Here is a 138,221-nt window from a genome sequence, read left to right as displayed (position 1 = left end):
GTTTGGGTGGTCGGTGGCGACGGGCGTGATTCCGGCCAAGCGAGGGCCAAATCGAGCTCGGGATGGGGCGGTGGAGGTGCGGGGTGAGGTGGAGTGGCTCGGGGAGGACGCGGGCTTGAAGAACGGCGGTGAGACGGCCGGCGCGACGAGCGGCGGCAAGCAGCGGCTCTGCTTCGCCTGCCGGCTTCGCGCGGGCGCGAGAAGGGAGAAGAATGAGAGGTGAAACGGGGTTTCGCTTGTGACATCGCGGCGCCACTTAAATGGTGAAGACCTTCCCCGGCGCGGCGACGCGTGGCGTCGCCGGCGCTGTGCGCTGCCAGCGCCATGAGCACCGGTCTAACCGGAGCTCAACACCGGTGTAACCGGTGCCACATCCAGCAACCCTAAAATTTCCGATTCGAAGTTTGAATAATCCAAACTCAATTTTTCCAAATAGAACTTGAAATTTGGCCAAAATGAAAGTTGTAGAGAATGATTTGTTCTACAACTTTGATGTGGGGCAAAAAAATTATTTGAGCCTTAGATTCGGAAGAAAAATAGGGTAGAACCCTACTAAAGAAAATGTCTAGGATTCTCGTTTAGTGATCGCTAAGATCAAGAGTAGACCTAGGATTAGCAAGCTAAACATAAATTAAACACCGGAGTGTTACAGTACTGTTCATAACAAATCAGCACCAGCCACCAGACACAGTCAAACAAACAGATTGGATATCATTCATGCTACTAGTAGAGTGTTTTGTTGCAGTAATAGATTACTACTCCGACTGACCGCCGTTCTTTAGACTGGTGGCGGATATATTCATTCGTCTCACGAAGCGGCCCCTTTTTTCTTTTTCCAGCGCTTTGTGTTTTGTTTTCTTTTCTAGTGCTTCGTTCTTTTCAAATCACTAGAGCACAAAGATTCCGGCCCCCTGCAAATTGCTTAGAGAAAGCACAAGGGAACAAAAGGTGCCGGCTGAATATTATATACTATACTAAATATGTTTATAATAAAGTTGACGAAAGTCGCCTCTGTGGTTACTCCAGTGTTTCGTGTGAGTTCGGAGGAAATACCGCGCGTGCAGGACTGCAGGTGCCCGCGTGCTCGATGGTTGGCCTTGGCCATTTCTCTCGCGTCAGCTCCCGTCCCGGAGCGTGTCGAGGGCAAGCTAGCCGCCGGTCCCATCCACGGGATTTTCCCCGAAGCTCCCCGGCCGCTCGGCAGTCCGGGACAAAATTTTCCGGCTCGGTGCCCAGCTCCCGTCCCAGTAGGGGCGTTTTGGTTTGGGTGAAAAATTTTGGATGTCACATCAATGTTTATCAGATGTCGGGAGGGTTTTTCGAACACTAATTAAAAAATTAATTTCAGAAGTCACTTGGAAACCGCAAGACGAATCTTTTGAGGCCTTTGACCGCATCATTAGCACATGCGGGTTACTGTGGCACTTATGGTTAATCATGCACTAATTAGGCTCAAAAGATTCGTCTCGTCGTGTACATCCAAACTGTGTAATTAATTTTATTATTTAATTACATTTAGTGCTTCATACATATATTTAAAGGGAAGGTGAAAATTTTTGAGTGAAAATTTTTGGGAACTAAACGGCGCCAGTTGCCAGGAAACTACGCGGCACGGCGTGTGGTGAGAGCCGTTGCTAAGGCTCACGTCAATCACGATCTGAGACGACAACGTAGAAGTTTCACTCGGTTAATAATTTGTACCTTAGGTTGATTAATTAGTATGGTGAGAGGAAACCCCACATGAGTTTCACAGAAAATGTCAAACGGAAGTCGGGAAATGAACCATCCATCTTTCTTTTTATTTCTCGCGATGCACGCAGGTGCAGTGTATTAGCGTGATGGTTCATGCCGCTTGACTTCACTGGCTCGGTCAATTTAGTTTATACGGGCAGGTGTTAAACAGCCACAGGGAAGACATCCTACTTGCGGCGAAGTTAGAGCAAATTAGAGAGGAGATGCATGAATATTCATGAGTTTGAGTTGTTAGAGTAACTCCAGTAGACCTATCAAATGGGCTGTCATCCAATGATTTAGTGGGTGAATGTAAAAAATTAATCTCCAACAGAGCTTCTATATGGGCTGCTATTTTGGAATGGCTTCCAAATTCCTTCCTCCACCCCCTCAATTTGGTAGCCCACCATTCCAACTTCCAAATCGTGGGACCCACCTTTTTTCCTATGAGAAGAGATGCTCAGATGTGAATGACAAGTAGGACCCACAAAAAATAGAAGCCCATTTAGTCAGGCCTGTTGGAGTAGATAACATATTTTGACCTCCTAAATTTTAGAAGTGGACTTCTAAAATGGAATTTAGTCATTCAATTTTAGAAGTCCTACTAGAGATGCTCTTAGGGTGAATAAATGGTGAAACATGATCCAAATCACTGGTTTTCCATTTTCTTGTCGGCCCATCATCTACATACCCTAGACACTATTCACATGTTTTTTTTCTATTTCTCCCTGCGAAAGTTTTTCATGAACCTCCAGTCTTATAACACCATAGATGATCACACTTTATCCAGCTATGTTTTTATTGAACATTTTTAACGCACGTTCAGTGTGCTAAACTAGCCTGATGAATTACTGTTGCCGCTTGCCATGATTTCTGTCATTGATGCGAGCCTTTTTTACGTAGAGGCAGCCTCTCCCGATTACTCAGGATGGTAGAAAATTAAACAAAGTTCTACTGCACAACCAACCATTTGAGTACTTGTTAAGATCCAGTGACTGAACACTTATAGAGAAAGTTTAGAAACTCATTAGACATATAGGATGGTCTCGTATACCCGAGCTGCGTGCAAAATGTTTACTAGTACTAGTCTACCTTAATAACCGTCATTTTGCACAGTGCCGTGCACGCGGTGCTCGCAAGCCGACACGGCGGCGAGGATCCGGTTGGGAATCGGTGGGATCCGGCCAGGCCAATGGCAGGGCGACAGCTTCGCCCCCGTCCAAGCACGCGGCCCCAGGCTCTGCTGCTGCAAGCGGACAACGACGAGTGACGACCCAGATAGATGCGCTTTTTTTATTTTTTTATTTTTTATTTTCGTTTTTTACAAAAATATATTTTCAATATTACAATTTACAGTTTTGTACCCCTACCGCCCCCCAGGAGGGCGGTAGGGACTTATTTGTAACCGGCACAGGTGTCTGGAAGATAGTATCGGCCTGCGGGTTAGGTGTAGAAAATAACCGACTCCAATCTTCGAAGTTCGCCTCAAAGGTATCATGTGTGGGCCCTATACAGTAGCAATTAAGATATCTTAATCATCGTCTTATAAGTCATATATTTTGGTATATATTCATCATACGTACCTGGTGGTGGTGGATACGATGAATGACCCATATCAGGAAGCTGATGGTGCGATCCTGTAAACCGTTCAAATTATTTAAAATATTCATACAGATAAGAAGCACATTAAAAATTCGGGCTACAGATTAGGTATTTACCTTGCGTTCCTTCTGCTGTCGCCGTTGGTTGAAATGACATCCCTGCAGCTGGTGCCATGGTACTAAACTGAGTCCCTCCGTGAGGTTGGTAAGGTGGGTGTGCATCACCTGTATGCACTGAGAATTAATTGTTGGCTTCGAAGTAGGAAGTTAGTAAGTATCCTCACGTACCTGGATAATGCTGCTGAGACCAATAAGGTGCTTGGGAAGACTGCTGCTGTGTGGGACCACAAGGAAACGAGGTCGAGGCTTGAGACGAACCGTACGAGTCATCGTACGATGTCCGGCTACCAAAGGCTTCAAACATGGAATGGGCTCTTTGTGAAACTCGGGTCCAGGCCGACTCTTGCTCATTCCTATCCATCATAGATCCCCCTCGAATCCTCATCAAATTCGCCCTGGCATCTAAGTCCATCAACCTGCACATTTCAAACTGCAAGAAAAAAAAAGACATTAACACTGTAATCCAAAGTATTTGAAAAGCGATGATAACTTTGACTCACCGCCCCAGCTAATGCTTCATCCCTATGTCGTGCGTACCCATCCTGTGCTGTCGCAACATGGGGCTGTGGTTGCATGTCAGCATATATCAAGCGGCAACGAGTCTGAGGCTGGTACCAGCTCAGGTACGCCCTGTACAAAGCCTCCGTGTGTGCAGGGGTCGCAAGCGCCACGTTCTCCTCTGCCTGGTCCCAGGCATCGACCCAAGGCTGCACCCTTGTCACCCACATGTTGGAGAAGGGTTGCCCAGTCCTCGATAAACTAAATATTGAAAACAATTTAGTCAAATATGATTAGTTAACCATACAATGCATAGTCACTGAAATAGTATATGAATTGTTACCTGTGCTTATGGCGTTCGACCCGATCCAATGCTGACGGCACAGGATACAACTGCCTTTGACCGAACTGTCTCCTGACTCTGTCCGGGCAGTGAGCCTCAATGTAAACGTCGTACACCAACGCTGTAGTTGTCATCCATAAGGCCTGGTCCTGAAAGCAAACCGAAGATATCCCGATCGGTGCACGAGTGTTTATAGCCAACTCGGAGTAGGGCTCCCACACGACGTCTTCAGGTGTCAATCGATCAAACTCAGCCACAAAATCAGGATAGGCCCGACGAGACTGTACGTGGGCCCACCTCTTCTGCACAAAATTAATAATAATATGTACAAATAAGAAATACAAAGAGGGTAAAACAAAGCAACAGAATTGCCAACAGAATAGTACGAGTAGCAGTCATTTCCGTACCTGACGAGCGTACCAGACAGTCCCCATGGTGGGCCTATCGTCCTCGGTGTCACCGTACATATCCAGCTCATACGGTGAGTGGTTGACAAGCGGGCGACCAATTGCTATCCTCTCGTACGACCAAAGCTGTAGCAGAATTGGACATCCTGTAAGAATTGCATTGTGCTTATTTTGCACCGATGCCTTGCAGAGGCCACGGTATGTGGCTGCAAGTACCGCTGCACCCCAACTGTATTGAGGCATTTCCTCCACAGCTGCCTCTGCGATCTCCAGTGCATAAGGCACAAGCACCCTATCCACATAGGCCCCGTGTGAGTTGTTGAACATTATGTATCCAAACAACCACAACAGGTATGCCTCAAGGGATCGAGTGACGCTATCATCATCAGCATCATGTGCCAAATTGTCGAGCTGCATAGAAAAGACGAATATTTATGAGTACGAGATCAATTATAAAATAAAACCATATTTGCACTAGTCAAAAGCATAACTTTAACATTAATCGTAACAAAATAAGGTATGTACCTGGAACTGGAGGATCCATGCCTTGGCAGGGCCTATTGCTTTTGGGTGCTCTTCTACATCAATCGCGATGTCAATATTTGCAAAACGCTCTTCTAGATCGTCCAACCACGCAGGCGGGACGACACGAGGCCCTACGGCATCCCCACTGATAGGAAGACCCAGCAGCATCGCAACGTCCTGTAGGGTCGGTGTCATCTCCCCACAAGGGAGGTGGAAGGTGTTTGTCTCAGGCCTCCATCTATCAACTAGAGCCGTCAGTAGGGACCTGTCCAGCTGTACTAAACCACTCTCAGCAAGACGACCTATAGTAAGAAGACCAGCCTCACTCAACCTGAAAAATAGAACGATCAAATGTAAGTACATTATGTACGAAACGTGTACGAAACATATACGAAACAAACGAATTTTTAAAAACATAATCCGACGACATATCACCTGGGCACCCATCGTGGCTCAACAGGAATAAACTCCGCTGGTGGACGTGGACGCAGCACGTTAAGTTTCACGCGCTGAACCACAACAAGAAAGGACCGGTGCGACGAGTCTATGACTCCGTCAAGTAGAGCTGGCGTATCTCCGGCCATACCTAATACAAAAAAATATAAGTTTTCTGCATTTTCTACAATTTTTCTGCATTTTTCTAATATTTTCTAAATTTTTCTGCATTTCCTACAATTTATCTGAATGTTTCATATACTTTTCTAACATTTTCTACTATTTATCTAAATTTTTCTGCATTTTCTACAATTTTTCTACAATTTATCTTAAATTTTCATAAACTTTTCTAACATTTTCTTGCATTTCCTACAATTTTTGTACAATATAATTTTATAAATATATTTTTCTAATATTTTCTCGTATTAAACAACTACTCAATACCACAAAATTTGTTGGTAAACCTAATTGGTTTTTCTAAAGACTAATCTTAATTCTACCTAAATTATATTAAAAACATTACCTAAATCGCTAAAATATCATTACTGCTGCTTACACTAATTATAGAATTAAACATACAATAAATTTAGATCGAGAAAGTTAAGAAATATTTATTACCTGCGGTTAGAATCCAAAATCCGGCAGAGCTTCGCCGTTACAACTCCCTCCCTCACCCCTCCTCTCTCCCTCCCGCTCTCTGGATGTCGTGGGAAGCAAATGAGGAGGAATGAGGGAGGGGAAACCTTTTATACAGGAGGGGGGAGCTGCCACCCCCTGCCGCCCAGTTTTATGACCTGAGTAGAGTATCCTGCTGCTAGTCAGCTACTCTATGAGCTATGCTAGGATGACACAAGGTACTCGCCCGTGCTCCTCCGTTCAGGCGTATCGCAGATTCGCAGTGGCACTGCTACGTCGGTGTGCAGCTGGGGATGATGATCTGTTCGCGAGACCTTTTTTTTCTGAAAAAAACATTTGTTCGTCTGGAGACCATTCATTTCAAAAGGAAAAAAAGATCTGTTCGTGGGATCAGACCCCCGGAAACAGAAAAGAAAAACAGGAGGGAATGGTGGTGATGTGTAGTATTGTATGAAGCAGTAACCCTTTGCTCTAAAGTCTGTTCCCGTAGGCGTTTGAAAATCGGCGATCCGACGTGGCCAGACGGCTAGGTACTGATAGCTGCACATGATGGTGAAAAAGGTACACCTCGCCGCGCCCGCGCGAATACGACGAGGGGTAGCTCCTAGCTGGGTAGGCACGTCGTCGCCCGGCTGCCGGCGGAAGCAGACGGAGCGAAGATGCCCAGCGACAGATCGAGCGACATCGATCAGAAATTCAGAATCAGATCAATGAGTTAGGCTTAGTTGCCTCCAAAGTCTAAAATTCAAAAAAAGATTCTCCATCACATCGAACTTGCGGTACATGTATGAAATACTAAATATAGATAAAATTAAAAACTAATTGTACAGTTTGGTTCTAATTTGCAAGACGAATGTTTTGAGCTAATTAGTCAAAGATTGGACAATAATTAATAAATACAAACGAAAGTGCTACAGTATATTTTGGCACTCCGAAATCGGAAAGTAAACACAGCCTTAGGTGCAGGGGCGGCCAGGGTTAAAAATACCGACCGGAACTGGTCCGGTTTGACCGGTTACCGGTCAAACCGATCCGGGTTGGTTCCGGTTCCGGCCGTTTTCAAACCGGCCTAAATTCAAAATTTAAATTTGAATTCCAAAAAATGAAAAATTCCTAAAAATACTTCAAGTTGCGACGAATCTAATGGTGTTAAATTTTTTCAAATATTCGTTCATTTAGTTTACTTCGCGAGCATTTGAAGTTAAACAAAAAAAGCGTGCATACAAAAGTATACAAATACAATGTAAAAGTAGTACAAAAGAGGGTTGGAGAGTTCATTTAGACTAAAACATGTTATACAAACATTCATTTAGTATATTTTGTGGGCATTTGAATTTAAACAAAAAAAATTGAATTTGGCCGGTTACCACTCAAACCAACCGTTAAACCAGTCAAACCGGACTGGTAAACCGATCAAACCGGTCGGTAAGCCGATCGGAACTGGTTGAACATACGATTTTGAATTTGATTTTAAATTTGACCGATTTTAACCGGTGACTGGTCAAACTGGTCCGGTAAACGGTAAAAAAAAACATGAGGACTGCAAGCGGACAGGGTCAGAGAAAAAATTGCACGCCGAACAGGCGGGGCCGGCGGTTTTTCATTTTTTTTCTTTGCTTGTTCGTTTGTTCCGGCAGGCAGGGCCGCCGGAGCGGCCGGCGGGGGCTCCACCGGCGCCGAATGTGCCAAGCCGGCGATCCGAGAGCGATACTGCGTGCCCCCACGCGCGCATGATTGTGCCTTATCTTCTTCGTTAAAAGGACTTTTGCTGCTGCAGCTGCTGGCCCGCCATTTTTCTCCAACGGCGGAGCAGGGCGAGCACGAGCTGCTACTACCGGAGGAGCTAGGCTAGGCACCGGAGGAGCCAAAATTTCAAATCTATCACATCGAAAGAGAATTTAAAACAAAATAAAAAAATAAATTACATAGTTTGTTTGAAAATTGCGAGACGAATCTAATGAGTCTAATTAGAATATGATTAGATACTAAATTGTTACAGTAATTGTTACAGTACACATGTTTTAATAATAAATAAATTAGACTCATTAAATTCGCCTTGTAGTTTACAGACGAGTTTTATAATTAGTTTTGTGATTAATTTATATTTAATATTTTAAATATGTAAAATTTTCATTTTAAAAACTTTAAAGATGCAACTCACGAGGCGCTGCTAGACTCCTCTGCGTGTGCTCACATGTGGCGGGGGGGGGGGCTCCTATTCATCTACCGAAAGATGTGGATGGTACCTATCACACAGCCCACCACATCCCATAATTGCTCAGCAGTCAACACCATCGCTCAGCCAACAACGCAAGGTCTGTATTAGCATGCATCATGCATACACAGGTCCACAACAGTCAACAAAACATAACGTGCCATAGTCAGCTTATGGCGATGGGCAGGTATACTTTTTATCTTTTCTTTTAATCTATGTTAGTATTTTGTTTGTTCCTAAAATAGTATAGCCAACATTTATTTAAACTCAGTTCAACAATTTCAATAAACTGGTTCAACATTTTATGTGAAAATGTTGAAATAGTAAATAGAAAATGTTGAATTAGTGCGTTCAAAATGTTGATTGTTAAAAAAAGATAAAATATATTGATATTGGATCTTATTTTGTTGCATAAAATCTAAGTAACATCATGGTTCAAACGGAATCTAAAACGCATTTATGATTTGAAAGAAATATAAGGTCAAAGTCTCACGGCGAAAAGAATCAATCGAGTACCCCTCCCACATCAGCCATCCCGACGTTGACATCTGTCCCCAAGCCAGCCATGCGCTGAGCGGCTGTCCACAAGCTCTCATTTTTTCTGCACGGATCTCAAACACTGAAAAATAACTAACAAATAATTTTCTGGAAGATATATAGGAACCGGCTGTGGCGGGTGGTGGGCGGCGTTCCTCGAGCCGGCACGCAAGTGGAGCCGTGGTGCGGCTGGGTGACGCGGCACCGCGGGGGCGGTGGTGGTGGGGGCCCACTCGCAGCTGAATCAATTGATGGGCCAGTACCGGCGCACGGCCCTTCCATGTAGCAGATGCCCAGAAGTCCAGTCCAGTCAGAGGAGAAGTACCGGGCCGCGTGTACGGCCCGCCGATTCTGATCTGGGCCCTCATGATTTCATTAAGGCCAGCTCGAGCAGCCCACGGTCCGGAACTTCATGGCCTTTTAGCCGCAGTGGTGGAGCGAATCCATTTTGGGCCTCTACTGTAGTATCATGGAGCAGCTAATCGTCGTGTAACATGGAGAGCTAATGTATTTTGGGCCCTTCTAGTTCCAAGTTAACAGCACAACGGAGATCTGGCAGGGCCTCCTTACGCCCTCTAGAGTGTTCACCTTAGCCCAGTCTCAATGCATAGTTTCATCACATGGTTACCTAAATAAAAACTAGATAAACGAATTGAATGAGTTTCATGTGGATGAAACTCCTCTTACATCACATGAAAGATGAAGCTCTCCCTTCTCTTTCTTTATAAATATCTTGCCACATCAGCAAAATTAAATGACATAAAACTCCACTGAGACTGGCTTTAAGTAAAGCTCCAAATGGAGAGAGAATGTCTGAGCTTCACAACCCACCAGGGTTCAAAATTTCGGTGAAATTTCGGCGAAATTTCGGTATTTTTTTCGTTTTCGGTAGTTACCGGGAAGTGAAATTTCGGTAAATTTCGGTAAATTTCGTTTCAAAATTCAAAAATTCAAAAAAATTTGTAAAAAATATGTAAAAAATATGATAAAAAACTAGGTGTTTTTCTAAGCAAATAGAACTAGAACACACTCAAATCTAAGATCATTTGCTAGGCTAAAATTAACATTTGAAATCGTAATTTGAATGACTCGTCATTTCATGTGCAAAAATTTGTTTTCCCCCCTCGACTTCAACTAGACTTTGGTTTATCATGATATTGGTGAGGTACCTATTCAATTTCATATGCATACCTACAACTAGGATGATGATCCATCGCCGGCCCGGGTGGACTATACTCTCATCAGTAGACTAGTAGATCTGGTTTCCTCGTGCTGTCCAATTAGGCTCGTCGTCAATCTTGCTTCGCTTTTGCCTTTTGCATCTGCTTTTATATTATCATCTAGCAGCTCTTTTCTTTTGTATGTAGCGGTGAGATCGAATGAGATGGCAGCTAAAGCCCTCTGTCTGCTGTAGTCTATTATTCTTAACCAGGCCCTCGATCTGGCTCTTCTTCTAGCTTTGTAGCCGGTAACTGTGGAGACTTGGGAGTTTTTTTTTTGAAGTTGTGGCCATTGCTGATACGTGTTAAATTCCATTGGCAACTGCAGATTAAGTCAGTTGTGGCCTTTGATCTGCCCCCACTTCGTGGAAGAAAGCTTTGCATTGCAATAGTAGGTCGGTGACTGTAACCTTATTCCAGTGAATTTCCTCCGACGCCATTCCAGTCCCGAGGATAAGAAGAGAAGGTCAAATTCTTGCATCCACAGCATGCATGTGACCAAAATCTTAGGCCACAAGAGAATTGTCACCATCTATAGAGCAGGGAAAAACTTTCCGTTGGAAAACTGCCGGAAAACACACCTTTCAGAATGCTTTAACAATTCTCTATACAAATTGAATCAAACAAAAAATTCAAACACTGTCACATGAATTGATAACCAATTCAAATCATGTTTGTCCTGGATTTAAAATAACTTTCAATTGGATCAACTAATGTCCCTAAAAATTTATAGGAATATCCGCCATAACAAGAATAATAAAAGTCCAGTTGAGGCCTAAGAGAGAAAATGAAAGTTGTCACATGAAATGACAAGACTTTTAATTGGTAGTTTTTGAAATAATTAAATAACTTTCAAACCATTGCTCAAATGAAAAAGTTCCTGAAACAAAAGTTGTAGATCTCGAAAAACTGAACAAAGTTGGTATTCAAAAGTTTTTCATTTGACCTCGGGAACAGTACGAAAATCACAACGGACATCATTTTCCGGTCGAAATCACCGAAATTTCGGTCGAAATCACCGAAATTTCGGTCGGAATTCACCGAAATTTCGTTTTTTGAATTTGAATTCTCTTTCCGTTCGGAATTAGCGAAATTCGGCGAAATTTCGACCGAAATTTCGTTTCCGGCGAATGGCGGGATTCGGAAAAAAAACGAAATGGTAAACCCTGCAACCCACACTGCAACTACCGATGCTATAGCGATGCCACATCTAAGAAAACAGGAAGCCATGCATGTACAGGCATCGATGCCAAATGGTTAAACAAAGGAGAAAAATGAAGATTCCCCATCCTCTACTCTCCACAAGCCATACATTGCTTCATTATTTATTTGCTTTTACTTGTACCGTGGGATCAAGAAGTGATGTCTACCACTGCAGTCGAACCAGAGCGATGCCCATTTTGTACCGTAAAGCTCAATTCATTTTAGGCATCACTACCTGATGGGGGCAGGAACCAAGGGCCCCCAGTGGGCCCACTTTAAATGGCGCTAGCCCAGCACCACGTTAGATGCACTCCAGCAAAGCCCACGAAGGGCACGAACTGTTGAAATTATGGGCTTGGCCCATTTATTCTATTCAATGCATTAAAAGAATTCAAAGCCCACTATTAAATGCTAGGAAATCAATTGCTTAATATCGTATCGGGATTTGAGGAGGATCTCAACCGACTTAAAGGGTGGACTCTGTGTACACCACTTGTGAAGCCGGTAAGAGGAGATCGGTGAACCACACGCGCGCGCTCGCTCGCCTCGCCGGGCCGGGCCGTGGGCGAGGCGCGGCCGGACGTGACGTGCGGTGCGACTGATGACTGGAGAATCATGGCCCTGACCGTTACTAGTAACTGATGGCAGTGATTCACCAGTAACTGCCGTTCATCAAAGCCCCAGGTTCGTTGAATCTGAGGCACCTCCACACCTATATAAACCAGGCCCTCCTCCACTCATCCTTACACCACAAGCAGTTGCTTCAGGTACTCCTGCTTAGGAGACCTCTCCCTTCTCCCTCTGCTGCTTTCTGCCATTCCCATCGCTAGCGCTGCGCGCACAGCTCTAGCGAGAGCAGGCCTCCGGAACCTCTGCTCGCTGAAGGTCCTGCACGGGATAGCGGGCAATCAGGTTTTTGGGGAGCGTCTTGACGCGACTGCTCGCTCCTAAACGACTACTTCGTCTGCATCCCGGCGTGAACGACTACTTCGTCTACTTCCTGGTGACCGTTCGTGGGACTGCACTGTGAACATCTTCCTGCATCGACCTCATTCAGCTACATCAAGCAAGGCCAATCGAATAGAATATCTATTCCAGCTGGTAACGGTGCACCCGGTGACTCTGGCACTGGTCCCGCCTTGGGGTACACTCTAAACCTATTCTGGTTTAATATTTTGTTCAAGCTTATTAGTGAGAACAACATGAACACAAGCACATATTTTGTTCACACATTATCACTCTTTTATGCCATGAAATTGCTAGTAACATTTGAAATTAAAATATACCGAAAATTGCCTAGTTGTCTAACAATCCAAAAACCTGATCATGTTAATAGGCTTTCGGTATCTAGCTTTACTGCAACAATCAAACCACCAACTTTCGATGGTTCCAATTACAAACGTTGGCAAGAGCGGCTTATACTATGGTTGACAGTGCTGAGAGTGATGCATGTCAAAGAGGGTAAGCCTGAACAGTTCACTCCAGAGGAAGGGAGTGCGTTCGATGAGGCTGATACCCTCTTTCGAGGCTGCGTTATTAGTGTTCTCGCTGAAAATCTGGTGGATTCTTATGTCCGACTGCCAACTGGCAAAGCATTGTGGGATGCTCTTGATGCTCAATATGGAGTGTCTGATGCCGGCAGTGAGTTGTATGCGATGGAGCAGTTCCTTGACTATAGGATGGTCGAAGACCGTTCTGTAGTGGAATAGGCTCATGAAATACATACTCTAGCAAAAGATCTCAAAAATTGTAGCAAAGAATCCCCATGTGTGTTACCCGATAAGTTTGTGGCCGGAGGTATTATCTCTAAGCTGCCACCTTCTTGGAGGGACTTTGCTACTTCACTTAAACACAAGAGACATGAGTTCACCATAGATGGACTAATTGAGACTCTTGATGTTGAGGAGAAGGTGAGAGCAAAGGACATACGTGGGAAATGAGTTGTTGGTGCTTCAAGTGCCAATCTTATTCAGAAGAGCAACTCCCACAAAAATAAGAAAAAGCCACCGCTGAACCAACCAAAGACTAAACAGACAACCACCTTCAAGAAGAAGAAGAAGGGAGCTTGCTATGTGTGCGTTAGTATGAAATACTTTGCTGCAAAGTGTCCGAACCGCAAAGGCAAGGATTCCGCCAACATGGTAATTAGCGAGCCTGGAGGAATATCGGGGTACGGTAATTTATTACCTACAGTTCTTTTAGTTTTTTGTTCACCCGAGTGGTGGGTTGACACTGGTGCTAATATTCATGTTTGTGCTGATGCTTCTTTGTTTTTTCTTTTTACCAGGTTGGCGGGACTTCCTCCTTGCTGATGGGGAACGGAACTCATGCGCGTGTTCTTGGTGTTGGTACGGTAAATCTGAAGTTTACTTCGAGAAAGACCGTGCAACTGAAGAACGCGCAGCATGTCCCCACCATCAAGAAGAATCTAGTCAGCGGCTCTCTACTGTGTAGAGATGGATTTAAGTTAGTCTTTGAGTCCAATAAATGTATCTTGTCTAAGTTTGGTACTTTTGTTGGAAAAAGTTATGAAAGCGGAGGCTTGTTCCATCTTTCTTTGTCAGATGTTTGTAATAAAGTTTCATACAATATTATTAACGTTGATGAAACAAATGTTTGACATTCGAGACTTTGTCACGTTAATTTTGGTTGTATGATGCGCTTAGCTAATTTGAGTTTAATTCCAAAGTTTACTTTTGTCAAAAATTCTAAGTGCCATGTATGTGTTGAATTAAAACAAACTCGCAAGCCTCATAAGGCCGCGGAGGCGAGGAGTTTGGCACCCTTAGAATTAATTCATTCCGATTTGTGCGAAATGAATGGAGTGTTGACAAAAGGTGGTAAAAGATATTTCATGACTTTAATTGATGACTGCACTAGATTTTGTTACATCTATTTGTTGAAGTCAAAAGATGAAACTTTACACTACTTTAAAATCTATAAAGCTGAAGTAGAAAACCAACTTGCGAGAAAGATCAAAAGAGTTAGGTCAGATCGTGGTGACGAGTACTTCTCAAATTTATTCACTTTATTTTGCGAGGAATATGGTATTATTCATGAGAGGACGTCTCCCTATTCACCTCAGTCAAATGGGGTTGCCGAAAGAAAGAACCGCACTCTAACGGATTTGGTTAACGCCCTGTTAGATACAGCGGGACTTTCCAAGGAATGGTGAGGTGAGGCTATATTGACTGCATGTCATGTCCTAAACCGTGTTCCTACAAAGAATAAAGAGATAACACCATTCGAGAAATGGGAGAAGAAAATGCCAACACTTTCATACTTACGTACATGGGGTTGTTTGGCAAAAATGAGTGCGCCAATAACCAAGAAACATAAGTTTGGACCTAAAACTGTGGATTGTGTCTTTCTAGGTTATGCTATTCACATCGTTGGATATAGATTTTTAATAGTGAAATCTGGAGTACCTGACATGCATGTTGGTACAATAATGGAGTCCAGAGATACTACATTTCTTGAAAACATTTTTCCTATGAGAGATGGAACAAGTTTATTTAGGCAAGAGTTCATCGAGGATGATAGCTCTGCCGAGCCAATAGAACACAATGAACCTACACTTGTGGAAAATCCTGAGGAGGATAACAATGATGTTCCTAGAAAGAGCAAGAGACAAAGGACTGTAAAGTCTTTTGGTGATGATTTCATTGTATACCTCATGGATGATACACTAAGAACCATTGAAGAGGCATATTCATCTCCTGATGCTGACTATTGGAAGGAAGCAGTGAATGGAACCTGGGAGGTCATTGAACGTCCTTATGGATGTAAACCAATTGGATGCAAGTGAGTGTTCAACAAAAGCTTAGGCCAGATAGTAATATTGAAAAGTACAAAGTTAGGCTTGTGGCCAAGGGTTATACCCAAAAAGAAAGAGAAGATTTCTTTGACACTTATTCACCAGTTGCCCGATTGACCACAATTCGAGTGTTACTTTCCCTAGCAGCCTCTTATGGTCTTCTCGTTCATCAGATGGACGTTAAGATGGCTTTTCTCAATGGAGAATTGGAAGAGGAGATCTATATGGATCAGCCAGATGGTTTTGTATCAAAGGGTCAAGAAGGAATAGTTTGTAAGTTGTTGAAATCTTTATATGGTCTCAAGCAAGCGCCTAAGCAGTGACATAAAAAGTTCGACAGAACTTTGACGTCTGCTGGCTTTGTTGTGAACGAAGCTGACAAATGTGTGTACTATCGCTATGGTGGGGCTGTAGGAGTGATTTTGTGCTTGTATGTGGATGACATACTCATTTTTGGCACTAGTATTAATGTGATTAAGGAAGTCAAAGACTTTTTATCTCAAACTTTTGAGATGAAGGATTTGGGAGAAGCTGATGTTATCCTTAATATAAAACTGGTAAAAGAAAGCAATGGTGGGGTGATTTTTACACAGTCTCACTATGTGGAGAAGGTGTTAAGTCGCTTTGGTTATAGCGACTATAAACCTGTCTCAACACCATATGATGCCAGTTTAATTCTAAGTAAGAACAAAAGGATAATGCGAGATCAGCTGAGATATTCTCAGATCATTGGGTCATTGATGTATTTAGCTAGTGCAACAAGATCTGACATCTCGTTTGCTGTAAGCAAACTGAGCCGGTTTTTTTCAAATCCGGGAGATGATCATTGGAAGACTCTTGAAAGAGTAATGCGCTATCTAAAGGGCTCAATGAACTATGGAATTCACTACACCGGGTACCCTAGGGTACTAGAAGGGTATAGTGATTCAAACTGGATTTCTGATGCTGATGAGATAAAGGCCACAAGTGAATATGTGTTTACACTTGGTGGTGGAGCTAGTTCCTGGAAGTCTTGCAAGCAGACTATCTTAACGAGGTCAACTATGGAAGCAGAACTCACAGCATTAGATACCGCCACTGTTGATGCTGAGTGGCTTCGTGAGCTCCTTATGGACTTGCCGATAGTTGAAAAACCGATACCGGCAATTCTAATGAACTGTGACAATCAAATGGTGATTGTCAAGGTGAACAGTTCAAAGGATAACATGAAGTCATCAAGACATGTGAAAAGGCGGTTGAAATCTGTCAGAAAATTGAGAAACTCCGGAGTAATAGCCTTGGACTATGTTCAGACGGCTAAAAATCTGGCAGATCAGTTTACAAAGGGTCTTTCATGGAATGTGATAGACATTGCATCTATGGAATTGGGTTTGAAACCCACGTGAGTCATTCTATAGTGGAAACCTGTCCTATGTGATCGGAGATCCCGTGAAGTAGGATGGTGAAACAAACTAAAGTCTGACTGAGAGAAGAGAACCTTTGTAAAAAGGCTCATTCCGTGTATAAGGTGCATTTCTCTTTTAATCTGTATGTCCGGTTGGTCTATACCTTAATGTGGCCCAGGTGGTTTCTTTAAAACAAATGAGTTGTTTTCTTGAAACAAAGATGTTGTCCTACAGAACATCTAAAAGGAACACACCTATATGAGTCTGACTACTGGTCATAGTCTATGAGAACTGGGTATTCTCTAGAAACTCATAAAAGGCCTGGATTGTGACTTAAAAGCTCCAAACCGCGGGGATGCTTATGCAGCCTAGTACCAGTATAGGGCTCTGGTCAAATTTGTTTGCACAAGACTAGCAATTCAAGGCATAGTCCATTATACAATTGTGAATAAGTGTAGCCTTTGTCCTAGATGGAAGTTCAACTTAACAGTCTCTGTTAAATACTGGTATATCAATAAGGGAATGAGAGAATTTCTAGTGTGGCTTGAAATTCTTGGTGGGGATTGTTGGAATTATGGGTTTGACCCATTTATTCTATTCAATGTATTAAAAGAATTCAAAACCCACTATTAAATGCTAGGGAATCAATTGCTTAATACCGTATCGGGATTTGAGGCGGATCTCAACCGACTTAAAGGGTTGACCCTGTGTACACCACTTGTGAAGCCGGTAAGAGGAGGTCGGTGAACCACACGTGCACGCGCGCTCGCTCTCCTCGCCGAGCCGAGCCGGCGCCGTGGCGTGGCGAGGCGCGGTCGGACGTGACGTGCGGTGCGGTGCGCTGAGATGAGAACGTTTTTGTTGTTGAATGCAATCAGAGACAATAAACGTTGACAGCGATGACTGGAGAATCATGGCCCTGACCGTTACTAGTAACTGATGGCAGTGATTCACCAGTAACTGCCGCTCATCAAAGCCAATTACAACGTCCAGGTTTGTTGAATCTGAGGCACCTCCACGCCTATATAAACCAGGTCCTCCTCCACTCATCCTTACTGTAGGAATATGGGGTAGCAGAAACAAAAATTTTCTACCACATAAACTAGGATTACTGCAGTTATAGATCACGTGATTACCACTAGACACGCGGTTACGGAACTTATGTAGCGCGTCGGTGTAGTGCAGATGGAAGCCGGCAGTGCAGTTGCATGAACCTCCTCTCGAACGGCTCGTCCTTGTGCAGCAGATGCGGCACCTCCAAGGTATCCACACGTACGGGAAGAAGCGCCGCGATCCGTACTGCTAGGTCCGCGAGGGCGACCTAGGGTTTGGCGCACAGGAGGGAGGGGCGGTACTGTATCAGAGCTACTGTTCACGCGCGGTACTGTAGCAGGGTATTGTTCACGTGCGAGAAGAGGCTAGGGTTAGGGTTTTTAGGTGCCCCCTCCTCTGTTTATATAGCCCCTTAGGTGGGCTGCCTTGGGCCCCACCTTGGGTGCCCCCTTTTGGGCCTAAATAGCCCATTAGTGCACCTAAGCCCAGTCTAATTCGGATCTCATCCTTATCAGGCTTCTTTCCCTTAAGTGTGTGACCCTATGGGCTCACATGCGAATAGACATGGCCCGAGTACTCTTACTCGGCCCAATAGTAGACAGTGGCCTCTAGCAAGACATGTCAACTCCTATGCGCATGTAAAGATCATATCAGACGAGCCGCCACAATATCATATACATGTTGTTCCCTTTTTCTAGCTTAAAGCTGACCACTCTTTCTCGATCCTGTGATTCAGAATCCTTGGTTAACTCTTAACCCTAGCATGGCTATGACATTCCAGATTTTTAAAATAGTAAGCAAGAAATAATAAACAAAAAATCATGCTTAATAAACAAGAACAATTCAAATTATGCATTTCTTTTGGGAAATAATATATGTGTGAGTTTGAATATGCATGTGTATGTGTGTATATGTGTATATGAAAACATGTGAGAAAATGAAGTTTTGCACATGAAAGGACGAGTTCTTCAAATCACAGTTTTTAAACGTTTAAATTATCTTTCAAATTGTAACAAACAAGTTTTAAAAATAAATTTTAAACCATTGCTCAAATGGACTTTTACCTAAAACCAAAGTTATGGTTTTACAAATGATGAACGACATTCGTGTTCAAAGTTTTTCAAGTTGCTATACAAAAATTGTAGGAAAATGTTGAATTCAAACTTGAATAGGGCAATAATGTACATTCCTCAAGAATTTAAATTTAACCTTTGAACTAAGCCTCAAATGAGTTTGTGCCTGAAAGGAAAGTTGTAGGATTTAGAATTCTGGACAACTTTTGTATTCAAAGTTTTTCGCTTTTCAATTTAAAATTTGGAGAAAAATCAGTCAAACTCTCTGACTCTCTATTCTCTCTCTACTCTCGCTACCCTCTCCCTTTCCCCTGTTCCTGCCCGTCGAGCAGAGGCCGCCGGCGCCGATCTTTTCGTCGGCAATTCCATGCGTCGTCGTTCCATTCACCACCGCTTAAGCCATCCGTCGAGGCCGATTTCGTTTTCGCCTCTCCACTCTCACCTCACCCCGAGCCGAGCTCTGTTCGCACGCCGAGCTCGCCGGCCCTCCACCGCCCCGCCACGCCCATGGCCACGCCTTCCTCCTTTTCCATCCTCCCTTAGGCCACGCCGCAAACCTCATGCCGAGCCTCAACCCCCTCACCCTCCGCTCCCTGCTGCAGAGCCAAGGGCCGAGCCCTCTCCTGCTGTCCGCCATGGCCGTCGACCCCGCCAAGCACACCTCGCCGTGGAACACCCCCGTCCGTCTTTCCCCAGCTCCAATTGACCCCGGGAACCAAACTCCCCCGCCCTAGGGAAGCTCCCGAGCCCGGCCATCCTCTCCCTGCCTCACCGGGGAGCCACCGCCATGGCCTAGCGCCGCCGCCGCCCCGCGGTACTGCGGAGACCCCTCCTCCGGCCTCCATCCTCACGAACTGACCCGCCCAACAGCTTCCACGCCCTCCAACGGTGCACGCCGACCCATCCGCGCCCCTGTTCCCTCGCCGGAGTGGCGCCGCCGTCGCCTGGAGCAGAGCTCCATGGCCAGCCCGCCTCCGTCCACCCTAGCCCCAACCGCAAGCACCCAGAGGTCCACCTCAGTCTCCTCTCCCTTCTCCCCCACTGGGCCTTCGCCGCCGGCGAGCCCTGCCGCCGGGAAACGGCCGGCCCGTCCCGCCTTCCTCTGTTTTTCCGGCCAGGGACTAGTTGCAAGCCCCAATTAGTTCTAAGGTCTTTTCTGCAAATCCAGGGGCCTAAACATAATATTTGATTTGTTTTTAAATTTTTGCAGTGAAATTGTAAAATCAATAGAAATTCGTAGAAAAATCCTAAAATAGTAAATAAATACTTTTTGGAATCCTTAAGAAAATATCTACATAATGGAACCATAATATGACAAGTTTTAGTTAGAAGTTTTTGCTGCAAAAATAGATTTATGTTTAATAGTGCATAAATGCCAATTGTTCCTATCATTTTAATAACTGATGTTGGGAGCCATGACATGTTATGAAATTTTTAAGGTATTATGTACATGTGATTCTAGTGTTATTATAAAAATTTCATAGTCAGTTCTCATGTTATGCTTTTAAATCTTGATTTATGAATAGATGCTATTAAATCTTGATTTATGAATGAGTGTGGTAGTTTTAATTTTTCACCATGTTATGCTTTTATGTTGAGTTTGAAATTCCTACAGTAGGATCAACCCAATGAATATATTTGGTGGTAAAATTTGTAAGCACTCTACTACTATTTAACATGCCCAAATAATTTATCTAGGTTTAAATTCACTAAATCATCATAAATAGTTTCTATTCTTAGAAAATTATTATATTTTAACCAGTGAGTAGTTTTGAGTACATTATCATGTTGGAAAAGCTTGAGACCCAGAAACTGAGTTTAACTATCTGTATAAATAAATCTTGATTAATATAGATCTAGCTTGACTTATTTTCTATACTCTGTAATTTGCAAAATAAAATATGAACCCAGTAGGTTTAGTCGTGTTATGACCTGTAGTACCCAGTAAAATATTTCCCGTGCTGTTTCTTAAAGGTTTGTAAGGTAGTGCTTTAATCGGGTCTATTCATGCTAAGTAGGTTCAGTGAGTTGTCTTTAAAGGAAAAATAATAACACCTAAATCGCTAAACAACTCGGAACTATGCATTCATACATATGCATTGCTGCATTTCATTTAGGTATGATAGATGAACCACGTGAAGGATGTGACGTTGAAGCCGAGCCAGAAGACGGTGAATGGTGGACACATCTAGAAGATGGATGGATGGATCCCGATGTGCATGACCGAAGGAAGATGCTCGCCGAGCAGTTGTTCTCTAACTAACACTGACCTAGTGTTAATTCCAGGCAAGCCCCGGAGCATGTCCTATCTATTTTAAATTTATGCAACTTATTATTGTTTCTATCTACTTGCGCATTTAAGTTTACAGGAGTTGCTTGGAACCTTAGCTGCATAATCCTAGGTACCTATGCTTGAACACAAGTATGTGTAGGTCGCTAGATGGCTAGGCTAATGGTTCGGTAGAAGTCGAGTGATTTCCTGTCACTCGCCAGAACTATAGGAGTTGAATGTCTACTACATGCTGCAACTATAAGGCTCACGGGCGGGGTTGTGGTACTTGTGATACTACGTCTGTTTAGTGAAAATGGATAAGGCCGCAGTGTGTGGTAGTGGTGGTTAAGCTTTTGAACGTACTAACCACATGCCGAGAAATATGGTAATCGGTAAGCTTAAGTACTGGATTGCACCGAGGCCGGAACATACCTTCCCACCGTCTTTGAACGTTGTTCTCATGCGGCCACATGCGGGTTCAAGAAGGCTCACGACCCGGCACCGTACCGTGGCGTGGATTCTTGTAGTCGAGGGCGGCGGGCCTGTTCCGTGCAGCGGGAATTGAAGGGAAAAGCCGCGTGGGCGAAGCGAGACGTCGATTCCCATGTGTGTGTGTTAGGTCTGCCTGGCCAGGTTAACAAAATCGATTCGAATCGTCCGCTTCTCACGATTTGGGACTGCTTAACCCTTTTGCCACATAGAGTAAAAAGTGAAAGATGATGATGATGATGAATATGGTTGGTTGGATGATGAAAGATAATTGTTTCCCACCATGTATGCTATTGGATAGATGCACACCTAGAATGGTTAATTTAACTAGAATTTGGAAGCTGAAACCTGAAATTAAGGATCTACTCTTTACTGCTTTTCGGCAAAACAAACCCCTCAAGCCAAAAGCCTTGCATGTCTAGATAAAGGGCTAAGTATACCCTTAGTCGGGTAAGCCTTGCTGAGTATTAGTATACTCAGCCTTGCTTGTGGTTTGTTTTTCAGGTGGTACATCTGAGGATGTGATTAATGTCATGTACGGGCTTCATCATGACGTCTTCTATCGTCGCTAGACTATCGTGTATTTTTCTGCTGCACTTGAACTCTGTTGTCTTTTTATAAATTCAACCTTGTTTTGTAATAATAATTCAATTTCATACTCTGTGCTGTAAAATTTGTGGAATGTTGCACGCTCTGAACTGCTTTGTCGATCCTGTTTCAAGTGGTTTAATCGGAATTTTACCCGACAGCACTGCCGGATTACTCCGTTTTAAGTGCGTGTTAACCCTGATTGTCGTTTTGATGATGGTTAGCGCACTTAAGCCGGATTAATTTGGGCGGGGCCGCCACAATGGCCATGCATTTCTTGATCCGAATCACTCGAGGGGCCCAGAGATATCTCTCTCTTGTAGAGAGGGGCAAATCCCATCTTGACAGACTATGTCTCACAGCATGCTTCTTGACAGACCCGAAAGCCACCTTTATAACTACCCTGTGTCAGTGTAGCGTTTGATGGCTCCTAAGTAAGTCGGTTCACATCTTGAGTAAATACGATGATCTCAGGTCTTAGGACACATCGTACATATTGTGTAATGAGAAGTCATCATCTCGTGTTGGGTCAGTTCTGTCTCATGTCTCACATGAACCCACATTATTAGTTTGACATCCCCATGTCCATGACTTGTGAAATGTAGTCAATCAACTAATACATGTGCTAGTCTAATATTCATGTGTGTCCTCACATGAACTCCGACTAGGAACATTTTAAAATATCCATACAAGTAAAGAGTTTCACAAATACTTCACATAAGCATTAATCAATACAAGTTGTCATCCATGGATATTCAATGAACACTTTGTTAATCATGAATACAAGGAAATATGATTGCCTCTAGGGCATATTTCCAACACTTACACCACAAGCACTTGCTTCAGGTACTCCTGCTTAGGAGACCTCTCCCTTCTCCCTCTGCTGCTTTCTGCCATTTCCATCGCTAGCGCTACGCGCACAGCTCTAGCGAGAGCAGGCCTCCGGAACCTCTGCTCGCTGAAGGTCCTGCACGGGATAGCAGGCAATCAGATTTTTGGGGAGCGTCTTGACGCGACTGCTCGCTCCTGAACGACTACTTCATCTACATCCCGGCGTGAACAATTACTTCGTTTACTTCCTGGTGACCGTTCGTGGGACTGCACTACGAATATCTTCTTGCATCGACCTCGTTTGGCTACATCAAGCAAGGCCAGCCGAATAGAATGTCTATTCCAGCTTGTAACGGCGCACCCGGTGCCTCCGGCACTGGTCCCGTCTTGGGGTACACTCTAAACCTATTTTGGTTTAATATTTTGTTCATGATTATTAGTGAGAATAACATGAACACAAGCACATATTTTGTTCACACATTATCACTCTTTTATGCCATGAAATTGCTAGTAATATTTGGAATTAAAATATACCGAAAATTGCCAAGTTGTCTAACACGGACGGATGCCAACCTCCACGGCCCGGCCCGGCCAGTTACCGACCCTCTAAAGAGGGACACATGGAGGCCTCCTGACCAGGGACCCGCCGGGTTAGCGCTGTACCGCGCGGCCCGAGCCGTGCGCACCAAAAATGCCGCTTGGTACGACGGGCGTGCCGATCAAGCCAGCTCCCGTCCGCCCGTACACGCCGCCCACTCCTGCCGCACGCCATGCTCGCACGATCGACAGGACCCTCTGACTTGAACACAGTGTAGGCCGTGCAGTCTACTCGACCTAGCGGATGAGGGACGGGAGAGGGCGTCAACGAACTCCGTCCCGCACGCCGTAATTATGACTCCCCCTGACGCCACTCCATTACGCCAGGGACTGTGACAGGACAAGTCCGCCTGACCGTGTCAGGACACCCCTCAACGGGCGTGCCGTCCTCGGGTCAGAAGCCACGAGGGGAAGGATGTGCGGCACCGATACGGACGGACAGGAGAGAAGACGACCGACGAGCCCCGACCGAGTACCAAAGCCGCTCCGACTGACCAAGATGGGACAACAGCTTGAAACCCGTCGCCCAAGAAAACCGACCTGACATAGCCTCTCCACTCCCGACCGACCGGGCGGGGCTCGCCGACTGACGAAGACGAGGGACCCCCCGGTAGACCAAGATATCACAATAGAAATATGTAAATCGGGGACCCCACCTTGAGGTATAAAAGGGAAAGCCCCCACGTAGGAAAAAAGGGGGATCCGAGTTCAAGAGAACTGTCCACTGCTTGAAAGATTGTAAGCTCCCCTCCAACTTTGAGCACCTGGGCTCGAGCAATAAAGCAAGAGAACCACCCCCATACTGGACGTAGAGCATTTTTCGACCCGAACCAGTCTCAATCCTCGAGTCATTGTGTGCTAGACAATTCCGATCCAACGCACGAGACACTAGCAATTGAGTAGTTTGTTCGTCGGCCATATTCCGAGCCGACACTACCACACTGTCGAGTGCCTTAGCGTCTGAAAATTCGCCAGTCGCGTTAGAACACAGTTAGCGAAAATAAAGCTTTCAAGCACCCTGAGTACAATACCTATTACAGTACCAGTGGAAAACATTTCTTTTCAGGAATCGTCATGGCAAGCATTATTATATGAGATATTCCCTCCGGCCCAAATTATTAATCATTTGGACTTTTCTAGATACATATATTTTACTATGCATCTAAACACAATATATATCTAGATGCATAGCAGACATTATGTATTTAGAAGCCAAAACAACTAATAATTTGAGACGGATGAAGTAATAGTTAGCATCAATATATCAAGGCACCAAGGTTCTAAATAGAGGTTTATAGGATTTAACGGTAGCAATCCAGAATTGCATTAAATTTCCGCTATAGTGCGCTTTAGCCCGCTTAATCGTCGCTATAGCCCGTTGCGGCGATCCTCTCCAGGCACTAATAGCGCTGTTGTAGATGGGCTATAGCCCGCTATTTAAAACTATGGAAAGGACTATAATTAACTTTTACAAACTATAAGATGCCTAAATATAAATATAATAATATATGGAGCGACTCCTATAATCAAGAATTCTAAGATCATTCCCCCTTAACCTAGCGCTAACATTCAGTGAGACAAAACTCCCAGAGCGGGGTCTAGAAATTTAACTTTAGGGAGACTTTATTTCTCTTCTTGTTCCTCCTCATTCCTCTCATTTTCTACTTCTTCCTCCTCCTCCTCCTCCTCATCAATGGCTAAAAGTTATTGGGGGAGGTTTTGGTGGGGCTCTATAGAATGCCTGGGGTAGAGGGCTCCAGCCCTCTTGCCCTTTGATCTGCCTCTACTCAGGAGCTCTTTTCCATGTACTCTGCAATATATTATCTGTACTCTTCTTTACAAACCTACCAAAACTAGCAATTAATACTAAGATGACCATTGTTACCGAATCTGTTGGTGGTAAAAAATGTGCTCTGATTTTTTTCTCAACCACTAAATTTATCGTGCAGTGGTCAAAATAATCCCATAAAGGTCTCGACATATGCAGGTGTTCAACTAGCACCTTAATCTTGTCGCACGAGATCCTGACCATCATTTGATCAAATGAGATCCTCGTTGTCGCATGTGTTTGCACGAGGGGCATATATTAAGTGGCCCTGCCACCATCGGTCGAACTCAACGATGCCTGTTAGGATCCTAAGATAAGCCTGACGCCGCCTCTCAGCCATGCGTGCCCTGAATCCTTGTGACGACAAGTTTGATGCCGCTTCTATATACCTGCTCGAACGATGACAACAAACACCGCTGTTAGTAGCTTCCTATGGCCAAAAGTGACGAGATTGTTGCCGTGTAGCACCAAAGGTCTGGTTGGCGTGATAGAATTCAACATCGGCAACCTTTAAGGTTAGGAGCTGGATTTGCGCTAGAAAGGAATTCAATCTAGGTGGAGGCAGCATTGTTCTAGTGAAGACAAGCTTGACCTATGGTGGATGATGAAGGTGATGCGGAGAGTAAGGGGACAATATTCATCAAATTTCATCACAATTCACTAATATTCATAAAACATCAACTCTATCAATCAAAATCAAGTATATAACGGTTCATATATATATTTATGAAAATTCAACAGTACTAATCAAAGTTCACCTATTCTTATCGGATATCATCTATATTCATCAAAGACCATCAATATTAGGCTCTGTTTAGATCCCAAAATACAAAATTTTTGTAAATCGCTCGCATGGTGTACTAAATGTAGTCGAAAAATAAATCGCATTACACAAATGGACTGTAAATCGCGAGACGAATCTAATGAGCCTAATTAGGGCGTAATTAGATACTAAATTGCTACAGTAATGCTGCAATAAATATGCTCTAATGATGAATTAATTAGGCCCATTAGATTCGTCTCGTAGTTTACAGACGAGATCTGTAATTGGTTTTGTAATTAGTCTACATTTAATACTTCAAATATTGAAGATTCCCTTCCAAAAATCCAAAAATGCAAAATGCAAAGTAATCTAAACAAGACCTTAATTGGGATCTTTGTTCATTAAAATCGTTTGCTGTACTACTGTTATGCTCCTTTGGAATTAGAATTCCCCGTCCAATAGATAATGTTAGATTTCCTATAGAATGTCATCAACTAGTCCATCAATCCAAATTTTTCTATGTCTTTTATCTACTTGTTTGGTACGTGGACATTATGTTTGATTCAAAGAAGACTCTTAATATGGTTTTAAACTTAACATATACTCCCTTCATATAAGGTATTTTGATTTGTCTTAAGTCAAAGTACTCTAAATTTGATCAGATTTATAGAAAATCTAACACATCAAATAAGTAAATTATAAAAATATGTTTCATAATGAATCTAATCATTCTCATTTGACCTTCAAAATGTTATTTCTCTTTCCTATAAACTTGATCAATCTTAGAACAATTTAATTCGGAACAAACCAAAATACCTTTTTCAAAACGGAAGGAGTAACTAACTAGTTGAAGATATATTAATGATCACAGTACCGTTGATCGCACGTATCCTGAAACTGTTTCATCGTCTCCGAGACTGTATTCTCTGACCGCGGCAGACTAGGGAGCATCGAGCCGGAGAGAATCCTGAAGTTGACGAAGACGGCATATGCCCAACCCGACGGGGAGGCGACGCCCATCGCTTTCTCATCCCCCCTCTCCCCCGGTCGCTCGATCTGCCTGTGGCTGGCTGGCAGCTGCTGCTCGAACGGAACGCCCACCAAGCAGAGCAAGTAAACGGCACCGACTCCCAACCACCGGAAGAGCCGAGCCGAGCCAAGTCTCCTCGTCTCCCTCCTCCCCTCCCCTCCCCTCGCGTCTGACCCAAGCTTAGGGTTCCGCCCCACCCGGCCCCACCCCACCCGATCCGATCCGATGGACGCCGGCGACTCCTCCGGCGCCGGCGCCGGCGGCGCCGCTGCCGCGGCGGCCAAGTGGCGGAGCGACGCGTCGCGGGCGTTCCAGTACTACCTGGACCGCTCCACGCCGCACGCCACGGGGCGGTGGCTCGGGACGCTCGCCGCCGCCGCCATCTACGCGCTGCGGGTCTACATGGTGCAGGGCTTCTACATCGTCACCTACGGGCTCGGGATCTACCTCCTCAACCTCCTCATCGGATTCCTCTCCCCCATGGTCGACCCGGAGCTGGACCCCTCCGCCGCCGCCGAGGGCCCCGCGCTGCCCACCCGGGGCTCCGACGAGTTCAAGCCCTTCATCAGGCGCCTCCCCGAGTTCAAGTTCTGGTCAGATCCCGTCTCCCCTCCCCCAGATCTGTCTCCGCTCCTCGCCAGATCCGCGTTCTTACTTCTTATTATTACCGCATCTGCTCCGGCAATTCGCTACGCTACCTGTATGTATTTGCCTACTAGAGTGGTGCGATCGGGTCGGTTAGATAAACTACTAGACAGCTTATCATTATCTAGACTAGATGGAGCCGTGTTAATCGGCATATCTAAAACCGATTGGTTTCCTTTACTGCTCAAAAATTACTATTCCTCAGCTACTACTGAGTACTGATCCGTCCCCTCAGTAAATAGGCATTTTTGCCGACCGACTGTGGCACGCCAAAGCCCTCCAGGTTCTCCCACTGAATCAATCAATGAAAGACAGTCGTGCAGTTCATTTTGTTGTGATCGATGAGAAACTGGCAGTTGAGAACTTTTAGCTTGTAGAGAAGAAACCCAGGAGCAATGTTCAAAAAGGCGTTTCTAGGCGCCCGCCTAGGCGCGACTAAGATCTAGGCGAGGGGGTTCCGCCTGGCCTAGGGGGGTAGGCGGTCCCCTAGGCGGCCTGTGGCGGCGGAGGAGGCAGGGGACCGGCACGGCAGCGGCGGAGGAGGCCGGGGACGGGCGTTGCAGCATCGGAGGAGGCAGGGACGGGCGACGGGCGCCGAGGAAGCAGGGGCGACGGGCGCCAAGGAAGTAGGGGTAGCGGCGGCAGATGAGGAGGTAGGGGCGGCGGAGGAGGAGGAGGAGCAAGCAGGGGCAGCGGCGGAGGAGGAATGACGGCGGGAGGGTTGCGGCGGCCTGGGAGCAGAGGAGGAAGACGGGTGGAGGAGGCAGGGTGGGCGAGGATAAGGTTGTGGGTGTGGCTAGGGTATAAGTTGGGGTTGAGTTGGGCTGCTTGATGGGCTTTTTATCTAATTTTTGGCCCACTATTCTCTGGTTTTCCTTTTCTTTTGGAGATAGTTGACATGTATGGCAAGAAATATCTACATATATAGCACCGCCTAGCAAATCGCCTTGAAAAGCCTAGGCTCGACTAAGCTCGCCTAGGCTCTAGGCGGAGGGTCGCCGCCTAGAAACCGCCTAGCGCCTTTTTGAACATTGCCCAGAAGTGCATGATCTATCAACGATTGCTTTAGTCAGAAGAAAAGGGCAGCAGAATTTCTCTGTTAGGAAGTTCGTGGCACCTGATTAAGGTTGTCTAATTCCAAGTCAGGTTGCCATGCATTTTAGTTACAAAGTCATTGTCAATCAGTGCTTATTTGTGCTGCATGTTGATCTGCACACCCTCCAGTAACCCAACAACCAAGCATCACTGCCTGCCAGTTGCCTCCTAAACTATGTCTGGGTTCCTGAATAAACCACTCAAGGCATGCTGTATCCCTTCCAATGTTATACAGTCGTCTAGTCGAGCCTAGTCGCCACGGCACCGATAAGGCGACTAGTCGCGACTAGTCGTCGATCAGGTCGATTAGTCGACCCTAGTCGGTCCTAGTCGTCACTATAGTCGTCCTATATATTCCAGGACATATATGTACATGTATATGTACTTATATACTATATAGCAAGCAGGAACACCACAATGATAGTCAGTTTGGTGACACTTGTGAGATTTGATGTTTGAACTGTCCAGAACTCCATATTCTTGTCCCACACTCCATATCCTTGCTGTTCTGCTGCTGAAACTGTAATTACAAAGAGAAAAACTGAAGTCAGTAGCTGAAATAAAATGTGTAACAACATTACAGCAAGTGAGCAACTAATTCAAAATTTAAAAAGAACCAAGCATTACACCTGCCTTTGTCGCTGTGCATCGAAATCTGCAGAGCAATGAGCTAAGCAGAGCAAGAGCAATGAGCCAAGAGCATAGCACGAGCAACGAGCCAAGACCAGAGCAAGAGCAGAGCAGAGCAAGAAAACTTACCATCGGAGGAGGAGCTCATCTTCAGACGCCGCCACGCTGACGGGCGGCGGCCAGGCGACGTGACGCAGGCGGTCAGGCGACGGCGTGATGCGAGCTGGCGGCCGCGTGACCTGGGCGGCGTGACACAGGCGGTCGGGCGGCGGCGTGATGCGAGCGGCAGCGGCGGCACGACGCAGGCGGCAGCGGCGGCGTGACGCAGGCGGCGGTGGCGGCTCGACTCGAGCAGTCGAGCGGAGGTTTGTGCCTGCGTGGTGCACAAAAGTGGCTTCTATATAGTTAACCCTAATGGGCCTAATTGAGCCCAATACAGGCGGCGGGCTGGACATCTTTTGGCCGGCAACCTGATCGACCAAGCAGCAAGTCGGACGACTAATCTCGATTAGGCGACGATTAGTCGGACGATCAGACATCTAATCGACAAAAGCTAGTCGCTCCACTTATCGAAGCCAGCGGAGCGATAAGGTCGACTAATCGCGACTAATCGCGATTAGTCAGACGACTGTATAACATTGATCCCTTCAATTCCACATCTCCTTTGAAATTACAGTGGATGACAATGATAAAAACAAACTCCTCTGATGTTGTCACACCACCAAACAGCAGAGAGATGTTACTTATTGCTACTGGTCCTCCCTGTTGAATCGGACCTTTAGGTAGCTGACAATATCGTTGTATGCGATGCCCATGTGCTTGGTAAAAGGGGGTTTCTTCATTGAAACTAGACTTATTCTGAAGCTCCTCTATTTTAGTTACAATATATTCATTCTAAATGGTGTTTATCTGGACTAATTTTAATTTCTGAAATTTCCGGTGACTCTTGCCAAGGAGTTCTCTTTCGCTTCACTTTTTTAATTGTTCTGGGTCATCGTCACTAGTGATCTTTGATCTTTCTAGTGCATAATCCATCTTTTTTTCTCTCTTCCAAATGGTAGCCAGACAATAGCTTTTCAGAGTCGTTTATTATTGCACATTCAAGAATCTGAAATCTCTCTCGTTGCCTAGCTGCTATTGCTCAAGTACCCCGATTGGTGACTCTGTTTGTCTAGGCATTGCCCATGTGCTTGTTGTGGGCTTTTAAATTATACCTTGTTACCTTTCTCCTCAATATCATCGTGTGCGTGATGGATGATGGATCATTTATAGTTTCTGTGAGCTATTGTGGTAGTGTTCTCTTTAGCACAAGTTTGCAGTGTTCCCACTTCTGTAAGAGGTCAGACAGACGGACTCATGGTTTCTTCTTAAAATTTATAGTAATGTTTTTCAGGAGTTCTCTGAGTGGTTCAATATTTCATCAATAATTGTTGACCATAACTAGTGTCGAGTACTCTTAAATACAGAGTTGGAGTACATTTTTTTTTTTGTGTTGGCTAAACTGTTTTGTTGTGAGTGGTAGCATGCATAAAAATGCAGCATATGAAGTTCTTTGACTGCATTCTATGTATCACATGCTTATAGTTTACTCCTTCTGGGGTGTGGTGTCTGAGTGTCTCCTATCTAATGTGATTTTAGATGCAGGGCAGCATGTATTGAATGCATGTGTACTACCATAGTTGTTCATCCATTTTCTAGTATTTTCGAAAGTAGTTCTTTTGTTTCGTTAAATCTTAATTGTGTAGACCTTTCTTACAATTCCAATCCAGTATAACCCCCCATAACAACCATTTCATTATCTTTCAGGTATGCAATCACAAAAGCTTTTGTTATAGCTTTTGTGATGACTTTCTTCTCTGTGTTTGATGTTCCTGTCTTCTGGCCCATACTCCTTTGCTACTGGGTTGTTCTCTTTGTCCTTACGATGAAGCGCCAGATTGTGCATATGGTCAAGTACAAATATGTGCCCTTCAGTATTGGGAAGCAGGTCAGTACCTACTGTTAGAAATTGTTGACTTTTGTTTATTTGCTGAATGGTCTTGTGCTGAAAGTCTAGTGCTGCGGGTACCGTGAGGGTGGCATATAATTAAGTAACATAGACTGGGTTTTTTTTTCTAGTTTGGGTTCGTTAAACACCATCAGTTATGATCCCTGGATCAATTTACCTTTATTGTGTGGTGTTCAAGAAATGCTAGTGTAGTAGTTGCACAATATTCTTGGGTTAATTGTGAATTTTTCATTCCTCATGATTTGCCCTGACTTATGCCAGAAATATGGTGGGAAGAAGAGCGGCTCAAGCAGTGGTTCCCCAAAAGACTGATCCCAGACCTTCCCAGTAGGAAGCATGGCAGGGGAACAAGATACGGTGGATGATGATATTTGATGTGCTAAATACCAAGTGTAATACTTCATTCATATCTAAGAGGTAGACGGATATTCGCTCCTGTTTCTGACTTGGGTTCACAGTTTAATTCGATATTGCGCGTAGAATGCTTCCTTGTGTGCGTGTATAGCGTGTTTCACTCTGATAAATTATTTCGTTTAGTGACCCAATATCGCAGGATCTCAGCAATAAGTGGTACGCGAAACTCTATTCCACTGGGAGGCGTCTTTGTACCAAACCGGAGCAGGATGCCGAACTTTGAACGCCAAACTAAAATTCAATTGACTTTGTTGTCATAAAAAAAATTCAATTGACTTTACTATGCCTTCTACGAACTTTGCATATTCAGAAAATTTACAGTCCTTAGTGGCATTTAAATGTTCTGGATGAAAATTTTACCTCCCGATTTCCTGCCTGGGTTTGACACCCGTCGTTGCTAACATGGGTAGTTACGTTCGGTTGAAAAGGATGATTTAAGTCTTTTAGATTTAAAATTTAAATAATCATCTGCTTTCTTTCCTTCTCTGTTTGAAACCAAGGACGATCCATCCAGGCATCCATTATTAGATATAAAGACAAATTAACAAACTGAAGCTCAAAAGGGAATACTCGAGATGCAACACCACAACAGCAAGCTTCGCTAACGGTGGCGTACACGACGTCCGGGTACAGCTAGCCAGCGGCCGCCCCCATCGACGGGTCGATCTTGAAGTCGGCCTCCCCAAAGCAAAGAATGTACGCCGCCTGCGCGATCGACAGCGCGAGAGGAGCCTCTGCAGAATCGTCAATCCCGTTCACATTTCGTAGCTGAATCGAACGCCGTACGCGTTGTAGAGACAAGAATCGCCCTGACCTCAGATCATCTTGATGACGGCGTCCTCGCCGACGTGCCCGCCGGAACGTTCGGCCGCTCTTCTCCCACAGCGAGAAGAGCTCGTTGTGCGACATTCACATCGTGTTGGTCGGCGGCTTGCCGTACAGCATCCGGCCCTGACGAGCGCGACGCCCCAGTCCCTGGCGAGCGCGGCGGTGGGGTGGCCCCCAGGCCCCAGGCGCCCCGTGCCGCCGATCACCAGGATCCTGGTCTCCTCGTTTGGGGGCCCATTTTGGTTGCCTTGGTCGATTGGCATGCGACTCACCGAGAAGAGCAGGTGAGCTTAGGGGCGGTGGAGGGTCCTAAAATTTGGTTTAGATATTAAATTAAAAATACATAAGAGTAGCTAGAGTGGTGGCTCTTATCGATGCTGAATCAGGAGAGAGGGTATCGACACGACCACTGCGGGATCGATGCTGGAATCCAAAATAAAATGCACCGGGGCATGTCGGTGCGCCGAGGCTAGCTAAACAAATTAATAGAGGGAGAGTGGGAAATTTTTCTCGCGCAAAGCAACAATGGCGTGGGTGATGGATTGGTTTGACAAGTCGGCTCCGCTACTACTCAGCATCAATACTGATGTTGTGTGCGTTTTGGGTTTCATGGTATCGGCAGAGATATCATGGGCCTTGGTAATTTTAGCATCGAGACCACTGTGGGTAGTCTAAAGGTTAAGTTGAATTATGAAGAGACCACAATGATCCATGACCACCTTAAGCTCGATCGGCCGCCATGAAATGCTGCTGTTGCTGGGCTACCGCCAACCGCTAGCTAGCTGCTGGGTCAAGGCTGCACGAGTGAAAGGGCCTGCTACGGCCTGGCTCACGACTGCACGCACGACACGCGGGCACACGGCGACTTACAGGGTGGGGATGGGACGTTGATTAGTCACGCTCGCGACTGGGATCCATCCCGTTGCATCTCACAAGTGGCGAGCACAGGAGGGGTGAAGGGGTCTATTACCCACAATACCATTCGGCGCGCCGCGCCCTACCATATAAACAATAAAAAAACACGTAAGAAAATAAAAAGTAATCGTTATGAGTTATTTGGCATGCGCATTCTAGGCACATAAACACATCCGAGAAAGTTATAATCAAATGTGATTGTTTGGCATTTAGACTATTAACATCACAACACATGCATCCACCTTGCCTATGTGTTTGTTCGGCACTTAAACGATGAATATTACAGCACATTCATTCAGCTGGGCTACCCTACCGATAAGATCTGAGGTGTCCATCCGGCAATTTGAAACATAAGATTACAGCACATCCGATCACCTAACTATCCTACCATTTTTTGGCATCTGTCTGGCATCAAGGACATCATAGCTAGAGCACATTCGATCACCATAAATGGTATAACCAGTATCAGTAGCTACCAAGCAGCCTAGCCGGTAGCTTTTGATACTAACTTGAATTGTCTTTGGAAGAGAAATCTAACCAAAACGCTACACATGTTGCAGGCACATGCCGACGAAGATGATGCGTCGACACAGACTAAAGACACCCAAAAGTTGGCTGCAACATGGAGCGGCAAAATGAGCACGAGCCTGTCTGCTCATGCTTCCTTGCTGGGGCTGCAAAATGACAGAAGTTAAATTCCCAATATGTATCTAGCATGGTGATGTAAAAGAAGCACTGGAGAGTCCTCATGTAATGTGTAAATAAAGTTACTTGCCACATTCTGCTATAATGTACTGGAGGTATTCTGGGTTAGTTAGAATAGCCAGCTCATTCCAGGCTTAGCACATGTATCCTAGGAACATAGAATTTACAGCGATGAACCTGGTTTGAGGGAGTGCATCGAGAGAACTCTGAGCAGTAGCATAGCAAGTATATCCACCTAGGCAATCATTTTCAAATTCACATCTAACCTGACATGTCTAGTTCATTTGAACATCCACATATCAACCAAGTGTTCTAAACAAGTAGGCAGCAGCTAGGCAAATTATTTGTTTCATAAATTCAGCAAGCAAAAATGCAGGATGTATATGTTTATATCCATCTTTTGGTCTATAAATCAAGAAGGCTCATGGAAGCTTTGCAGATCAGGTTCCAGTTTGTTCATGAGCAAAGGTATGTGATCACATATATAAGCCTTGACCACATAACTGGATTGAAAGGAACATCAGCATATTTGCCAGGGTCTATAGGCTAGGCTTTTGATTTAAAAGAGAGACACAAAAAGGACACCTTTGCTAATCAGCAGAGGCCGCACCCCCGCTGCTGCCACCGTCGTCTTCCTCGGCCTCATCATCAATGAGGAGTTTCTTGGCCACGTTTCCTTTGCTTGTTGAACGGGACCTATAAGCAGCACTATAAGCATTTCTAGAAAGGTGTGTGTCCACGTGAGAATTTGTAAGGATGCCTCACCTTTTCCTAGTGGATGTCTTCTGTGGCACCAGAGCACTCTTAGAAGGCTTCACAGCAGGATTTTCAGACTTATCCTATGATGACAGATGCAAAGGCGATCAGGAATGTGTGATGTAAGAAGCAGCATGTAGTTTATAACAAATCGAGGAGCGCGTACCTTGTAATTAGCTGTGCTCTTCACACTCTGTGGAGTCTGCGGCGCATCAGATGCAGGTAAGGTAGGCCTGACCGGGGAGGCATTGGAGGCATGGATATCAACAGAGCAGGCAGCAAGTGGTGACATAGGAAGAGCCTGGTTCTGGTGAGAAGCGCTCTGGTGAGAAGCGCCATGCACGCTGGTGGTGGCACCTTCTGACAGCATGAGTGAGGATGTTTGGGATGTGGCTGGCATGGCTGGAATGATAGAGCCTCCTTGACCGACTTCTCCAACCACTGTGTTGACTTGGAGTGTTATGGTGCCGGAATCTTCGGTGCTATCAGTAAAACTGACTATCCATGTGAACATCTTCTCAAGCAGCCTTGTAATCTCATCTGGAATGAAGTCAGTTGGGTTTTCAGCCACAAGGGTGTCAGCCGATTTCCTTGTCAATCGCTGAGCTTGCCTCTCAAACAGAATGAACTCAGCAGCATTTGTGTCGTCACCAGCTAGTATGGATAACTTGAACCTATCAACGCTAAGATCAGAATAGGCAACAGAAAGTATCTGATCAAGAAGGATGAGAAGTTCAAATTCAGATAACTAACCTTGGATTGGGTATCCCAATGTTGTTGCACTTAGCATTTGTGCACTTGTAGGAATCACCATGGTGTTTTGCTGTCTTCATGCATTTCTTGCACGCATTGTACCACCAGTTGCTGCCGATCTTCTTTACAGCGACAGTGACTATAAACTCAGTTTTCTGCATATAGTAGCATGAGTCAGAAGAGAACAAAGGCTACAATAAATTGTTGAATGAGACTAAACCTAAAAGCTTCTAATAAAACCCTGACAGTAGAAGTGCAGTATGGAAGCAGCATGGAATGCGTGAAGGGATTGAAGTTTGCACCTGGAACTCAAATGGATTGAGATGTAAAATCTCAGAGAGCTTTTTTTCTGAGCAGGTTCTTTTTGGATAGCAGCACTTGAGCTCTCAGACCAAGCAATTGGCTTATACCCTGCTGTGGCGCTGTTAGGAATGAGGAGGCATTAGAAGCTGCTGAATAAATACTGGCAATCTAAAAATTCAGCTGTGTAGATGAGCACATCACCTAGCTAGAAGTTTCTTTGTGTCAGGAATGTCAGGATTGATGTACCACTTGCAAGACGAACTCCCGGACAAGGACATACCTCCAAAGCTTTTGACAAGAGTACCAACAAACAACACAACATGTGGAGAAGTCTGGCCATCTTTGAGTATTTCATCTGCTGGGAAAGCTGTGGCACGCTCTGACCAAAGCACAACATCTAAGAGGATGTTGCTGCAGCATTGATGAAAGGCTTAGTTAGAGATAGGCATTTAAACAAAATTCTATAACTATTGGTGGGGCAGGATCTATAGGCTGTAATACAATAGCAAAATTAGCCTGAAATGGCAGAATGTGCATAAGTATATATTGATGAAAGGCTTAGTTAGAGATAGGCATTTAAACAAAATCCTATAACTATTGGTGGGGCAGGATCTATAGGCTGTAATACAATAGCAAAATTAGCCTGAAATGGCAGAATGTGCATAAGTATATATTGAGCAATAAAATCACCTTGTTGTCTGTATAGTGACGGTCCTCTTGGTGCTGTCGCCCTGCCTTAGCTTTGTTTGTGTTGTCCCAAAATTTGAAATGTCAGTTATGACTCCAATAACGTCTATATGGAGAAACAGCCATGGGTTAAACAGGGTACGTATGGAGGAATATACCGCATCGATACTGTAAAACGAATGCACACAACATGAAAAGATTTGTTTACCTGTAAACTGTGCCCTGCTGTCAATACGTGCTTGAAGCTGTTACTGTGAGGCAATTGAGTAGGCATACATTGGGAAAGCAGGAGGAACAACAAGGACTTCTTCCACCTTGGTCCATTTTGTGAGCACAAGCATCTGGTCATTTTTTATTGGCTTGTAGTAGATGTTGGAGGCTCTGACCCGAAAGTAGGAGAAGGTGTAGACACCGCCTTCCTTGACGCGGTTCTTGAACAATTCATCAGCTGGAGGATAGACCTGAGCATGGATGCTATTACCCTGTTGGGGGAAAAATAAACAGCTCATAATTACTGGTTAACAACAGATAAGAGAGGCTGGAGGGGTAAATTAAGGAGCAGATCAGAGGTGCTTACCTCCTCATCAATGAGGACCATGTCAGCGTGAAGGAGTTTTGTTTCGTTATTAGTGTCATAGAAGTTCCAGAACCTGGAAACACGAACGCACACGCGATCGCTGCAGTTCCCAGTCAAAAGGTTTGGGAGAAGCAGGTCAGCCATCTGCAAACACAAGAAAACAGTGTGAACATAGACAGCTAACCTGAACAGAGCATGAGTAGCAAATATGAAGGACAGTAGCCAATCAAGAATAGGACCTTAGCAAAATGCAAAGAACCATTGTCTATTCGTATTAGGCGTAAATCAGCAAAAGGCACAAGGGTTTCTTGCGCAGTAGATGTCTCAAAATAGAATCATATAAGCCCACAAAATCTATGTACAGCAAAACAATTTGCACTGCAAAGGTCTAGGCTGCTGCCGCTGACGCGGCAGCAAGAACCTCTCGATACACCACATTGCGAGTCTGAGATCCACACGTTCCATCATCGTTCTCGATCAAAATCCTAAGTCCGCTTCTTGACGTGGCTCTTGTAATCGCAACATACAGCTGCCCGTGTGTAAACACAGGTTTTTTTAGATAAAGGCCTACTCTTGATAGTGTTTGGCCCTGGCTTTTATTAATTGTCATCGCATAGCACACGCGGACATGGAATTGCCTGCGCTGCAAAGTGAAAGGCCATTTTACATCAGTTGTGTTAAGAGCTGTTCTAGGTATAAAAACGGTCTCTCCAATATTTGTCCCTGTTAGCATCGCCAGGCAGCATGGAGACAATGTAGCTATTGATTTCATCGACCGTTTGGTTATTTAGGCAGACAATGGCTCGGGAAGATAAATATGAAGGATCGCGATAGCGGCTTAGCAAATCAGGATAGACCTCGGATACAAGGGCAGCAATCTTGTCACCCTCAGTGTGAATTAGTAGATCATTAGGAATAGTAACCCATGAGGGCTCGCGTTCGTCCCCTCTCCTCTCGGCTTGGACAGTGCCATCACCAACTGGTAGGATCCATTCACTAAAGCGCTAAAGCTCATCGCGCTGGGCCCCTTGCAATGAAGGGTCCCGCAGGCGCATGTTGGTATGCAATTTAAGGAGAACTACATGCCTTCATAGCCTAGAGTTAGCAATTGATGCGCCAACCACAGCTGCACGCGAACCCTTTCGAACCACAGGCAAGATTTGCCTAAAATCGCCACCAAGAACGACAGGCTTGCCTCCAAAAGGAAGCATGGCATTGCCAGGTTTATGCTCGGACAGAATGTCCTTCATCGTTCTATCCAACGCCTCGAAACAGCAACGGTTGGTCATTGGGGCCTCGTCCCATATAACAAGCGACACTACCTGTATAAGTTCAGCAAGCATAGTACCCCTTTTGACAGCACATACGGCAGTTTTAGTTATGTCAAATGGTATTTTAAAGCGCGAGTGCGCAGTGCGTCCTCTAGGCAACAGCAAGGAAGCCACCCCAGATGATGCAACTGCCAGGACAATTTTTTTTTCAGACCGGAGTCTAGCTATAATAGCGTTCCATAAAAATGTTTTTCCAACCCCACCATGACCGCACACAAAGAAAAAACCAGCTGACCCGTTTAAAACACAGTTAGTGATTCGATCGAAAACATTTTTCTGGTCAGGGTTTAGCTGTGACACTAAGGATGAAGCGTGCATGGATAGCATCAAAGGCTCGGTATCAAGCTCATCATTAATTAGTCGGTTATCATACAGACCATAGGTTTGTATTGTCAAACTCGGCAGACCGTACATGGCTATGTTCCCCCCACAGTTTGCAAACATATCTGTCAGTTTTAGTATAAGAATGTTCATCAGCTGCTCATGCGGAACAGCATATCCGGGGTTGCCAAGAGCATTCACAAGTCCTTTGCTTATATCATCGGTAAGGTAAAGCCAATACTTATCAAATAAAGCATGAACATTGCCGACAGAGCAGTAAAGCACAACGGTGACAAATAGATATCTAAGCTGATAGGATGATGCTGAGATAATAGCCTCATCAAACAACAGGATCCACTCATTGTCGCTCTCTAGCAACCCTCTTGCTTCGCACGCCTCTCAGTATGTGTTGTACACCCTACCGTTGAATGTTCGGACATCAGCATAGTTTGTCGCACCTTTAACTATCATCAAGAGCATGCGCAAATAGTAGAGCTCCCCAGTGGTTGGATGCACGTAATACATGCGACCAATTTTGGCACAAGGTGCCCTTTTCCGCCAACAACGGTCAGAAGCACACCAAGTCCATTCTTTAGGGAAATCACAGTAGGTCAAAGTTTCTAGTATCACTGTGTTTTGCATTAGCATCAAACCACGCAGTCAACATTGTGCTTTTTGCTGCTGGGCTAGAAAGCAAAGCTCACAAATCAGCCCCCGGCTCATAACGGACATGGTTCATTCCAGGAAGATGAACATACATCCGCTCTACAGGAGGTACTCTGTAGTGGATATCATACTCAAAGGCATGCCACAAGGCTTCGCAGACAGATAAGTATCTAGCGTCTATGTACTCCTGAATCTCATCGCGTGGAGCTAAGCCAGGGCCAGGAGAGGCGTTAGCTATTTTCAAAGTAACCTCAAAGTAAATTTTGGCCCTATCGCTTCCTTTAGTGACGTATTTGAACAAGTACTTGATCATATTTGATTTATTTCACCATTCAACATTGATATGCACATTGAAATTCTTAAGAAGGTTCATGTTATAGGGCACAACGTTTCTGTTATCCAGTCTAACACCATTCTTGATCACATGCCTACCGTCTTCCCTACGTCGGTAGATGGTGAAGCCAAAGTCATCTACTATAGTTTCTTCCTGGAAAGACTTAGGGAAATTCTTTGAGCACTTATCGTCCTTCATGCATGGGCATTTTTTATTGTCATTGCCACATGGGCCATGTATCATAAATTCATCAACTAATGCATAACCAAGTGGGTCAAGCTCTATGTCAGGTATTTCTGCACAGATAAAGTGATCAACAGTGGAAGAGTTAAAGTGCGCATTTGAATCGGCTAGCCACACAAGGCAATGTATATGGGGAAGGCCACGCTTTTGGAACTCAACTGTGTACAGAACTGCAGGATTAGTAGGGCTAGTTAGTCATGCTTACATGAAGCATAGAAAATTGGCAATACCTGCCAGATTATATGGAGGCCTACCTGCCCGAACAGCGCTAAAGGTCCTGCCCTCTCTTATATCTTCTATGAACTTGTCAACTTTCATATGAAAGACTCGCACAACTAAGTCAGATTGGTCGCTTGGTAATTGGCCTGGCTCATAACGAAGGGCATCAGCTATTTCTCTCCATTTTGTATTGCATGTAAAAGTCACAAAAAGATCTGGAGGTCCAAATACTCTGCATATGGCCATTGCATCCTGAAAGTTCATTACATGGTACCTTGTACCTCCAGTGAAGCTTGCAGGAACAACTGTTCTACCGCCAACAGAGTCCGCGGAAGTCAAACCTTTGTCAATCGCATCAGCTATTCCCTGAACAGATTCATAGCGAAGTTCTTTCTGGTGGTCAGCTATCCATTTTAGCCTAGAGCCTTCAACAGTCGAATAAAAGTCAACAACTAACTGATCACTCAATCTACCATAGCAAGTATAGGGATTTGGTTCGTTAAGCCTGTAGTGCATATGGAATCTACCATACTCGAGCATGGTAACATATTTACGTGTGATGCCTTCCTGGTCTGCATCTGTGTATTTAATGCCAAGATGGAACCCGTGCTCGCCATAGGGAAATAGAAGTGGGTATTGAAGGGACATGTAGCATGGGTGCAGGCAGGAAACCCATTTCATACAGCCGTTTTTAGAATTGACAAGGATGTCGTAGGTATATTCATCAGCTGAATAGTCACCGACTATTATCGCTGATATTTCACCACTGGTCGGCAGATTGTACTGGACATCTTGTCTAGAATTACATCCTAGCAGCCTTAGAGTCAGTGACTAGTCGCCAGCATCCTCCAATCGTTCTCTAGCGCAACGAAACGCCTTCACAAGGTTGTTGTGGCTGTCCAACATTTGTAAAAGGGATAGCGCTATCGCTCGGTCGGGCTGGTTAGCGGAGCCACCATCATCTTCGAAAAGGGAAAGCCATTTCTGTGCCTCGTGTTCAGGGTCATGTATGTATAGCTGGGCAAATTTAGGTTCAGCACCACGCAGGGACACCAAAGAACGAATACGGTGGTGGACAACCCCGTTTATCTTAAAGACATAAGGAGACGTACCATTGTTTATCGTCTTATCAACACATGCACCTAAAGAAGTGAATGCAAACAGGGAATTATACGACCTTATCTGCCTAAGAAACCGCTTTGACTGCGCATCACCATCAAATCTGAGGAGGCTAGATAGAGGTGCAGGAGGTCTTTTAAAAGGTTTTAGATCGATTTTTCCAACTCTACAGCAAAGGTTGTACACAACTTTTCTTTTCGATAGGTTTGTTGCACTTTTCACTCGTTCTTGAAACCAAAACACAACACCGCATTACGGGCACTCATCAGATGGGCCACCGTAGTATGATCTGCCCGGGTAAGCCTCTACAGGAGCGGAAGGCAGGATTAGTATTATATGGCTAGCAGGTCAAAGAATTAAAAGGCGATCTAAAAGGATAGATGGAAGACCTTTTAGTTTGTCTACAGAGGCCTTGTCAGGAGGGATTGACAGAGTAACATCAGGATCATTCACAGGGCATCTCTTATAGCGCATCCTACTGATTCGGTAACGGCGGTTCTGTGTAGCGATGTTTGCAGGACAGTCCATCAAGGATCGTTTTCCTGCTCATTTCAGATTAGTAAAGGATCGTCGTTGAAGCTCACAGGTAATTCAATGGATCATTTGAGTGTGGAACTAACTCACTTGTTTTTGTTGGGGGAAATGGAGTCTGGTGACAAGGCTGGCCAAAGCGCACCAGATATGGCTGGTTGGATGGACCAAACAAGCCAGGCTCACAGGAATGGCCACTGCCGTTAGCAAAAGCATGCTCGCTAGAGTAGCCGAACGAACGGGCAACAGGGTAAGCAGGTAGGACACTCTACGGCATAGCCTTCCTTTTTTGGACCTTCTCACGACAACGTGCCACTCTCTCACTCGCAGACCCAGCCATGGCTAAACAAAAAGAACAGCAGGAAGCATGTAGTAAATATTTAATAAGACATGCGCACGCACAACAGCTACTCAGATATAAATGCATAGGGAAAGACTCCAACATAGAAGACGTGCAGGGGTAAAAGAAACGCAAGACCAGGAGAGAGAGAGGTGCACATAGAGAGGGGGAATGGATCACATATAAAAGAGCTGATATGAAAGGAAGGCAAAGACGAACATGACTTACCTTCGCAAGAAGACGCTGCAGCAGAAGCAAAGCAGGGACCAGCTTGTGCCTAGCAGCAGCAGCCTAGCAACCATACAGCAGCACACATAAATACAATTTGGTACCTGCAGAACATATATAAATAAAATTTCATATCTGCAAACTGTCCTATAGCGGGCACATAACAAACTTTTTAAAAAGGCTACCACAATAGCAAGACACAGGAAGGGAGAAGCCTCATACTTGCAGAGGCACAACCTCTGGACATGTCAAGGCCGTAGCCATAAGGCCTGAATATATCAATCTAAGGCTACAAATCTGTAAATTCTGTTTGGGCAAACAGTCTTTAATAGGTTGAACATGCAAAGAACCATTAACTCTAAAGTCTCCAACAGCAAGGAAGTCACCCAATAATGGAGAAGCAAACACTACTAATACATTTCAGAGCATTCTGTGCACTAATACATTATTAGCACATGAAATTAAATTAACAGGTAACTCAGATTTCCATTAGTTCATATTACACAACACACATCTCAAAAGCAGGCACCCCATTGATTTATCTCACACCAAAAGCTATTGAAGGGCAAGAATCTGATGGTGCATTCTAATGCAACCATCCAAAATCTTTCTTTTTTTTAGCAAACAGATAGAATTTCTATAGATCTGTCAAATGGCAAAATCATGTCCCAGAAATGCAAACAAGATAGGTCTAGTCAGATGCTAAGACAATCATCACAATGTAGGCATAAATTTGTGTAAATAAACTCAACCACGCCTTGACAACTTGGTACACATGATTTCTATGCAAAATTAAATAGATCAAAGTAAGAGTCACCATATCATCACAACCACCCACAATCTATAAAAAGCCTGTCTTGGCAGATATTTATTTGTTCTAGATCAAAACTATCCAGATGCTAAGTGCTAGGTCTAACAACTCTTTAAAAGGCACCACCACAAGAGCATCATACATGGTTAAATACACTGCATAGACACTACAATAAACAGCCAACCCATATTGAGGAACACACGAAAGAAACCACATCAAAGCATTTGTTCAGAGACTGTGACAATAGAAGCTGTACATAAGACCACTTGCACAAACTTTGCCGAGGTGATCCTCAGACAAGTTCTTCCAAATGAAAGATCCAGCAAGAACCACATATAAGAAAAAAAGATCACAACATAAAGCATCAAGACACGATAGCTCTCTATCTAGCAGCACACACACATCAGCTCCACAGGACACCCAGCTCAACAAAAGCAATCATCTAATAGCAGCAGGGAACAACAGCACAAATGAAATCATTTAAATCTAAGGAAAGACAGAAGCTTAGATGTATAGCGAGCGTACCTTGAAGATCTATAGCGCAGGCAAACCCAACGCGAATGCAGCTTCCTAATCGGAGAGAATCCAAGGGATCGTGCATCAATCAGAAAAAAGCGGCGGCATTAGGGAAATCATGCAAGGACCAAGGCAAAGCACGCCAGTAGGAAGCAAGAGAAGGCAGTGGAGGAGGACCTACCTCTCCCAACAGATCGAGGTCGAAACCATAGGTGACGTGCGCCATCGCGGATCCACCTCCTGCAGAACACGAGGACGAATATAGACATCAGGCTAGGATCTAGCAACGCGCAAGCAAAGGAAAGATCGGCGACAGCAAGAGGCGCATGGGCTCACAGATCTCAGATTGCAGAGCAGATGGGAAAAGCGGCCAGCAGAGAGGAAGAACACGAGGAGGAGAGCAGGAGGGAGAAGAAATGGGGGAAGAGGAGGAAGAGGAGGGGGAAGGGGCGCGGCTCTTATCTCGGCGGGAAACGGGCCGGGCATCAAGCTCGGGAGCAAGCCGACACGACGGGGCGGTCTCGAGGCACGGCTCCGACGGGACGTCGGGAGAGCAACGGAGGACAGGGCGGACAGGCGCTGCCTGCGCACGTTCTGGCGGGGGGCCACTGTTCCGGCGCGGTGAGACGAGCGAATCCAAGGCGGATCCAGCCACGCCCAGATGGAAAGGCGCCGCGTCCGCTGCAGCCTCGCACCCGGGCGCCGCTCCCTTCCCCCGCCACAGGCAGCCGGGCTCCACAGCGAGGCACCCCCACTGATCAGACGGCGGATGAGGGCCGGCCGGCCGCGCGCCGCTCGCTCCCGACGCGTCGCCATCCTCGCTGCAGTCTGCCCCGGCCCTATCCACCAACGCGGTGGACGCCCGCTCCACCCTAGCCGCAGGGAGCTGTGGGCGCCGCCATCTGGGCTCCACCGAACGGCAGGCCCACCGGGCAGCGAGCGCGGGAGCCCAGGAGGCCGTAGGCATGGCGCGGAGCGCGCGCTCCCTCCCACCGCGCGGAATGCGCCGCGGCAAGGTGCTGCCGTCGCCAAGCGGGCTCCGCCCGATGGCTAGCCCACCGGTCAGCGAGGCCGGGCGCTTACATGGCAGGTACCACCGCGCGGAGCATGCGCTCGCTCCTGCTTGCTCCCGCGCTGCGGCAGGCGGGACGCGCGGCATGGCGACACGCGTCCCCGCCGTACCGGTGGAGCACTGTGGTGCGAGCACCAGGCAATAGCTATTAACAATTTTGATATGCAAGTGGAGAGCGACGCATCGAACAAGTGCTCGCCCCTACCTTTCTCCACCTTCCGCGGCTTCGGTGGCACCTCCAGTGCCTCCGCCACCACCTTCCACCGCTGCCGCCGCTAACCACTCTCGCCGCCGCGCCGTCCATCAACCGCTGTCATTTTTTCCTCTCCCCCGCCGCAGGCCATCATCCACCGTATGTCCTGCCCCTGCCCGGTCGGCGGCGCTCCCACACCGCCTCACCCTCCACCTGTCGAACTGTCGCCACTGCCCCGTCCCTCCCGGCCACCTCCTCTTCTACCGCTGGAGGTCATGGAGGCCCCTAGACTCTGGTAACCCCAAACCCTAAGTGCCTTCACCTCCACCACTTCCGATCCCCCGCCCGGCGACGATGTCGCCGCCGGCCACTTACCTCACCTCCCCCGAACCCTAGAACTCCGCTCCTCTAACCCCGACGCCAACCACCATCGCGAGCTTGAGGTTAAAGAAGGATAGCGTGCGGGCCCACTTGCAGGAAGCGTCGCCTGCCTCGTTCTGCAACAGCTCGCACGCATGCTAGCAGTGCGTGCGAGGAATAGATTTTCCCATGTGGAGGGACGAGCCTCCCTGCAGTACTGCAGGGGTTCGTTCTGTTGCGAATCGTATATTCGTTGTGCCCTCATCCCACGTCGTCCAATAGGCGGTTGACTTGCGCCCCTTCCCCGGAGGGACGGTTACTGTGGGTGTGTGCGTGGGTAGTGCCGATTCATGGCGTCTGTACATCATGTATATAAACATAACACTGGATCAATGAGAACTTCTTGGTTGTTTTGCCATTTCATTTGTTCTACTCGCGAATCTACATTAATATGTTATCACGCACGTGTTCTGACCATTGAGAAAGGCCAGATCGAGAAGAAGAACAAACATTGAGAAAGAAGGCAAACAAGAACAGAACAGTGACGAACTCCCGACGACTTTGATCCTAGAGGTTCGATACCTAGACGTTTACCATCAATGGACGACATCGTTGCTTCTGTTCTTCGTCTTCCTTGCCGGCAGCGCATCCGTCGCCTTCGACACCTTCTCCGACGGCAACTTCGGGCGGCCGTTCGCCATCACCGTGGCCGTGAGGCATGCCGTGCTCTCACTGGAGGCCGCGGCTACCTCGCCATGAGCGTTGGTGGTCCTCTCGGTGGACGCATTGACCACCACGGAGGACGCCGAGGTGGCGGCGGCGGACACCCGATCACCTTCTGTGCCGACACCCTGGAGGAGATCCACAGGCCTCCCTCGCCGCCAGACAGTTGCATGGCGCCGGGGCGGATCTTGATCCATTCGCCGTGCCTCTGCTCTACCCACGGGTGGACGGCGTTGGTGCGGCTCGGAGAATCGTCGAGGGCACCAAGTGAAGTGACCTCGCACTGTCCGCGCCATGGATGGACGTGCTTCGCCGTCGCTGATGAAGATGGGCCTTCCTCTGCAGCACTGCTGACCCCACCAGCGCCGCCAAGGGCATCTTCACCGCGCCTCCCATCTCCAACGCCGGCCGGCCCCGAGCGCCGGGGCACGATGGCAGCGCGAACCGGGTGGCCGGCCTTCTACAACCACAACAGGGTCACCGGCATCACGACCATCTCCGACCCTGCCCTTGCGGCCCCGCCTCTACCGCCCGCACCGGTCACCGCATGTCGTAATGCGACGGCGACAGCTCGTTCCAGCGTGAACGTGGACGCCAATGGGTTGCCGAATAGGCACCTTGGCGGTGGGCGGACGGGTACGAGTCCTCCTCTGAGGAGGATTCTTGACCAGCGGTGGGCACCTGAGTGAGGGGGCAGGGGCGAGGGGGGAAGCCGCTAGGCCGCCGGAACACCAGATCTGGGTGGCGGAACGGCGGATCCGGCTGGAGCACCGGCGGATCTGGCGGTGGAAGACGTGGAGCGGTGGCGGCGGGGTCTGTAGGGAGGTGGCTGCGATGGAGGTTGCAGGAGCGGCGATGGCGGTTGTGCGGCGGTGGCGGGGCTGTTACTGGCTGCGGCCGAGGTGGGGTTAGGGTTCAACCCTAACCGCCGCTTATGTTCGGGCTGGACCGCCCAGCGACCAGGCAGGGAGGCGGCTCACGGGCCAGGCACTGCTGCTGGGCCGGCGTGCGTGGCTCGCAGGCGGGCCGGTGCGGCTCGCAGGCCGGCGCGGCGTGCGGCTGGCTGGCCGGGGCGGCTCGCAGGCCTGTGCGACTCGCAGGCCGGCACTTCCGGCTGGCGACCGAGGCCGCTGGCAGGCCAGCACGCGTGGCTGCCAGGCCATGGCTGCTGGCGGGCTGACGCAGCTAATGGCTGGTGGGCCAGCTCGGGCCTGCGCAGTTGGAGGCTGCTGGCGGGCCGGCTTAGCTGGCAGTTCTGAGAAGCTGACAACCCAATTACCTTGTTATTTTCATATCATTTTCATATATGCAGTGCTTTTTATTCTAGTTTATGTTAAAGTACTGTTTATGTTGGTCATATATGTTTGTAAATATGTGTTTGTACTCAAGTTTGGTTCATTGCCATGCCATTCTAATATTACATTGCAAATTATTGTTATGGTCCATTTGTTATGATTCATACAATGCAATATATTGATTCTCTATTTTGGAATAATTGAGCCATTTTTTTAGATGTTGGTCATACACGAGGAGGAATCTACGCTATGTTTCTACATAGTGACTATTCCCAAGTGAGATTCCATCATAGAATTTGGACAAAGGGTGTACACCATTTTGGTGATTACCATGAATTCAATTTGGAAATTGAATTCATATTGGCCTACATCAAATTAGAGATTACCTTGATTCTTTTTCAAATTGGTCATACACAAGGTAGTATATCTATACTACTGCGGGATCTACACTATGTTCTACATAGTCACTATCCTCAACGTGCGTATCCAATTTTAAGTTTTGAGTTATAAGGTCTACTCTATGCTGATGACTGCCATTATAATTATTCCAAATTGAGCTAAGAATTAATTGCTGGAATTCAAATTTGTTGAATTCAAATTGAAACTTATTGCTAGAATTCAAGTCCATTGAATTCACATAGATAATTGCATTGTTTGTGCCAAATAATTGAACTTCATCCCCAGGCTCCAATGGAGCGGGACAAGTGAGACCAAGACTCCCCTACAGGGGAGACTTTTTTGGCTAACAACAAGATGATCGTGGAGTAAGTCCAACGGCATCTTTAGGGACCTTAACTAGATTGATTATCCAATCATTAAATATTCGGATAATTTGATTTGCAAAGCTCGTAATATTATGACATGATGTTGTCCTTACTTTGTTGTACTAGCACTTTGTTTACAATAGTTATGGCATTTGTATGTTTTCTATATATTTGCTAAGTTGTTATGTATAAAATTCTGCAAATTATATAGATTTTCTACGGGAGTCGATCCGATGGAGGAAGAGATGTGCCTGGTGGACAGCTGTTCATCAAATACTGTGCTTAGGGAAATAAAATATTTTCAGACTCTCACTAAGAGAGAAGGAAATGTTTTAACCATCGCTGGACGCGATGCTACGATAGTGGGTTCTGGACAAGCTACTATTGTACTCCCTATGGGTACGAAGATAACAATCGAAGAAGCATTGTTATATCCTGATGCGACTCGTACCCTCCTAAGCTACAAAGATATCCGTTGTAATGGAATTCATGTTGAGACACATGAAGAGAATAAGGAGGAGTTCCTCTTATTCACCAAGGACAATGGACTAGGCAAAGAAACACTAGAGAAGGTGTTATCTCTCCCGTCTGGATTGTACTATACATACATAAAGCCCGTGCCGCATGTTGCATACAAGGTGATTTTCCAGAATGTCGATGCATTCCAGGTTTGACATGATCGACTTGGGCATCCCGGAGTTGGGAGGATGAGGAAAATCATAGGCAATTTGATTGGTCATAATTTGAGTAGTGCTAAGTTCCCACAATCTTTGGATGTCATGTGCACTTCATGTGCGACTGAGAAATTGATTTTGAGACCGTCGTATCTCAAAATTAAGGAAGAGCCTCTCAAATTCCTTGAGCGTATCCAAGGTGACATATGTGGACCAATTCAGCCGTTATCGGGACCGTTCAGGTATTTCATGGTTTTGATCGATGCATCTACGCGTTGGTCACATGTGTCGTTGTTATCGACACGAAACCATGGATTTGCTAGATTGATCGCTCAAGTTATTAAACTAAAAGCGCATCATCCTGAACATCCGATAAAGTCCATAAGAATGGATAATGCTGCAGAGTTCACATCACATGCCTTCAATGATTATTGTATGGCACAAGGAATTGAACTACAACATTCGGTTCCATATGTTCACACCCAGAATGGATTGGCAGAAGCTCTAATCAAGAGGATTAAGCTTATCGCTAGACCAATATTGCAAGGTTGTAATTTTCCAACATCGTGTTGGGGTCATGCAGTTTTACACGCTGCAGACTTGATACAACTACGCCCAACTGCTTACCATACAGCTTCCCCACTGCAAATGGTGCGATGTGATCCTCCAAGTATTTCCCATCTGCGGAAATTTGGTTGCGATGTGTACGTACTGATCTCACCACCCAAGCGAACATCGATGGAGCCTCACAAGAAAATGGGGATCTATGTGGGATTTATATCTCCGCCGATTATAAAATACTTGGAGCCCCTGACTGGGGATTTGCTCACGGCCCGGTTCGCTGATAGTATCTTCAATGAAGATCATTTCCCGGCTTTAGGGGGAGAATTTAAGTACCACGCTGAAAGCCAGGAAATAAACTGGGATGCAAAGGGCATTGCCAATGAGGATCCTCGTACTTAGGAATCAGAACTGCAAGTTCTAAGGATTCTAAATTTGTAAAATATTGCAAATAATCTGCCAGATGCATTTACTGCTGGTAAAGACGTCACAAAGTCCTATATACCCGCTAGGAATGTGCCAGAAAGAATAGAGGTACCAAAGAAAACAATTCAACTTCCTTCTTCTGGGAAGAATGGAAGAAGTACGGCAATTCCTGCAGGTGCGGCTTCTCGTAAGCGCAATAGGAAAGAGAAGGATACCCCTTCTATACCAGCAAATGTGACTCAACAGTCAGTTGAGAGAAGTGAAGTGGGTAGGGAAATTCCACATCCCGCATCAACAGTGCACACTTTTTCTGATGCTGGGACTTCGGAACGCCCTGACGGGGTAGTTTTGGGAAATAACGAACCGTCGAGAGGAGTACAAGAAATTTCTATAAATTATCTTGATACTGGAGAGACATATGATCGTAAGGCTACAGTTGTCGACATATACTTCTCCGAATCAATTGCTGAGAATCTCCATAAAGATCCAGAACCTAAGTCCATGGCAGAGTGCAGGAAGCGCTCAGATTGGGATAAATGGAAGGAGGCAATTGATGCGGAGTTAGCCTCGCTTGCTAAGAGAGAGGTATTCTCATCAGTGATACCTACACCTCCTAAAACCTTTCCTATGGGTTTTAAATGGGTTTTCGTTCGGAAGCGGAATGAAAACAATGAGGTGGTGAGATACAAAGCAAGGCTAGTAGCACAAGGGTTCACGCAGAGATCCGAAGTTGATTTTAATGAAACATATTCTCCAGTTATGAGTGGAATTACGTTCTGATATCTTATATTGTTGGCAGTACAAAAGCGTCTATCTATGCAGTTGATTGACATAGTGACCGCATATCTATATGGGTCACTTGATTCGGATATTTACATGAAAGTTCCCGATGGGATTTCTATACCAAATCAGGGCGCAAATCGCAACATGTATTGTGTAAAACTGAAAAGGTCTCTATATGGCCTTAAGCAGTCGGGACGAATGTGGTACAACCGACTGAGTAAGTACCTTATGCAGAAGGGTTACTCCAATAGTGACGATTGCCCATGTGTCTTCATCAAAAGATCCTCATCAGGATTTTGTATTATATTTGTGTACGTTGACGATATCAACATTATTGGTAATACACAGAATATTGATGAAACTCGCAATCATCTTAAGACGGAGTTTGAGATGAAGGATTTGGGTAAAACCAAATTTTGCATTGGATTGCAAATTGAGCACCTTCATTCTGGAATCCTAGTGCACCAGTCTGCCTATATCCAGAAAATATTGGAGAAATTCAATATGGATAAGTCATATCCAGCCAAGGCTCCCATGGTAGTAAGATCTATTGATCTCAAAAAAGATGTTTTTCGACCACGGGACGAGGGAGAAGAGATATTGGGGTCAGAATTCCCTTATCTCAGCCTCATTGGAGCACTTATGTATCTCGCGAATAGCACCAGGCCTGATATTGCTTTCGCGGTGAATTTACTTGCAAGACATAGTGCTGCTCCGACGAAACGTCATTGGGTAGGAGGAAAACAGATCCTCAGATACCTGAATGGTACAAAGGACTTGGGTTTCTTCTATCAGAAAAACCAAGATCCTATGTTGGTTGGATACACTGATGCTGGCTATTTGTCTGATCCCCATAATGTCAGATCGCAGACAGGATTCGTTTTCTTACATGGTGGAACTGCCATTTCTTGGAAATCGTCTAAACAGACATTGGTGGCAACTTCCACAAATCATTCTGAGATAATTGCACTTTATGAAGCATCACGAGAGTGTGTATGGCTTCGCAGAATGATTAACCACATATAGAAGTCGTGTGATATTGGTTCTTTGGAATCACCAACCATTATCTATGAGGATAATGCTGCTTGTGTTACTCAGATGCAAACAGGCTACATAAAGAGCAACATCACAAAGCATATTGCTCCTAAGCTATTTTATCCTCACAAACTCCAACAGAGTGGTGAGATAAACATCTTGCAAACGAAGTCTTGTGATAATCTTGCTGATTTGTTCACAAAGTCCTTACCTGCTTCAACATTTGAGAAATGTGTTCGAGGTATTGGTATGAGGAGACTTCGGTATTTGCAAGATTCAGGGGGAGAAGCCCCAAATGGTATGCCTTGTTAGAACGCATCACATTGTACTTTTTTTCCCTTTATGAGTTTTTCCATGGGGTTTTCTCAATAAAGGTTTTTAATGAAGCAATGTTAACACAAGTATATGTCAGTATTTCTAATTTTTTCCACGTGATTTTTATGGAAATACAGAAGACATAGATTATTCTTTTGAACTCGTTGAGTTAATGGAGTAATCATCGAAGGAAATATTCCTGTTTTTTCCCACTGAGTTTTTGAGGAATTGTGTAAGTTCATTGATCTGAAGATGGATTCGGCCAAAGAGGAGTGTTGCGAATCGTATATTCGCTGTGCCCTCATCCCACGTAGGGGTGGTAATGGGCCATGGCTCTAGTGGCCTCTTCACAGCCCAACAAGATCCTTAAATTATTTAGTTCAAAATTATATAAAATTAGTGCCCGGCCCTTTTAAAACCCGACCCTTAGATTTTCTAGTTCAAAATCTTAGTCCCTTTACCCACCCTTCCCACGCAGTCCAACAGGCGGTTGACTTGCGCCCCTTCCCCGGAGGGACGGTTACCGTGGGTGTGTGCGTGGGTAGCGCCGATTCATGGCGTCTGCACATCATGTATATAAACATAACACTGGATCAATGAGAACTTCTTGGTTGTTTTATTTGCCATTTCATTTGTTCTACTCGCGAATCTACATTAATACGTTCCACTGATCTGTGGTCCGCCGGTTAGTCGGTTAGTGTTACCGAGTTACTCTACAGTACCGTATAGGAACCGGTTTCGAGGTGGAGGTATAGTACAGATGGAGGACGTTTTGATTCGGCCTCCGATGCCGGCGTGAGGCCACACATGCCACGGCGAGGCAGATCGGCCGTCAACGATATGGCCTCAGGATTGCTTAAGAAATGGCAGGGCCGTCCATTACAAGAGTAGCAGCACATACAGTACACCAATGCAACAAAAACTGGATCACGATCCACGAAAGGGAACGGATCTTATTGCCGTGCAAATTGACATCACGACCTGGACGCTGCATCAATCGGAGACACATCTACGATCACGCGCGTCGTCTTCCTCAGAGGAACCTGTCGAGGTACTCGTCGACGGTGGTGTACTTGACGTCCGGGTACAGCTCGGCGGCCTCCGCCCCCTTCGCCGGGTCGACCTCGAAGCCGGTCTGCTCCCCCCTCACGTGCGCCGCGTGCCAGATCGCCAGGACGATGTTCGCCGGCACCGGCGACTCTCGGATCTGCTTCAGGATGGCCTCCTCCGGGACGTACTCCCGCTCGAGCGCCCTGCCGGTCTTCTTCTCCCACAGCGCCAGCAGCTCGTTGTGCGACAGCGTGTTGGCCTGCGGCCGCACGTACAGCGTCTTGTTCTCGGCGCGCGGGTCGTCGGCGGCGAGCACCGTATACGTCGCGATGTCGCCCTCCTCCATGTACACGGCCTTGGCGTTGCCGTCGCCGAGGACGACGGCCTTGTCGGCGGGGGGCCCCTGGGCGAGGGCCTGCCCGATCCCGGGCAGCGAGTAGCCCGCGAAGAAGCCGGTCACCACGTACGTATAGGGGATGCCGGCGGCCTCGACGGCGCGCCGGACGGCCACCTTGCCCGACAAGAGTGTCCTGCCCGGCTCCACGATGCCCGTGCGGTCCACGTCCAGCCCGAACTCCGACGGGAAGAACCTCTGCACAGCCGGATCGAGACATTGACGACGACATTGACCAGGATCGGAGGCAAAGAACAGATTAAAGAACGAGAGGAACCTTGACGTTGCCGGCCTCCTTGATGGCGTCGACGAGCCTGGTCTGGTCGGCGATCTGCAACGACCCGACCGTGGAGATGACCACGTCGGCGGCCTTGACGGCGCTCACCAGGCTGGCCTGGTCGTAGAGGTCGCCCTTGAGGAGCGTCGCGCCGGCGTCCTGGAAGCTCTTGAGCAGCGCCGCCTTGGCCGGGTCGGACGGCGCCGCGTCCCTGACGAGCGCGAAGGTCGTGTGGCCCAGCCGCGCGCTCGCCGCCACGACGTGCCGGCCCAGGTACCCCGTGGCGCCGACCACCAGGATCTTGGTCTTCTCCGACGCCATCACGGTTGCTGATCACTCACAAGTTGGAGCTTGCTTATAGCCTGCTGCTCGCCGTGTCAGCAAAGTGCTCGCTCACTCGACGGGAAGCTGAGAATCATCTGCCGCCTGATTGCCATCGGACACCACCAGTGGCGGAATCAGGATTGAGTTGAACCTCGGGCCGAGTTTTAAATATAGTTGTGACAAAAATCAGACGTCGACAAACTCATAGTTCAAAAGATACACGAGAATATAATAGAAATTCAAAAGATACACGAGAACATAATGGAAAGATAAAAAACATACAATAAGTGTCATCGCGAATTAGTATATTTATTCTTCTTCAGCAATTTTTTGAGCTTCTTCAGCAATTTTTTGAACCGAACCCCGGGCCATGGCACGGGTGGCCCGGGGTGTACATCCGCCACTGGACACCACTATATATAATCGTCCGATGGGGTAGCATCTGGTTCTCCATCGATGTCAAGACGAACTGCTGGGTCGCTGTGAACAGTGAAGTTGGTGTTCTTTTTCTGGTGAGGACGGGGCAGCTAAGTCACGCTCCTTTCCTTTTCTGATGCACCCGCGCGCGGTTGGCGCTTGGCCGCGATGAACCTGTCCGTGATCACGACCGAGTGAATCGTGGATGCGTCCATGTTAACCGTGGCACCTAGACCTAGTGATTGCGATTTCCTAATCGGTCGGTCGGCTTCAGGGTCAATTTCGGCTTAAATTTTAGATGAAGATGAAGCCCTACCAAACTGGTCATCTGTGTGCAATTTCGGAAGCGTGTCGACAAATCCGATAAAAAATTATTGCAATGGTTATGGACAAACACAATTTAATAGCATTAGGTTAGAGAATTAAAACAAATTTTGATTAAAAGAAAGTTGAGAGAAAAGTTAGCATGAGTCAGATTTCGAGAAGGTGTTGATAATCATAGAGGACGGTAAGCATAAAGAAGAAGACTATACCTTACCCGCTGCAATAGTAATTTGTGAACCCGTACACAGCATGATGGGATAAGGTGCAACAAACATGGCAAAAGGTGTAGCAAACGGGCCTCTTTAGTTCGCGAAAATTTTTGGATTTTGGTACTGTAGTATTTTCATTCTTATTTAATAATTAATGTTCAATTATGTATTAATTAGACTTGAAAAGATTCTTCTCGTCGTTTACAGATAAACTATGTAATTAGTTATTTTTTCAACTACATTTAATGCTCCATACATGTGTTCGAAGATTCGATGTTGATAGATAGTATAAGATATTATAGGTGCATGTATGCAGGAACTTTTAGAAATTGAATATTGAAAACTATAAAAAAATCTAGCTACGGGCACAATTTACGCGGATCGCCTTGCTAATTATTTATTACTCCAAAAGAGAAAAGAAGGATAAAAAGGAGATTACTACCGCGCATTAGTATGCTGGTAGCCTGGTACCGCTTCGTTTCGAGAACGTTCTCGTGGTAGTACTTGAACTTCTAGAAGACAAGCTAGCGTGCCGTGACAAAAACCGGCGAGCTAAATTAAATTTCGCGACCGTTACTTAAAAAAGAAAAACTCGACCAATCCCTTTCTGATCTGAAGTTTGTTGGTAGCAGCATCACTTGCTGGTGGGTGAGTGCAGAGTACGTGCTCCTCCTGCAATAATTCGTGGGACCTGAAATCTGATTAGCTAGCTCACCTCACCTCACGTCACCCAACTCAGCTGTGTTCCTAGAGCTGGTACGGATAGTGCACCTGGGCGCGGTTGGTGCTCGGCCGCGATGAACCTGTCCGTGAGCACGGCCCAGTGAATCAGTCGACGCGTCCATATTAACCCCGGCACTAGTGATTGGGACTGACTGAGTAATAAAATCGGCCGATCGGCTCGGGGGTCATTTTCGGCTTAGGAGTCCGGCTAATCTTCACTAGACAGCTGCGGCCACGCTCTCCTGCCAAGATTACTGTTGCCATTTTTTTCTCGACATACCGACCTTTGGGGTTTGTTCTCCTTTTTCGCACCAGTTTTCTTCTGATTTCCTCTGCGGACCCCTTCACCATCTCTGACGGGGCTAGGGTTCCTTTGACGAACTCTGTACACGCTCCAGTGAGGTTATCAACGGAGCTACGAGTAGGATTCAGAGCTTAATTGGGTAGCGGTGGACAAGGCCACAAGGATGGTGCCGCCGTTCATGGGCCACGAAGGACTGACAGTTTGCTTGGCAGTGTCACGAAGCAATTTAGTTCAGCGCATGATCTACCGTGGTCTAATGAGGGCATCACATGGTGGACGTCGCTCGTGAGCGGGAGAGCGTCGATAGCGGGAGAGGTGTCGAGAGGACGAAGAAGGTGTCAGACTATCAGAGAAATAAGAAAGAACTCCCAAATATTTAAGAGAGATGCGATTTCAGACTATCAGAGTCAACGTTTTTTCCTGCAAACTATTCCTAGCTGGGGCCGGATATTTTCCAAAATCCATAAAAATCAGAGTCACGTTTCGAAAGAGGGAGGAATTAAGAAAACCAGCCTTTGGTTGATCTAAGGCCGGTCTCGGTACACAGTTACCTAGACTACACTAAAAACTAGATAATTGTGCTAGATAGGTTTCATGGTGAAGAAACTCTCCTCACATCCCGTGAAAGTGGTGTTTGGTTGCCAAAAGTCTCTACTTGTTTGGTTCCAAGAACTAAAAGGGACTAGATATCATTAAATGAGTGTACAAAGTACCATATATATCACCCCTAATATGCATCCATCCAAGAGGTGGAGACCAAGGATGGGGGTGAATAGTAGACCTCATGTAGCCTAAAAGTCCCAAAAAAGCTCCTCAAGAGTTTTTATTCTTTAGCCCCAACTACTCCCTCCTTCCCAGTTTATAAGGCATACACGTATATCAAGATTCAAACCTTCTCATCTTTGACCAATAATTTGACTATTAAATTTTTGTTTTTATAATGCAAATTTCATATGATTGGATTCATAATCAAATATAGTTTACAATGATTATAAGCTTATAATCAAAAGTGATATAATATATGATAAATAAATGGTCAAAGTGTTGTTTAGAAGACCGTGTCATGTTCCACCATGCCTTATAAACGGGGAAGGAGGGAGTAACACTTTACCCTCAAAGTCCTTGTTTGGTTCTCTAGGGACTAAAGTACCAGGGATTTTTGCACAAGTCCCATGAACCAAACACCCTCGAAACTTCATTATTTCCTCGCATTGCCATATCAGCAAAGTTAATGGTATTTAATGTTATGAAATCTCCGTTAAAACTCCTCCGTTAAAACTCATCATGGACGATGCCAGCAGGTGCGTCAGCTCCTGCGCGCTTTATTACTGGTAGTGAGTGCAGTCTGGTGAATTGGTGGTGATGATATAATCTGTTACAGCTTTCAGGGTCGCCGGCTGCCCGTGTCGGCGCAACGTCAGGGCGCGCAGCACGGCGCGGTGGTCCGACGCGTCACCGGTGACTACGTGACGACCACCACGGACGCACTAAATTCAGAGCAACCTGTTGAGGTACTCGTCGACGGTGGTGTACTTCACGTCCGGGTACAGCTCGGTGGCGTCCACCCCTGACGACGGGTCGATCTCGAACTCGTGCTCCCCCCTGACGTGCACCGCGTGCCAGATCGACAGTAGGATGCTGTCCAGCGGGGTCCGAGCTTCTGCAGAACTCGCTACTCCATATCAGATATCAGATCGTATTTAACAGCCAGAAGAATGAACTTTATTTTCAAGTTAGAAATTTAATTAGAACACAGGTATAATAGGTGTATGAGTGAAAATATCTTTTTCAAGACAAGAAGAACATGTCTTCTTGTTTCCAAACTAAAGTCAGTCTGAGTGGATATTATATGGGCACATTTATCTAGACTAAGAATTAGGTAATTGTGCCAGATGAGTTTTATGGTGATGAAACTCTCCTCACATTCCATGAAACTCCATCTTTTTTTATCTTCGTCACGTTAACTAAATTGATAATATTTAATGATTTGAAATTCTCTATGAAACTCTCATTGAAATTGGCCTAAATATTTTCAAAAACTGTACAAACGGTCAAATTAAAGTTTCAAAAGTTGAACCAGGTGAGTGGTGATGGAGAGAATAGTGGCTTGTATTCCTCCAACCCTAGATGGGTGGGTATATATATCCTATACATGGGCCTCTAGATGGGCCTCTATACACATGGGCTCAATATACACCAACACCCCCCCCCCCCCCGCAATCTGAACTACCAGCGCAGCGGTGTTCAAGACTGGATAACAAGAAAGCTGACACCCCTCCGCAGTCTGAACTACCGGCGCAGCGGTGTTCAAGACTGGACAAGAAGAGAGTACAAAGGGCAAATACCCCCCGCAGCCACAACTAGCCACCGGCTACGTTGAGGCTGGAGCGAAACTCCGAGAAGGTCGAGGAGGGCAGTCCCTTGGTGAAGATGTCAGCGAACTGGGAGGTAGTCGGGACATGGAGTACCCGAACATCGCCGATGGCAACTCTGTCGCGCACAAAGTGTAGGTCGATCTCCACATGCTTCGTCCGCTGATGCTAGACGGGGTTGGTGGAGAGATACACGGCGCTGATGTTGTCGCAGTAGACGAGCGTGCTCTTGGCGAGCGGGCTGTGGAGCTCCGCCAAGAGCTGTCGTAGCCAGGACGCCTCCGCCACGCCGTTAGCGACAGCCCGGTACTCCGCCTCAGCACTGGAGCGGGAAACAACCGGCTGCCGCTTGAACGACCAGGAGACCAGGTTGTTGCCCAGGAAGACTGCGTAGCCGGAAGTGGAGCGACGAGTGTCCGGGCAGCCAGCCCAGTCAGCGTCGGTGTAGACCACTAGCTCAGCAGAAGACGAGCGGTGAAGCACCAGGCCGAGGTCCACAGTGCCACGGACGTAGCTGAGGAGATGCTTCAGCGCAGCAAGGTGTGACTCCCGGGGATCATGCATATGGAGACAGACCTGCTGAACAGCGTAGGTGAGGTCCGGCCTGGTGAAGGTGAGGTACTGCAACGCGCCAGCCAGACTCCGATAGCCAGTAGGATCAGCCACCGGATCACCCAGATCAGCGGACAGCTTCGCCTGAGTGTCGACTGGAGTGGAGCAGGGCTTGCAATCAGTCATCCCAGCCCGCTCCAGAATATCGAGTGCGTACTGCCGCTGGTGAAGGAGAAGACCAGACGAGCTAGGCTCAACAGTGACGCCCAAGAAGTGGTGGAGCTGACGCAGATCCTTCATAGCAAACTCCTGCTGCAGAGAGGAGATGACACTCTGAAGCAACCGCTGACTGGAAGCTGTGAGCACAATGTCATCGACGTAGAGCAGCAGATATGCAGTCTCATCCCCACGGCAGTAGATGAAGAGAGATGTGTCAGACTTGGCCTCGGTGAACCCCAGCGTCAACAGGAACGTGGCGAACCGAGAGTACCAAGCCCGAGGAGCCTGCTTCAGACCATAGAGAGACTTGTTGAGCCGGCAGACCATATCCGGACGACTCGAATCCACAAATCCGGCTGGCTGAGAGCAGTAGACAGTCTCTGACAGAGTACCGTGAAGAAACGCATTCTTCACGTCCAGCTGGTGCGCAGGCCAAGAGCGCGAGAGCGCAAGTGAGAGGACCGTGCGCACAGTAGCGGGCTTCACCACTGGACTGAAGGTCTCATCATAGTCCACGCCAGGCCGCTGAGTAAACCCCCGGAGAACCCAGCGAGCCTTGTAGCGCTCCAGTGTGCCATCAGCCCGACGCTTATGCGGCCAGATCAACTTGCCAGTCACCACATTGCCACTAGACGGACGCGGCACGAGGTCCCACGTCTGGTTGGCAAGAAGAGTCGCGTACTCCTCTTCCATCGCGCGACGCCAGTGAGGATCCGCCAAGGCGTCGCGGACAGAGGAGGGTACTGGAGAGACCCGCGGCTCTCCCTCGGTGGCGGAGAGAGTCGCGGCCTGTGTCGCCATCCGCCGAGTCACCATGGGATGGACATGCCGAGAATCCCGATGGACGACTGGCGGGTGGTACACCTCCGGCTCGGCTCGAGAGGGAGCCGGAGGAGGCGGCAGCGACGGCTCTGGTGTCGGCGTCGCAGGAGCATCCGGAGCCAGAGGCGGCGCCGGTGTCGTCGCCGAACGACGCCGGTGCACCTGCACCGGCTCAGCGTACCGCGCAGGGGTAGTGGACGGCACCGGGGCCGCGCGTGGCACTGCGGGAGACACCGGGGCCGCGCGCGGCACGACCGGAGGTCCGGGGGCCGCGTGTGGCGCGACCGCGGGCACCGGGGCCGCGCTCGGCGTAGCAGAGATCAACGGAAGTGGTGCCGGTGAGCCGGGAAAAACCTGCAGGAAAAGGACAGACAGGTAACGGTGGCTGAACCACCGGATCAGTCGGAAACAGAGACGCCAGCTCGGGATCAGGAGAAGGTGTGGAGGAGGTGGAGTAGGGGAAATCCGACTCATCGAAGACAACGTGTCGGGAGATCAGAACGCGGCGAGAGGTGAGGTCAAAGCATCGGTACCCCTTGTGGTCAGGGGAGTACCCGAGGAACACACAACGAGTCGAGCGGGGCGCCAGCTTGTGAGAAGTGGTGGCGGAGGTGTTAGGGTAACACGCACACCCGAAGACTCGAAGGTGATCGTAGCGAGGAGGGGTACCGAAAAGAGCGTGGTGTGGAGTGGGAGCAGGAGAAGCAGTGGACGGAAGACGGTTGAGTAGGTAGGTGGCGGTGTGGAGGCTCTTAGCCCAGAAGCGCGGGGGGAGAGAAGCCTGGATCAGAAGGGTGCGCACGACGTCGTTCGTCGTACGAATCATCCGCTCAGCCTTGCCATTCTGAGGAGAGGTATACGGACAAGACATACACAGCTGAACACCCCGAGACAGGAAGAAAGACCAGGAGGTGGAGTTATCGAACTCCCGCCCGTTGTCGCACTGGACGGCCTTAACAGTGTGGCCGAACTGAGTGGACACCCAGACAAAGAAGTGGAGGAGGGTGGGGAAGGTCTCAGACTTGGCACGCAAAGGGAAAGTCCAAGAGCAATGAGAAAAATCATCAACAATGACCAGATAATATTTATAGCCAGACATGCTGGGTACAGGAGATGTCCACAGGTCACAGTGAATGAGATCAAAAACATGCGCAGCATGCGAAGAAGAGGAAGAAAACGGAAGTCTAACATGACGACCTAACTGGCACGCATGACAGAGGTGCTCAGCAGGAGCCTTTGTACATGGAACATCGGTACTACGGATGAGCTGAGCCAAAACATTGCGGCCGGGGTGACCAAGCCGGCGGTGCCAGGTGGTGGAAGAAGGCGTCACGGCAAAAGCAGAAGATGAAGAAGCCGAAGGCGAGGCAGCGGAAGTAGGAAGCCGAAGAGTGTAAAGGGGCCCCGGGCTATCACATCAGAGAAGTGGACGCCGGGAAGCCGAATCCTTCACAGTAAGACCAGAGGAGTCAAATTCGATAGAACAGGAGTTGTCAGCAGTAAACTGGCGAATAGAAAGAAGGTTGTGAACCATTTGAGGAGCAACAAGAACATGAGGAAGACGAGGAGCAGAACCCACGGCGGTGACAGGAAAGCAAGACCCATCACCAACCATGACAGAAGAAGGACAAGAGGGGTGTGGGGGTCGGACAGAAGAGAGGATACCAGCATCGGGAGTGGTGTGGAACGAGGCGCCCGAGTCGGCGATCCACTCGGTGCTGGTCGGCGGCGTCAGTCCCATGGTGCTGAAGGACTGCGCCAGAGCGGCCTGGTCCCACCCCCCAGGCCAGGTCGGCTGCTGGCTGGGCTGAGCGGGCGGGGTCCAGGAAGACGCGAAGAGTGGAGCAGCGCCAGTGAACATGGCCGCCGGCTGGAGCTGAGGACGAGGCCCCCCTCCCGGACCCTGGAACGGCCACATCGAGATGCGCCCTGACCATGGGTTGCTAAAGGATGGCCAGGGCGTACCTCCAGCGGCAGGGGCGGGAGCCGGAGCCGGAGCCGGTGTCGGCGCGCTGCCCCGACGGCCCCCACCGGTACCGGTGTTCCCAGAAGCAGGGCCACCAGTGCCACCACCACCACCCCGTCGCCGGCGACGTCCACGGCCCCCTCCTCCTCCGGTCTGCCCGGCGGGAGTAGCACCAAGGAGGGAGGCGGCAGGAGCAGTGGAGGAGGCCGGTGATCTCCTCGAGGGCGAGGTCGTCCCGGACCTGCAGGAAGGTGGGGAAGGGCCTCTGGCGGGCGATCCAGCCCTTCAAGTGGTCATAGGTGCTGCTCAGTCCCCGTAGGACATTGAGAACCAAGACCCGATCGGACACTAGATCCCCGAGGTCGTGAAGAGCATCGGCCATGCTCTTCATCCGCCGGCAGTACTCACCGACGGAGAGGTCCCCCTGCACGAAGGTGCGGAAGGTGGCATCGAGCTGGAGGGCGCGGTACTCGGCGTTGCCGAGGAATTGGCCCTCGAGCGCCAACCAGGCCTGCCGCGCGGTGCCGCCGTGGGTCCTGACGAGGTCCTGAAGATCTAGGAAGATGGCCCCGAAGATCCAGGACAGAGCGACGCTGTCGAGGCGCAGCCACGTCACATCTCGTGTCTCGATCGGTGAGTCGACGAGGACGTGGTCGTCGAGGGTGTAGCGGCGAAGGGTGAGGAGGACCTGGTCCTGCCAGTGGCCATAGGAAGAGGACGTGGGGTCGAGGAGGACGGAGACCAGGGCCCTGATGTTCTGGACGCCGGCGGCCTGGAGGTGGAGCTGGGCGACCATGGGGTCGGTCGGGTCATACCGGGCTCCAGATCCAGCGAGCGGGGCCTGGTGGGAAGACGAGGCACCGTGCTCGGGGTCGACGGGCTAGCCGGAGGAGACGCGGAGGAAGCGCTCCGCCTCGGCGACCCAGAGAGCGAGGGCGTCGGCCGTGGCGCACTCGCGCTCCCAGGCGAGGGCTGCCATGCGGACCCGCTCCTGGACTGCCGAAGCCTCCGACTTGGCGGCGAGAGCGGCGTCGGCCTGCTGCCCTCGGAGAGCGGCGGCGGCGAGGGGCGCATCCGCGGGTGCCATCCCGAGGCCGGACCACGCGGGATCGGCGGCATCGGCGGGCTGCTTACCGGCAGCGACCGCGGCGCGGTAGGCGGCGACGGCGGCAGCAGCAGCGGCTGGATCGGGTGTCGTAGCCTGCAGCAGAGCGTGCTGGGCAGCGGGTTCGGCTCCCGCGCCCGCGGCTGCGCCACCCCCTCCAGCAGCAGGCGCCTGCTGTAGGGCAGCGCTGGCAGCAGCCGGCAGGGGCCCCTGCACTGGCAGCGGGCCCTGTCCGGGCGGCTGCAGTGGCCCCTGCGGTCCGCTTGCAGCATCTCCAGCGGCGCCATCAGCGGCGGCGGCGGCGGCCAGATCGAGCTGCGCCAGCGCCACCAGGGCGGCCGCAGCAGATCCGGGCCCCGCGGCGGCCGGGACGGGAGCTCCCGCGGCGGATCCGCGCCCTGCGGTGGCCGGGACAGGGGATCCCGCGGCGGATCCGGCCCCTGCAGCACCCGCGACGGCGGCGTAGGGCGGCCGAGCGGCCCACGCGCCGGCGGGCTGCGGAGCAGGGGAGGGGGAGGTCCACGCGCCGGCGGGCTGCAGAGCAGGGGAGGAGGAGAGGTAGGGGAAGGAAGAGAGGGGAGGGGAGGGAGGCGACGCCGGCCGCTGGCCAGCCATGGTGGCGGCGGCGGCGGGGCTGTGAGGAGGGAGGAGAGGAGATTAACCTAGGCTAATGATACCATGATGGAGAGAATAGCAGCTTGTATTCCTCCAACCCTAGATGGGTGGGTATATATATATCCTATACATGGGCCTCTAGATGGGCCTATGTACACATGGCCTCAATATACACCAACAAATGGTTTAATTATAAATATCTGTGACCGAACTGGTGGTGTCAGGCAGTAAGGCGGCTGACCTTGGATCTGCTTAAGCACGGCGTCCTCCGGGATGTGCACCCGCTCGAACGCCCTGCCGGTCTTGGTCTCCCACAGCGCCAGGAGCTCGTTGTGCGACAGCGTGTTGGCCGGCGGCTTCACGTACAGCGTCCGGTTCGCCGCGCGCGGGTCGTCGGCGGCCAGCACCGTGTACGTCCCGATGTCGCCCTCGTCCACGAACGACACCCTGGCGTCGCCGCCGCCGAGCACGACGGCCGTGTCGGCGGGGGGCGACTGCGCCAGGACCTGCCCGATGCCGGGCAGCCCGTAGCCGAAGAAGTAGCCCGTCCACACGAGCGTGTAGGGGACGCCGGCGGCCTCGGCGGCGCGGCGGACGGCGGCCTTGGTGGTGATGAACGTGGACCTGGCCGGCTCCACGGCGCCCGAGCGGTCGGCGTCCAGGCCGAACTCCGACGGGATGAACCTCTGCGAGCATGCGTTGCCGTGTATGAAGCATCCGTCGATCAGACGAACAACAAAACTATGATCTTGACCTTGGTTGATTTAATTTCAGCAGAAATTTGTGGAAAGAAACCTTGACGTTGCCGGCCTCCTTGATGGCGTCGATGAGCCTGGTCTGGTCGGCGATCTGCGGCGCCCCGACCGTGGAGATGACCACGTCCGCGAGCTTGACCGCGCTCACCAGGCTGGCCCGGTCGTAGAGGTCACCCTTGACGAGTGTCACGCCGGCGTCCTGGAAGCTCTTGAGCAGCGCCGCCCTGGCCGCGTCGGACGCCGCCGTGTCCCTGACGAGCGCGAAGGTCGGGTGGCCCAGCCGCGCGCTCGCCGCGACGACGTGCCTGCCCAGGTACCCCGTGCCGCCGACCACCAGGATCTTGCTCTTCTCCGACGTCATCCTGGCTCCTCAAATCCTCGGGGAGAAGGTGAGCAGGATTGAGTCTGGTCACTTGTGGCAGTGCTTGCTCTGCGTCACGAGTGATGCCAAATTTACTCGTGCCTGATTTTTTTTCTTTAATTGAAGCCTGAACTTATCTGTATTCTGTACTCGTCGTTTTCCGAGGGCACTCGGATGCCATTGCGTTCCATGAACTACTGAACTTGGCATCTTTCCGGCCAAGTGGAGCATGCCAGCATGTAGTGTGTACTATCTCCAGTCAGCATTAGTTGATGCTTACGACAGAAACACATAACTAAACGCACGTCAACTTCACACACTTTCATTAACGGCCAAGTGGATCTGCTTGAGGACAGCGTCCTCGGGGACGTGCACGCGCTCGAGCGCCCTGCCGGTCTTCCCCTCCAAGAGCGCCAGCAGCTCGTTGTGCGACAGCGTGTTGGCCGGCGGCCTGATGTGCAGCGTCTTGTTCTCGGCGCGAGGGTCGCCGGCGGCGAGCACGGTGTAGGCCGCGATGTTCGCCTCGTCCACGAACACCACCCTGGCGACGCCGTCGCCGAGGATGACGGCCGTGTCGACGGGGGGCGCCTGGGCGAGCACCTGCCCGACGCCGGGCAGCCCGTAGCAGAAGAAGTAGCCCGCCAGCACGTGAGTGTAGGGGACGCCCGCGGCCTCGACGGCGCGGCGGATGGCCGCCTTGGTCACCGTGATCATGGACCTGGTCGGCTCCACGGCCTCCGAGCGGTCGGCGTCCAGGCCGAACTCCGACGGCAAGAACCTCTGCGCGTGTACGTACACGGCAAACAAATGATCCGATCGACCAGACGAACAGGAAAGACGACGATGCATCTACCGAATTTTCTGACGCGACGGAGCGGCAGGCCGGTCGTCGTACCTTGACGTTTCCGGCCTCCTTGATGGCGGCGACGAGCTTGGTCTGGTAGGGGATCTGCCGCACCCCGACGGTGGAGAAGACCACGTCGGCAAGCCTGATGGCGCTCACCACGCTGCCGTTGTCATCCAGGTTGCCCTTGAGGAGCGTGACGCCGCCGGTGTCCTGGAAGCTCTTGAGCAGATGGGCCTTGGCCGGGTCGGACGGAGCCGTGTCCCGGACGAGCGCGAGGGTGGGGTGACCCAGCCGTGCACTCTCCGCGACGACGTGCCGGCCCAGGCACCCCGTGCCGCCGACCACCAAGATCCTGCTCTTTTCCTCAGCGGCCATGTCGGTCGATGCTTTGGACTGATCGCCGGCCCGCGCTGCGAGGTAGTGTAACGGCCTTTGCGTTATATATAAACAGCTGGCGGCGGTCGTCTTCGCGGCCACTCGTGAGATCAAATGGCAACGGAGCAAGTCATTGCATCGCGCGCCTTCAATATATTTTTATTTCCTCGTGAAATTTTTTTGTTATAGTCATCCCGATCACAAATATAAACAGCATTTTTTAAAAAAAAATTTGTTGGTGTAAATAGAAAATTTTGTGTAATGCAAAATTACTTTTTTTAAGGATGAATCTAGTAGTCCTCCCTCCATTCTAAATTGTATGCTGTTTTGACAAATTTAGATACATAGTTTTTATTATGCACCTAGATATACGCTATGTCTAGACATATAAAAAAACTATGTATGTCAAAATGACATACAATTGAAACGGATGGAGGGAGTACTTAACCTAGGATGATCCTAGGTTTAAGTGTGGTACAAGCTTGTGAATTCTAGAGCTAGATGGCTCATAAAGTGCTAAGGACTAAGAATCAAAGTCAAAACTCAAATCGACCAATTTGGAGTATTTTTTGGAATAGCATTTCCGCTTGACGATGAGCACTGGATCGGACTGCAGAGTATTAGTGCTATGCACAAGGATTTCAGTTGGTCCTGGTTGTGCAGTGCACAGGATGCTCTCCTGTGCGATCGGACACTAGCGCTAGAGCTAGAAACTATCGAGATGTTTGATTTCAAGTTGTTTCTAGTGGGCACCAAATGCTTCCACTGGGGTTATGAACTTAGTGTATATGGTTAAGTTCAGAGTTTAACAATATTTAGTCCAGAGGATGGACTTAGGAACTTAGTCTATGGGTTTTTTTTTCAGAGTTCAGAGTTGAGCTATTTATCTGGGAGATCCGGAATGAAAGGAACATGAGAATTTTCCAACATAAGGAGTCAAGCGCACTCTCCCTCGCAAAAATTAAAAACGAGGCTGCAGCTTGGGCCCAAGCTGGGGCAACTCACCTAGCGTCCTTAATAGCGTACCAGTAAATTCAAGTGTATAAACTTCTTTTGTAACTCCCTGGTTAGCCGGTTCTGTAACTCCTCTTCTTTATCAATGAAATAAGCACAATCTCATGCTTATTCGTTCAAAAAAAAAGTTGAGCTATTTAGTCCAGAGGAAACTCCGGTCTGTGCACTGCAATACTATCACTGAACAAAATTCATACAGCTAGTTAAAAGTTTCAGTTACTACACTGATACGGAGCTTCGATGGTGCAAATTTCAGGGCACCAAAGCACCCAGGCATGTAAAATTTGTCGGACCTTTTTCAATGACTAGTTTTGAGAGCTGAGGCTATAAATATCCTTCCACTCATTCATTTAAGCTCTCTTGCCACCTGGTTACATTCATATATGTGACATGTTCTCTTTGCATCTCAGCTCACCTCTTTAGTACCTCCATAAGAAATCCATATCCATGGTGGTCGTTGATTCTGGGACTATAGATACCATGGATGATATCTCAACGGCATTGGTTTGATCAAGACTCATCCCCGTGTCCTGTGACACCATCAACGATGGCATGCCCTGCGGTGCAGCCATGAAGCCGCTGGCATCTACTGTTCCTATGTTAGTCTGGTGGTGGAAGGGCATCTGTGGCGCAATGACCATTGAGTTCCCAAGCAAGGCACCGTTCATCTGAGGTGTGTCGATGCCCATGCCTGCAATACTAGGAGGAATCACATCCGCCACCGACAAAGAGCTTAGGTCGGTGGTGGAGTTGTAAATCCCCGCTGGGTCCATGGTGAAGTTTGGTAGCATGGGAAATTCTGGTGACAGGGGCATGTGGGTGCTACTCTGATCCATGGTGAACTCTGGTAGCATGGGAAATTCCAGTGGCAGGGGCATGTGGATGCTACTCTCATCAATCCCAATATTGTCCATGGTATTGTTGTAGGGTGGCGAGGTAGGTGCCTTCTTTATCCCTGCGATCTTGTGGAACACACGACAGACCACCCACTCTTCCTACACGAATTCCATATGTAAACCAACAATGAAATGAGGTTAGGGTAAGCAAATAAGTAGTATTGATGCATGTATGCTAGTGCTACTACCACCTTAGAAGCAGAAGAAGATTTCATGGTGGCGGTGGAGATTGAGTTGGCTGCAGGGTAGGGGAGCCTATCATCGCCTTCGAGCCTATACTCGTTCATGATCCAGCTTGTCTTTTTGCCCCTAGGAGCCCTTCCTGTGTAGAAGACGAGCGTCTTCTTCATACCAATGAGCTCTGGCAATACTACTCCTGTTGTGGCCCTGTAGATCTCCTTATCCTTGCCTGTAGCCTTCCAGTAGCCGTCCTTTGTTGCCCGATTCATCCTCAACCCCTTTTGGTACTTATGGTCCCTCTGGCAGAAGTACCACTCCTCTCCTATATTCGCCTTGCCTGCACCATGTGATTCAAGGACTCAATATGCAACTCACAACCTTGCATTCATGGGCTAAATAAGAAGTACACATGTGGGTATACGTACCAGGCAGTTCCCATGGCTCTGTCCTATTAAGGTCAACCTCCCCCATGGCAGCGCAGGTGAAGCTCCTTTGCTGCACTTTGGGTGTGAGGTAGAAGGTGATGATCTCCTCATCACTAGGGTTGAAGCGGAACCCTGGAGGCATCTCAAGGCCGCCGCCGCCGACATGCATCACCTGTGGCTCTTGTTGCTGGTGCTGATCTCCCATGGCTCCTTGTTTCTTAAATGACCACAATCACCAATAAGCTAAGCAAACAACTATACTAAGCCAAAACAAATCTCTAGAGTACTGGAAAAAAAAGAGTAGTGAGCCATACATGTGCAGATACTTCTTGATCCGCCAATCTCAAATCGGAGTGAGCACCAAGATGGATGCAAGCCGAGTTATTACGGTGCAATTAGTCGGATACTGCAACGGCTTAAATAGGCAGGAGACGTGTGTAACGAAGCCACATCTAGGAGAAGCCTCTCGCCGCTCCCTGCTTTTCTGGTGATGTCCGTTTCCACTAGCCATTGGAGTTTCATTCTTTCCATCTGTGCATGGCTTGTCCTCGCGTACCACAGCCACTTTTGCACCGCGCTGTGGCTGCTGATGACAGGTAACCTGGCATCTCGAAGCTCTCTGGCAGCGTGCCTATTGTGATCCTCCTCCGGTTTTTCTGCCTCGGTTTGCAATTCCAGGGGGATATGTGTTGCCCATGCATAGTGCCTCCAACCATAGGTTTGCATGGATGTAGAGCTGTAGCGCATGACCAGCGGTCGTCCACTTATCAATATGCGCGTGCTTCAACATGTGTTCTGGGGCTGAAGGCCCTTTTGATGCAAAAGTAGACAGTCTGTCGCAAGTTTCATGTTGACCCTATAGGCGCTGGTGGCATCCATCTGGAATAAGGCCAGTTACGAGTTATAATGATGCAGTAAGCAATCATTCCAGAATGTCGTGTTCATCACTCGATCAACATTACACATAAAGAGAATGTGTGCAGTGCGCTACCCTACAAAGTTTACTCTGTATCTGTTGTTGGTTGTTGTAGATGTAAACAATTTGTGTATCTATCTATTGGATGATTTTTTAAGCTGTGCTGATCATCACATAAAACCGAGCATGTATCACAGTTAAACTAAGTGAACATAAATGTAAACACGCTGAAAGTTTATCCATGCATCAGTAATGGAAACCGTGGGCGGTTTGGTTTGCCTATCACTGAGCGAGGCCGCCAGGCAGGCGGCAACCCAACAACAACCCCTTAATTTGTGCATGTGTATATGGGACACTTTCCTTTTTCTACTTTTACTTTTTAAAATTAATTTAATAAAGGTGCATGCCAAAACCATCGATTCACGTTTTGCATGCATACATGGGTGCAGCTAGACATCACCGACCTGGAGATGGCCCACGAACTCCTCTTCCCCTTCCTCGCTCCCACGCCGTCTACCGTTCTCGTCTCCGGTGGCTCCCGCTATCAGATCAGCGGCCAACCTCTGCCCCCATCCTAGCAAGCACTCCACCGTCCCCGCACCCTCCTCCACCCTTGTGTTGCCGCCCTCCTCATCTCCAGCGGCTCCCGCCGCCATATCTGTTGCCACCAACTTCGCTGCCATCTCCGCCACCAGCTCCACCACCGGCGAAGCTTGCCACACTTCCCCGCCGCCTACCCCGCCCACCGGATGTCCTCCGCCACTCGTGACCGACGGCATTGCCACCACCCCGCCCACAACCCATTGCCACCGCCAGCCCGTCACCACCCAAGGGCCCTCCCTCTAAATCCTAAGAACAACACTAGGAACAACCTGACCCCGAAGCCCCCAAAACCTAACCCCGAAGCCTCCAACCCTAACCACGGCGAGGAAGCCGTAGAGCACCGCAGCTTGAGGAAGAAGCTCTGGGCCGTTTGGGCCGAATTCACTACCCTTCAGGTGATGGCTCGCACGTTCGTCGCAGGAGCGATGTATAGCCATGATGTGCATACATATCACTAGATTCCACGTCGATGGGCTTTCTAAGCTGATAGTTTGTATTTTTTTTCTTTTTTGAGAGAGAAAAAGAGAACAGGACTATAGTTTTGTCAGTACATCAAGAACTAGCCCTGGGCACAATTTCCCGAACCCGAACCCGAAATACCCAATCCCTATTTCGGGTACAACTTTGAAAAACCCAAATTTATTTCGGGTAATTCGGGTATACACCTCCGGTACCCGAATTACCTGAAATACTTGAAATTCTATAAGGCCCAAGATGAATAGAAGTGGACAGGCCCATCCTAGCAGCCCACAAATATTCTGACGCTAGCCCAGCATTCATTCATCCTCATCCGCCTGACTCCAGCAGCCCCATCGGCATCTCCCTCCCCGACCCCGAGATCCCAATTCAATTCCCAGCCGCCACCATGCCCGTGACCACCAACAACAGCTGCTGCCCATCACCCGACCGCTTGCCCTTGCAAGCCGCCGCCCCTAAGCCCCTGCCGCCCCTGAGACCCCTGCCGCCCCTGAGCCCCTCGTCGGCCTCCACGCCCGCGTCGCAAGCCCAGACCACCCGCCGCACCTGCACCCCTCGTCGGCCGTCGCGCTCGCGTCGCCATCCCTGGCCGCCTGCGCCGCCCAGCGCCCCTCATCGGCACTCGGCAACCGCGCCCTCGCCGGTCGACATCCATCGCAGTGACTAGGGTAAGACACTGCTGGCAATGTATATCGGGTAATTGGGATTACCTAATACCCAAACCCGAATTTTCGAGTACCCGAATTTTCGGGTATTCATTTTTTCGGGTAAATTTCGGGTAGCAGTTTTCATTACCCGAATTTTGAATTACCCGACCCGGTTCTCCCGAATTACCCGAATGCCCACCCCTATCAAGAACCGTAATAGGCCTCATCGTTCAGCCCAGAAAACATAAGTGGCACCTCAACCCAATTTGATGTAGAAACTGTGGTTTTGTCGTGCCCCTTGCCGAAATTTTTGAACGAAGCAAAGCAAATCCCCGTTCCCCAAATTTGAACCCGTCTCTGGCGAGCCCATTCCTTCGCCGCCGCCACAAACGCGATACGAGGGGGGATGGCGCGGTCCATCTCATCCCTGTGCGCCTCCCTCTTGTCGGTGCTCGACCATGCCGACTCCACCCACGAGCTCGCCGATGCCGTCTCCCGCCACCCCATCCAACTCAGTAACCACCACGCGCACTTCTCCTTCACGTACCCATATCCGGGGATCCAACGCTCCTACTCACAGCATCGGGTTTCGGATGCTTGTCGACCGGTCTTTCCTCTGAAGGTGTACACGGAAACGTTTTGGTTGTCTCAGCTGGCTGATCACATTTTGTTTGTATTTAGTATCTCTTGTCGGCTGCTAATTTTTGGCTGGAACAATGATAACTTGTTGGTATTTTGCATTCACGAATTATGGTGAAAAGCCAGAGGAACTTAACAAGAATCCTGAAGAGTAATTGAAAATTTTGCATTCATATATCTAGTATCTACAGCAATTTGCTTTCAGGTTTCCCTACTGTTCTTTGTTTACTTCTAATGTTTCTTATTTTAATCTTATCTTAAAATGACCTAATTTGTTTACTTAATGATCTACATTGTCCAGTGCTGATGAGGGCAAAATGACCATCAAGGAAGCTGAACCTAATCAGCATGAATGTCTTGGATGTTTTGAAGATAGATCGAATCTTACTCATTCTAATTTTTTGGGTGTTGACTCCATGAAGGTAATTCTTTGAAAGAAACGATAAGGGCATCAAAGGAGGAGTATGAGCAACTTCCTCCTTTACATGAAGAGTCGAGCATCATGGGAGGATTGAATTTCAAACTACTTCAGAATGATATGAGCAGTAAGCACCTTTGATCCACTTCAGAATTTCCTCCTCTGGGAGGTGCACCTCTGCAAGTCCTGCCTGCCTTCTTCTCCCACACCGAAATGAGCTCGTTGTGGGACACCACGTTCATGGGCGGCCTCATGTACAGTATCTTGTTCAGGGTCCTCTCATCATCAACCGCCCTCATTGTATAGGCGGCGATGCCATCTTCCACCACAAACACAGCTGCATCAGGATGTGTGCATCAACAATCCAGTCAGCAATGACATAGCTGATTCATTGTATTGGAAAACAGGATATGTTAATACATGCCTCAGCAGTTCTTAGTTACCTTTGGCATGGCCATCTCCTAGGATGGTGATCTTGCTGGCCGGAGGGCCAGTACCGATGGCCGTGACATCATCGATGCTTGGGACTTGGTCTCTGCGAAGCTGTTGAAGCTGACACTGGTGTGTGGTATCTCCTCCGCCTCAATTAACTACCGGAGGTTGGCTTTCACAGTGTACAGTGACGCCGCTGGATCCACCGTGTGGAGCCAGTCCACATTTGAGCTGAACTCAGATGGCACAAACCTCTGTAAAACAAAGTCAGCGATTTGCAGAGATCCATAAAACACAAATAAGGAACAAACTTCACTAGAAGTTTAAAACTGACCTTGACATTGCCTGCCTCCTTGATTGCAGCAATGATCCTGGTTTGCTAGGCAACCTGACACAGCCCCACTGCCAAGTTGACAAAATCTGCACACTTGATGGCCTTTAACAGGCAGTCGTGTCAAACAGATCTCCCTAGCATAAACATGTGGTATGACTCGCAAAATGAGCATGATGTTGAAACGTCCTAATGATACTAGTGACTTGGGCAACTCATAATGCCCTAATAATGTATAGGATGCATCTGGTTTATTAGAATCCATTGAAGGAGTTCTTCTGCTTACATTTCCATTTCCCAGTTGACAATTAGAAAAGATACTGAAATTGGCATATTGGACAGCACACCACATCAGAGCTTTAGATTATTCAGAGTAGTTAAGATTTTTTTTCTAAAACAAAAAAGTACTTGACAGTTCTGTCCTCTACCAAGAGAAATTGAAATCACTAACGTTCAGCAAATCAGGGCAAATCATATCTAATACTAGCCCACTGGAGATGATGATAATTGATGATTATTGGTACCTTGAGGAGACAAGCACCGGAATTAAGCCAACCGTTGAGGAGCTGCACCTTAACTTGGTTAGATGGTGCAAATTCCTTGAAGAGGATAGCAGTTGGGTGGCCGAGGCAGAGACTTGCAGCAACGATATGCTTGCCAATGTGGCCCGTGCCACCAATGACGAGGACCCTGCTCCTCTCCATGTCCTTATCCTCTGCTGTTACCATATTCGACCTCTGAGTTCTGAGTGCCTGACCACATTATGTATGCTGTAGTGCAGGAGCTCTTTGGCTGTAGTCTCAGGTTAGGAGAGGACAAAAAGTTTGCTGCCACATGATCAAAGTAACCATTTTCATACTCCAAAAGAATCCTTCAGAAAGAAATGATTTATAAGTTTCAACAACCCCCACCCAAAATTTAATTGATCATTAGTATCGCAACAGGTATTCATTGACATGCCAATGATTCTTCTGCACACCTGATTTTCATCTGCAAAAAAACTTAACTATGCTGAATCACAGTGATTATCTCAAAACAGTAGTAACAGTATAGACTATACCCTGTAAAGTAAGAAAAGAAGAAAACTGCACGAACAGAAAACTCCTAACTATCTGCAAAAGAGTCTGTTCAATCAAACTCTGTCCATTGTACATTTCCTGTTAAAACGGTAACAATGAGCACAGATTGCATATGTTAAATAAGGAAAAAAGGCCAGTATCAAAAAAAAAAGAAGGAAGAGAGCTATGACTCAATCTGGATAGTCTTATATATATGGCCGCAGTAGCTTATGCCAATGACACAAATGGAAAAAAGGAGGCTGCACAGACATTCCATTTTGACACAAATAAGATCAAACAAATGCAGAATAGCCAATGCAAAATCCTCAATGTTTAATGAATGCAAGTTTCAGCAATGAGAAGCAAAAAGTAATTTTCAAGTAAACACTAAAATATCCATGATCTATAATCCAATTAAGAACATAAGCAACAATCTTGGTATACACTACTGCAAATAGACCAAGCAAACACCATTACAAAATATGAAAATCTAAAGTTGACAAACATGTGAAACAATCTTTATTTTATAACCTAAACATCTGTTCATCATGGAAAAATAAATCATTTGAGACACAAGAACTGTCAGCATGACATTGTAAGGAAAACACACACACGAAAATTATGTAGCTATGGGAAGAATGGATCAGAGTTTCCCCAAGGCTCCTAATAAAACTCTCAGAAATTATATTCATAACACAAAATGGAGAAGTGAAAGAGAGCCAATTTAATTCAAACAAAGCTACATAATTCTTCCAGCTTCAAAATATGAAATTAGCAGCCAATAAAAACTGTTTCAGTGTGCACATTATCATAAAATGTTAGATTTTATCTAGAATTTTCATATCCTTTTTTCTTTAGATACCATCAACAATTCTCATAACACACTATGACACAAATTGAGAGCATGTCAAGTAACATTAAAAATGTAAATATCATTTCTAGAATTGCATGGCCATGGCATATGAATGGATGTTACATAACAAGAATATCATTTCTAGAATTGCATGGCCATGGCCTATGAATCGGATGTTACATAACAAAACTGTGAAGTCTAGCATAGTTGCCAAAAGAGCCCAGCCTCACTAACCAAATGGAGGCCTAAAATACAACAGCAAGAACAACCTCACCAGGTACAAAATTCCCGCACATCTCCAATCAGTAAGGATTCCCATAGCTAATCTCAGGATTACTTCCGTTGCTTCTTCTTTGTATGCTCTACTTGCTCCTGCATGTTATCATCATTGTCACCTCTCCCCCTCTTCTTTTTCCTCTTCTTCTCGCTGTCCGGATCACCATCACTGACCATTTTCTCCTCCTGCTTCACAACCTTGGAGCTGATTTCCTCTTCATGCTTCTTTTTCTTCCTTTTCTTCTCCCCACCGGCAACATTTTGGTCTAACCAACCGTCGTTGACAATTTTTGTGCCCACTTCATCCACATCTCTCACTTCCTCTTCTAGTTTTACACGACCCTTCTCCTTTTTCTTCTTGTTCTTCTCACTCAACAATTCTTTGTCCACTGGCTCCTGCTTCACATGGGCAGTGATTTCCTTAATTGAATGTTTCTCCTTCCTCTTCTCCTTGCCAATTTCTGGTGAAGAGGGAATGTGCGATTCAACGCCAGCAACAGCTCTGCCCTGCTGGCCATCCTCTTTATTCTTCTTCTTCTTCTTGCTCTTCTTCTCGCCGGCGGCAGCGTCTAGCTCCACCTCCGCAGCGGAATCGCGGTGGGAACCACCAGTTGGAGCAGCCGTGTCCCCTTTCCTCTCCCGGTCCTGGTGCTCTCTTTCGCCATCATAGTCGTAGGCCTCGAGATTGGCCGCACCCTGCTGCTGATTAGCACGGAGCACGCGGCGGAAGAGCATGTGCTCCCTGGTGGCTTCGGCGGCGGTGAGGAGGTAAGTGGCGCAGTCGGCGGAGGGGAGGTTGGAGGCGGCGGATTTGTAGAATTCGTCGAGGACGCTGACTGCCCTGCTGAGGGAGCAGGACTTGGAGGAGACGACGGCGCCTGTGATCGCCCTCATCGCCCCCGCCGCCGGTCAGAGAGCTGAGCTGCGATTTGAGGGTTGAGTAGGGGTTAGGGTTTTAGGAGGGAGAGGAGGAGACGAGACAGAGACTTCTCCTCTTCCAGACTAGCAACTGGGCCAAAAAGCGTGCCAGGCCAGCCCAGTAGATAACCATAGCTGGGGGCCCAAATGTTAACATTTGCATGCGCCTTTTTTATTTTTGCATTTTTCAAAAAAAAAATACAGAAATATATTTTTAGATTTAGGTTTTACAGATCTATACCCCTACCGCCCGGCAGCGGGGCGGCAGGGGGCCTACCGCCCGGCAGGTGGGCGGTAGAGACCTATATGTAAATAAAAATAAATTTTTTTTGCGCAGAGGTCCTTGGAGGGAGCCTGCCGCCCCCCTGCCGGGCGGCAGGCCCCCTGCCGCCAACTGGTGGGGCGGCAGGGGGCCTGCCGCCCGGCAGGGGGGCGGCAGGCTCCCTCCTCAAATATAAAACTCCAACCCTTCCCTCTGCGTCCTCATTTTCTGCCCACGAGATCCAGAGAGGGGAGAGGGGAGAGGGAGAGAGGAGGGGTGAGGGAGGTAAAAAAAACCGGCGAAGCCCTGCAGGATTTTTGATCCGAACCGCAGGTAACCAATATTTCTCAACTTTGTCATTCCAGATTTTTTTATATTTATGATTAGTATTTTTTATTGTTGTAAGCACTTAGGGTTCGGATTAGTGGTTATAATTGAAGGCATAGTATATTTGTAGATATTAGATTAATTAAAATGAAGTCTTTGCACTTCCAAATATGTCGAGCAAAGTGGCATTTCAAGTTCATTACGGTGACTTCTATAGAATTACTCATGATTCCTATGGAGTAAATCTATCAGCATTGGAAAGAAGACAGTGCAGTCTAGACAAACCCCTAGAGAGGAGTTTTGAGTCCATACGGAAATGTCTTCACAAGATGTTCAATGTGAATTCAAAGACTCATTTGCTTACGGTTCATACCTTGACTTCCTGGGAAACTAATGGGGATTTCTGGGAGTTGACGCATATAAATAGTACGGAAGAATGGCAACATTACATGCACGCAGCTCTTGAAAGTGGGTGGCCTCTCGCAATGGTAATTCAGAATCACTAGAAGACCGGTGATTTAGGTGAAGGGTCAACACACACAACATCTGACTGCAATGAAGAGATGGAAGAGGATAAAGAAGAAGAGAACGTGCAAGCTCCAGAACCAGAACCAGAACCACAAGAGGAAAAAAATCTGGAATGACAAAGTTGAGAAATATTGGTTACCTGCGGTTCGGATCAAAAATCCTGCAGGGCTTCGCCGGTTTTTTTACCTCCCTCACCCCTCCTCTCTCCCTCTCCCCTCTCTGGATCTCGTGGGCAGAAAATGAGGGCGCAGAGGGAAGGGTTGGAGTTTTATATTTGAGGAGGGAGCCTGCCGCCCCCCTGCCGGGCGGCAGGCCCCCTTCCCTTCCCACCAGGTGGCGGCAGGGGGCCTGCCGCCCGGCAGGGGGGCGGCAGGCTCCCTCCAAGGACCTCTACGCAAAAAAAATTTATTTTTATTTACATATAGATCCCTACCGCCCACCTGCCGGGCGGTAGGCCCCCTGCCGCCCCCTGCCGGGCGGTAGGGGTATAGATCTGTAAAACCTAAATCCAAAAATATATTTCTGTAAATTTTTTTTTGAAAAATGCAAAAATAAAAAAGGCGCACATTTGCATCGTGCCAAATATCCTCCCGGAAATATGCTGCAAATTAATTTGAACGCTCGTGGGGATTCACATTTGCTTCAAAGTTTACCTTGCGAATCACAGTTTGTAAATAACTTTTTTTCTGCTTGGTTACAACGAATACATAACGATCATCGCTAAGCAGACTTGAATACTCTGTTTGCTTGCACATCGATGGTTGATTTGGCCAGTTGATCCTTGATCGTGATAGCCAGGGGCGGTCGATGGCTAGAGGCCTGGAGCTCGATCATTTCTTTGGCGCAGCAACAGAGCCACTCTTGCCTCCGGCTTCCTCGCCGCCGTCCCCCTTCTTCTTGGACTTGGTGGCCAGCTTGAGGTGCACCCCCGGGTCGCCGCTGTTGCAGGAGCTCTGCAGCAGCAGCGAGTTGTTGATCACCTGCACGTTGCTGTTGACGAACGCCGTCAGCCCCTTGCCCCGGGCCTGCGACTTCCCGCCAGCGACGCTGCCGTCGAGCTTGTGGCCGCGGCGCTCCTTCCCGGCCGCCGAGTCAGCCTTGCCGTCGGCCACCGCGGCGCCGTCTATCTTCATGGACGCGCCCTTGTTCTCGCCGGCCAGCGTGACGACCGTCGTCCCTGCCGCGGCCGAGGCAGGGCGCTCGTGGTCGCCGCCGCCGGATGACGGCGCCGAGGCGCTCAGCTTGTGCACCATGTCCGCGACGCCCGATTTGAGCTCCTTGTGTAGCTTGCTGCCATGGCTGTGCTCGCCGGCTGCCTCTTTGCTTTTGATCTCTTCTTTATCCTTCTCCTTTTTCTCCTTGTGCTCTTTCTCCTTCTTGTCTCGCTCCTTTTCTTTCTCCTTCTCCTTTTCTTTCTCCTTCTCCTTCTCCTTCTTCTCTGTGTCTTCCTCCTTCTTCTTCTGTTTATCTTTTTCCTTCTCCTGCTCCTTCTCTACCGCCTTGCTGGGTGTCTTGGAGTCTGCAGGCGGTTCACGGATGGTTTTCTCCTGCGGGATGGTGATGTCTTTTTGCTTGGGAACTTCATGGGCAGTAGGATGAGGAGTGGCAGCTGGCTTGGGCTCCTTGGCAACAGGTACCGGAACCGGCGCCGGAGATGCACTAGCGTTGGGCTCTCTGATGGGCGAGAGGGGCGGCGCGCGGGCCGGCGACGGGGACGGCCTGCTCGACAGCCGCGTCGGCTGCGGCTGAACCGGCGGAGAAGGGGCACCTCCAGCGCCTCTGGATGCCGGCGCCGTCGCCGTCGCTGATGGGTGAGGCTGCGACTGCCGCCGCGACGGGGATGGCGTTACAGGAGGCGGCGACGCCGGGGGCGCCGGGCGGGTGTCCCGCCTCGACAGCTGCGGGCGGACCGCCGGCCGAGGAGCGGGCGCGGGCGGCGGCGGCGGCTGCGGGGGCGCGGTCCAGTACGGGAACCAGTACCGCTGCGCCGGCGGCTGCTGGTCGTCGGCCATGCCTCCTGAACTCCGGAGATGATCGAGAGAGCTCGGTGATCTTTGGCTGGTATTCCGATGGCTACTAGATTCCTTGCGAATTGCAATGGCTGGCCCGCTCTCTGCGTTTATAACTACTGGAGGGGATTCGCATTCACCCGGGGAGAAAGAACACGATCAGCAGGTGATTGGGAAACTGGTTTCGTGAGGCATTCGGCCGTTCCAGGCATCTGATTCGCCGTGCTCTTTCGGTCTGCGTCGTCTTATCGTGCTGCTGGCGTTCTCTTTTTTTTCTCGGGCGTGGATACTGGATCGCTGGAGGCCGGGTGGGTACGTGTGTGTTCCTTGCTTGAGGTCGTTGACGTGCTCCTCCCTCTGGCCTCTGCGGCTAGCCCTGCTGCCAGCATTTGGAATGTCTGTCAACGTTGGCCAAGAACATTTCCTCCGACCTCCGGACTGAAGATTCCGGCTTTCTTTCACCGGCATTTCGCCTCTTTGGCGGTGAAAAAGCAGAGATCAACGGGGCCTGTTTCAAAAGGGGATGGAACAATTTTACTTTTTGTCGCTTCTGTTCATATATACGGATCGTCCTCCTTTTTTTCAGCAGATGGCGCTGCGTGCTTTCATTTTGCGACCATTATTCAGAAACATTTAGTAATTTGCTTTTAATTCGAACATAGCCACACTTCCAAATTATAATTCGGTTAATCATTTCTCCTGTGCCGTTCTTTGAGGATTTTCAAGTTCAGTTCACAGTAGCAGGCGAGGTGGCAAAGAATCACTACAACTGAAGCTCACGCTCGTATACACGGGCCTAAACAGAACCGAGACCTGCCTTTTTCTTTTTTCTGACAAAAATAGAAGATCGCCCATGCGCTCAACTTTTTAGCTGAACTAATAGCGTTCCGTGAAATCATCATCTCATGATAGCCAATCTAGAAACATGTCACAGAGGTGTCAATTAGCAAGGTCTCTTGTATATGTCTCATTTGAGCGACTCCCACATAGTTCATATGTTATCGCTGAAGAACTCTCGTTTCAAAAAAAAAAAAAATCGCTGAAGAACTCCAAGGCCAACGGATGCCTTTTGTACTGTTCACTGATTGCGTAAAATCATGGATTGTAGCTAATTTACGGCAGGCCGTAATATAGACCTATCTTACGGATGCTCCTTTATTTGAAAAGAGAAAGCCCCTACGTGATATCTTTCCTTCTCTGGCAAAAGAAAAAAGACCAGCTAGCACCGGTCAGGATTAAAGTCCTGCCAGAACCAAACCTGCACTACCGCCACCTCCTATTTTGTCTGTTTCCGAAGGATTCTATCCTTTTAATACTAGTAATTTACTCACATTCATAATACAAAGCAACTCTTGGGGACATGGCAGGCAAAGCTTCGAAAAGATATAAGCAAATTTGAACATATACAAAGGTATTTTCAGCCCTAAAAATTCTAAACTTTCAAAAAAAAACCTAGCAATTCTTGGGAACCAAGCATGCATTTTTTCAGAATGTACATATGATTACAAGACAAGATTCAATAAAAAAATCATATTGGCTCCTATCTTCATGATATCAAAATAACTATTGTGAGAAAAATAATTCTTGTCCTTTTAAGTGTTATTTATGATTTTTTTTCATATATATATGTGTGTGTGTGTGTGTGTGTGTGTGTGTGTGTCCATGATATTTACATTTTTTAGAAAAAGTAATTGATTTTGAATGAGGATGATTGGTTCGTTTACAAATTAAGGACTAGGAACCATTGGTTCAACCGTTTGAATACTAGACTTGTTGCTCTGTTGGTGAAATCTAAGGAATTGCATGTTCTTTACTATTACCAGAAGATGTTCAATGTATGTTCCTCTATTGGAATGGCTGCATGGTTTACTTGACATTTTTCATAGCTATGGTGTTGGTATTGTCTCCAATGCATCCGAAAGGAAGAAAATATGGTAATAATTGAGTATTCAATATTATTAGCAATTGTAACATATCTTTTGTGAGCTTGAACATTTATTTATTTGAAAGAATATTTTCTTGCGAATTGAAACCTTGAGAATTCCATTGTCATTCCTCTACTACCAAAGAAGTCTAATTCCAATGTCATTTCTATGAATTGTCAAATTTATTTACTACAATTTTGAATATATATATGTTTGCCACTCATGCCTCTCCTATACCTTTCCTATAAATAAAATTACTATTTAATTTTTTGAATAAATTATTTTGTGTATTAAATATTTTAAAATGACGTGTTACGTGCATCTCCACTAGTTGTGATTAGGGATGGCAATGGGTACCCGAAATCCGATGGGTTTTTGCTCCATTAGGGTACGAGTTTGGATCAATTTTTAGACCTGTAGGTTTATTAATGGGCACAAAGTCCTACCCGTTGGGTTTATGGGCATGGGTTTGATCCTACAATACCCAAACCCGTAAACCCATGGGTTTTTTAAAACCCGATCTAACATAGAATAATTGTCATTTTATTTTGTGAGTTTATAACAAATTTAACATTCCTTTCCTTCAATCCTTATTTTGGTAAATCCTTAAGCGGTGGGTATGGGTGTTGTTGCTTTGTAGTTGTCGTGTTTGTATATGCATATGATGGATTTGTGATTTTGTATGGTGTTATGATCATTTAAATATAGAGCTTGTTATTTATATTTATATTTTTTGTAATTTTTAGTGAACCTAGATTTCTTACTCTTAATACGCTATACAATGATGTTTACTATATTAAACTTATTGATCATGAGAAAAAATTATATAGTAATGTGTAGACCCATGGGTGACCCGTGGGTACCTGCTAACCCGATGGGTTTGGGTTTAGGCAAAATTTTAAACCCGTCACGGGTATGGTTTTTTAGTGGGTTCAAATATTTTTCATGGGTTTGGGTTTGGGACGGCAAAACCCGTTGGGTTTAGACCCGTTGCCATCCCTGGTTGTGATTCAAAGAATCGAAAATAGCACAACAAAATAGTCTTCTAAAGTCCCAAATCTCTCATTTGGTCCAATAGCTTTTTTTAGAATTACATGGTACAACGTAGATGCCCACAACACGCACGCACACTCACCCCTATGAACACACGTACGCAAACCCTACCCCTATGAGCATCTCCGAAGAACTGAGCACCGACAGATTTGAAGATTCCCGAAGTCATCATTGACGCTTCGTTGTCGACGGAAATGTTGCTTACCACTTAATGCATCACGCCAGTAAATCCTAGGAAAATCCCAAGAAAAGATGCGAGCACCAGGATTTGAACCCTGGTGAGTAGCGTCCCACTAGACCGTTCTAACATTGGCTACAAGCCAATTCGTAATTTGGCCCAAAATATCTTAGCAGCCCATTCCCATACCCCCACCGCCAGCCCACACAGCCCAAAGTCTGTCATCACAGCCCGGCTTCGCCTCCCAGCCTTCCAACTCCCACAAATATTAAGAGTCACACGCGTGATTGATTGTCAAATCATCATATAAGCTCCAATAACTATCTTTTATTTCGGAACAATTTTTTTCCAAAATAAATATTTTATATTGCTGAAACAATTAAAAAATTATTCTAAAATAAAATTGTTTCGAAACAAATTTGAGTAGACTATACATTTTGCCTGATTTATTGCACTAGTTTAGGCCCAAATCTCGAGTAGGAAGGCTTTTCGAGTTGCGACAAGTCTGCTGGGATTCACGCGGCGATACCCAGCGGCCCCCCAACTCCCGTTTCGGTCTCCCCCTGCCGATTCCCCCGCGGCCCCGCCGTCCTGCTACTGTGCTCTACTCCTATGCTCTAGTCCGCCCATCCTGCCCCCCCCCCGGCGGCCGCCGCCTTATGCTGCCTCGCCGCTGGCCGGCCCTGCCGCACGTCTCGCCCGTCGCCCCCCAGCAGCCAGCAGCCAGCCGGCGATCGCCCTGGGCGGCAGGGTCCAGGCGCCCAGGCTCCGGCCGCCTGCTGCGCAGGCGCAGCAGCACTGGCCGTGGGGCCGCCCCGCGCCCATCCGAATCTAAACTTGGAGGGGGGTTTTACATTTTTACCATTATAACGAATTGCACTCATCAGATTATCACTATTACGATGCCACCTACATCTATACCATAAGAGAGAAGTTTGACTTACAAATTTACCACATTTGAGGATGTGGCAGCCACGAGACCTGTCCACGCTGGCGCTGAGTCAGCATGCACCGACGCCGTTCGGCCCCGTTACTGCGCGCTGGGCCCGATTGACGCGCCGCCGCTAACCATATCCGACCGAATCGATCCCCCCTCTCCTCCCACTTCCTTCTGCCGCATTCTTCTTCTTCCTCCTCTTGCCGCGCTGCTCCTTCCCTGCTCCCCCCCCTCCACCGCAGCCGGCGGAGCTGCACCACCTTGCGGCCGTCCACGGTGACCCAGGCCTCAGCGTCGCCGTCCAGCACCACGACGCCGATCTCGTGCTCCGCGCCGGCCTCCAGGAACCGGGCTCTCGTGGACCAGCAGCCGCACCCGACGAACCGCTCCCGGCGCCGCGCCATCCGGGAGCCCGCGATCGGTATCCCGCCGTGCAGCCGCTCGACGTACCCGCGGCTCAGGTCGCCCAGCAGGAGCACGAACTCTGCGTCCGCCACGACGGCGACGTAGAACCCGGAGGCCGGCTCGGGCCCGGCCCCGCCGGCGGCGTACCGCGCCGCGGCGTAGTCCCAGAAGACGCCCACCACGCAGCTCCCCGCCGTGAACGTCCCGCTCCCCTTCTTCTTGTGCAGGTGGCGCGGCGCGGCGGCGGCCTCGTGGACGGCGGCGGAGAGCGCGGGCCCGTCGGGCGCCTGCGACCACGTGACCTCGAGGAGCAGCTCATTGCCAGTCCCGGCGCGTCGGAGACAAGGCTGTGGACGAGGACGACGACGCCAGCGCCGGCGAGGAGCTGGAGAAGCCGGCAGCTCCGGCGAGCGCCCGGCGACAGAAGCCCGGAGGCGGAGGGGCATCGGGGCAGGGGTTCTGCCTGCTGATCCAAGGCTTCAGGGGCTTTTCCAAGAGCACTTAACCTGTACATGCCGTTAGAGACTTTCCATCGCCATTTTTTTCACTTCCTTCTTCTTGATTTGTGTGCTTGGAAGAATGGATTAGGATCGGCGTGCTGCTGGTTGACCACTTGTTGATTAATCCGAACATGACAAGGGGCGTGTGATTGTGAATGGTAGCATAGGAGAGAGGCTGACATACGGAAAGAGATGCTTTCGTTTCAGTTTGCGCTTTCGTTTCAGTTTGCTGCGTCGCTGATCTGATTAGTGATTTCACACGACATGACTGCAACAGGAGAGGGGGGATCCATTCGGCCGGATAGGGTTAGCGGCGGCGGCGTCAACCGGGCCCAGCGTGCAGTAACGGGGCCGAACGGCGTCGGTGTCTGCTGACTCAGCGCCAGCGTGGACAGGTCTCGTGGCTGCCACATCCTCAAATGTGGTAAATTTGTAAGTCAAACTTCTCTCTTATGGTATAGATGTAGGTGGCATCGTAATAGTGATAATCTGATGAGTGCAATTCGTTATAATGGTAAAAATGTAAAAACCCCAACTTGGAGTCAAATATACATTTTACAAGACACAACGCGAGTGTGAGGAACGCTGGTGTATTTTACTAAAAACATCTGCGGCAGTTGCTGTCGCCCCGCGTTACTTTTCCTGGATGCTCCCCCGTTAATCCGTCACCAACACTGCACCCACGGGCTGATCTTCATCCTCTCTGCGCCAGGGAATAACACTCCTTTGATCAGATCCGAGTCGCCGCAACAATCCATGATGATGCGCGGATCCTGCCCTGCAGCACCCGCCACTACCCACCCTCCCGTCTGCCCCGCTGGCGCCGCAGGTACCTTGCTTCTGCATTCTCCTCCAATCTTTCTCGCATCAGCCGCTAGCTTGTCTTGGTCCCTGTCGCCAAAATCTCCCCCTCATTTTTGAGATTTGACTCGCGCACAGGTGGATCTCTAGGACTGGTGCGGCCGCGGGTGGTGCTCTTTGGCGATTCCATCACGGAGCAATCCTTCCGTTCCGGCGGCTGGGGCGCTGCAGTCGCTGACACCTACTCCCGCAAAGTATATTCAGCAACCCCTCTTAATATATTTGACAATAGGCCGTATTCTTTAGTTTTCCTCCCATCGCGGGCCTTACCCACTGCTTCTTTGGTGAATTGGTAAATAAATTTTGCTATATCTTGATTTAGATGCTCACAATTTCTATATTTATGCCATCACCTCTAGTGATTTTCTTTGTGCTAGGCTGATGTAGTTGTCAGAGGTTACGGCGGATACAACACAAGATGGGCTCTTTTTTTGATGCACCACATCTTTCCGCTGGTAAGACACTATCCAGATTATTGCTACTGGTGTCCGAGTATGTAGCATTATCAAGCTATTATTTAGCAAACAGATTGATGTGCTGCAAATCATCTTATGCACTGTAGGATGGTATTGCACCACCTCTTGCAACCACTATATTCTTCGGAGCTAATGATGCGGCCCTTTCGGGAAGAACTAATGAGCGACAGCATGTCCCAGTTTCAGAGTATAAAGAGAATCTCAAAAACATTGTTAATCATTTGAAGGTAATTTCTTTATGACAATATAATAAATGGGTAATGTTTTAACCATGGCTTTTATGATGGATATGCTGATATCATTTTTCTTTACGGGACTCTAGCTAGTACATTTAATAGCTTCTGTTAAATACCTGATCTGGTATTCTTTAATTACGATCAGCATGCTTTGTGCCTATAAGTGAAAGCAAGGAAAGGCTCGGGAAATTGGTGATTGATTATTGAGAGTACAGGAGTACATTATATAGGCAAGGATCGATTATCATAAAACCCACCGGCAGCCCTAGCACGCAAGGCTGGGCGGTGGGCGCCACGGCCCATGGCCGGCCCACTAGGTCACACTAGCAAACTTATATGGTTCTCATGTACAATGTGAAGGACCGTCGGTTGTTGAATGAAATGTTGGTGTTATGTGGGCATAATATAAGTTGGATATATCATGTTTGTCTAGTCAGTTAAAGAGAAGTAATCTAACCTCATGCCTAATATATCATCTTCTTTTATCTGTTTTGGACCCTTCTATTGAAACTTGGGAAAACAGTTTTTGTTTTTTCTGACTTATGTCTCACCACAACGCAACAATGATACTTAAAACCGTTGTAGAAGTTAGTGTAAGTGAGTTACATAGTTTCGTATGGAATCATTGAAAGAGAAACATTTATAAATTTGATACTGGTATTAGTTTATTTTATACACTTTGGATTGATATTCAGTTGTCACTCTTTAAAGCTGTTGTGCAAATTTTACTGAAACCTCAATGCAGGAGTGTTCCAATTCCATGGTTATTGTACTTATCACACCACCTCCTATCGATGAAGAAGGAAGGGAAAGATTTGCACGGTTCGTACAGTATCACTTGTTGAACTCTTTTTCATATGTTTGTTCTTGTATAATTTTAGCTTATGACTATTAAAGAAATAAGTAAAAAACAAAAAGTAAAGACATGGTGTTGATTTTAATTCTTGTTTTATGACTGGAAGAAGATACAAAATATTTCGGTATAAACTAATAGTTGGGCTATAGTTCTATTTGCTCATGGCATTTTTCTGGACTTGTTCTAGAGTGAGCTAAAATGTATTTACACTAATTATTTTTTCAGTAAGTTTCGTTTGTATTTCTTGGTTACATATTTTAGAATTGTCTTTAAGTTTTCTTTGTTAATATACCGAAATAATTGTCCTTAGATAGAAGCGCTGTGAAGGAGTAATCTGCATGACTAAACTAGGAATTACGTTCGCTACTAATATCACTACTATTAACGCCTTCTTATATTTTTTACTAATTTCTCTTTTTGTTGGTGACTCATGTGTTTCATCTCTAGCAAACCTCCACTTGCTTGGGACTTAAAACGCTATGTTGTTTTTATTGTTATCTGGCTTTCATTTGTTTTGTCTCCTAATAGTAACCAATAATGCTTCATTTGCCACAAGGTTTAACATGCATTAGATGTCTTATAGCGATTCTGATGATTTACTCTTCAAAGGTCACTGTACGGAGAGGATGCGAGGAAGCTACCTGAAAGGACAAATGAAATGGCTGGTGTCTACGCTGGTCAATGCATTGAGCTAGCCAGAGAAATGCATATACCCTGCGTTAATATTTGGTCAAAGATGCAGGAAACTGAAGGATGGCAGACGCTTTACCTAAGGTATATGTGTACATAGCACTATAGCTGCTGTAACCTTATATTCCAAGTATGTGTAGTGTAACAGATGTTCTATGTAACAATTTCTTTTGTTAGTCATTTTCGATAATTTGATGCATGATAAAATTCCAAATATTAGGTTTTTTATTGATATTATATTTTCTTGTTGGAATGATACAACGGGTTTATTGATGTTGCGTCCTTTTCCATCAATTTTAAATGTAAGCTAATTTTGTTAGATTAAATCTAGATTCTTGGCATGGTCTTTATCCTGCATTGTTGGTAGATTGTTGTTTCATTTGTTTTCGTATTTTGGTTTCACACTGTTGTTTATAGGCTTCACATTGTGACATATAAGATATAGTCATGGGTTTATGGTATTATGGTGCAGTTAATATCATGCATATATTTATTGGGATTCCAACTATGAAAATTGGCCATAAATTTAAGAGGTTGATGTCTGTTTGTTTCTTTCTGCCAAACTAGTGTTTTCGTCTGCAGTATAGACAATCTTGATTGTATAGTCTTGAGCAGAAGAGAACAGTTTTCCTGAACCCCTACTTTCTTCAAGAACCTAATACATCAATAATCATTGGAAATATTTTTGTACTGATTTATCAGTGACGGCCTACATCTGACACCAGAAGGAAATGCAGTTGTCCATAAGGAAGTTGTCAAAACTTTGAGAAATGCTGGTCTGAAAGCAGAAGACATGCCGTATGACTTCCCTCATCATTCCAAAATAGATGGCAGTTGTCCTGACATGGCTTTCAAATGAAGTAATTTCACGCTGTGTGTTTGTTTGGAGTTTGTACTGCCAGCTTCCTTCATTGAAGATTATGGTTTCCTCTTTGTAAAGCAGAATGGACCAATGCTTCTGGACGATGCTGAGATTCTTCTACACGATCTTCTTTTCTTTGAGAAATGTAGCTTCCATTTTTGTGTGTAAGAAATAGTGAATTATTTCTCATTGTAACGAGTATTAGATATGGAAAACAATTTGATTGCGATTGGTTGCTAGGCTTTGATTGTGATTGGTTGCTAGGCTTAACTCAAGCCAGGCTAGGAGTTAGCCATGGCCAGCTTAAGCCCGGCCACAGTAGTGCACACCCCCCTTTGTATGGTTGCTATGTTAAACTAAGGCTGGCTTATGAAACTTGTGTTTGGTTGGCTGGTTTGCATAAGATAATATTGGGTATGGCCACCTCTTATTTTTCTCAAGGTGAGTTTAACACTTTAACTCTTACCTTTGCTCAAATATGGTGTTCGGTCGGCGGAACAACAGCTCAACAAGGTCATGTGAGAACTATACTTCTTGGAGGCTTGGTACAGTGGTACAACTCTTACCTTTGCTCAAATATGGTGTTCGGTCGGCGGAACAACAGCTCAACAAGGTCATGTGAGAACTATACTTCTTGGAGGCTTGGTACAGTGGTACTCGTTTTTTAGGGTGTATTGTAGTGCTCTTTTTCATATTACATCTTCCATTTAAATCATGGAGGTTTATTTTGTTCTCTTTTGTTTAACAAGAAGACCAGGACCAAATAATAAAGCCTCAGTTCCATTTTATGTATGTGTATAAAAAAAAGAACCGTGAACCTTAGAGCTATTCAGAATAAGCTCAACTGATTTGCTACTAGACTAGAAATGGTCGTGGTGTTGCTGCGCATGGCCATCCTTAGCTTTTCTTTTTCTTTTTCTTTGTACTTAGATGAGCACGAACAATGGTAACTGAATTGTTCTTTGTACAAGTATTGATCTTTTTTTTTTGAGGAGTAGCAGAAATGTACAAGAGCTTTAAATAGTTTGAGATGAGTATATAACAATGGATGTTATTTATATGTATTATGTCAGTTATATACACATTTTTTTTGTAAAGTATAGAATTTCCAGATTTGATTTTTTTTTGAAATATTGAAAATGGGCAATAGCGTTCATACACGTGGTTATTTAAGACTGTAAGCACATGCATAGATTTGAACCAGCGGTAATAAACCTTTGCTTGATTTGGTTTCTCAAATGATATAGATGGAGAAACTGAATCGGTAATGCTGAACATTTGATTTTGCAATAATGCATATGATATTGTATATATATATTCCATAGATCGAGTTATGAGAATCTTGATTTTACATAATTTTTATAACTTGTAGCTGATTAAAACAAAAAAGAAAAGGAAAAACTTAATAGGACAAATGCTTTACACCTTGGTCCCTCCCTAATGGAGCCCAAAGGACGTTAGGTGGCATGATATTTTTGAGCAATATATTGCTACAATATCTGGTAATGCTAACCTTAGAAAGTTATATTGTTTTAGATAGAGTTATCATAGATTGGAAGTGTTTTTAGATCACTTTCTTTGCGTTGATTTCAATCCATGCGGGAAAGGTGCATTGACCAGATAAACGTTTCTTCGTAGCTACTCGGTAAGTTTCTCCAAGTTTTCTTGAAAATTCTCGATCAATTGCAAACTTTTGTTTGGGTGAGGAAACAGGCCAACGGATTGAGGTGTCCATTGTACTCTACTAAATTTTTTTGAAAGAGAATTTTGCTATTTAGAAGTATTAAATTTTTTTGCACGGATGAGTGATAAATCGTGAGAGGAATTTAATGAACCTAATCAATCCATTATTAGCGAATAATTACTGTAGTATCACTGTTGCAAATCATGAATTACGTAGATTTATTAGATTCGTCTCGCGATTTTATAACCTATTTATGTAAAAAAATTATAAATATATTTTATTTTATACTTCTAAATTGTAAGATTCTATATTATGTGGAGTGTAAAATTTTCAAGAGGGAACTAAACACCCGGTGCCAGTTTTTTTTTATATCAACACCCGGTGCCAGTTGCCACAAGCAGCAGCAGATCAGCCGTCGCTATTTGCCACAAACACCCGCGGCCGTCCCACGACCAGGGTTTACCTAACCGGTGGGAACCGGTCCGGGTCCGGTTTGGGCCGGTACCAAACCGGCCCAAATTCAAAATTTAAATTTAAATTCAAAAAAATAAAAAATTTCCAAAAAATTTCTAAAAATACTTCAAGGTGCGACGAATCTAATGGTGTCAAATTTTCTCAAAAATTCGTTCATTTAGTATAGTTTGCGGGGATTTGAAGTAAAACAAAAAAACGTGCATACAAAAATATACAAATACAATGTAAAAGTAGTACAAAAGAGGGTTGGAGGGTTCATTTAGACTAAAATATGTTATACAAACATTTATTTAGTATACTTTGCGGGCATTTGAATTTAAACAAAAAAAATTGAATTTGACCGGTTACCAGTCAAACCGACCGGTATACCGGTACGAACCGGTTGAACTGCGCCATTTGAATTCAAATTTGAATTCCACCGATTCCGACCGGTAACCGGCCAAACCGGACCGGTATACTGGTACCGGAGGCCGACGGTTACCGGGCACCGGTCGGATATTAAAACCCTGCCCACGACTACCCGAGCTGACCGAGCCGCCAAGCTGAGACGGTGCGCCGCGGACCACCTGAGCACCTGGGCTCCCGTCGCAGCCGTACCGCGTCACGCCTACTGCGTGGTCGTGGTGGATTCCCCAGACAAATGGGGCGCACCGCGCACGCACCAGCCCTTTCGCGCCGCGCCACCCCCCCCCCCCCCCCCGTCGTTCCCTTGCCAACCCCCCACTCATCACTCGCTCGGTCCCCGTGACTCGCTCACGCCCCGATACCGCGCCACCCACCCGCACGGGCGACCCTCAGCGCCGCCGCCGCCGCCGCCGGGGGCGGTGAAGGCGGCTAGGTTTCCGCGCCCCCCACCCCCACTGATTCCCTTCTCCGTTCCGCCCGGCGGCGCGTCCCCCTCTACCCCACAGCTCGGCCGCCGCCAGCGCCGCTCCCACTCCCTATTCCCAACCGAATCCGATCCGCCCTCTCCACCCACACCCACCGCTCCTCACGCCACTCGCGCCGCATCGCGTCCCCCATTCCGCTCCTCTCGCGCCGATGGAGGCCAAAACCCCAGCCTCCGACGCGGACGCGGCGGCCCAAACCCTAGCCGCCGGGGAGCTCGTCTGGGCCAAGCCTTCCAAGCCCCGCCGCCACTGCTGGTGGCCCGCGCGCATGCTCGCCGCCTGCCCCGCCGCCGACTCCTCCACAGCCCGGGCCGCGGAGGTCTGCTACTTCGGAGAACCCGCCGCCGCCGCTGCCGGCGGCTCCGGCGCGACGCCGGCCCCTCCCGCGCAGGTCCGGCGCTTCGCGGACCCCGACGCCGACGCGATGGCCCGGGGCAGCACCGCGCGTGGCTTCCTCGCGGCCGTCGAGGAGGCCCACGCGCGCGCCGTCGCGGCCCTGCGCGCCCAGCTCACCTGCGCCTGCGTCCCGCCCCCGCCGCCCGGGGAGGAGGGCTGCGCCGTCGTCGGGGTCGCCAACCTGGAGCCCGCGGAGTTCCTCGCGGCGCTCCGTGTGGCCGCATTGGGCGCGCGCGCCTCCCCCGTCGGCCTGGTGGACCGCGCCAGGCTCAAGAGCTGGGTCCGCGCGTTCGGGGAGGGATGGGGTCCAAATGGTGCGCAGCACTACCCGCGGCGCCCGCTCGAGGACCTTGTGGACAAGATCGACCTTGACGTGCCCGCCGGCGAAGATAGAGATGCTGATGATTGGCTCGCTCAGGACGACCACATGCCGTTGAAGAGAGCAGAGGAGACACCAGTGCTGAAGAAGCGCAGTGTCACTGCAGTGATGGAGTTGGATGTGGGGGAGGATCAGGACAAGAGTGACAGCCCTGGGCCTGTAACGTCCAGGAAGCGGGAGCGGAAGAAGAGCAAGTACCTCTCGCCACCATACACCGACTTGGGCGTGGTTGTGCTTCCCCGTAAGCCGGTTGATTCGAAGGCATCTGTGCTCAAAGCCGCTGAAGATGACAGTAAGGTATTGCCATTGTCAGACAGCATTGTTGTCGAAGATGTCTTGCTGCTGGTACGGGGCTTAGGGAAGGACCCCCACCATATGGGCGTTTTTCCAGAGGCTACAGAGGGATTTCTCGGTTTATTTAGAAGCTCAATATTCATAGAGGGTGATGACAGTGCGTCTTATAAGGCGCATGAGTGTCCAGTGGCGCATACCTTGAGAAATGTCAGCATGGATATTGCTCCAGGTCTGGTTTCTGATACACATCCTGTTCTTGAACAAGACAAGCGTGTGTCAAAGAGGGGCAGAAAAAAAGATGGAGATGGGAGTGGTGGCTCTTCCATCAAGAGGAAGAAGCGGGAGAAGACCTCTCCTGCTGGTACACTTGGCTCTGGTATACCAATTACCCCTGCGATTCCTATCAGGCAAGTGAAAGCAGAAGATACAAGAACCGTAATGAAGGTAGGAAGCAGCGCAAGGGGTATAGTTCAGGATGAGAAGAGCAAACCATCACTTTTCAAATGTTCTAGTTCAGCTACAGTTCCTGAGGCAATAAAACCAGGGCAGGAGCAGGTCCAAGAGAGTTATAAATCTATTCTGGAAAAACCTCAGGCCATGGGCAATAAGCTGCCTGAAGAAACCGCAAAATACAATGATACTAAATTGGAGGGAACAAAGTCAGAAACTAATATGCAAACTGTTATTGTAGGTGGGCCTGTCAGAAGTGTCCAGACAGAAACAGCGGAATCAGAAGCTAATATTCACATAGATGTGAGTGTACGAAGTGTTGATGTGGACATCCCTGTCGGACGTGTTTCGAAGGAATCAACAGATTCAGAAGCTAGTGTACACAGGGACAAGAATGTGCAAGGTGCTGTTGCAGTTCCTGAAAGAATTGTTTCCAAGGAAGCAACAGAGTCAGAAGTTGATGCTAGCATAGATAAGAATGTGCAAAGTGCTGTTGCAGGTGTGCCTGACAGAAGTGTTTCAAAGGAAGCAACAAAGTTGGAAGCTAATATTCACATAGTTGAGAATCTGGGAGGTGCTGTTGCAGGTGCGCCCATTGGCAGTGGACCATCTCCTATGCATGAAGTCATGGCCCAGCCTTTAGATGAAAATAAAGAGCCTGGAAGTGTAGAAATGCATACAGTCCAGCAATCTTATGCTTCTCTACAAGCCCTGGTGCCAGAATTGCCTAAGAAAGAGAACACTAATGGCACAGATGTAATCAGTCTGAGGCATGCACTCAAAGATGACTGTCCAAAGGATGAAGCCCATGTCCAGAAGGTGAAGCTACCTGCTGGAGCTGCATCAAATCATTCCTCTGGTGAAGTAGTGAATGGCACATGCCCTGTTCCTGCTAATCCTACTCCTAATAAAAAGAAGAAGAAAACTGCACAGGACTTCTATAATCCAGCAGCCATTCTCGTGGAGTTCACACCTGGTGTCATTGTCCCTTCCAGAGAGGAGCTACTCTCCACATTTGGCAAGTATGGCTACTTGATAGAGTCTCAGACTGAAATTGTAAAAGCTGCCCGCAATGCGCGTGTTGTGTTTGGGAAAAGCACTGAAGCTGAGGCAGCATACCGTGACCGAGAACTTCTTGGTCAGTTTGGGGCTCCGTTTGCTACAGTAAGCCTCCAGTATCTTCCTCCAATCCAGCTGAGTGTGCCTTCTCCATCTCCTTCACCGTCACCTTTGCCTTCACCATCTCTTGCTTCGAAGCCTCCGCTCACAGATATTAGGAAGAACCTTGAGAAGATGATTGCAGCTCGTCATTCAGCTTTAAACAAGGCAACCTCATCAGATGGGCTAAATCCTGTCCCAGATAAGCTTCTGGGGGACATGCATGGCCTTTTGGCAAAGGTTGACAAGATGCTTAGTAAACCATCTGCTAATACTGCTCCTTAGCTCTGCCACTCTGAGGATTATGGCTGTAACCTTTAGGTAGTTAGAGAATTTAGTGTCTCAGTGGCTGTGTTTGCTGTGCTGTTTAGTTGTAGCTACTGCATTTTAAGTTTATGACGGACTATATTGTTTGGCCATTTCAGCAGCTGTGGTTCGGAACTCCTGTAAATCGTTGGGGGCTCTTGTGCCATTGCTTCATGCATTGTATATGCTCTAATAAGGTCGCAGCTTCTTCTGGTGCCCTGATTTTGTGTTCTGTTAATAGTATACCACGTGTTTACCATTTATCGAAGTTGCTGTGGTATTGAAACAGTTCATTTGTATTGTAGCCGATGATCTGAGCGAACAGAATGCGAAAGAACACTGATATCCACTGATGTGCAGCATGTGATACGATCATCTGAATGGAAAATGAATTTCAGTATTTCAATTGTATTTTCATCTTCTTGCAGGTTATTTTACGTGCCTAGAGTCGTTGATCTTGGAAAATTCTACTTTAAGTATAGTCCTAATGTTCTGGTAGCCTCTGAATATCTCCAGTATGCCACATATTGCGTCCTCCACATTTATAAATAGGGGTTTGTGGAATTGCGGCGAAGAGAAGACCCTTGAGTCTATTCTATTTATATCTATCGTCATTTGAACATTTGAATTTTACAATTTTATGCATTTTGACATTACAATCTCAACATTTTGAACATGAAATGTTGAACATATGTTAAAAATTGTTGAAACAGTTTCCACAAAATGCTTAATCAAGCATTCGAAATTTTTGAAAGGCATTAATTTCTGGAATTAATAAAAGAAATGTGTCTAAAAGAAAGGTGGAATAAAAAGGAATAAATAAATGAAAAAAGACGACGGAAAAAACTTAGCTAGGCCTCCTTTCTCGCGAGCCGGCCAACTGGGCCTTCTGCTCCTGCTGAATGATGCGGATGAACATGCGGGCCGTGGGCCTGTCCGAAGTGGAACCAAGCACACCCTGTTCCGGCCCGGCTATCTCTCTCTCTTCTCCCATCCATGCTTTTCTCCCTCCTCTCTCTCTGTCAGTCTGTCTCGGTCTCGGACTTCCATAGTGGCAACGAGCCGACGACAGGGCGAGTGGCGCCGCCCGCCAGTTCTTCGTCGGGCGCTTCGCCGGCGACGAGTATCAGACAGGGGTATTCCCTCCCATTCCCTTCCCATCCCGTCCTTCGTCTTTAAATCGAACACCCAAAACCCTAACGTCTGTATTTGCATTCGGATCTGACCATGTCCGCTACTGTGTCCGCCCTTGTCTTCAGTTCGCCAGATTGATCCGTCCAATTTTGTTTTGTTGGAATAGTAAAGTAAGTTCAAGGAAGCAAGGGAAAGGGGGAGTGCCATGGAGAAAGGGGACGTGCTAGTGGACCTCGACAAGCTTCCCATCAAGCGCCTTGAGGCCATCGATGAGGCTGGCAACGAGCACTATCCACCGTAAGCTGGCCTGCCAACCCCTCAGCTATTCCGCTCAAATCCACCTAGAATTGACTCGCTTACCCATTGCTCTGTGCTTGCTGGGGGTGTATGCTGCTGCAGGGATACCAGCAGCGAGGAGCAGCGCCTTGCAGCCATCCGCCGGATTGACTTCTCCTGGGTCATCGAGAAGGATGCCAAGAAGGCCAAGAAAGCAGCTGAGGCCGACACTGCTCAGCAGGCATGGCCGTGGCAGGGCCTCATGGAGAGCCTGCAGCAGGCGCAGCAGGAGCTCTCCGTTGTCATTGACCTCATTGGCACGGTTGATATATGCATACTCGCGAATTCCAATTTCAGTCTCTGTGAATGCCATGCAGGTAACTGTTTCTGACTATGCTTGAAATTATGCTGCAGGTTGAGGCAAATGATGCTGTGGCAGTCGCCTCGACAACGAAGCCCAAGTCGCAGCCAAACGAAATACTAGTTGACATGGCAGTCTCTGCCGCCACCAAGCTCCAGCGCCTTCGGGTATGCTCCGTGCCATGTCTATCCCATGTAATTAGATAGGATAGCATATTTCGACTTTTGCAAAACATATCTAGAGTTGAAAAGGAACTGTAGTGGAGAATGTCTCTGTATTGACATTTGAAGGCTGTTTATTATTGTGCTTACTGCTGCAATCTTCATTTGTGCCTTTTGGGATCTCTCAGCATTTGTCAAGGTACTTCAAACAATCTGCCAAGACCATGGAGCAACAATTTCAAAAGGAGACTAGGTTCTATAATTCATTGATAAGGTAAATATTGTTGTTGAATTTTTTAATATAAAAACTCTTTAAAATCGAAGCTTTTGACATACGTGCTGATGGATCCACAGACTGCAGCAGAACTGGAAGGTGAAGCGGCAACGCGTTGTTGGGAGCGGTCCAGGAAGCGAGGGTTTCATGTTTGATCTAGTCGATAGTTATCAGTTAGACACAACGACAATGCCTCGGATATCCCCATTATCTTTAGTTCCAATTGATCAAGACTCTTCAGGCACTTTATCTGTACAAATTCCACAGAAGTCTTTCCGTTCCTTGAGCCTTCAATTTTATGGAGATAGCACCAATAGTGCAGAAGGCAGGGCCAGCAAAAAGAAAGAAGGTACTTTAAGCAGCACTTCTTCTGAAGCTGAAAAGGATGCTTTGGAGAATGATGATGTCAATAAGTCTGTTAAACAAGCACATTCCATCCTTCGTGACATCCACAAGACCATATTTGAGGAGCAGGTGGGTTAAATGCCTATGAGTTCTTGCAAATTTATCTTCTGACTAACTGAAGCAGCATGGATAGAAAAGAATCATTGAATCTCCTTTGTGCTGTTTGGCTTTATTTATGTATCTGTACCATCACACTTAATTTAGTACATATGTCATGTAGGTATTTGATATGGTGATCCGCGAGACATTTACCCAATCTCAAGGCATCAATGTTACTGGAATGTGCGAAGATTTTCTCCAGTTAGCGATTGGCCAGGAGTGTTCGTTGTGTCTTTCACTTGTGCCCTCTGGACAGAATAGCGACTCAGAAACAGTAGGTCAGGAAGATCATATGGACTCGGAGTATTCTGGAAATCTTGCAGTAGCCACTGTAAATGGGAAGCATTATTTTTCAAACAAGGATTTGAGAGGATTTCCTAATCCAAAAAGTTTAGAAATTTACTTGTTACATATGTTCCATGCAAACATTGTAAGAAAAATCAGGGAGAAATCACGTCTTGTTGTTCGCTACCAGAGTCCTGCTCAGGCTGCTCCTGAAGAATGTGGCCTGCTCGGTCATTTCTGCATGACAGTGGCTCACAAGATATTTTCTAATAAAGTACATTTGGAGCTGGAGAGTGTGGTATGATTACTCTACAGTTGTTAACTAGTAGTGACATAATTTGGGTTTAGACTGGCATTCTAACTTCCTTTCTCTAATGCAGGTCAGTAGGGTTCATTATCTTCATCTCTGTTCTCTTCCTACATGGCATTCTCGAACATCTTCGTGGTCTCTCTGCTTGAAAGTTCCTCAGCCTATCCTGGCTGCTGATCGAATCACAAAGCCTTCAGATAATAACGAGCCTAAATACAAATCCAGGTCACAATTTAATACGAAGGTGATCTTGAAAGATGGCCAAATTAGTTTAATGGGAGAGGGCTCTCCAAGCATTGCTGGATCATTGACTGGGAAACCATCTAATGGACGTTTAATAAATAGTTACAATTGTGATTTGGAAGACCTCCCAATGATGCTTCTGCAGCAGGTAAATGTGTGGTAACAATCTTTTGAGTCATCCTTTTTCTTTGTTGTAGATTGGTATGATGAAATTATCCTGTAGAGTATCACTGGAATTATCTACTGTTGAGGAGCTAAAAACAACAAATAGTAATTCATTTGCCCATGAGTCGGGATCAAACTCTGCCACATAACTCTATGCATAATTATAGTATTAAATTGTGGCTCTTAAAATCTTACCTTATGCCCCTTCTGAAGGGATATTATTTTCTATTTCATAGCGGTTTTGATGGCGACCGCTTCGCCTTTCCCGCCCCCTCCCCTCCCCGACGCCTTTAGCCCAGCCACCAGCCGCCCGCCGCCGCTCACCCCGAGCCCGGCGGCCACCCTTCCGTCCCACTTCACCATCCCGGCGTCTAGGATCCCCCCTCCCCCGTCACTCAGTCTAGCCGCGGCAAGGCGCAACATTGGTGTCGCGATACCCCGCCGTCCGGAAAGTCTGGCGGCGGCATCTCCCTGCCGACGTTCAAGGAGGTGTTGCTGGCGGCAGTTAAACCTGCCTCGCCGGTGCTGGGTTCCCCCGCGGCCTCCTCTGCTCGTCTCGGCGGCTCTTCCCCACGGATTGTGCTGCACCCGCGCGAGCGCCGACCCCCTGCATCTGCTACGGTCCACGACGACGATGAGGGCTGGCAAACTGTGGTGAGTCGGCGAACGCATAAGGAGCTCAGGCGTTTGGAGCGTCGTCCTCGTCGTCCTGTGCCGGCGGATCTCCGGGGGAAGTGGTTTAACTGCTTCTCCCCCCGGCACCGGGCGGCGGCCTGCACTCTCGCCGCAAGGTGTTTCCACTGCCGGGAGCTTGGCCACCGCGCTCACGACTGCTCGGTGCGGAGTACTACTCCGTCAGGCCGCGCACCACGTCTGGTCTGGCGGCCGGTCTCCAGGGTGGCTGCGCCTCCGTCGACCATGGCCACCTCCCCTGCTGCCGTGCCACCCTCGACCGGGGACGTTGCTGGCCAGGGACGGCACCGGCGGCGCTCCCGCAAGCGGCGCGGAAGACGTGACGCCCCTTCTCCGCCTCCTCCCCAACTCCCGGAGGACTCGGGCGATTCCCCTGCTTCGACCTCTGGCGCGGACGAGCGCCCAGTCGATGATGGTGGCCGGCCGCGACGTCCGCAACGGGTGATCGCACGCTCCACGGCCATCTCCCAGAGGGAGGAACGTCTGGCTGAGCGGGCACTCGTTCTGTCTGTGATCGCCGACGACCCTGGCGGCCACGCGGAGTTCATTGTGCCGGCCATTGCCCAAAGGTTTGAGATCGAGGAAAATCTGCTGTCCCTCCACAGTTTTGGATCAGCTAATTTCCTCTTGATTTCGCCGGATGAGCAGTTGGCCACGAGGATCTTCAACAATGGTAGACCATTGGTGTTTCCACCGGTTCGCCTTCATGTTATGCGTTGGTCGCGCTTCCTCCACTCTGAGGCGGCGTTCTTCTCCTCGGCAATGGATGTGGAGCTCCGTGGTATTCCTGCACACGCCTGGGATTTGGAGACGGTCGCACAGCTGCTGGGGGATAATTGCATCCCCTGCGGCCTTCCTCCTGAGACCACAACTAATCGTAAAGTTTACCGGCTTACGGCGTGGTGTTCTTCTCCGAGCTCCATTCTTCCAGAGGTGGACCTCGTGATTCCAGAGCCGGCGGCATTTGGTGGTGGCATTCATACCCTCCGCTACCCCATCAGAATTTCGGCGGCGGCGCGAGGACCCTCAGCCAATCCGCCCCCTCCCCCACCCCCTCCGTCGTCCGATTCTGATCGGCGTCGTCGCCGGCGGTGGATCAGGCGGTCGTCTGCATCTTCCCCTGCTCCGGCGGAGGCGAGCGGGCCGGGGCCGTCTGGAGGGGCCCACCGCCCTCCAGTCCACACGCGGCTGGGACCGCCGGTCGTTGGACACGGTGACGAGAACCGAGGCGACGCTTCGTGCATGGGCAGCCCTGCGCTCAGCATTGATGGCAGTGTTCCCGGGGCGGCTCTGGGCACGCGCCCCGACCCTGCTGCGGAGGGGCCTTCTCCTGTTGTGGAAGACATTTACATCTCCTCGTCGGCCGGTGTAGCGGTGGCTGATGCATTGGGTCCCACGTCCCGCTGTACCCCGTTGGCGGCGGCAGCTTCCGTTGCTTCGGCTCCACCCCCGCGACCAACACAGCGGTGGACACTTTGGCAGCTTTGACTCCCTTTACTGCGGGTGTAGGTGACACACCTCCGGTGCTGGACACCGTTGACGGCACGTCCCCTTCTACACCCATCGCCGACGCACCTTCAGCCACCGTGCCGCGTACGGGTGGATCGTCGCCGGGATCAGGCACCGGTGACGGCGTGTCTCCTCCGACGCCCTGGGCCGCCGTCGACATTTGTCCGGCGACTGATGATTCTACGACACCCTTGGCCGCCGTCGACGTGGTGGTGGGTGGCACGCTTCCGGTGCCGGGCGCCGATGATGGCATGCCCCACCCCGCGGCTGTGTTTACTTCGGCGGGCATCTCTTCGACAACCCCTCCTGCACCCACCCCCCCAACACTTGCGGCCACCGCAGCGGATGTCACTACATCAACCCCGGCGACTACCGGTGTGGGTGGGTTGGACACACCTCCGGTGATGGTCACCGTTGATGGTGTGTTCCCGTCCACGCCCTCGGTGGTCACTGCGGCGGATGCTTCTTCGGCAACCGTGCACGAGTCTGTTGAGGGTGTGTGTGGCACGTCTCCGGTGCTGGGCACTGTTGATGGCGCGCCACCACCTCCTGCACCCTCGACGGTCTCTACGGCGGCTGTGACCACCAAGGACGTCGGGCTAGATGCTTCACCAACTCACGAACCTCTGCGACCAGCACTACAACCTGAAGCTGAGGTGGCTCAGATCCCGCCGCCTCCTACAACGCTTGTTCCAAGCTTTGCGCGGGTTTACTCCCGGCGCCCAAAACCTCAGCAGCAGCACTCCGGGCCAGATGCCGCGCCTCCTGTTTCTCCTGTTCGACTTGGCACATCCACTTCAGCTTAACACTCCAGCCAACGGAGGCGCTTCCTGGCGAAGATAACAAAGAAGACGACGATGATCCTCCCTACTCCAGGAGCTAATAGGCTGCGTTCACGCGCCTGTGCCCCTTGTGCTCCTCCACGACGCAGCCGCCACATCGCTGGTATGGAGCCGGACACTCCGGGAGGAGGGGCGCCTTCGCGAGCAAAGAAGAAGGTGATGAGGGCCCTGAACCTAATTGGGGAGACGGCTGGCATTGATCAACAAAGTCTAGAAGAATACAGCAAGCTCTTCACTGGATCGGGGTGGCTTCCTGATAACCAAGTTCTGGCACTGTCTGCGCTTTTTGGTTGGGCGGCTCCTGATGATGAGGAGCAGGGCCTTGTGGTTGATTGTTGATCCCTCTAGCTTTTGGTCGCTCTTCCCCTTTTTTGTGACAAATGAATCCCTCCAAGATACTTTGCTGGAACGTGCGTGGGTTGAATTCTAAGGCACGTCAAGACACTGTAAGAACTTTGATTACCTCCTGTCAGGTCGAGGTTGTATGCTTGCAAGAAACAAAAATTTCAGGCATTTCTCGTGGCTTCATTCTGTCAATGCTTGGCTCTGATTTTCCTTATTGGTTGGAGCTGCCGTCCATAGGTGCAAGTGATGGAATTCTGGTAGCTTGGCGCCATGGACTTGGCCCTGCCAAGGCCACCCGAGTTGATAATCACAGCATCTCAATCCAATTCTCTCCTGCCAGCTCTCACGATTGGTGGCTTACATGTGTATACGGCCCTCAAGGTGATGACAACAAAATTCTGTTCATGCAAGAATTTCGAGATGTGAGAGCCGCCTGCCTAGGGCCATGGTTAATTCTTGGGGATTTCAATTTAATTGCAAGTTCAGAAGATAAAAACAAAGGTCTCACTAACAGAGCAATGACTGGAAGATTCCGCTGCCTGATTAATGAGTTAGAACTAAAGGACCTGCCTCTACTTGGTCGCAAATTTACTTGGTCTAATCAACAGGACTCGCCGACGTTGGTTAAACTTGACAGAGTTCTTTGTTCAGCAGACTTGGAACAATTGTTTCCTAATTGCCTCCTACAAAGCTGTGCTACTGACGGCTCGGACCACTGTCCCCTCCTCCTGGGGATGAATGACGTTCAGCCAGGGAAGGCTAGATTCCATTTTGAGGCTTTTTGGACCAAATTGGAGGGTTTTCAGGATGCTGTTGCATCTGCATGGGCATCTGAACCAGCCTCTCATTGCCCTTTTGACACCCTGGCAAGAAAATTCAGAGCAACCGTGAGAAGTTTGCAAAGCTGGAGTCAAAAGAAAATTGGACATGTCAACTCACAGTTAGCCTTAGCCAGGGAAGTTCTCCATCAACTAGAAATTGCACAGGATTCACGAGGTCTCTCCAGGCTTGAGATTTGGCTAAAAAATAAACTCAAGCCATACTGTTTGGCTCTTTCCTCCCTTCAGCGCACTATAGCAAGGAGCAGATCTCGCATTAATTGGCTCAGCAAGGGTGATGCCAATACAACCCTGTTTCATGCACATGCTCGCCATCGGAAGAGGAAAAACTTTATCAGTAAGCTCACAACTGATGAGGGGGTAATTCTTACCAAACACGAAGAGAAAGAGCAGGTTATTTTTGACTTCTACAGCAATCTTCTGGGCAGGAGCATAGACAGGGAAGTGACAGTCAACTTATCCGAACTAGACATGCCAAACATTGCTCTCAATGAACTAGAAGCACCTTTTTCTGAAGAAGAAGTTTGGAAAACAATTAACTCCCTACCTTCAGACAAAGCTCCTGGTCCCGATGGCTTCACGGGAAAATTCTATAAAGTTTGCTGGCAGACTATAAAATTAGATATTATGGCTGCAGTCTCAGCTGTTTGGAGCAGAAAGTTTGCCAATTTTGAGTTGCTGAATTCAGCCTTCATCACTCTCCTGCCCAAAAAAGAAGATGCCTCAAACATCAAGGATTATAGGCCCATTAGCTTGGTGCATTCTTTTGCCAAACTCATAACAAAAATTTTAGCCAACAGGCTTGCTGCCACTCTTGACAAGTTGATCTCTCCTAATCAAAGTGCTTTCATTAAGGGTCGCTTCATCCTGGACAATTTCTTGCTGGTTCACCATACTACAAAATTCCTGCACCAACAAAAAGAAGCCCGTATCCTCTTGAAGTTGGACATCAATAAGGCATTTGATTCGGTGTCATGGCCTTTCCTTTTGGAGGTTTTGAAACATCTGGGTTTTGGATCAGTTTGGTGTGATATTTTAAGTGGCTTGCTGGCTACTTCTTCCACTCAAGTGCTTCTAAATGGCTCTCCAGGGGAGAGGATACAACATCAACGCGGACTAAGGCAAGGTGATCCATTGTCACCAATGCTTTTCATTCTAGTCATGGATGTGTTGTGCCATTTGGTGAAGAAAGCTGCAGATGAACAACTCTTGCAACCACTCGCCAGAAGAGCTTTGCAACACAGGATCTCTTTGTATGCAGATGTTGTTGTTTTATTCTTGAGACCATCAGCAGGTGACATTGAAATCACGTTGGATATCCTGCAGCTCTTTGGAAGTGCTTCTGGCCTCACAACCAACTTACAGAAAAGTAGTGTTCTTCCTATAAGATGTAGCGAGGATGATAGAGCTGTTCTACAGGAAACTTTGCCTTGCCAGCTTTCTGACTTCCCTTGCAAGTACCTAGGGGTCCCTCTCTCTCCTCTTAAGCTAACCAAAGAACAGGTTCAGCCCATCATTGAAAAAATTGCAGACAGACTCCCAAGCTGGAAGGCTGACCTACTTACTAAAGCTGGAAGAATGATTTTGGTTCAATTTGTCCTCACCTCAATGCTGATTTACATCATCATGGCACTTGATCTTCCCCCATGGGCATTGAAGGCTATTGATAAGATAAGAAGAGGTTTCTTATGGAAAGGGAGAAGAGATGCGAGGGGAGGACATTGCTTGCTAGCCTGGCCAAAGGTGGCCAGACCAAGGAATCTGGGGGGCTTAGGTATTTCTAATCTTCAAAATTTGGGGTATGCTCTGAAGCTCAGATGGTTGTGGCTGCAGAAAACTGAACCTAACAAAGCTTGGGCTTTCTTCCCCATCCAAGCTTAGGCTCAAGTCCAAGCTTTCTTTAATATGGCTGTTAAGACAGTGGTCGGAAATGGGAAAAACACTCATTTCTGGAAAGATAGGTGATTGTTAGATCAGAGCTTGGAACAGGCCCTGCCACACTTGTTTAGTTGTATAACAGTTAGAGCAAGAAAAAGGTCAGTTTTTGATGCCATCATTGGTGGGAGATGGATCTCAGATATAAAAGGTGCATTGACTGTGCCTGTTCTAGTTGAATACCTGCATCTTTGGGAACTTCTTTCTAATGTGGTACTGCAGCCTGATGTGGAAGATACACATATTTGGAAATTCTCAGCTTCTGGCTCGTATTCCACTAAATCAGCCTATGAAGCCTTGTTTATTGGGGCCACCTATTTTAAGCCTTGGGAAGAGATCTGGAAGAGTTGGGCTCCAGGGAAGTGCAAATTCTTCATGTGGACCGCAACTCACAATAGATGTTGGACAGCTGACAGACTAGCACGTCGGGGTCTTGATCATCCACCAAGATGTCCACTATGTGATCAGGTTGGTGAAACAATGGATCACTTACTGGTATCATGTGTGTTCAGCAGGCAATTATGGTTCAGCATTCTCCAACTTTTTGGGCTAGATGCCGCTGCTCCACAGCTAGACGATCTGACCTTCGTGGATTGGTGGGTGAAAGCAAGCAGCAGATTCTCTGGTCAAGAAAAGAAAGGCTTCGACTCCATCATTATCTTGGGGGCTTGGCTAATTTGGAAGCATCGGAATTCGTGTCTCTTTGATGGAGGAAGACCTAACTTGGCCCATGTCATCTCGACCTTTAAGGAGGAAGCACATCTTTGGGCAGTGGCAGGGGCTAGAGGAGTATCTCATCTCCTTGCCCTGGCTTCTGCATCCTAATCTTGTGGTCTTGTGGTCTGGTCCTACCTAGTTTTTGTTCTTAACAAACACCTTAGGTTTTGTATTGTGGGCATGTTACAGGCCCTCCCAATCTTGTAACAGTTTTGTTTTTGGGGGCTCTTTACCCCCCTTTTCATTCTTCTTAATATATTGATGCGCAGTTCTCCTGCGCATTCGAGGAAAAAAAATGCCCCTTCTGAAAATCGTTGTCCATTGTCAGTATCATGCTAATCTCTGCAATCTATTTCCAGGGCTATTGTGAACCTTATTTTGCAACAGTTTGATAACTTATTTTGTGTTGACAGGTCGCCAGCCAAGTGATCCACTGGCTTCATGAAGAAGCAATGGTTCTCGGGATGAATGTGACCAGAGATTTCCTGTGCCTTTACTTCGATCTTGACCAAGGTGAAACGCTTGGCCTAGTGGCACATGTTGATCCAGATGATGCCTATGGGTGCATCTCCTGGTACCTCACCGTTGATCACCCGACGGAGGAGGGAAAGATGTCAGCTGATAATCCGGAGTTGGAGAAGCGTAGGTTTTTGGGGTACCTTTCTCTGGAAGTTTTGTACTCTACCCTAATGGACCTGATAAAATTGTGCAGCACAGGTGTCAAGCACTAAGACAGCTAGGTCCGATCAGATTTGCCCCTCTTGATCTACTTAAGCTGATTAAATGATGTGTATTCGTGTTGTATTTGAGCGCATGTAAAGCTTTGGCATTTTGTGCGCCTGATGTGTGCCTTTGTTATTAAGTGATAATGTGTTAGCCTTTTTTATGCTATATACGTAGTATCAATTAACTGGAAAATGAAGAGGAAAGCCAAGAGCCCTTCACGATGTATTTTTCTTGATGCATTCTTATTCACCCTGTTCATGGTCCGGGTTCACAGGTTTTTGGATAAAATCCAACCCAACCCATGCCGGAGTTAGCTGGGCGGTCTGGAAACCGGCGGGTTAGCCGGTTTTCATGGTTTAATAGCCGCTCCACAAATCTACTACATTCCATAAGGCGGTGCCGCCTTCGGAGTCGAGACTCAACTCTGCAACTCTGTGTGTTGGAAGATGGATCCCAAGACTCGCCTTGCGGTGGCGGTTAGTTGGGTCTTGGGCATGCCCAGAGTCACGTTGAGCTGGATAGTTATCTCCTTGGACTCGCCTTGGATAGTTATCTCCTCGTGAACGGGTGCCGGTAGGAACCGTAGCCAAACCAACCCATGCATATCCAGCTGACACAGTTTTGCCCGGGCCGGTTACACGGGTTAGGTGGGTTGTAATCGGACCATGTACAGGGTGAATTCTTATTTGAAAATATAGGTCTTGTTTGGTTTTTTAAGTAGCTGTCAAATTGAATGTTGTGATATCAATTTGAATATTCGGATACCAACTTAATATAAACTAATTGCATAAATTGCAATTAGAGCTCTAGATGAATATATTAAGTATAATTAATGCACGATTATTGAATGGTTATTGTAACAATTAGTGATCAAATTATGGACTAATTAGATTTAATATATTCGTCTCGTGATTAAGTCATGACTTATGAAATTAGTTTTGTGATAAATCTATATTTAATATTCCTAATTGGTGTTTAACCATTCGATGTGATGGGACTTATGACTTAAACTGAAAAAATTAAACGAGACCATATTTAACCCTAAGAAATTATAGATAATCAAGAAATTGCAATAAATTGAATATAAATACAGGGAATTAAAGTGCTAAAATTATAATAAAGATACTCAAATGCCAACGGAATTCAGAAAAGACTTTCAAGTAAAATTTCAAATTTCACAAAAAACTTTAAAGTGAGGTCAAAATTTCATGGATTGTCGCGTAACAAAGCGAGAACAATTTCGTAAGAGCATCTCCAGCAGATTGCTCAAATTCATCCCCAATTCCAAAAAACTACTATTTGAGAGATTCAGGAGATGAGAAAGAGCTCCAGTAGATTACCAATAGGTTCCCCAATACCCAAAATTTTTGAGCAATTGCCAAAACCTCACCCCCTCTCCCCTACATGTAGGGGGATACGACATCTCCCCTATCTACCGGTATTTTTGGCGCGAAGCTTCCTCCCGTCTCGCGCCACAACGCCTTGTTCTCTCCGTGCACCGCCGCCCCCACCTCGACGTTGTTGCCCGGCGGCCCCGGCCTCGCTCCGCTCTGCGGCCGCACCACCATGGAACTGCAAGACCCACCCTATCTCCGTGCGCCTGTAGGGTCGAGATGGCGGACTAGAGGGGGTTGAATAGTCCTTTCTTAAAACTAATTGCACCGGCTAACCGAAGCTTAAGCGGAATTGAAACTATTCGCTTAGCCAAGACTTCACCCCTCTAACTGACTCTAAGGCACTTCCAAAAAGATCCTACACAAAGAAAATGGAGTGCCAAGCTAGCAAGAGCTCTCCTAACAATTCTAATGCCAAGCCACACAAGTCTAAACACTAGTACTTCACAAACCGGTGGAGCTCCTACACAATTCTAATGAGCAAAAACACAAAGCCAAACCTAAGCTCACTAGATGCTCAAAGGACAAGGATACACAATCCAAATCCAAGAGCTTCAACTTGCTTAGCTACACAATCTAAGCAAGAGCAACTAATTAAGCTACACAAGCTAACTAGTTACACTAGAGAGCAACTACACAAGCACAAGATATAGATGAATGTAAATACAAGACTTGTGATTTGGAGAATGCAAACCACCGAGAAGAGTAGACAAAATTGACACGGTGATTTTTATCCTGAGGTTCACTTGATTGCCACCAAGCTAATCCCCGTTGAGACAAGCTCCAAGGTTGCCGTCGATCCTCTTGCTAGTGGTGACTCTCAAGTCACACTCTCCCACGTGGAGTGCTCACACCGAGCTCTAGCACATGATCCGGCCGAACCACTTGTTGATCTTCAAGTCTCGCTCAACTAGAGTTGCTCTTCGCGGCTCCCGCGGGGTGAGCACAATACCCCTCACAATATCTTCTCCGGAGCACCGCACAATCTTCTTGCGGGCTTCAACGGAGCCTCTTGCCACCAAGCCGTCTAGGAGGTGGCAACCTCCAAGAGTAACAAGCACATAGGCTTGCAACACGATCACCTAGTGCCACTCGATGCAATCTCTCAAAGCAAAAGCACTAGAATCGCTCTCTCACTCGATCGGATCATTACTATCAAGTTAGAGTGAGTAGAGGGCTCTCAAGCACTCTCACACATGGACACCAAGTCCCCAAGGTGCTCAGCTACCTCAAATGGCCGGCCACACCCTCTATTTATAGAGGGAGGCCCCAAACTAGCCGTTATACTCAAATCCCGTGAAAACAGAATTTTCGCGGACTGTCCGCCTCACAGAGACTGGACCGTCCGCCTTTCAAAACCAACGGCTAGAACAGCAATGATTATGTGTCAGAGTCGATCGTTAGAGCCCCTGGCAGACTGTCCGCACCCCTGGGGCGGACCGTCCGCGGTTCAAAACTTTGAACCAACCGATTTGCAAACGTCTGTGACTAAATCTGGAAGTGACCGGCGGACTGTCCGCTCCCCAGGGGCGGACCGTCTGCCGTTCAAAAATTGAGCACACACAGAAACCGCAGTGTTTCTGTCCCAGAATTTTCAATAGGAGGCGGACCGTCCGCCCCCAAGGGCCGGACCGTCCGCAGTACAATTTCGACACCCAAGACAGAACTACCAAGTTTCTGCGCTCGTTTCAGCTTTTAAAGGCGGACCGTCCGCCCCCATGGATCGGACGGTCCGCAGTTCATTTTGGACCACCAACAGAGCCAAAAACGGTTCTGTTCGAGCTCATCCGAGATAACGGCGGACCGTCCGCCCCCAAGGAACGGACAGTCCCCTGGTCTATTTCCAGCAGAAATGTACCTCGGTAAAACGGCCATAACTCTTAGCTCCAATGTCCAAATTTGGTGATCTTGGACTATATGGAAAGCTTATTCAGAGGGCTACACAACTCAACTGAATATTTGATCCAAAACACAATGGATCAAAGCAGTATTTCACTCAAAGAGCCAACCTAATCTCCGAAGAACACCGAAAAGCCTTTCTTGCTTCCCCAAGTTGATAAACATCAACTCCAACTCTTTCTCCTTTGCAAATGTGCCAACAACACCACGTGAACAACACCATGTGCATGTGTGTTAGCATTTCACAAACATTTTCAAAGGATTTTCACTTGATCTCACCACGCCACTCGATCCTAGCAACATCGCAATGTTAGATCGCTCAAGTGGCACTAGATGACCGATATGCAAACAAGTTTGCCTCTCTTGATTGTACGACCATCTATCCTAAATCCGGTCATGCACTTCTCTACACAACCTTTGACCGGTGAAATGAAATGCCCTACAAGTCATACATTTGCCTTGCGCATTCCATTTCATCTTCCCAAATGTTGATGCCATACAAGCACCAAACTCCATCAAGCCTTTTGATCATCATCATGAGTCAACACTTGGCTTGATCTTTCTTGAATGATATGATCCACTCCATATCATCACATGACCTCTTTGGTCCATCGATCTTGACCTTGCTCGCTCTTCACCATTGCCTCGGTCCATCGGCGCCAAATCTTGCCCAAGCTTCACCGCCTCACGGTCCCTCGCTTCAAAGCCTTGACTTGTCCTTCTCCATTGCAACCGGTCCATCAAGCCAAGCCTTGTCTTGATCTTCTCCACTTTGGTCACATAACTCCATGTCATGTCTCATATGCAATGAGCTCCTCGATCACACTATATGAGCATAGCATCAACCCTTAGCCATTTCTCCTCCATGGCACATGTTGCTCATACTAGTGTCTTTGTGTGGACTAATCTCCTGTGTATCTCAACATAAACACTTATTAGTCCACCTAAGTTGTCACTCAATTACCAAAACCAAACAAGGGCCTTTCAATCTCCCCCTTTTTGGTAATAGATGACAACTCTACAAAGATAGGGAAATTAAGCATATTCCAAACTAGCACTTCACACACGTGTAAATAGCTAACTTGGTTTGGATTTTATGTTTCTTATCCACCATTAAGACCACTTGTAAAAGATTGGATAAGCACCATAAAAATCCGACTTGGTAGTGATAACTCCCCCTACATGTGTGCTCAAGAGATTTGGTTTTAAACTCACACACATGCAAAAATATGAAATTTGTGGGATTGTTATCACTACTAAGTGATGCTAAGGTATATAGGATAAATCTTTGAAGCGTGATACCAATTTGAGTTGCATCCTTGAAGTTCATTCCTTAGCATCAATGAGTAACTAGACATTCATCAAAAACTCAAGATACCTCATGAGATCAACAATATTAGCAAGGCTCTTGATTCACTTGTAAAAAAAATGTCTAGCTACAATCTATGCATGCTAGTTATCAAATCATCAATCAAATTCTATGACTAGCATACATCACACACAAGCAATACATATAAAATTTTTAAAACTTATGCAAATGCAAGCAAGCACATGAATATGCACATATCAAATGCAAACAACCAAGTTCATGAGTTTGCTCCCCCTACTTGTGTGCTCCTCTTGTCCAAGAATATTGATCCTCCTCAATATTGCTCCTCTTAATCCATGTCCATGATCGCACTCTCATCTCATCTCCCCCTTTGTCATCCAAGGATAATTCATATCTTTGTTCATTTCTCTCCCCCTTTGTCATCAATGACCATAAAAAGGGCCGAAACCACATGAAATTTGCCATGTGAAGATCAATGGCTACCACTTGAAGTTGTACCTCTTGTACTTGTAGGGTTACCACTTGAATACCCCTTGTAGGCAATCATATGAAGCGCTTGTGGTTTGATACAAAGAGTTGGACTTGGGTAGATGGTTGAGTCTTGAATCTTCATTTTTTATGGACACTTTCAAGTTGATTGGAATTGACACCACTTGTAACAACATGTGGAAGCATATATACCACCTTGAAATGCCACATGTAGGACACTAGTAGGATTCTTGACCTTGATATCTTGTAGTGGGGCTCCTCCTCCTATGTCAAAGTGTTTGTCAATCTACTTGAATCTTGAGCTCTTCTTGATGAGGGTAGCTTTCTTGATTTGAATTGATCACTTAAAGTTGAGGATCACTTGTGGAACCACCATTATTGCACTAGATCTACTTGAATGAATACCACTTGTATGACCATGTATATCACTTGTAGAGATACAATGATATACCTTTTGTTGAATCTAGTATCACTTGTAAAATCATCATGGACCACTTTGTTGAATTTGACATTGATAATTAATTCTTGAACGAGATTGTTTCCATGAGCTTCTTTCTCTTTGACTTGATCTAGAATACTTGCCCAAATAATTCAACTCGGTTTGAACCAATGACAAGCTTCTTCACACCTCATTCTAAGGGTTATCTTGACAATATTGAGTTAAACACTTGAAAGCTCATTTTCTAGATCAACTACTTGGGTTTACTAGCTCATGAACATGTCATATGTTACCACTAGATCATATCAAGCATAGAAGCAATAGTGGCAACATAAAACATTTAAATTATTTTATTTTTCATGAATGATCACTATATATGACTATATGCACTAATCATGTCCTTAGCATAGTATGAATGCATATGTCAAGTAATTTCACCTTGCTATGTTGGAGTAGAGGATAGTCATTAGATTCCAATTTAGCTTTCCAAATAGCATCATGAAGTCCAATTATAATAGCTTGGTGAAGACAATGAATACCAATATGAAAACCATTCTTCACCCATATGAAATAAATACCACTTATCATCAAATGCACTATCTTGTTGTGGTTGGCTTACTTCATCTCTTTGATTTTTGCTTGCATGAGAGAATATCATTTGAATATCACTTGAATTTTCATGAATCTCTCTACTTTGGGTGTTGCTTGCTTTTCTTGATCAACCCATTTGATATCTTCAACTAAGCATCTACAATGACTTTAGATAACCACTTCTATGTTGGCCTTCCAAGCACCTTGCTTGTCAATCCCACTCTTGGGCGGCTCGCCTCTCTCCAGAGAGAAGTGATCTCTCCAAGAACCATTCTTGACACTCACTTGAAACGAATTTAGTTGATTGATCAAACAATGGACTTGTCATAATGAGTAATTTTAGTGCACCTCACTCCCGACCGCCCTCCCGGACTTGTCATAATGAGTAATTTTAGTGCACCTCACTCCCGACCGCCCTCCCGGGCACCTCACTCCCGACCGCCCTCCCGCGCGCGCGCCCCGGCCCCAGCTCGCCTGCCTCGCCGCTGTGCGGGCACGCACGCACCGCGCCCCGGCACGCCGAAGCCGTGTACGCGCCCCGGGCCGCGACGCCCGCCCACGCACGCCGCTGCACGCCCCGCCGAGCCAGTCCACGCACGTGGACCGCGTGCTCGGAGCGCCGCCGCGCCGCCTGTCGCTGCCAGGCTGCCCGCACGCGCACGCCGCGGCCTCGCCACCCGCGTCTCCCCGCTGCGCCCCGCCCCGCTCAGCGCCGCTTGCGCGCGCATGCACACGGAGCGCCGGGCCGTGACGAACGCGCTGGGCCGCAGCGACGTGAGCTCCGCCGAGCCCACGTGCACGCCAGGCCACGCCGCGCGACGCCCGCCGCTACCCTGTCCGGCCGCACAGTGCGCCACTGCTCGCCGCCTCGTCGCCCGCGCTACCGCCGCACGCCGCTCCACGACGAACGGACGCGGCCGGAGCACCATTACTCCGACCCGTGCCGCTCGCCGGCTGCCTCACCCACCATCACCTACCCCGCTCCGCCTCGCCGACCTAGCACGCCAATAAAAGAGGGCGCCGGCGCCGCTCCTCCACACACCAAGTCGTCACAGCCGCCGCCCGTCTCCTCCCAAGCCGCAACCGCGCCGCCGCCGCGAACCGCTCCACCCAGTGCCGTCCGCTCCCGCCGAGCCGCCTCTGCGCAGCACCCCAGCTAGAGGTGAGGATGGGGATCGATCCGTCGAAACCCTCTCTCCCTTTTCCCCCCGGTCCCGGCCGCCCCCGAGGCCCGGAGCGGCCGGATTGACCGCCGCCGACGCCCCTAAGCCGCCTCCTCTGTTCGGCGTCGGGAGGAAGGGGATGAGTGGCCGTTTTGCGTCTAGGCCCTCCCTCTTCTCCCATTCTATTAAGGAACCCTTTCCCCTTATAACCCTTTTTCAAAAAGAACCCTGCCCTTTGTTCTAATTTCAAGTAAACCCTTTCACATAAAAACATAATTCTAAGTATACCCTTGACCCTTCCAGTTTAGTCCGAAGGTTTCTAGAAATTTCAAATAGGCCCCTGCCTTCTCAAGAAATAATTACCACTAGGTCCCAGATTCCTAATCTAGCCCCTGAACCCTCACAAAACCTATCATTTCATGCGCCAAAACAACCTCGATCGACCCCAAACTTTATCATACCATTTCTAATATAATTTTGGACCGTGCCTTTAGCAAACCACTCATAGATGTTACTTCTATTTCTATATTTTATGTGTCTCCGTTTCGAGCTCAACGATAAAACTTGTTTTTCCTGTTTCTTGATTGTATGTTTGTTTGTTTGCGTCGTAGACCACGGAGTGAACGAAGGAGAGCCCGTCAACGAGCAGTACTGTGAGCAGGAGAACGAGGACCAGTTCTGCGACCCCGAGCCCGAAGGACAGGACTTCCCCGAAGGCTTCGAAGACGGCAAGTTCAATCCCATCCTTTGATGCATGTTTCTGTCCTAGTTTTTATAAACACAACCCAACGGCCTGCTTTACAAAACTGCATATGTTTTATTTGCATGAAAACACGGTTGGATAGCCACCCCTTGATTTGTGATGACCATTCCTTGACCACCTAGATTAATGTCTGATTTTGCTTGGATGTTAATCGATATTAGAATGCTTAGGTCTTTACTCATAATACGATTTATTTTTTTTGTAAAGAAAAGGTGTGCGTATGTGGGATGGGATAAAAGTGGTGTTTTTGAAAAGAGAGTTTAGACGGGATGGATGGCATTTCTGCGTGATTTGCCATTTGGTGTGCTCGTGCCTGTGTGGCAGGGCAAAGAAGGGAGATATCCATCTTGTCGTGTCTAAAGACCGAGTTGGTGTGTCATCTCACCTAACTCCTCTATCGTGCAAACCACTCGACCGTTGAATGGGCAACGGCGTAGCATAAATCCCACTAGTTGGTGTGATAGCCATCAGGAGGGCTGAGAGCAACGGGTGACCAAGGAGCAGGGATATGCTCAGTGTGACTTATACCCCGGTTATACCTCAGAGTTAGGTTGATGACCCCTTGGTGAATCCCGTGATGGCCAGTCAGGCTTAGCTAAGGTGGGTAATGGCTATGTTGGGATCTACACCGACACGACGGTGTTCGAGTTGTGGTATCCTACTTGTGGGTAAAGTTGCACACCTCTGCAGAGCTAAGAATCTATTCGAATAGTCCGTGCCCACGGTATTGTGTGAGTTATGGTGTGGTCACATAACTAGTGTCTAATCGGGATGGGCTGGTGTGAGTGTTTTGGATTTGTGTCCGGCAGTTGTGCCGTGTGCTACGACGGACGGGGAGTCCGGTAGCAGTTTAAAACTTGAACTCCGTATTACTACAAAAACTGATTTTTCTAAAAAGGTTTTCCGTTAAATGGAACCCTGCATAAAGTATAGTTTTTCTGTAAAATTAAACCGTAACCTTACCCTTGATTTACCTATGCATATCATTCTGATATAACCCCTCCGCGGGTGTGGTTGGACTTGCTGAGTACGTTTGTACTCACCCCACTCTTACTTTTTACAGGAGAAGACCCAGACATCGTGCCAGACGACACTGAGTAGGGTTATCGTTCTACACCCAACCTTGCCTGTGGAACCGGCCTTGTCGAGATGCCTCCGCTGTCGCAGTACTCTGAGCCTGTGCTAGACCCCATGTGGTTTGCGGTCTGGTGTTATGTTGTAGCTTGGTTAATTATTATCATTATCTGTATTGAGTGTCCTCCAAGGTTTGTACGGTTTTGAACCATCTGATGTAATAAATGTGGCACCAACCTCCTGGGACTGGTGTTTTGTATCACATTTAAGTCTTCTCTTATGAGGGGACGCTTCAGATGGTATCAGAGCCGTAGGTTGGCCGTAGGACGTGACCCTAGGAGCGAAACCCGTTTTTAGCCCCTTTTATCTTAGGACTTTTCTATCCTTAACCCTTTTCTTGACACAAACACTTACCGTTGGTTCTTGCCCTGTTCCAGATGGCTGACAATGGATGGATTGGCGGAATCTGTCACGTAGAGCCCGGCCTTCCAAAGTTGTTGATACTCAGCCTGGAACGAATCGGAGTTGTGGATCCACCAGAGTTTCTCTATCGGGAATACGACTCCAAGGGCACTCTTCGGTGTGACCTGATGATCTTCATAGCAAGAAGCACCCGCTATATTGATGTGGACCCTTGGTTCATCTCCACCACTGGTTTTCGCTTCCCGGATACCTATCGGAAAGCCGCTCGTAAAGCCCTACGACGGCTCCGAATGATCTACAAATATCACCTTCAGCGGACTCCTATGGGATTCTTCCCGCCAACTGAAGGAAGAGGACGCACCTGGATCGCCCGGATGAGAGGACTCGGAAGGGAAGAAGAAGACCTGGAAGACACAGTATCCCACCTATCCATCTATCTCACCGGCCTGGATGAGCTCTACCGCGAGCAAGCAGCATAACTGAAGCAACAAGTCCACAGGGCAAAAAAGGCAACCCAGGAGCTGGATGAACAACGGACAAGAACCGTACACGCCGAGTATTCCCTAGCCGCCCTCCAAGTCCAAATGGATGAAAAAGAGGCAGAACTGGAAGAGCAAAAGGCAAGAGCCACACGCGCCGAGAATTCGCTAGCCGCTCTCCAAGCTCGGATGCAAAGGTACGAGGCTCGCTGGGGAATAGGTGGATGGATAGAAGAAGAAGAAGAACCCATGGAAACCCATTGGGATGTTGGTACTCAGACCGAAGAAGAAGAACCCGAAGAAACCCACTGGGATAAAGGTACTCAGACCAAAGATGACATGATGGATCAGTACCTCCCACTGAAGAAGCGCCCCCTTAGGATCGAGGAAGAATCCCCATGATAGGAGTAGCACCCCGAGTTAGAACCCTTGCCCTAATAATCATGTATCCATGAAGTCTGTACCCCACCGTGTTGTAATAATAAATGTCATCTACTTCCTTGGTGTACCCCAAATAATTGTGCAAGTTTTTCACCATATCTTTGTTTTCAGATGGCTGAGGAAGGATGGACCCAGGGCGACTGCCAAGCTGCACCTGGCTTCCCCAGCCTGTTGATCAACGCCCTGGAGAGCCTTGGCGTTACGGAACGCCCAAGGTACTACAGCAGAGAGTATGAGCATCATGGCACTCTCCGCTGCAGGGTGATCATAGTCATCGCCAGAAGTGAATGCCACCCCAACACCCAGCCCTAGCGAGTGACCGCTACAGGGTTTAGGCACCAAGACACCTACCCCTTGGCTGTCAGAAAGGCACTTCGGTACCTGTGCCGGATTTTCGAGGAGCACTTAGCCCCCACACCAATGAGGTTCTTCCCGCCGGCCATCAGAACCCCTGTTTGGGAAGCTCACATGAGAAGCCTGGAACGGCGCCGCCATGAAGAGGACCCTCTGTATCAAGTGGCTAACTACCTAGCCACTTTGGATCAGCTCTTCGATGAACAAGCCCACCTGCTGAGGGAGCAAACCCATCGTGCGGAGCAAGCTGAACTCGCTGTGAGGCTCCAATAGGTCCGAGCAGCCCAAGCCGAGGCAAGAGCCGCAGCCGTGATCAGCAGTGAAGCAGTGGCACAGGAGAGCCTCAGACAAGCCCGAGACCGGCGCATGCAAGAATGGACCAGAAGTGGGACCCCAGTTCCGGCCATCGGAGAAGACCATGTTCTACTCGGGACACCCGTCATAGGATGGGGAACGCTCTTTGGAAGCCCTCGAGCCCCACCCGAGAATCCCGAAGGGTCTACTGCTGTTGAAGAAGGGGAAGCTGCTGCGCAACCCCAAGAGAACGGGAACTTAGAGGACGGCGAGCAAGGACTACTCGCACCCCCCGCCCCAGGAGAAGGCTCACCCCACGAGTAGAATGTCCGACCCTACCCCAGTGTTGTACCCCTCTAGGCCCTTCGGTTTAAGTTGTACCCTAGTATGAACTTGTACCCAGACGTGTAGTACGCGTTCTAGTCGTGTTCCCGTGTTGTACCCTGCTTCGCTTCAATGAAGTTGCTTGTTTGCCTTGTTGTGTGCTTATTGTGTGTGTGCCTTTCGGCAGAAGTTAATTCTGCCTTTTCAAAAATACAAATTAAACAACTTAAACATCACCTAATCCCAATCTCACAAAAACCCTACCCAAACTGCAGATGGTTTCTCGAAGCGTCACGAGGTCCTCCCGCGTCAGGGACCCTGCAGCCGCTGATGCAGGAGTACGTCCTAACGGGCAAAACCATCCTCAGGAAGAGCAAGAAGTGAGTCAGGGCAGAGGAGAAAATCAAGATGCGCAGCTGCCACCACCACCACCACCCTTCGTGGACCTGGCACAAATAATCCATAACCAGACTCTCATACTGGAGACACTGGCCAATACTCTAGTGAACAGGCAGCCACGAGAGCAGACCTTTAATGACAAGCTAACAGCTTTTCTGAGGGCCAAGCCACCTACTTTTGCCGGATCCAGCAACCCCTTGGATGCAGATGATTGGCTCCGTGTGATCCAGAGGAAGCTCGAGCCGTTTGGGTGCCAGGATCGAGATAAGGTCCTTCTGGCAGCACATCAACTCACCGGGACTGCCTTAGCCTGGTGGGAGAACTACTGCGCTGCTGCCAGAGATGCTTCCACCATCACTTGGAATGAATTCGTGAGGGAGTTCCGCCGTTATCACATCCCCTCAGCCACCATGAAGCGCAAGGCAGATGAATTCCGCGCACTTCAACAGGGGAATATGACGGTAGAAGAGTATACACACCAGTTTATGGAATTGGCTCGCTATGCACCAGAAGAAGTGAACGACGACGAGAAGAAGCAGGATATGTTCAAGAAGGGACTAAACCCAGAACTCAGGACCCTGCTCACCCCTCAGATCTATCCTGACTTCAACACCTTGATGAACAAAGCAATCCTCACCGAGAAGGCCAAGAGTGATGAAAGAAAAGATAACAAGCGCAAGTTCCTGGAAAGCAAGGCCCGCCAGCAGGATCGTTCCCAGAAGGCCAGAAGCTTCAGCTACAATGCACCAAGGTCCCAAGCCCCAATGCAGTACAGAACTCAGTCTCAAGCAACAGGACCACGGGCCCCTAACACACAGCCCAGAAGCCAGAACACCATGAGGGCCCCATAGAGTAATGCGAGCCAAGTCACCAACAACAACAGCAATGTGAGGGCCTGCTTCAACTGCCGTGAAACGGGTCACTTCATCGCCGATTGCCCCTATGCCAATAACAAGCCGGCTACATCAGCTTTCTCCAATACTGTGAACGGACCCAAGCCAGTTCTGACGGGTGCCAACCGAGTGCCCCTCCGTGGCAACGGCAACAACAACAACAATCAGCAGAGGCAATCCCAGCAGTCCTTCGGACGAGCCCGCGTCAACCACATCGACGCGCAGGAAGCTCAAGGAGCTCAGGGCGTAGTACTCGGTGAGTACCTAGTCAGCTCAACTCTTGCAACAGTACTGTTTGATTCTGGAGCATCACACTCATTCATATCTTCGAGTTTTGTGGAGAAACATAAAATACCTACAGTACTACTAAAAACACCCCTAATAACCCGGACGCCCAGAGGAGACATCAGGTGTCAACTGGGTTGTCTACGGGTGAGGATCAATTTATGTGGGGTAGAGTTTCTAGCAGATCTAGTAGTACTTAAGTCAGAAGGGATAGATGTGATCATTGGAATGGACTGGCTAAGCAAACACAATGGCCTCATAGGTTGTACGGATAAGGTAGTACATCTAACAAACCCAGAAGGGGTCCGAGTGACCTGTCACACCCGGGAAAGCAGAGCAAACCCGATGGTATTCAGTATGGAAACCAAGAACCTGGAAGAAGTTCCAGTAGTGAATGAGTACCCCGATGTCTTTCCCGAAGAACTTCCCGTTATGCCACCAGATAGGGACGTAGAATTTGTCATTGATCTTGTCCCTGGAACTGCCCCTATAGCCAAGAGACCTTATAGGATGGCAGCCTCCGAGTTGGCAGAGTTAAAGAAACAACTAGAGGAGTTACAACGAATAGGCTTCATTAGGCCAAGTTCGTCTCCTTGGGGAGCCCCGGTTCTATTCGTCAAGAAGAAGGACGGAAGTATGAGGTTGTGCGTTGATTACCGGGCACCGAACGAAGTTACTATCAAGAACAAGTACCCCCTTCCCAGGATCGATGATCTTTTTGATCAATTAAAAGGAGCTAAGTACTTCTCCAAGATCGACCTGAGGTCCGGATATTTTCAGCTCAAGATTAGGGAGAGTGATATCCCGAAGACAGCCTTTGTCACCCGATACGGGCAGTTTGAGTTCACAGTGATGTCTTTCGGGCTGACAAATGCACCTGCCTATTTCATGAACCTCATGAACAAAATGTTTATGGACGAGTTAGATAAGTTTGTCGTAGTCTTCATTGACGACATACTTATTTACTCGAAGAATATTCAGGAGCACGAACAACACCTGAGGGTAGTTTTGGAAAAGCTGAGAGTGCATAGGCTATACGCCAAATTCAGCAAGTGTGAGTTCTGGCTGGAGAAAGTAGCTTTCCTTGGTCATATTATGACCGCGGAAGGAGTAGCGGTGGATCCCAAGAAGGTCGAAGCAGTCTCCCACTGGCAGCAACCAACCAATGTCAGTGAGATCAGGAGTTTTCTCGGATTAGCTGGGTACTACCGGAGATTCATTGAGGGATTTTCCAAGATAGCCCGGCCCATGACAGAGCTACTCAAGAAGGAGAAGAAATTCACCTGGACAGAGTCGTGTGAAAGGAGTTTCCAGGAATTGAAGCGAAGATTGACGACCGCCCCAGTGCTGACCCTACCGGATATTCATCGGGATTTTGTCATCTACTGTGATGCGTCCCGACAAGGATTGGGTTGTGTACTGATGCAAGATGGGAAAGTCGTTGCATATGCTTCCCGTCAGCTCAAGACTCATGAGCAAAACTACCCGGCCCATGATTTGGAACTTGCAGCCGTAGTGCACGCACTTAAGATTTGGAGGCATTATTTGATTGGAAATAAGTGCGAAATCTTTACCGACCATAAAAGTCTGAAGTATATCTTCACCCAACCAGACTTAAACCTGAGGCAGAGAAGATGGCTGGAATTAGTCAAGGATTATAATTTGGAAATTCATTACCACCCGGGGAAGGCAAACGTAGTGGCCGACGCCCTCAGTCGGAAATCCTACGGGCCCAAGAATGACCATTTGCGAGAGGAAATGGCACGATTAAATGTGCATATTGTCCCTCGAGGCTCCAGCCAAGTGCTGAACGTTCAATCCACCCTAGAAGAGAGAATCAGGAAAGCCCAAAGATCGGACAAGGGACTGATGGAAATCCGGAGGCAAACCGGAGAAAATAAGGCACCAGACTTTAGAGTGGATAATAGGGGAACGTTGTAGTATAAAGATAGAATTTGTGTGCCCCAGAAAGGAGATTTCCGGCAAATAATCATGGATGAAGCCCACAACTCAGCCTACTCCATTCACCCAGGATCCACCAAAATGTATATGGACTTAAAACAGAAATATTGGTGGAATGAGATGAAGGCAGATATTGCACGACTTGTCGCCCATTGCGACACTTGCCAGAGAATCAAAGCTGAACACCAGAGGCCGGCAGGATTGTTGCAACCCCTACCCATTCCGGTTTGGAAATGGGATGAAATAGGGATGGATTTTGTGGTAGGTCTGCCCAGAACTCAGAAAGGACATGATTCCATATGGGTAATAGTGGACCGACTCACTAAGGCGGCTCACTTCATACCCGTACGGACCAACTATGGCGGAGAGAAGTTAGCCGAGCTTTATGTGGAAAATATAGTGAAGTTGCATGGTGTGCCCAGTCGAATTGTTTCAGATAGAGGGACCCAGTTCACCTCTAGATTTTGGAGGAGTTTGCATAAAGCCATGGGCACAAAATTGGATTTCAGCTCCGCTTACCATCCGCAGACGGACGGCCAGATAGAAAGAGTAAACCAGATTATGGAAGATATGTTGAGGGCATGCGTCCTCACTTACGGCAAAGATTGGGAGCAGAGTCTACCCTATGCCGAGTTCTCATACAATAACGGGTACCAAGCAAGCTTGGGCATGTCACCGTTCGAAGCCCTCTATGGAAGAAAGTGCAGAACACCACTGATGTGGTCAGAAGTTGGAGAACGTGCCCTAGTCGGGCCTGCACTCATAAAAGAAGCAGAAGAAAGAGTAGCCGAGATTAGGGAGAAACTGAAAGCAGCCCAGTCCCGACAAAAGAGCTACGCGGACAAGAAAAGACGGGAAATTTGTTTCAACCTGGGGGATTTCGTGTATCTCAAGGTATTACCCATTCGAGGAACCCGAAGATTTCAAGTACAAGGAAAATTGGCCCCTCGGTACATTGGACCATACCGAGTTCTGAAAAAAGTTGGAGCAGTAGCATACTGTTTGGATCTACCAGAAGAAATGTCCGATATACATCCAGTATTCCACGTCTCGCAGCTTAGAAGATGTTTGAGGGTACCTGAGGCAGAACATGTGCCAGTAGAAACGATAGATCTACAGCCAGACCTACGATATCAGGAAGTTCCGGTCAAGATTCTAGACACTGTCACTAGGAGAACCAGAAACTCCGAAGTACGGATTTGCAGAGTTCAGTGGAGCAGGCATGGAGTGGGAGAAGCTACCTGGGAACGCGAAGACGCTCTAAAGAAGGAGTTTCCCCACCTGTTTAGGAATCAGCCGAATCTCGAGGACGAGATTCAATTTAAGTGGGGTAGGTTTGTAACATCCCGAAAACTCACTAATTTAAATCATGCGCTAAAACTGTTTTGCTTAGTCGTTGAGCTCGACTCTCTCTTAAACCCTGAACCCTAGATTTTCTCCTGAACGACCGACACCCGAATTCATTTCGTGTCCCATCTCTTCCCATCCAACGCGACGCGTCGCGACCGACCGCCGCGAATCCCGCTCCCTCTTTTTCCTCCTTTCCCCCCTGGCCGCGTGCCCTGTTCCCCGTGGCCCGCACCCGCGTGGCGACGCCACGCTTGGCCGACCGCGGCTGCAGCCGCCGCTGGCGCGCACCGCCCCCTCCTTTTCCTTTCTCTTTTTCCCCTTTTTCCCCATTTTCTTTATTCCTTTTTCCTATTTTTTTCTTTTCCTTCTTTTCTTTCTTCCTTCTTCTCTCTCCTTCTTCTCCGACGCGCGCCAGAACTGCTCCCAGCCCGGCCCGCCTGCCCCGCGCGCGCCTCACCTCCCTCCCGCACGCACACACCCGCTCCCGGCAGATCACCGCGCTGCACCGAGCCGCCCTGGGCCACGCCCCCTTCCCCACTTCGGCCTACCCTGCTCCACACGGGCACCTCACTCCCGACCGCCCTCCCGCGCGCGCGCCCCGGTCCCAGCTCGCCTGCCTCGCCGCTGTGCGGGCACGCACGCACCGCGCCCCGGCACGCCGAAGCCGTGTACGCGCCCCGGGCCGCGACGCCCGCCCACGCACGCCGCTGCACGCCCCGCCGAGCCAGTCCACGCACGTGGACCGCGTGCTCGGAGCGCCGCCGCGCCGCCCGCCGCTGCCAGGCTACCCGCACGCGCACGCCGCGGCCTCGCCGCCCGCGTCTCCCCGCTGCGCCCCGCCCCGCTCAGCGCCGCTTGCGCGCGCATGCACACGGAGCGCCGGGCCGTGACGAACGCGCTGGGCCGCAGCGACGTGAGCTCCGCCGAGCCCACGTGCACGCCGGGCCACGCCGCGCGACGCCCGCCGCTACCCTGTCCGGCCGCACAGTGCGCCACTGCTCGCCGCCTCGTCGCCTGCGCTACCGCCGCACGCCGCTCCACGACGAACGGATGCGGCCGGAGCACCATTACTCTAACCCGTGCCGCTCGCCGGCTGCCTCACCCACCCTCACCTACCCCGCTCCGCCTCGCCGACCTAGCACGCCTATAAAAGAGGGCGCCGGCACCGCTCCTCCACACACCAAGTCGTCACAGCCGCCGCCCGCCTCCTCCCAAGCCGCAGCCGCGCCGCCACCGCGAACCGCTCTGCCCAGTGCCGCCCGCTCCCGCCGAGCCGCCTCTGCGCAGCACCCCAGCTAGAGGTGAGGATGGGGATCGATCCGTCGAAACCCTCTCTCCCTTTTCCCCCCGGTCCCGGCCGCCCCCGAGGCCCGGAGCGGCCGGATTGACCGCCGCCGACGCCCCTAAGCCGCCTCCTCTGTTCGGCGTCGGGAGGAAGGGGATGAGTGGCCATTTTGCGTCTAGGCCCTCCCTCTCCTCCCATTCTATTAAGGAACCCTTTCCCCTTATAACCCTTTTTCAAAAAGAACCCTGCCCTTTGTTCTAATTTCAAGTAAACCCTTTCACATAAAAACATAATTCTAAGTATACCCTTGACCCTTCCAGTTTAGTCCGAAGGTTTCTAGAAATTTCAAATAGGCCCCTGCCTTCTCAAGAAATAATTACCACTAGGTCCCCGATTCCTAATCTAGCCCCTGAACCCTCACAAAACCTATCATTTCATGCGCCAAAACAACCTCGATCGACCCCAAACTTTATCATACCATTTCTAATATAATTTTGGACCGTGCCTTTAGCAAACCACTCATAGATGTTACTTCTATTTCTATATTTTATGTGTCTCCGTTTCGAGCTCAACGATAAAACTTGTTTTTCCTGTTTCTTGATTGTATGTTTGTTTGTTTGCGTCGTAGACCACGGAGTGAACGAAGGAGAGCCCGTCAACGAGCAGTACTGTGAGCAGGAGAACGAGGACCAGTTCCGCGACCCCGAGCCCGAAGGACAGGACTTCCCCGAAGGCTTCGAAGACGGCAAGTTCAATCCCATCCTTTGATGCATGTTTCTGTCCTAGTTTTTATAAACACAACCCAACGGCCTGCTTTACAAAACTGCATATGTTTTATTTGCATGAAAACACGGTTGGATAGCCACCCCTTGATTTGTGATGACCATTCCTTGACCACCTAGATTAATGTCTGATTTTGCTTGGATGTTAATCGATATTAGAATGCTTAGGTCTTTACTCATAATACGATTTATTTTTTTTGTAAAGAAAAGGTGTGCGTATGTGGGATGGGATAAAAGTGGTGTTTTTGAAAAGAGAGTTTAGACGGGATGGATGGCATTTCTGCGTGATTTGCCATTTGGTGTGCTCGTGCCTGTGTGGCAGGGCAAAGAAGGGAGATATCCATCTTGTCGTGTCTAAGGACCGAGTTGGTGTGTCATCTCATCTAACTCCTCTATCGTGCAAATCACTCGACCGTTGAATGGGCAACGACGTAGCATAAATCCCACTAGTTGGTGTGATAGCCATCAGGAGGGCTGAGAGCAACGGGTGACCAAGGAGCAGGGATATGCTCAGTGTGACTTATACCCCGGTTATACCTCAGAGTTAGGTCGATGACCCCTTGGTGAATCCCGTGATGGCCAGTCAGGCTTAGCTAAGGTGGGTAATGGCTATGTTGGGATCTACACCGACACGACGGTGTTCGAGTTGTGGTATCCTACTTGCGGGTAAAGTTGCACACCTCTGTAGAGCTAAGAATCTATTCGAATAGTCCGTGCCCACGGTATTGGGTGAGTTATGGTGTGGTCACATAACTAGTGTCTAATCGGGATGGGCTGGTGTGAGTGTTTTGGATTTGTGTCCGGCAGTTGTGCCGTGTGCTACGACGGACGGGGAGTCCGGTAGCAGTTTAAAACTTGAACTCCGTATTACTACAAAAACTGATTTTTCTAAAAAGGTTTTCCGTTAAATGGAACCCTGCATAAAGTATAGTTTTTCTGTAAAATTAAACCGTAACCTTACCCTTGATTTACCTATGCATATCATTCTGATATAACCCCTCCGCGGGTGTGGTTGGACTTGCTGAGTACGTTTGTACTCACCCCACTCTTACTTTTTACAGAAGAAGACCCAAACTTCGTGCCAGACGACACTGAGTAGGGTTATCGTTCTACACCCAACCTTGCCTGTGGAACCGGCCTTGTCGAGATGCCTCCGCTGTCGCAGTACTCTGAGCCTGTGCTAGACCCCATGTGGTTTGCGGTCTGGTGTTATGTTGTAGCTTGGTTAATTATTATCATTATCTGTATTGAGTGTCCTCCAAGGTTTGTACGGTTTTGAACCATCTGATGTAATAAATGTGGCACCAGCCTCCTGAGACTGGTGTTTTGTATCACATTTAAGTCTTTTCTTATGAGGGGACGCTTCAAAGCACTAGTACTTCACAAACCGGTGGAGCTCCTACACAATTCTAATGAGCAAAAACACAAAGCCAAACCTAAGCTCACTAGATGCTCAAAGGACAAGGATACACAATCCAAATCCAAGAGCTTCAACTTGCTTAGCTCCACCTGGAGGGGGCGCAGGGCCCCGGCCGCTGCCGCCTCTCCAGGCGCCGCCGCCGCCCCTGCTGCAGATCGATCCGGCAGGGGCCGCGCGCGCCGGGGGTGCAGGGGCTGCAGGGGCCGCTGCCCCTGCTGCAGATCGATCCGCCATGGCCCTGCAGGTGCCGCCGCTGGCCCTGCAGGCGCCGCTGCCGCCCCTGCAGCACGACCCGGCCACCGCCGCGGGTGCTGGGGGCGCGGAGCCTGCGCAGGGTCCCCTGCAGCCGGCCCCCCTGTAGCCGGACGCCGATCCCGTAGCCGCTTTTGCCGCCGCTGCGGCCCACCGCGCCGCGGTCACTGTGGGCAAGCAGGCCGTCGACACCGCCGTTGCCAATCCCGCGTGGTCTGGCCTCGGAATGGCCCCCGCAGATGCGCCGCTCGCCGCCGCCGCACTCCGTGGGCAGCAGGCCGACACTGCTCTCGCTGCGGCCCTCCTCACCGCCAAGTCGGAGGCTTCGGCGGCCCAGGAGCGGGTCCGCATGGCTGCCCTCGCCTGGGAGCGCAAGCGCGCCACGGCCGACGCCCTCGCTCTCCGGGTCGCCGAGGCCGAGCACTTCCTCCGCGTCTCCTCCGGCCAGCCCGTCGACCCCGAGCCCGGCGCCTCCTCCTCCCGCCAGGCCCCGCCCGCTGGATCTGGAGCCCAGTATGACCCGACCGACCCCATGGTCGCCCAGCTCCACCTCCAGGCCGCCGGCGTCCAGAACATCAGGGCCCTGGTCACCGTCCTCCTCGACCCGACGTCCTCCTCCTACGGACGCTGGCGGGACCAGGTCCTGCTCACCCTCCGCCGCTACGCCCCCGACGACCACGTCCTCCTCGACACGTCGATCGAGGCGCAGGACGTGACGTGGCTGCGCCTCGACAGCGTCGCCATGTCCTGGATCTTCGGGACCATCTCCCTAGATCTTCAGGACCTCGTCAGGACCCACGGAGGCACCGCGCGGCAGGCCTGGGTGGCGCTCGAGGGGCAGTTCCTCGGGAACGCCGAGTACCGCGCCCTCTAGCTCGACGCCACCTTCCGCACCTTCATGCAGGGGGACCTCTCCGTTGGTGAGTACTGCCGGCGGATGAAGGGCATGGCCGATGCTCTTCACGACCTCGGGGATCCGGTGTCCGATCGGGTCTTGGTGCTCAATGTCCTGCGTGGCCTGAGCAGCACCTATGACCACCTGAAGAGCTGGATCGCCCGCCAGAGGCCCTTCCCCTCCTTCCTACAGGTTCGGGACGACCTCGCCCTCGAGGAGATCACCAGGGGTCTCGCGCCCGGATTGCCCTCGTCCACCTCCACCGCGCTCGTCGCTGCTCCACCGGCTTCCTCTGCCGTATAGAGGCCCATGTATAGAATCTGTATATCCCACCCTTCTAGGGTTTTGAGGAATACAAGACATTATTCTCTCCATCAGAGAGATGTACAGAAGTGACTATATCAAGGAAATTAAGGATTAAATTATAATTTAAAAGAGAATCCATTTGATCACGTATACCTCTGACCCAAAAAGGATGTCTTAAAATGGCAGGTACAAAGCTTGCTTGGTACATGATAATACCTATATGCTTCTAACTGATTCGTGGTTGAATTGAAATAAGGTTGTAGAAGTAAAATTATTATGTTCGAAAAGATAGAACTCGGCATATCGCTATCTTCTATAGTACATTGAGCCGTAGGCCCTCTCCATGGTAGTATCCGTAAACTTCATTGTTCTGAACTTGGAACATATTAAACTTCTACAGATTCCCCTTAATTGCAGGACAAAGTATCAAAAGAATTTCATTCAAACAATTTTTTTTTGCACCTTATTGAATGTATATGATGGTACCTAATTAATTTTCTTCTGTGGTTATGTGGAATTAAAGTTAGGTACCTAATTAATCAAGTTTTTTCTTTTTTTTCTTTTTGAAAGCTATACAGCGGGGGAGACCCCCACTGTGGTAAGATATATTAAGAAAAAGTGAAAAATGTACATTGTTGACCCAGTTGAGAAAATCCTGTTTTTTGCTATCCTTGATTCTGTGAGCTTGAAGTCATGCCTCCTCTACAAAGTTTGATGTCCATTCTCTAACTGTAGGTCTTCTTCAAATATGATATTGTTCCTTTGTTTCCAGATTATTATTTTTTTGAATTTTCAGGATACCTGATGTTTTGTACTTCCTTAGCCTTCTAGATAGTCCTTAACAATTCATAGATTTTTTTGCTCCTCAAATTCTGAGCCGTCAACAACCATTATTAGCGAAGTATTTGTTTATTTTTAACTCTTTTTAGTCTTAGGTTTTATTAGCAGCCCCTCCCCCAACTAGATTTTTTAAAAAACATCCCCTTTTTTGTCAAACCATGGGCCTTGTCATAGCAAAATTGGTCTCCAACAACACCATGGCAGGAGTGGCAAGGATTGGACCACTCCACCGGCCCCAAATGGGCAACCACGCCAAGGCCCTTGATGTGGCCAAACAGGCGACCACGCCAAGGCCCTTGGCATTGCAATGTTGCCACACAAAGGCCGCAAAAGGGTTCTTCAAAAATTGTTTTTTTTGGAGGAGTTGTTAATTAAGTATTATATTAAAAGAGTTAAAACTCCACAACACTTTTTTCTTTTTTTTTCTATTTCTTCCGCAATTTTAACCCTCAAGTTCTGGTATGCTTTGTTTCCATTTATTTTCTAACTTCCTGATATATACTTAGCACATTGCTAGGCACTCACTAGCTACATATTTCTAGCCTGTTTAGAATAATCACATTATAAATGTATAATGGCACCTTTTGGTGACCATGTCAGGTACTTGTAATCTTGGTAAAGCCTTGTTAATCATACTTAGCCATGCTCATTTTGCGAGATATGACAAATTTCTAACTACTTGCTCCTGTATCTTAGGTTGTTCCTTTTACCCCAAGTGCTGGTGTTGTTGAATGGGTAAATGGCACCGTTCCACTCGGTGACTATCTATTGGGGAGGTCTCTTTTTACATGGTCTCAGTTCTAACATGTAAATTGTATTCTGAGCACTTGGTATTTATTTGCCATTTTCATGGGTTTATACAGTACTAGAATCAGTGGAGCACACGGACGATATGGAACTGGTGACTGGACATATCTTCAATGCAGAGAGTATTTGATGAGTGTATGTTCAAATGTCATGGAGCTTTTCGAATTCAATTTTTTCTAATAGATCATGGTGAATGTACACCTAATTTGAAGGATTTATATTTTATAGGAGAAGGACAAAAGGAGGGCATTTCTTAAAATCTGCAACAACTTCAGGTCTTTTCTTGATCTATACTTCCATTTGTCAATATTCTGATATGTACACATATGCAAGATGGGAACATGAAAAGCATATCTGGTGTTTCTCTTACACTTCTTTTCCCCCTCTTTCCTTCAAATAACCAGGCCTGTAATGCACCACTTCTTTCTCGAGAGATTCTTGCTGCCCGCTGATTGGTTCCAAAGTAGACTTGCTTACACAAGAAGTGTGGCAGCAAGCTCAATGGTAATTTCTTTTAGTTGTCAAAATGCAACTCACTTCATTGTCTTGGATAACTACTAAGAATACTGCATGTTGCCTATTATTTTCATGTGTTCAGGTAGGATACATCGTGGGACTTGGGGATCGCCATTCCATGAATATTCTAATTGACCAAGACACAGCCGAGGTTGTACACATTGATCTTGGTGTTGCATTTGAACAGGGTCTCATGCTTAAAACACCTGAACGGGTATGTAATGAACCATAACCATTACATTTGTATATACTGATCCTCTGTGAGTAATGATTGCTAGTTCTTCCTATGTGAAACCCTGTTCTTTTTTTCGCTCTGCTTGTAGGTTCCATTTCGACTGACAAGGGACATTATAGATGGCATGGGCGTTACTGGTGTTGAAGGTGTGTTTAGAAGATGCTGTGAGAAAACTCTCTCAGTCATCAACAACAACAACATAGCTTTTTTTCCTAAACAAGTTGGGGTAGGCTAGAGATGAAACCCGAAAGAAATAAGTTCAAGGTTCAGACACATTGATAGCTAGTCTCCAAGCGCTCCTATCCAAAGCTATCTCTTTAGAGATATTCCAATCCTTAAGGTCTCTCTTAACCGACTCATCGCACGTCAGTTTAGGTCTACCTCTACCCCTCTTTACATTATCGACCCGCTCAAGAACCCCATTACGCACCGGCGCCTCAGGAGGCCTTCGTTGGACATGTCCAAACCATCTCAGCCGATGCTGGGTAAGTTTCTCCTCAATTGGTGCCACTCCGACCCTATCCCGAATAACTTCGTTACGGACTCTATCCCTCCTTGTGTGCCCGCAAAACCACCGCAACATCCGCATCTCTGCTACACTCAGTTGCTGGACATATCGCCTTTTTGTAGGCCAACATTCAGCACCGTATAGCATCGCCGGACGAATTGCTGTCCTATAGAATTTGCCTTTTAGCTTTTGTGGCACCCTCTTGTCACAAAGGATGCCAGAAGCTTGCCGCCATTTTCAACCAGCCAGCTGAAATTCTATGCCTAACATCTTCATTAATGTCGCCATCCTTTTGTAGCACCGATCCTAAATACCGAAAAGTATCCTTCTGGACCACCACTTGTCCATCTAGACTAACGTCCCCCCCTCATGCCTAGTCGCGCTGAAATCGCACATCATGTACTCGGTCTTGGTCCTACTAAGTCTGAACCCTTTCGACTCTAACGTGCGTCTCCACAACTCTAACTTCCTATTAACTCATGCCCTACTCTCGTCAACTAGCACCACATCATCAGCAAAGAGCATACACCAAGGGATCTCACCTTGTATATCCCTTGTGACCTCATCCATCACTAAAGCAAATAAATAAGGGCTCAATGCTGACCCCTAGTGTATGCATATGTTAATAGGAAAGTCAGTGGTGTTGCCATCACATGTCCGGAAAAAGTCGTCGCATCCTTGTACATATCCTTAATGAGGGTAATGTACTTAGTTGGGACTTTGTGCTTCTCCAAGGCCCACCACATGACATTTCTCGGTACTTTGTCATATGCCTTCTCAAGGTCAATGAAGACCATGTGCAAATCCTTCTTCTGTTCTCTATATCTCTCCATCAATTGTCGTATTAAGAAAATCGCCTCCATGGTTGACCTTCCAGGCATGAACTCAAATTGGTTTTGGGTCACACTTGTCACTCTTCTTATGCGATGCTTGATAACCCTCTCCCAAAGCTTCATCGTATGTCTCATCAGCTTAATCCCACGGTAGTTAGTACAACTTTGAACATCACCCTTGTTTTTGAAGATAGGTACTAATATACTTCTCCTCCATTCTTTCGGCATCTTGTTTGACCGAAAAATGAGATTAAAAAGCTTAGTTAACCATACTATTGCTCTATCTCCTAGGCATCTCCACACCTCAATGGGGATACCATCAGGGCCCATCGATTTACCTCCCTTCATCCTCTTCAAAGCCTCCCCGATCTCTACCTCCTGAATTCTCCTCACAAAACGTCTGTTGGTATCGTCAAAAGAGTCATCTAACTCAAGGGTAGGACCCTCACTCTACCCATTAAACAACTTGTCGAAGTACTCTCTCCATTTATCCATGATCTCCTCATCCTTCACTAGCAGTCGATCTGTCCCATCCTTAATGCATTTGATTTGGTTGATGTCCCTTGTCTTCCGCTCGCGGATCCTAGCCATCCTATAAATGTCCTTCTCCCCTTCTTTCGTGCCTAGCCGCTGATACAGGTCATCATACGCCTTACCCTTTGCTACATTCACAGCTCGCTTTGCAACCCTCTTTGCTAATTTATAGCCCTCGATGTTGGCTGCACTCTTGTCAAGGTGGAGACGCTTGAAACACTCCTTCTTCTCCTTAATAGCCCTTTGCACCTCGTCATTCCACCACCAGGTGTCTTTCCCCTCCTGTTTGCCTCCCCTACTCACGCCAAACACCTCTGAGGCCACCTTCCGAACACATGTTGCCATCTTTAGCCACATGTCATCTGCGTCTTCTCCTTCTTCCCAAGGCCCCTCACCTAGCATCCTTTCCTTAAACGCTTGTGCCGCTTCCCCTCTAAGCTTCCACCACTTTGTTCTCGCAATCTTGGCACGTTTGTCCCGGTGGACACGTACCCGAAGACGAAAGTCCGCCACCACAAGCTTGTGTTGAGGGACAACACACTCCGCAGGTATCACCTTACAATCTAAGCAATTACGTCTATCCTCCCTCCTAGCAAGGATAAAGTCGATCTGGCTCGAGTGTTGTCCACTACGAAACGTCACAAGATGGGATTCCCTCTTCTTAAACACGGTATTCGCTATCAACAAGTCGTAGGCTAACGCGAAGTTTAACACATCCTCCCCCTCTTGACTCCTGCTACCATACCCAAAACCCCCGTGCACTCGCTCGAACCCTACATTAGTCGCACCCACATGGCCGTTGAGATCTCCTCCTATGAAGAGTTTCTCGCTGGTAGGCACGTTACTAATCATGCTATCTAGATCTTCCCAGAACTGCATCTTGGTTCTCTCACTAAGGCCTACCTGAGGGGCATAGGCACTGTTCACATTCAAAACCGAATCTCCAACTACCAACCGGATTAGGATAATCCGGTCGCCTTGCCTTCTAACCTCTACGACTCCATCCTTAAGGCTCCTATCAATCAAGATACCTACACCATTTCTACCCGGAGTTGCTCCCGTGTACCAAAACTTGAAGCCAGTATCCTCAACCTCCTTCGCCTTCTGGCCCTTTCATTTAGTCTCCTGAACGCATAGAATATTTACACGTCTCCTAATTGCTACATCAACTAGCTCTCGCAACTTACCCGTTAGGGACCCTACGTTCCAGCTACCTATACGAATCCTAATTGGCTCGGCTAGCTTCTTACCCTTCGCACCCGTCGAGGGAAGTGCGAAGACCCTTACTCATTTTTCACTACACCCGGGCGTAGATGTAGCGCGCCATTCAGGTGACGACCCGACCCTTGCTCACTTATCATCATACCCAGGTCATGATACGACGCGCCCTTGGGGGGATGGCGACCCGGCCCTTGCCCATTTATCACCACACCCGGGTTCCGATGTAGCGCGTCGCTAAGAGGGTTACGCCCCAACGAGTTTCTTATGGGTTTCAAATCCATTAGAGTGGCTATTTTTATGCTGGTTTGCCAAAACCTAACGCAACCCTCCTCCTTTATCCGGGCTTGGGACCGGCTATGCTGAGACGACTCAGGAGAGAGAGTCTTCCAGTCAGCATAGGCGGAGTTAAAACTCTCTCAGTCATGAGGGCAAATAAAGAAGTGTCGCTCACTATTATCGAAGTATGTACATTACCAGATTTTTCGTAATTTTAAGGGTGTTCAATACTTTAGCTCCTCCTAAGACTGGGTTGAATGTATCAGGTTTTTATTCATGATCCTCTATATAAATGGGCACTCTCACCACTGAAAGCTTTACAGCGTCAAAAGGTAAGTAAATTTGCTTAACTTGTTTTCATAAAGCTCTGTTCATACAGCTGGAATTTGCTAGTATGCCTGTTAGGTATCCCAAGTTTTTTATCCCAAGTTTTTTTTTGTGCCACTGATATTTGCATACACTGGTCTTTGACCACGCTGTTGAACACGGATATTCTGTCGGTAGAGATTAGAATCCTCCTGCAAGGCAACCCATTAAACTAGTATGCATTTTTTGCAGGAAACAGATGATACTGACTCATGTTTGGATGACTCTCAAGAGGCTTACGAGGGCAACAAGGATGCAGCTCGTGCTATACTCCGTGTTAAACAGAAGCTGGATGGGTACGAAGATGGTGAGATGAGAAGCGTGCAGGGCCAGGTAACCATCTTGGTGACGCCAAGGCCTTAAGATCTTTATAATTTTGCCAATCAAAATTACATTCATCTTTATGTTTGCCTTTTAGGTCCAACAACTCATACAGGATGCAGTAGATGTCGATCGGTTGTGCCAAATGTTTCCTGGTTGGGGACCTTGGTTGTAAGCTCCATGAAAATGGATGTAAATTTTGATCAAAGGCAAGAGCAATTTTGTGACTTGTGAAGCTTTACTCTTATGGGCTGTTTTTCCGCTTAACCCCTTGGACCCTCCTTCGCAACTTTCTACGAGGGACGTGACTTTGCTGCCTTCGGTGCCTGAGCAATTGTTGGGAAGGGAAGGATGGCATCTGGATGGTCAATGGGTTGTACAGTTATACCACTGCCGATAGCAGTTTGAACTTTGAAGGCCTGTGCTGAAGAGGGCACTGACGTCTGGTGGTGATCCAAGCCAGTTCGACAAGCCTGCTTAGCAAATGGGCCACGGTCTCGCTTTTTTTCTTCTTCTAAACTTCATTAGTTTAAGATCACTAGAAACATAGGAGCCGCGTCCTCGTTGAAGTGACTGGTCCTTGTAACCTTTGATGTCTTTTAGAATTTCTGAATTTGATCCCCTGGCTAATATCTAAATTTTGGGAACAAACTTTTGGTAGCTTCAGCATCACAAGCAAGTAGTCTCGTGAATTATTAAGAGACTGATTAAACACACAAAGCTCTGATTAAACACTCAAGTTCGGTGAAATGGTATATGTGGGAAGCTCTTGAAATTGCTGGTGTATAAAGAAAGATATAACAATGGAAGTTTTCATGGCAAAGAAAAAATCATTGGTGTGTACAGATGCAAGAAATATCTTATTTACAAATAAATCGAAGAATGAAATTTGATTCATGGTTAGAATATCAGATACAGATGCTATGGTTATGCAGGCTGGACATTTACCACCGTTGTGTAGTCATGAATTTATGATAGGTGAACATAAAACTCGAAATATTTGAACATATGGATCAACAGTTTAATTGCTGGAACTGAGGTAAGCACTGGGTAGCAAAAAAATGACATCAGATTCAGTTGCTAAATTAGCTCCGCAAGTGCTACTCAGCTACAACTCCTGAAAACAGTGTCCAGGTAATACCTTCCCTTGGAGGCACCTCGAGCAGCTGATGGGCTGCTCCAAATGCAGGGGCTCTGGCGGGTGTGCTTTGCCGCTCTGCAGCATGGTAGATCGCATAGAAGCTCGGGGGAGCTATGCAGCGGAGGCGCTGCTCGTCTTCTCCATCGCGCGGGCGCCTTACGTGGCCTAGGTGCGGACACCGTGGCTCCTCCGCTTGCGCAATGGAGGCGGTGATTCCACGGGGTGCCAGGATGGCAGAGGAGAGGACCAGGGCCGTGGAGGCGTGGAGCTTCGCTGCTGGAGCCTGGCACAATCCCTCGCTCTAGCTATCGCCATGGGCGAATCCAGCGACTTGTCCCTGCACACCGATGTGGCCACGGACGATCCACATCGACGAAGATGGTCTCTGGAACAACATCAAGGTGTCGTGGCCATTGCCCCCTCACGCCCCCAACCCTCACATGAATCTGGAAGCGTAAATGTGCAGCTTCTCCAATAGATGAGGCAGGGAAGGGAGGAACAGGACGAGGGAAGCAATTGTGCTGACGACCGAGAACAACCAAGAAGCCGCTAGGGAGTAGTGAGGGACGGACGGTGAGGAAGAAACAGCTCGCACTGCCGAGCGACGGTGAGAGAACGCAAAGGGTCGAGGTTGAAATCCTGGGTGCCCGCGCCGTGGTATTGATCATAGATAGGTGATCGAGTGGCTGATGTTTTCGGGTGACGTCAGTTGCGGAGCTAGAAAATTCAAGCGAAGTTGCAGAATGTTACCTCAAATTCGAAGAACAAATTTATAGTCATTGCGCCAATACGCTATAAAAAAATTTCATCATCATAGTAATAATAAACATATGCCTGCTACTACTAGTAGTTCTCCCACAAATTGTGTCGCACCTTCTCCGTAGTATCCTCCCATAGCTGGCGGTGCCGGTGGAGCTGGATGTCCCTTATTCTTGTGACAAGAGCAGTTGTAATATGGATTAGTGCACGGTTCCTCCGGTGACCCGGCACCTTTGTTGTTATCATCCTCCTCGTCGTTGTTGTCACTGCTCACTTCCATTTCTAAATCGAAGATACGATTCTGCAGGTAATAGATGTACTCCGCATGAGGATAAATTGGGGAAGGATCGACCCACCTAACGAACCCGCAATTCTCTTGAGCATTGGATGCCTAAAACAGAAAATCTAGTGCAAGTGATACAATACATGATAAACATATTCCACACACAATTAGTAGTCAAATTTACCCATGCTCGGGGCCACTTGAAGAAACGACGATCTCCATCCGTTCCCTCGACGCACATCTGCACCAAGCAGTCCTCACCATGTATGCATTTTGGCCAATCTTCTTTGCGGTTATCGTACCCTCTCAGAGGTGTCTCCTTGGTGAAATCACTCTTGCTCTCAACTGGAAACTCATACACTGCTTCTGAAAAAAAAATGGAACCCTCCCACACTATCGGTGCTCCCTTCATACACTCCTTTCCTCTCCCTAAGCCGAAACCCTTCCCACTAGACATTATTACTCCACCGAAATTTTCGTTTTGAGCACTGCCCCAAGGGAAGGGTATATATAGGCAAAAGGGATCTAGTCGACTCTCCAATAGCCGACAGGTCCTTGTCGGCTACTAGAGCCGAAAGTTTCTTGTCGGCTCCTGGACAACCGATATGCTTATTTGGGTCGACACACGCGTCATGCCAGATGGGCCGACAGACAAATCAGCCCGATTGGAACCTGTCGGCCTTTCACGGGCCGACAAGCCCTCTCGGAGCCGACAGCCGGCGAGCCATGTTGGTCGCCACGTTGGATGACGACCTATAGGAGGCCAGTCGGCTCTTCCTGGGCCGATAGACACCTATATTTGCAATTCTTTCATTTTAACTATTATTTCTATGATTAATTATTAAAATAATATTATTTTAAAAAATTCATCAGATCAGCACCTCTCCATAAGAGATGGTTTCTATATTTATCTAGTTGATTGATTAAGTATATGGATCTCTACTGTTTTTCCCAAACAAATATGTCCATGAAATATTTTTCAAAATTCTACATTTATAAAAGAGTAAATTGCATCTCAAATCCCCAACTTGTCTCGAAGTTTCCACCTAGGTCCCTAAATTCTCAAATCGTGCATATGGGCCCGTAAACCGTGTTAAGTGTTCCATCCGAGGTCCCAAATGTACCATGCGAGCATACGAACTTGACGTGAAATGCCATAGTGGCAAAATTTGAAAAACAACCCTCCGAATTCTATCATGATTCACTTAACGTCCTCTCTCTCTCCTCCCCTCCTCCCCCATGCTTCTGCCGAGCTTTCTGAGGGTAACGCCGGCGCGGCTGCTCCTCACCCTTCGCTCTCCCTAGCCCGCATCTTAGCTAGCGAGCCTTGGGCTCAAGCCCATGGAGGGAGCGAACAACGAGGAGCTACCACGATGAGACGGAGCAAAGAAGGGCCGCAAAGCTCGATCCGGCGGTAGAGCTCGATTTGGAGGTGGCGGCGAGCTCAATCCAGTGGCGGCGGAGCTTGATTTGGCGAGGCGGCGGGAGGCGGCGGTGCGACTACTGCCAGGGGAGGTGACGCCCAAGGCCGCCGCAGGCGCTAAGCCCGAGCGCGCCAGGGCCTCCCTCCCCGCCAAGCTTTGGAGGTGCGGCTCCACCCAGGCCGTACCCTCGTATCGTTTGACAACCTCCACCTCTCCAGCCTCAACCCGACGAACTTCCTCACTACGCTTTGCCACACCAAGAAGTCAATTCGGTCCCTCTTCAAGTCGATGCTCAACTTGTGTAGTCCGCCGGGTGGGATCTCACTGTGGCTGCCACCACTGTCGACCAGAGCATCCCTCGGCGTTGCGCCGCGGCGCCGCTCAGGGTTAGACCGCGAGATAGATTGGAGAGGGAGAGAGCGAGGTGCAAATAGGGAATGATAAGATTATGCATGGAGTCTTTTATAAATATTTGCCACGATGGCATCGATTGCAGGCCATGTTGACTTTGGATGCTCACATGGTGCGTTTAGGATCTCGAATGTAACAGTTAACACGATTTAGGGACCCCAGATGCACGATTTAAGAGTTTAAAGATCTAGAGGATGAAACTTCGGGATAAATTTAGGGGCTGATTGGTTTGCGAATGGCCATAGCGTGGCTCGCATGCCATGGACAGACCCGCTGGGGCCACGCTCGCCAGGTGCAAGAGGTGCTTGATTGATTTGCATATGCAAGCATACACACCAATTCAGATGCTGTTTGGTTGCTTGCACATCTAACGCAAAAGTAATTTCTTGTGTTTGCACGTTCTCCAATGCGCATGCCCACATGCTCGCTCTTGCACCCTCGCGCTTGCACCAGTGGAGCCTGGCTCTAGGGAAACTGCCAATTCTCTCATTCCTCTAGAGCCTGGCCGAGAGGGATCTTTTGCATGCTCGCAGCCTGG

General features: G+C 48.1%; 14 protein-coding genes and 1 long non-coding RNA gene across 23 annotated transcripts; 6 read left to right on the top strand and 9 right to left on the bottom strand.

The window, feature by feature from the left end:
* The first annotated feature begins 27,248 nt into the window (after positions 1-27,248).
* On the top strand, positions 27,249-32,120 carry LOC120673198 (protein RER1A-like). The gene is made up of 3 exons (XM_039953942.1): positions 27,249-27,790; positions 31,374-31,554; positions 31,837-32,120. Exons 1-3 carry the CDS (start codon positions 27,423-27,425, stop codon positions 31,885-31,887), a joined length of 600 nt encoding a protein of 199 aa, XP_039809876.1. The 5' UTR covers positions 27,249-27,422; the 3' UTR covers positions 31,888-32,120.
* Positions 32,121-33,940: 1,820 nt separating this feature from the next.
* On the bottom strand, positions 33,941-35,663 carry LOC120675644. The gene is made up of 4 exons (XM_039956849.1): positions 35,360-35,663; positions 35,203-35,276; positions 35,023-35,133; positions 33,941-34,406 (listed from the first exon to the last, which is right to left on the bottom strand). Exons 1-3 carry the CDS (start codon positions 35,591-35,593, stop codon positions 35,028-35,030), a joined length of 414 nt encoding a protein of 137 aa, XP_039812783.1. The 5' UTR covers positions 35,594-35,663; the 3' UTR covers positions 33,941-34,406; positions 35,023-35,027.
* Positions 35,664-35,734: 71 nt separating this feature from the next.
* LOC120675645 lies at positions 35,735-37,012 on the bottom strand. 2 transcript variants are annotated; one of them, XR_005675414.1, is made up of 5 exons: positions 36,940-37,012; positions 36,451-36,660; positions 36,249-36,368; positions 35,947-36,101; positions 35,735-35,867 (listed from the first exon to the last, which is right to left on the bottom strand). It is a non-coding gene; the product is annotated as an uncharacterized LOC120675645 (long non-coding RNA). The 2 variants fall into 2 exon arrangements; XR_005675413.1 differs by having other exon boundaries at positions 36,249-36,357.
* A 16,188-nt stretch (positions 37,013-53,200) lies between these two features.
* On the bottom strand, positions 53,201-54,804 carry LOC120671820 (isoflavone reductase homolog IRL-like). Its single transcript, XM_039952063.1, has 3 exons — positions 54,701-54,804; positions 54,095-54,520; positions 53,201-54,015 (listed from the first exon to the last, which is right to left on the bottom strand). The coding sequence occupies exons 2-3, from the start codon at positions 54,413-54,415 to the stop codon at positions 53,407-53,409; spliced, it is 930 nt and encodes a 309-aa protein (XP_039807997.1). The 5' UTR covers positions 54,416-54,520; positions 54,701-54,804; the 3' UTR covers positions 53,201-53,406.
* Positions 54,805-57,568: 2,764 nt separating this feature from the next.
* LOC120671819 (isoflavone reductase homolog IRL-like) lies at positions 57,569-65,277 on the bottom strand. 2 transcript variants are annotated; one of them, XM_039952060.1, is made up of 3 exons: positions 64,842-65,277; positions 64,288-64,732; positions 57,569-58,067 (listed from the first exon to the last, which is right to left on the bottom strand). In XM_039952060.1, exons 1-3 carry the CDS (start codon positions 65,160-65,162, stop codon positions 57,889-57,891), a joined length of 945 nt encoding a protein of 314 aa, XP_039807994.1. In that variant the 5' UTR covers positions 65,163-65,277; the 3' UTR covers positions 57,569-57,888. The 2 variants fall into 2 exon arrangements, with proteins under 2 accessions (XP_039807994.1, XP_039807996.1); XM_039952062.1 differs by having other exon boundaries at positions 57,569-58,055; positions 64,842-65,270.
* Positions 65,278-65,474: 197 nt separating this feature from the next.
* Positions 65,475-66,384, bottom strand: LOC120674561 (isoflavone reductase homolog IRL-like). The gene is made up of 2 exons (XM_039955727.1): positions 66,058-66,384; positions 65,475-65,942 (listed from the first exon to the last, which is right to left on the bottom strand). Exons 1-2 carry the CDS (start codon positions 66,382-66,384, stop codon positions 65,475-65,477), a joined length of 795 nt encoding a protein of 264 aa, XP_039811661.1.
* A 1,150-nt stretch (positions 66,385-67,534) lies between these two features.
* LOC120671817 (NAC domain-containing protein 79-like) lies at positions 67,535-75,594 on the bottom strand. Of its 4 annotated transcripts, none has more exons than XM_039952059.1 (9): positions 73,887-75,594; positions 73,366-73,499; positions 73,043-73,285; positions 72,735-72,936; positions 69,214-69,778; positions 68,900-69,116; positions 68,486-68,811; positions 68,179-68,393; positions 67,535-68,130 (listed from the first exon to the last, which is right to left on the bottom strand). In XM_039952059.1, the coding sequence occupies exons 6-9, from the start codon at positions 69,102-69,104 to the stop codon at positions 67,818-67,820; spliced, it is 1,059 nt and encodes a 352-aa protein (XP_039807993.1). In that variant the 5' UTR covers positions 69,105-69,116; positions 69,214-69,778; positions 72,735-72,936; positions 73,043-73,285; positions 73,366-73,499; positions 73,887-75,594; the 3' UTR covers positions 67,535-67,817. The 4 variants fall into 4 exon arrangements, with proteins under 4 accessions (XP_039807993.1, XP_039807991.1, XP_039807990.1 ...); XM_039952057.1 differs by having other exon boundaries at positions 67,535-68,393; positions 73,887-74,189; positions 74,274-75,594; XM_039952056.1 differs by having other exon boundaries at positions 67,535-68,393; positions 73,366-73,467.
* On the bottom strand, positions 72,710-74,090 carry LOC120674560 (isoflavone reductase homolog IRL-like). Its single transcript, XM_039955726.1, has 4 exons — positions 73,887-74,090; positions 73,194-73,285; positions 73,043-73,134; positions 72,710-72,936 (listed from the first exon to the last, which is right to left on the bottom strand). Exons 1-4 carry the CDS (start codon positions 74,088-74,090, stop codon positions 72,710-72,712), a joined length of 615 nt encoding a protein of 204 aa, XP_039811660.1.
* A 12-nt stretch (positions 75,595-75,606) lies between the features above and the next one.
* LOC120674559 (nucleolar protein dao-5-like) lies at positions 75,607-79,897 on the bottom strand. Its single transcript, XM_039955725.1, has 2 exons — positions 78,418-79,897; positions 75,607-76,458 (listed from the first exon to the last, which is right to left on the bottom strand). Exons 1-2 carry the CDS (start codon positions 79,594-79,596, stop codon positions 75,607-75,609), a joined length of 2,031 nt encoding a protein of 676 aa, XP_039811659.1. The 5' UTR covers positions 79,597-79,897.
* Positions 79,898-83,658: 3,761 nt separating this feature from the next.
* Positions 83,659-84,537, bottom strand: LOC120674558. Its single transcript, XM_039955724.1, has 2 exons — positions 83,947-84,537; positions 83,659-83,664 (listed from the first exon to the last, which is right to left on the bottom strand). Exons 1-2 carry the CDS (start codon positions 84,535-84,537, stop codon positions 83,659-83,661), a joined length of 597 nt encoding a protein of 198 aa, XP_039811658.1.
* A 620-nt stretch (positions 84,538-85,157) lies between these two features.
* On the top strand, positions 85,158-88,975 carry LOC120671985 (GDSL esterase/lipase At5g62930-like). Of its 2 annotated transcripts, XM_039952265.1 has the most exons (7): positions 85,158-85,420; positions 85,531-85,646; positions 85,830-85,907; positions 86,015-86,155; positions 86,910-86,986; positions 87,630-87,794; positions 88,413-88,975. In XM_039952265.1, the coding sequence occupies exons 1-7, from the start codon at positions 85,348-85,350 to the stop codon at positions 88,567-88,569; spliced, it is 807 nt and encodes a 268-aa protein (XP_039808199.1). In that variant the 5' UTR covers positions 85,158-85,347; the 3' UTR covers positions 88,570-88,975. The 2 variants fall into 2 exon arrangements, with proteins under 2 accessions (XP_039808199.1, XP_039808200.1); XM_039952266.1 differs by lacking the exon at positions 85,158-85,420 and having other exon boundaries at positions 85,812-85,907.
* Positions 88,976-91,457: 2,482 nt separating this feature from the next.
* LOC120671984 lies at positions 91,458-94,889 on the top strand. Its single transcript, XM_039952264.1, has one exon. It carries the CDS (start codon positions 91,772-91,774, stop codon positions 94,580-94,582), a length of 2,811 nt encoding a protein of 936 aa, XP_039808198.1. The 5' UTR covers positions 91,458-91,771; the 3' UTR covers positions 94,583-94,889.
* Positions 94,890-95,586: 697 nt separating this feature from the next.
* On the top strand, positions 95,587-106,147 carry LOC120672555 (mediator of RNA polymerase II transcription subunit 17-like). 3 transcript variants are annotated; one of them, XM_039953038.1, is made up of 9 exons: positions 95,587-95,739; positions 95,904-96,034; positions 96,137-96,335; positions 96,428-96,541; positions 96,724-96,809; positions 96,890-97,283; positions 97,435-97,896; positions 97,979-98,299; positions 105,610-106,114. In XM_039953038.1, the coding sequence occupies exons 2-9, from the start codon at positions 95,943-95,945 to the stop codon at positions 105,925-105,927; spliced, it is 1,986 nt and encodes a 661-aa protein (XP_039808972.1). In that variant the 5' UTR covers positions 95,587-95,739; positions 95,904-95,942; the 3' UTR covers positions 105,928-106,114. The 3 variants fall into 3 exon arrangements, with proteins under 3 accessions (XP_039808972.1, XP_039808971.1, XP_039808973.1); XM_039953037.1 differs by having other exon boundaries at positions 95,595-95,739; positions 95,909-96,034; positions 105,610-106,147; XM_039953039.1 differs by having other exon boundaries at positions 95,618-95,739; positions 95,863-96,034; positions 105,610-106,087.
* A 22,537-nt stretch (positions 106,148-128,684) lies between these two features.
* LOC120674557 (serine/threonine-protein kinase ATM-like) lies at positions 128,685-131,387 on the top strand. The gene is made up of 7 exons (XM_039955723.1): positions 128,685-128,824; positions 128,912-128,990; positions 129,084-129,130; positions 129,260-129,359; positions 129,454-129,585; positions 129,695-129,787; positions 131,367-131,387. The coding sequence occupies exons 2-7, from the start codon at positions 128,985-128,987 to the stop codon at positions 131,385-131,387; spliced, it is 399 nt and encodes a 132-aa protein (XP_039811657.1). The 5' UTR covers positions 128,685-128,824; positions 128,912-128,984.
* A 1,728-nt stretch (positions 131,388-133,115) lies between these two features.
* Positions 133,116-134,009, top strand: LOC120674284 (serine/threonine-protein kinase ATM-like). Its single transcript, XM_039955439.1, has 4 exons — positions 133,116-133,163; positions 133,245-133,310; positions 133,537-133,677; positions 133,763-134,009. Exons 1-4 carry the CDS (start codon positions 133,125-133,127, stop codon positions 133,838-133,840), a joined length of 324 nt encoding a protein of 107 aa, XP_039811373.1. The 5' UTR covers positions 133,116-133,124; the 3' UTR covers positions 133,841-134,009.
* The last annotated feature ends 4,212 nt before the right edge of the window (positions 134,010-138,221 follow it).

This window comes from Panicum virgatum, chromosome 5N, assembly GCF_016808335.1.
Source record: "Panicum virgatum strain AP13 chromosome 5N, P.virgatum_v5, whole genome shotgun sequence".
Classification (NCBI taxonomy): Eukaryota; Viridiplantae; Streptophyta; class Magnoliopsida; order Poales; family Poaceae; genus Panicum; species Panicum virgatum.
The sequence above is the reverse complement of the archived record's forward strand: the minus strand, read 5'-3'. Positions and strand labels throughout refer to the sequence as shown.

Excerpts from the sequence above, each read along its gene's own strand:
- LOC120674557 (XM_039955723.1), top strand. Across the intron at positions 129,131-129,259 it reads AAAATCTGCAACAACTTCAG|GCCTGTAATGCACCACTTCT; the intron begins GTCTTTTCTTGA and ends TCAAATAACCAG. Across the intron at positions 129,360-129,453 it reads GTGTGGCAGCAAGCTCAATG|GTAGGATACATCGTGGGACT; the intron begins GTAATTTCTTTT and ends TCATGTGTTCAG.
- LOC120672555 (XM_039953037.1), top strand. The coding sequence starts at position 95,600 with ATGCTTTTCTCCCTCCTCTCTCTCTGTCAGTCTGTCTCGGTCTCGGAC. Across the intron at positions 96,542-96,723 it reads CCAAGCTCCAGCGCCTTCGG|CATTTGTCAAGGTACTTCAA; the intron begins GTATGCTCCGTG and ends GGGATCTCTCAG. Across the intron at positions 96,810-96,889 it reads TTCTATAATTCATTGATAAG|ACTGCAGCAGAACTGGAAGG; the intron begins GTAAATATTGTT and ends ATGGATCCACAG.
- LOC120674284 (XM_039955439.1), top strand. The coding sequence starts at position 133,125 with ATGAGGGCAAATAAAGAAGTGTCGCTCACTATTATCGAA. Across the intron at positions 133,164-133,244 it reads TGTCGCTCACTATTATCGAA|GTTTTTATTCATGATCCTCT; the intron begins GTATGTACATTA and ends TGAATGTATCAG. Across the intron at positions 133,311-133,536 it reads AAGCTTTACAGCGTCAAAAG|GAAACAGATGATACTGACTC; the intron begins GTAAGTAAATTT and ends CATTTTTTGCAG.
- LOC120675644 (XM_039956849.1), bottom strand. The coding sequence starts at position 35,593 with ATGCCAGCCACATCCCAAACATCCTCACTCATGCTGTCAGAAGGTGCC. Across the intron at positions 35,277-35,359 it reads AGAGCACAGCTAATTACAAG|GATAAGTCTGAAAATCCTGC; the intron begins GTACGCGCTCCT and ends CTGTCATCATAG. Across the intron at positions 35,134-35,202 it reads AAGACATCCACTAGGAAAAG|GTCCCGTTCAACAAGCAAAG; the intron begins GTGAGGCATCCT and ends TGCTGCTTATAG.
- LOC120671817 (XM_039952058.1), bottom strand. The coding sequence starts at position 69,104 with ATGGGAGATCAGCACCAGCAACAAGAGCCACAGGTGATGCATGTCGGC. Across the intron at positions 68,812-68,899 it reads AGAGCCATGGGAACTGCCTG|GCAAGGCGAATATAGGAGAG; the intron begins GTACGTATACCC and ends CACATGGTGCAG. Across the intron at positions 68,394-68,485 it reads AATCTTCTTCTGCTTCTAAG|GAAGAGTGGGTGGTCTGTCG; the intron begins GTGGTAGTAGCA and ends GAATTCGTGTAG.
- LOC120674560 (XM_039955726.1), bottom strand. The coding sequence starts at position 74,090 with ATGGTAACAGCAGAGGATAAGGACATGGAGAGGAGCAGGGTCCTCGTC. Across the intron at positions 73,286-73,886 it reads CCGGTGCTTGTCTCCTCAAG|AGGTTTGTGCCATCTGAGTT; the intron begins GTACCAATAATC and ends TTTGTTTTACAG. Across the intron at positions 73,135-73,193 it reads ACTGTGAAAGCCAACCTCCG|AGACCAAGTCCCAAGCATCG; the intron begins GTAGTTAATTGA and ends ACAGCTTCGCAG.
- LOC120674558 (XM_039955724.1), bottom strand. The coding sequence starts at position 84,537 with ATGCCCCTCCGCCTCCGGGCTTCTGTCGCCGGGCGCTCGCCGGAGCTG.
- LOC120673198 (XM_039953942.1), top strand. The coding sequence starts at position 27,423 with ATGGACGCCGGCGACTCCTCCGGCGCCGGCGCCGGCGGCGCCGCTGCC. Across the intron at positions 27,791-31,373 it reads CTCCCCGAGTTCAAGTTCTG|GTATGCAATCACAAAAGCTT; the intron begins GTCAGATCCCGT and ends ATTATCTTTCAG. Across the intron at positions 31,555-31,836 it reads CCTTCAGTATTGGGAAGCAG|AAATATGGTGGGAAGAAGAG; the intron begins GTCAGTACCTAC and ends GACTTATGCCAG.
- LOC120674559 (XM_039955725.1), bottom strand. The coding sequence starts at position 79,596 with ATGGCCGACGACCAGCAGCCGCCGGCGCAGCGGTACTGGTTCCCGTAC. Across the intron at positions 76,459-78,417 it reads CTGTTGCTGCGCCAAAGAAA|CCGGCGGCGGGGGCGATGAG; the intron begins TGATCGAGCTCC and ends TCAGCTCTCTGA.
- LOC120674561 (XM_039955727.1), bottom strand. The coding sequence starts at position 66,384 with ATGGCCGCTGAGGAAAAGAGCAGGATCTTGGTGGTCGGCGGCACGGGG. Across the intron at positions 65,943-66,057 it reads AGGAGGCCGGAAACGTCAAG|AGGTTCTTGCCGTCGGAGTT; the intron begins GTACGACGACCG and ends GTACACGCGCAG.
- LOC120671984 (XM_039952264.1), top strand. The coding sequence starts at position 91,772 with ATGGAGGCCAAAACCCCAGCCTCCGACGCGGACGCGGCGGCCCAAACC.
- LOC120671819 (XM_039952060.1), bottom strand. The coding sequence starts at position 65,162 with ATGACGTCGGAGAAGAGCAAGATCCTGGTGGTCGGCGGCACGGGGTAC. Across the intron at positions 64,733-64,841 it reads AGGAGGCCGGCAACGTCAAG|AGGTTCATCCCGTCGGAGTT; the intron begins GTTTCTTTCCAC and ends GCATGCTCGCAG. Across the intron at positions 58,068-64,287 it reads CGTGCTTAAGCAGATCCAAG|CGAGTTCTGCAGAAGCTCGG; the intron begins GTCAGCCGCCTT and ends GATATGGAGTAG.
- LOC120671985 (XM_039952265.1), top strand. The coding sequence starts at position 85,348 with ATGATGATGCGCGGATCCTGCCCTGCAGCACCCGCCACTACCCACCCT. Across the intron at positions 85,908-86,014 it reads TGCACCACATCTTTCCGCTG|GATGGTATTGCACCACCTCT; the intron begins GTAAGACACTAT and ends TATGCACTGTAG. Across the intron at positions 86,987-87,629 it reads GGAAGGGAAAGATTTGCACG|GTCACTGTACGGAGAGGATG; the intron begins GTTCGTACAGTA and ends TACTCTTCAAAG.
- LOC120671820 (XM_039952063.1), bottom strand. The coding sequence starts at position 54,415 with ATGGCGTCGGAGAAGACCAAGATCCTGGTGGTCGGCGCCACGGGGTAC. Across the intron at positions 54,016-54,094 it reads AGGAGGCCGGCAACGTCAAG|AGGTTCTTCCCGTCGGAGTT; the intron begins GTTCCTCTCGTT and ends CCGGCTGTGCAG.